Genomic DNA, 144,179 nt, shown 5'->3' with positions numbered 1-144,179 from the left:
CCTGCCTACCCTAGGCATCTCAAAGGAGGTTTCACCCAGGGATATTTTTATTTTTATTTTTTCACTCCTAGGTTGCCTCAATGAGGTTTTCAACCCAAGAGTTGGCCTCATATGCCTCATAGAGGTTTTCACCTAGGCCTCTCATTGTTTTTTTTTTTACACAAATAAGAAGAAATCTTCAAGTCTTCAAGAATTGTGTGACTTGGAATCTAAGACACTTCCAATCACATTTACCTCCTTACTAATGGTGTTGATGAACTCCTCTCTGGACAGAGGAATTTTATAAGCTTTCAATCTGTATCCATTGACAAGCAAGGGAATGCCTTCCTCATTAATGGTCCTCATTCGAACAACCCCATTTTCATGGAACTTCTCTATAAGCTATGGTCTTAACCACCTGGTCATCAATTTTCCTTTGAATTCCTTCACCCTGGAGCCATATAGTAGAGCCCAATCCCCTTCTTGAAAAATCGTGTCCTTGATGTTCTTGTCATGCCAAAACTTCCTCTGTACTTGGATAACTTCAATGTGTAGGAGGGTCTCCATCCTGAATTCATCCAAACCATTTAGGTGGAGCAAACTCTCCTGTTGTGCCTTTGTAACATCCAAATCTAACTGTGCTACCATTCTTAAGGTGTTGTACTCAAACTTAATGGAGAGAAGGGCCTTCTTCCCATAGACCAAGTCATAAGGGGTGAAACCAGTGGTTGTATTCTAGGTTGTATTATAGGCCCAAGTGGCCTCCACTAGTCTATCATCTAGATATTTTCTATTGCTACTCACAACCTCGGTGAGGATGCCTTCCAATGCTCTGTTAGTGACCTCTTCTTGTCCATTGGCTTGAGGATGATTAGTAGTTTACTTCATGTGCTTTATCCTATGCTGCCCCAAAAAATTATCGATCAGATGTGATGTGAATTGAGATCCTTGATCGTTGACTGGTTCTATAGGGTACCCAAAATTGTAGAATACATTCTCCCTTAATAACTCAACCACTTTATCCTTTGTTTCTACTTTGACAGCCTTGGTCTCAGCCCACTCTGTCAAATAATTAGTGCATACAATTATGTATTTTTTCTTCCCTGATGGTGGATCAAAGGGACCAATGAAATCCATGCCCCACTTGTTAAATGGCTCTAGAGTCACCTAAGGTTACAAATGGATTTCATCCTTGGGAGTAGGTTTCCCCATTCTCTGGCACTGATCACATCGACTCGTGTGTCTTCTTGCCTCTTGGTGGAGAGTGGGCCAGCAGTAGCCAATGTGCATTACCTTGAAAGTTGTCCTCTTAGCTGCAAAGTGACCTCCAGAAGGCTGATCATGACAGGTTAGAAGGATGTCAAACACTGGCTCCTCCCTGAAACATCTCCTCAAAATTGATCTGGGCCTAGCTTGAAGAGATTTCCCCCAATCCAAGTGAATGGGGCACTCTTCCTTACAATTCTACTCTACTCCCTGGATGACATATTTGGAGGGAAATTTGCAGCAACTAGGTAGTTGGATATGTAAACAAACCATGGAGAGAGGATTGAAATAGAAAATAAATGCTCATCTGGTAGCTGATCATCAACCATTCCTTCCTCACCTGTAGGCAAAGCAAGTCTAGGTAAAAAATCTGCAACTACATTTTCTCTACCTGCCTTATCAATGATAGTTAAACAAAACTGTTGTAAGAAAAGAAACCATCTAATAATTCTAGAATTCACATCAGGTTTGTTCATTAAGTATTTGATGGTATCATGTTTAGTATGTGCAAAGGTTTGATAACTAGTGATGTAGTGTCTGAATTTGTTCAGGGAATGGACAACAACTAGGAGTTCCTTTTCAGTCACAGTGTAGTTCAATTCATCCTTAGACATATTTTTGCTAATGAAGTAAATGGAATAAGGAAACTTGTCATATATCTAGCCTAAAGCTGCTCCTATAGATTTTTCATATGCATCAGCATGGATGTGGAAAGGAAGAGCCCAAATTTGGCATCTAAGTATGGGAGCAGTAGTCAACTTGTCCTTCAAGATTTCTAGGGTGTCTTGGCAACTTTTTGACCAACAAAATTCAGAGTCCTTGGTGATCAGTCCAAACAATGGTGAGGCTACTTTGTTGAAGTCCTTGATAAATATCCTATAGTATCTAGCTAAGCCCAATAAACTCCCGACATCCTTTTGCTTTTGAGGAGTAGGGACCCCTTTTATGATAGAAATTTTATTTGGGTCCACTTGTAGTCCTTCCTGGGATATTAAGTGACCTAAAACAATTCCCGCATTCATCAAGAATTCACACTTATTAGGATAAGTGATAGGTTCATTTCAATGCACATATTTAATTCTTTGCCAAAGATAGAGAGAGCCTCCAAGAAATCATACCCATAGGGAGTGAAATCATCCATATATATTTCTACAGAGTCATGGACTAGCTCAACAAAGATGCTTAGAACTGCCCTTTGAAAAGTGGAAGGGGCATTACATAATCCAAAAGGAAGGACCCTATAAGTAGAGGTACCCCAAGGAAAAGTGAAGGTGGTTTTATATTGGTCCTTTGGGCTAACCTGTATATGATTGTAACCATTGAATCCATCTAGGAAAGAGAATAACTTCTTCCTACAAGACCATCCAAGACTTGATCAATGAAAGGAAGAGGAAAATGGTCTTTCCTAGTGTCTTTGTTTAGATATCTGTAATCCATACAAATCCTCCACTTCCCATTATTCGTTGGGACCAAAAATAGAGGGGACACACACTTACTATCTCAGATGGGGTAAATGAACACTGCATCCAACAACTTATGCAATTCTTCTTTGACTATGTCTTTGAGGGTTGGGTTATTTCTCATCTAGGGTTGGCACACCGGTTTGCATCCTTCCTTAATGTAGATGTGGTGAGTACACACCGAAGGATACACTCCCTTCATTTCCTTATAGCTCTAGGAAAAAGCATCCAAGTGCTCTGTCAACATGTTGCACAACTTCTCTTCTTGATTGGCTGAGAGAGAGGAGTTGATTTTCAATGTTTTAGATGGACCAAATTCTACCATTTTGATATGAGAAGGAATTGAGTCAACTAGGCACAAATCAGTCCAAGCATTATCTTCATATTTCTTCACCATCTCGTCAAGAGGCATGGTGTTGGGGAGTTGGTTCTGGAGGACTTGATCAATTATGTCGTCTTCATCAGGTTTCCCTCCTCCTATAATAACATCTAGATTGGGTAGGATGTGGTATGGTATACCTCACTTCCTTCTCCTCCTCTTCCAACCATAAGGGTAAGTCATGCTCTAGGGATGGTTTAGTAGGAGGGTACAATACCAACTGTTTGGACAAATGCCCATTCTTAATGGTCATGTTCCTAGATCTGCAACTTATCTAAGCATTAGCAGTGGCTAGCCATGGCCTTCCAAGGATGAGAGTATAATCATTGAATTTGGTCTTGGGATGGAGAGCTAAGAAGTCAGTAGGGTACTCCTAGGAATCAATAGAGACCATCACATCCTCAACAACTCCCTCGAGAGCTATTGTGGATCCGTCTGCAAGTTGCAATATTGTTGTGTTCTTTCTTAAGGGCCCTTGTAGATCTTGTTTGAGCATGGTCTCCTTATTCATCACATTGATGGTAGTCCCAATATCAATCAAGGTGTGGGGGACAATGATGTCATCAATGTGCACATCTACCACATGAATTCCAGGGTCTAGATACTTTGGTCAAATCACTCTCCCCAACATTAAGTGAGACAACTGTCCAATGACATTAATGGTAGGGGTGTCTTTCTTTCTCCTTCCAGGATGTTTGAAGCATTTATCCTTAATTAGATTTTTGTATATGGGGACATCCTTGATGTCTTGGAGGAGTGGGATTTCAACACGCAAGTTTTTTAATTGTCCCAGAAGTTCAGTCTCTTCTGGGGTGTGCTGACTAGGATGGATTAATCTTTTAGGAAAAGGAGGCAGATTAGATTTAGAAACATTCTCATCCTTTTCCTCTTCAATCTCCTGAGGTGGAGATGGAGGTGGGTTATCTGGAAGCACTCTTCCAGACCTGAAGTTGATTCATCGAATATCCACAACATAGGTAGGGTAGGATGTCTCTCCGCTATAGACCTGCTATGCCTATTTGTTGTTCGGGTCCATATTTGGTTGAGCAGGAATCTGAGCTTGCTTAGGTTGAGTAGGATGAAGGAGTTGTGGTTGCAATTGAGGTGGAGGCAGTAAACCTAGAGGTTGGTTGAATGGAGGCCTTCAACCTTGTGATGGGGTATTCCACTGAGGATGTGGGGGAGCATATGTCTGAAATGACTGATCGGTAGGTTGGGAAGGGTATTGAGGTGCATAAGACCATGGAGAAGGTGTGGACCATGAAGGATGAACATGAGAACACCAAGGGGGAAGGGATGCATTCTCATTGGGATTGTAGTAGGATTAGGATGCCCCTTTCATGCCCTATTGGTATGGTTGAGGTCCTTGAGGCCTCCTTTGATTGATATAACATAGTTATTCAACCCGACTTTCAACCCCTTGGTATACAACCATCCATCTAGGCATAGAAAGGCACTTATATGTGCAATGGCTTTCCTCACAGACCGATAAGACCTCTATAACATTCAATGGACATTCATTTCTTGGGTGCCTCCTAGTGCATCGAGGGAAAAAGATAGCTAAGGCTCTCTCTGCTTCCTCTTGATCTACATGGTGTCCATCTCCAAAGAAAGTGTGTGCAACATTTCACTTTTAAAATCTTCCAATGCGTTTCCAATTTCACTCTTGACAGATGTGTTGGAGGAAGAGGAACTGGCCAAATCGTGACTAGCCCTACCCTTCTTTCCGATAGCCCTAGAATGGTTTTTGAAAACTATCTTGATATCATCATAAGATAGTTGATAAATGTCCCCTCATGACAACATGTTTAGGGTTTCCAAAATGTCCTCCCTCATTCCTCCAAGAAGTACTAACTTGAGTGATTTAGGATCAACGGTGCATATGGCTGTTTTGTAACTGAGTTGGAACCTTTCCTCATAATCTTCCAAGGATTCATCATGTCCCAAGGTCATTCTAAATATTTCCTCTTTGGTGTCTTTGGACCTACAATAGTCCATGTACTTGTTTTTGAAGCCTTGTTGCATTTGAGCCTAGGTAGTGATGATGTCCCCAGGTAAACCCATGAACCAATGCAAGGATCCATCCTTAAGGGTGGATGGGAACAAATTCAACTTCTGTTCGTCATAGGTATAATCATAAGTTCTGCAGATGACAACAAACTCAAACAAAAAGGTATCGGGGTCCTCTGAGGTTAAGCCATGGAAGTGAGGAAAAGGAGAGGGGCTCATCTTTTTCATCCTATTATCTCCATTAGTCTCTCTAATGGGAAAAGCACCCTCATTTCCATTTTAAGTCCCATGTTTGTTTTTAGCCATGGTGTAAGTGTGTGGAATGGTTTTTTCTTCTTCTTCCCCAATAGGATCTTCAAAGATATTTCTTTGTTCACCTAATGGGTCCTCTAGTTCCCCCTTTAGTAAGAAATGGAAGTTGACAATCATCGAAGAAGAGGGAAGGTTGATTGTTTGATGGTGTGGGGGTATTTAGCAAGAATTTCACTAAATTCTCTCTACTCCTACAAGGCATGAAATAATTTTTTTTCTTTTTATATTTTTGTCAGAATTAATTGCAAAATAGAAAGTAAAGTAGAATAACATCTACCTACTGAATGAAAATTATAAAGAAAAGTAGAAATTACATCTACCTAGACACCTCCCCAGCAACAACACCAAAAACTGATGAGCCTCAGTATTGCAGCAAGGATGTTGAAACTACTAAGGCTACCAACTTTACTTTATTAACCTAGAGTTTCATACAAACTTGGAGGTGATAGTGCTATATACATAACATAAGCATCATTCTACTCATGTCACTTCTCAACTCGGGCACTTGACTATTAAGGTTCCAGACCAGTGATCTATTGACTAAAAGGAGTCTGACTAGTGACAGTAAATGTATAGGTAGTTCTAATGCACGAAAGTAAATGATTTCTATTCAGGAAATGAAAGTTTCCAAATGGTAAATGCTACATAATGCCATAAATCATCTAGCTATGGAATGACACAAATCACTTTGCATAAATGAAATTATGCTAAGCATGCAATTGATCATATAACTATTAGGACTTCCTAGAAATGGAAAGTTACTCTATCATCTAAAAATTCACACATGCATGCATTCACTATGTCATTTACATCTGCCAAGAAGGAAAGTCTTTAAGTGCTAACTTTAGAAATATAAATTCCAATGTTATATGTTCTTGCAGGAGGTAAAGGAATGGGAGTCTGGTCTAGATGGCACTCATGGGCATGGAATCCAATATGAGGGATTAACCTACTCCTACACTAGGCTATCCTATCATTTCTGGGCAAAACAGGGTCAAAATAGGCTGCTACAGTAGATCCTGTAGCTGCTCCAGGAAACTACTACAAGATGTCCTAATTTGCTATTGGATGTCCTGAACTACTATATGAAGTTAGCTCAAGGTTTCAAAGGGAAATTCTAGTGAGATGAGATGTTGGAAGGGTGTATGACAGCTGTAAAATGTGCAGGGGAGGTGCACATTTCCCAAGGCTAAGCCCAACACTCCAAGGGGGCTGGATTTTCCTAAGGTGGCTGCTCATGGTGGCTGGAAAGAAGAGGTTCAGACTAAGGGCTAGTATGCCTCAGAAGAAGGTGGAGAAGACTTAGGTGAAGCTGGTTGGATGAGTCCCTTCCTAGAAATCAACAATCCCTGCAACAAAACCTGTTTCTATTTTCATTTATCCATCACTACATGTCCACATGGAAAAGATGAATTGAATTTGAGGAAGTTTACCTATCTATTGTTAAGGACTATATCTATGATATGGACTTCTTTTTAAGATACAACAAACTTAAGAGAACAAGATAACAACTATAGGTGCTTCCAAGAAATCATAAACAATGATGTAGCTAAGAATGAAACCTAACCTATGCAATGATCAAAAGACAACTTTGTTTTTGGGGTTATGAGAGTGGGGTCACCTAGTCATGATCCCATGAGGGAGATGATGTAGGGGCCACTGTCACCATATTTTCTGGTATAATTTCTCCACTAAACTGCAACACTAATCTACCTCTTCAAACTAATGGAAACAAAGTTGAACATCAATTTAAGTACTTGTTAATTTAATCAGGAAAAAAAAAAAACATAAATTAAATTTAATAGCTAACTATCATTCTAAGCTAAAAATACAACTACAAAGAGAGGAACTTCTACTGCTAGGGTTGGGCCCTAACCCAAGAGATTCATCCCTCTGAGTCAACTCAGTGCTAAATCGAAACAAAATTTATCATTGTCATAAAAATGTCAAGTACGTCATAGCAATAATAGTCAAAATGTTTTAGCTCAGAAAGCCTCTTGGCTACAACCAAAAATCGAATGCTAATGAATCCCTTGGCTCTCTTATTTATAAAAAACTGGAGCTACCAATAGCTCCCTAGAAAATAGGTATACTTGACTCCCTAACTCGAGAATAATGTTTCCTTGACTTTCACTGGCTCGGTTGCCAACAAACTCGATTTGCTTGGTTGCGAGTGACACCGAGTTGATGAGATATCGTGGAGGAATCTCTGAATGTTTTGAGGAGTTGAGGGAGACCAACTCCTTAAACCTCCCTTACTTGTTTACTCCGAATTCCTGCACTTAAGTCAACCCAAAACTGCTCCAATTCCTACATTTAACACACATTAGGCCACATGACATAGTAACTCACCTTTACTCTTCTCACTAAGCAAAATATAACAAAATATGTAAATAAATGTGAGAAAAGTCAATTTAATAAGATGGAGAGTGGAATCGTGACCCGTATAGTTTACCTATTGATGAGCCTCATCAGAGTACACAACTATGTTTCTAGAGTTTTTGAGGTATGTACCATACCTTAAAGATGAGAAGGCTAAAGTTTAATGAATTGTTAGTGGATTTCCATTAGTGTTTAGAGATCAGATTGAGTATGATGAGCCTTGGCCACTTAAGGAAGTTATTGGGAAATTAAAGCATTGTTATGAATAGTCAAAGCGTAAGAAAGAATCTCAGCAAGGATGGAATGGTAAAGACAAAGGTAAAGGTAAATGGCAGTAGAAAAGGACAAGGCCTCAGAATGTCGATGAGAAAGAAAATGTGGCACCACAAAATAGGTTCAATGCGGCTAGATAGGGACATGGGTCACAATAGCAGCAACATAGAGGTGAGGGTACTAGTCGGTTGGAGTGTCAGACATGTGGAAAGGAGCACCTTAAGAGAGATTGTCCATAGAATCAAGGTGGTAGGCCTCATATATATAGTTCACATGAGGAACAAACTATTGGGGATGTTGGTCAAAGAATTCCTCGTATTTATGTAACATTGGATAACAAACAAGCACCATCAGGCATCTATCATTGAGATGGATGGTAAGATTTGTGATCAAGTTATTTCTATTTTGATTGACCATGTATCTAATTATAGCTATGCTAGTCCTGACTTGGTGGATAATTGTGGGTTGAACAAGGAAATGCATGCAGAATCTTGGTTAGTGCAGTTGGCTATAGGTACAAAAAAGAGAGTTCATCATTAGGTAAGTGCTTGTGCATTTGATTTTAATGGTATGCCTACCACAACACATTTGAATATATTACCATTAGGATCATACAATATGTTGTTGGACATGGATTGGTTGTACCTTCATAGAACCAAGGTGGATTGTTATGACAAAGCCATTGAGTGTTTTGATGATAATGGAGAACCAAGAGCCTTGCAGGGAAAGAAAAAAGACACATCAGTTAGGATGGTGACAACTATGAAAGAAAAGTGTAGTTGCGGGAAAGGGTGTGTGTTATTTGCACTGCATATTTCTAGTAACAAGGGTATGAAAGTTGAGGATGCAGATGTGTTGAGAAAATCCCAGTATTACATTAGTTCAAGGATGTATGTTTTGAGGAAATTACAGAGTTTCCACCTCATAGGGAGGTATAATTTTCTATTGAGTCGGTGACAGGGGTAGCTCTGGAATCAAAATCACCTTACAGGATGAGCGAACCCGAGTTGGTTGAGTTGAATTTACAGTTAAAGCAAATGTTGGAAAAATGATACATTAGACCATGTGTATCACCTTTGGGTGCACTGGTATTGTTTGTGAAGAAGAAAGATGGAACTCTTAGATTATGCATTGACTACAAGTAGTTGAACAAAGTGACTATTAAGAATAGGTACCCATTACTGAGGATTGATGACCTATTCGATTAGTTCAAGGGAACAAAAATGTTCTCAAATATTGATATGAGATCCAGATATCAACAGGCATGCATCAAAGAGGAGGAAATTTACAGGACAACTTTCGGAACCAAGTATGGGCATTATGAGTTTGTTGTATTTCCATTAGCTTTGACTAATGATCTAGCTATATTTATGTGCTTAATGAATAGTGTGTTGCATCTGTATTTGGATAAGTTTATTATTGTGTTCATTGATGACATATTGGTATATTATAAAAACAAGGAATATCATGCCAAGCATTTAGCAAAAATGTTTAGGTTGTTGAGAGAGCATCAGTTGTATGATAATCTCATCAAATGTAGTTTCTTTCAGATTGAGGGACACTACTTGGGGCATGTGGTTTCCAAAGAGGGAATTGCAGTAGATCTACAAAAGATAAGGACCATCATGGAGTGGGTATCTCCTAGGAATGTAGATGAGGTGAGATATTTCATGGGGTTGGAAGGCTATTACAGAAGGTTTATCAGGAACTTCTCATAGATTTCTTATCTTATCACATCATTGCAAAGAAAGGGTAAGAAGTTCTAGTGAATAGAGGAGTGTGAGGCTAGGTTTGAGATGCTTAAGCAATTGTTGACACATGCACCAATGTTAAAGATTGCAGCTCCGGAAAAAGAGTTTGTAGTATGCATGAATGCTTGCAATAAATGACTTTGTGGAGTTCTTATGTAGGGGTAATAGGTGGTATTCTACGAGTCGTGAAAACTGAATGAGAACGAGGAGAACTACCCCACACATGATCTTGACTTGGCAGAGATCATACATGCATTGAAGAAGTGTAGACACTACCTTCTAGGAAGGAGATTTGAGTTGATGAGTGATCACAGTGGGTTATGGTGTCTATTTAACCAACTGAACCTAAATGGTAGGCAGGTTTGGTGGTTGGCCACAATCAATGAGTTTGATTTCAAGATCAGATATATCAAAGATAAAGAGAACAAGGTTGTAGATGCTCTTAGCAGGTGGGTACAGGTAAATCACTTAGAAGCTATGAGCTCCTATGGGAAAGACTTACAGGATAGGATCTTGCAGGCAGGTCCGCAATGTCAGGTATATGGAGATTGTGCACATGTTGCAGCAGAGTACCAGTACAGGTGTAGGTAGTGGTACAGGTTCAAGTGCACATGATGTGGACTATTCTCTTATGCCAGATGTATTGGTTAGATTCAGAGAAAAGATATATGTGCCAAACGAAAGTGAGCTCAATAAGGTGATCTTAAGAGAGTTTCATTCAAAAACTTATTCGGGTCACCTAGGTTATCAGAAGTCATTGAATGTAGTAAAGATATTTTATTACTGGCCGAACCTGAAGAAGGATGTAGCAGAGTTTCTAGCTAGGTGTTTTGATTTTTAGCATGTGAAGGGAGAGCACAAACATCCAGGTGGATTGCTACAACCAATTACGATTCCAAAGTTGAAATGGGAGGTTATTTCCATGGAATTTATCATAGGTTTGCCAAAGACAGTGAGGCAACATGATTCCATCATGGTTATTATGGACAGGTTGATAAAGGTTGCGCACTTCATTCTAGTGAAGTCTACATTCTCAGATAGTGATGTAGAACAAGTATTCATCATAGATATGGTTATATTGCATGGTGTTCTAAAGACTATTGTGTCACATAGGGATGCAAAGTTTACTTCCAAGTTCTGGAAGGAGTTATTAGAAATTTTGGGCACAGAGTTGGCCTTTAGTACAACTTCTCATCCAGAAATAGATGAACAGACATAGAGGGTCAACATGATATTAGAGGACATGTTGAGGATGTGTGTGATGCCTCAACAATGTAAGTGGGAGGAGTATCTTTCCTTAGTTGAGTTCTCATACAACAATGGTTATTAGGATTCATTGCGGATGAATCCTTTTGAGGCATTGTATGGAAGAAGTTGTAATACTCCCATCAACTAGAGTGATCCATGAACAAGGTACTTATTGGACCAGATAGGTTGGCAGACATGGAACGAGAAATGCAGGTAATAAAGAAGAATCTGAAGGTAGCACAGGATAGGAAGAATAGATATGCAGATTGCAATAGGTTGTTCAAGGAGTTCCAGGTTGGGGAACAGGTGTACCTGCGCATCAAAATGAAGAAGAGCTCCTTGCGGATTAGATCATGTGCCAAGCTAGCACCACGATTTTGTGGGTCCTTCAGTATTTTTGAGAGGATTGGGCCAGTAGCCTATCGACTTGCAATTCCTTTGACAATGAAATTCCATGATGTTTTTCATGTGTCAATACTTAAGAAGTATGTTAAATATGTTGATCATGTGATTTTCTGGTATGTATTACAGGTGGAACTAGATGGAGAATTCCAGTAGGAGCCTCAGTGTATATTGCAGAAAAAGGTGCTTATGCTGCGAAACTGAGAAATCAAGAAAGTTAAAGTGAAATTGAAGAAATTTTGGCCTGATGAAGCTACAAGGGAGATGACAGATCAGATGTGGGCTATGCATCCTTCCTTGTTTAACGATTGAGGCAAAGCAGTCTTAGTATGGTGTTTTGGTATATGTCTTTGCTATATATTTTGGTACGTGTTCGATGATGTTTTGGTATATGTACATATGTATATGGATGTAAATACTGCCATGAGCTATGTTATAAAGCTCCAATAAGCAGTATGGTGTCATCTCATTATGTTTTCATATTGTTATGCTTTCATGTTGGTTTGCTTCTCAGCAGGATGATCATTGTACATACTACAATGAGCTAAGTTATAAATCTCCATCGGCAGTATATTTTTCTTACAGCAGTCTTGTGTTTATAGGTTTTATTGAACACCGAGGATGGTGTACCCAAAGGGGGAGGGTTCTGTAACAACCCCGGTGAAAATTCCATGTAATAAAAGTTAATAAAGGAAAAAATAATAACCATGTTTGATGGGACACTTATTCTAAGATAAATGTTGGGCAAGACATCCTAGTGTGGGTGTTAATCGGCTTATTATGGCTAAGGAAATTGGAAAAGGCAATGGCTAAGGCTTTGGAAGGGAAAAATAGCGTTTTTGGCACATTTATTTATGAAAATAATGGAAATTAGGATAAAAACAAGGTGAAGAGTCACAGGTTGCATGTGAGGAGGAAAATGAAAGAAAATAGTGGAAAATGAAGAAAATAAAGGCCTAATTGATAAAAGGCTTCTGAGGATCAATTTGTAACCATTTTTAAGTTCAGTCTTGGATCTCTCTCATTATTCTCTCTTTCTCTCTCTCACTCTTGGACACTTGGACTTTTCTTGGATCATTTTGGCATTGGATCAAGAAAGGCAAAGAAGGCAAGAGGAAGTAGAGATTAAGTAAGGCATAGCAGGATCAGGAAGCTACAACATTATTCTTTGCAGGTATCGATTTGCATGTGTATTTTGTTTGCTCTATTTGGCATGCATGTGTGGTTCTTTTGTTGTTATGTCATGGGTTTTTCTAGATGTGATAATGTTTTTGGCCTAGCCTTGCCATTTTTATATAGGCATGGTGTGATGGGGTTCTCATGTTTTAGTTGAGATAGATTTACAGATGGATTCGAAGCTGAGTGAGGTGGATCTCTGAATGATAGAACACATGGCCTAGTAACCCCTAAACCAAACTGTGGGTTGCATTAAATACGGGTTTTGTGTTGCCTTGATGGGCCTAGGAATCCTTGTCGATTAATGGCATGATATATGGTAAATCCAAGAGGTGGTTTTCTCTCCATTGGGCCTAGTAATCCCGTGTGGGGTATGTAGTAAAGTCTATAGAGTGGGTATTGGTTTAGGGCCTAGTGATATGGTGTGGATTGTGGTAAAGCCTAAGAGATTAGGAGATAAGAAAATTCCTCATAATATACGTGGAGAAATCTAGTGGCATCCATGATTGTTTGTCCTAGTAAGCGGGTGGACATAATGGTAAATAATTTTATGACATGTTTATTATGTTGGCCTAGTGATCCAGGATGGATTATAATAAAGCTCAGTTTCTATTAATTAGGGTGAGGTGGTTTAGCCCCGGGATGCCCTGGTTTGTTCTTTTGGTTTGAGTCTCACATTTATGCGTTGTATATGGCATGGTAGTGAATGGCTGAAGGGAGATTTGGCCCAACCATTCTATGGTCGGGTGAAACATGGTAGTCCCATCCTGGGTTTGGATTTTAAATCATTAATTAGAGGTTATTTCTCCATGTATTTCTATGAGTATTATATTGACTTATATGTGTATCACATAGCTATGATTTCATTATTATTTCTACTTCTATTATGCTGGTTATATGTGTTTCGTGACAGTGGCTATGTATGGCTGTCATCATGTTTTCACTTGTAAATGAATGGACAATGTATATGTGACTTAATAGAGGATAATGTAGCAAATTCTATGAGGGAACAATGTTTCTTAGTGATTCTCAGATAAGTATGATATCCCTATGGTTAAATCTGTTGTTTACACCTATAGATTATGTATTTTTGATATGTTTGACGAAATGTATGTCATGGCTAGTAGGGGTTCGGTTAAGGGTTTTTTCAAATATTTTCTTTAGGATCATTGTTTCCCTATTATTTTATGGTTCTAAAGATGTCATTCAATCCTGGGCAGTGACCTGGTATTTGGTCCTCAAATAGTGGCTTAAATCTCAGGGACGCTGACACAAAACTGGACAAAATAGTCCCTAGACGTTGGCATGCCTATAGCATGAGAGCGCCTAGAGCCTCTTAGATGCTGGAAGGCATATACCATGAGAGAGTCAAGAGGTTAAGTGCTCAAAAACTTAAGTGGGACCCAGGGGCTAGTTCCCTGAAGTGTTGGGATTGTTCTCAGGGGTTCTGTAGCTGATATGGAAGGTCTTTATTTTGTGTTTTCATTGATTCCATTTCCATAAGGTCACATAGGAGGTTGAATCTGATCATAGTAGCCTCTCCTCGCATGTTTACCCCAGTTGGCCGATTACTTGTGTAGATGTGGGAGGAGGGTATTACAATGTTTACCTCGGTTTGTTAGTTACTTGGGTAGATGTGGGAAGAGGCTATTACAATTTATCAACTAGCAGAAAGTGACAAACTAGGAAGTAGATGAAATGAAAAGAAACATAAGAAAACAACCACTATATTGAAACCCACAAGGAGAAAAGAAATTCAGAGATGGACTCATTCATCTAGGATGATCGCTTGATAGCTTGGAGAGGAGTTTATTTTGGCCATGTTGATGGGTGGAACATTAATAATTGCTTCCTCATTCTGAGGAGTATTTGAATCAATATCCAAATAATAGACACTCCACTTTATTCAATATAACCAAAATATCATCCATATCATAACAGGTGTCCCTATGTATCCTCTTCATTTCCTCTTGACCTGCAAAATTTTTATAGTTATCTACTTGTTTATCATGAAGCACCATATAAAGAAGAATCTACATATGTCTATGTGTTGATATAGAGTGAAAAAAATACAATCTTCTCTTCCTCAATTTACTTGGTTCTAGCACCCATTTGGTATTACCACTGCAAAATTCAATGTCTGAGTGATACATCCAATCTCCGAACTCCATAGATTCTAGAGTGTGTATTTCCTTTCTCTCTTCCACAAGAACAACATCAAAGAAGTTTGCTACCGACTATCACCCAAATAATCGACGATGTCTGGAAGAAGATGCCCCTATAGCACCTCCCCTACAACTAAGCAGTCTTTGGTGAGGGGCCATAAGGATCCAATACCTGTAAATGATCCAAACAAGAAATGTTTAGAGAAACCAATTAAACTGACTATTACAATGTTCTAGAGAGTGGAACTTCTCTAGGGCACTAGATACCAGGTACAAGGTGACAGACAACTTAAATTTACCCACTATGATTTGTATACATAACTCATCAATGAACATTTGAAAGGATGGCTCATGAATAGAAGAGACACTAAAACCATTATGAACTAGAGCCAAAAATAGACTGAATCCCCCGTAATTCGATAAAACGTAAGAGGGAAGTATGTCAACTTTTAGCTTCATAAATACCCCATCGAAAACTTGATGGTGAAAGAAATTAAAACTAAATGGGGAGAGACCCACTATACCAAAATCCACAGACCAATACAGTGCAAGTAAACAAAATTCCAAAGGGCTCGAGGGATTGAAGTCCTATCGTTGGAAGGAAAAAAACCAGTTCCAAGGAAGGACCAGACGTTGTGTTATGCAAGAAGGACACAAGAAACATTGGATTTCTTTATGTAACCACCTAAGAATCACAGGTAGACCTATTTTCGTAGGATGGTAATAAAAGAGATAGATGGTAACTAGCAATGGAGCTTGAATTGACCTGATCCTTAGAAATTTTTGCATGAAAGCACCAGTGCAAGAAATATCCTCTTGAGAGTGAAAATAACAAGTGAGAAATTGATATATAAAAGAATACGTAACTCTAGGAAATAGTAATGCAGTTGTTATATAAAGTGATGAAGAAGAAATAAAGTTTACCAGAGGAGAACCAAAGTCGAAGCAGTAGGAAAGACAATTGCCATGTGCATTTATTCCCCTAGGGCTCCGCCATCCCAAGAACATGACTGATAGTGAGGTCATAAATGAGCTTTTATCGACTATTAGAAAATTCGTGACCAAATCCCATCCACCATATGGTATCAACTCAATACCTGAAGCAATTGAGAAAATGGAATGTCCAAGATCCTTGAAAAGCTCAAAAATCTATGCAGTTAATATGAAGAGACCTCAACCATACAAAGACTTAACGTGAAACATCAATAGGCCATGTGTGTCGTATATTAGGCCAAGTGGAGGCCATGGATTTCTCTCCAAAGTTCATCTCCATCTTGGCCACACAAACTTCCTGCTACAAGAGCCTCACTGCCGGAGAGTTGTATCATGGGTTTTTCCAGTGGTCTAAGGCTTAGAAAACACCATTTGGGATCCTCACCTCATGCTTATCCTATTCAACACACTGTTTCAATTCCTGAATAGAATCATTCTTTAACCACTCCAACCATTCCTCATCCACTGTTACGTGTCTCTCACAGCTTCCCCAATTGGCTAAATGGTTCACTGCCTTGTTACCTTCCCTCTTTGAAGTTGAAGGTTAAAAATAATTCCCTTATGTTATTTTCAATTTCTTGGAGGTGCAAACTTCCTTATACATGTAATATCAAAAGTATTATATGTTCAATGCTTCCAAAAGTCAATATAGTTTCTTGACCAATTGTTAACCATTAACTAATGTTTTTTCCAAACTTTCCTTATGAGGTAGGTGTTAGGACTAGCACCTTTCCTGGTCATCCCACTTGTTGAATATTTCTTAAGTCCCATTGGTTAAACAATGGGGGCATCCTGTGCAACCAAAACCATGGTCTAATGTCGCATTGTGACAAATATTATATCAATAGGAAAATCAACTATAGTCAACCATGGTCAATCATGGCCAACCATGGTCTATCATGGTTGATAATCATGGTCACATTGTGACAAATATTGTCTCTTGGTCCAATGTCATATTATGACAACCATGGTCTTCCATGGTCAACCATGGTAGACCATTATCCAACATTGCATTGTGAAAAAGATTGTCTCAATATGAAAATGAACCATGGTCAACCATGTTTATTTTACCATTCAACATATTTATGATAGGGTTAATATACCTTGGTTTATAATATTTATCTTAGGGTTTATCATAGGATTTTCTCAATATCAAAATCAACCATGGTCAACCATGGCCAGTCATGCTGAAAATTGGTCAAACATGGTTGACCATGGTCAATTATGGTCAATCATGGTTAACCATGGTAAATCGTGGTCCAACGTTGCATTGTGTAAACTATTGTCTCAATATGAAAATAAACCATAGTCAACCATGTTTGTTTTAGAATTTATAATACGTATATTAAGGTTTATATACCTTGGGTTTACAATATTAATTATTTGGGTTTAATATTTTTTTTTGTAAGCTTGGTAGGACTCTCCTATTTTCAAGTTTTACATGTCCATTATTCACCCCGCTACGTGGGAAGGTAGCACAAGATTCGAACCCAAGATCTTCGGTTTGGTGAGACTTCATTCCACGACCATCACCACTTGAGCTACCCCAGCGGACCCTTTGGGTTTAATATTATTCTCTTGTTTTCTTAGAATTAATCCCTTGGGTTTATAATATCAATCCCTTAGGTTTATTAATTGAAGGGTTCATATTTTTAGGATATAATATTATTGATAAGGTTTATAATGTTAATCCGAGTGTTTAATATAATTCCCTTGGTTTATAATCGATTGGGTTTACAATATAAATTCTTTGGGTTTATTAATTCCTTGGATTTATTAATCACATTGTGAGAAAAATTGTCTCGATATGGAAATCAATCACGGTCAACCATGGTCCAACATAACATTATGACCAAGATTGTCTAAATATGAAAATCAACCATGCTCAACCATGTTTATTTTAGGGTTTTTAATAATTATTTTATGGTTTATATACCTTTGGTTTATAATATTAATTCTTGGGGTTTAATATTATTCTCTTGGGTTTATAATTCCTTCTGTTTTAGGATTAATCCCTTGAGTTTATTATTCATGTGAGTTTAGAATGTCAATCCCTTGGATTTATTAATCTAAGGGTTCATATTCCTAGGATATAATATTATTCATAGGGTTTATAATATTAATCCTAGGGTTTAATATAAATCCCTTGGGTTTTTAATCATGGTCAACCATGATCCAATGTCACATTGTGACAAAGATTGTCTTAATATGAAAATCAACCATGGTCAATCATGATCAACCATTGTCAAGGATGGTCAAATGTTGTGTTGTGACAGAGATTGTCTCACTATGAAAATGAACCATGGTAAATAACCATGGTCACATTGTGACAAGGATTGTCTAATAGTCCAACATACATTGTGACAACCATGGTCATCTAAGGTGATCATGGTCAACCACGGTCCAATGTCGCATTATGAAAAAGATTATCCCAATATGAAAATAAACCATTGTCAAGCATGGTCAATCATGGTCAACCATGATTAAGCATGGTCCAACATCACATTATAAAAATGATTCTCTCAATATGAAAATAAAACATGGTTAACCATGGTCAACCATACTCAACCGTGGTTCAACGTTGCATTATGACAAATATTCTCTCAATATGAAAATAAATCATGGTCAACCATGGTCCAACGTTGCATTGTGTAAACGGTTGTCTAAATACGAAAATCAACCATGTTTGTTTTAGGGTTTATAATATTTATCTTAGGGTTTATAAACCTTGGGTTTATAATATTAATCATTTGGGTTCAATATTATTCCCTTGGGGTTTTAGTATTAATCCATCGGGTTTATAATATCAATCCCTTGGTTTTATTAATATAAGGGTTCATATTTCTAGGATATAATATTATTGATAGGGATTATAAAATTGTTCCTAGGGTTTAATATAAATAACTTGCATTTATAATCCATTGGGTTTATAATATAAATTCTTTGGGTTTATTAATCACATTTTCGATTGCCGTCAATCATGGTCAAATGTGGTCAACATTGGTCAAACATGGTTGGACATGCACAACTGTGGTCAACGTTGCTCCAGTATCAGACTGTGTTGACATGAAATTTAATCATGCTCAACCATCGTGAACCTTGATGCAACGCCTATATATGAAAGTCAAATGTGGTAAACCATGAACGCCCATGTTTATTTTAGGGTTTAAAATATTTGTCTAGAGGTTTAAATACCTTGGATTTTTAATATTATTCCCTTAGCTTCAATATTGTACTCTTGTATTTGTAATACCTTAAGATTTTAGTATCAATCCCGTGGATCCTAGGGTTTTTAAAATCAATCCCTCTCATTTAATAATCTAATAAAAAACAATTTGAAAATAATTATAAGAATTATAATTTATATCTTAAATATTTTAATAAAACCTTTTTATAATTATTATTATTATAAAAGTTATAATTATAATTATTATTAAATTTATAATTATAATTATAGTTTTAAGTACATTAACCGTTATCATTAATTTTGTCTTTATTTAAATCAAAATAGAAATTTTAAATTTTCTAATAATTGTTAAATTATATTTATAATATTTTTTATTATTGTTAATATTTATTAATTTTTATTTATTAATATTTATGTTATTATTTATAATTACCTTTATTGTTTAATTTATAATTTATATGTAAATTATTTTTATATAATTATTTGTATTTATATTAATTATTATTGGTTTTATTTTTTATAAATATTTATTAATTAATTTATTATTAATTAGAATTAATTTATAATTTATAATTTTATTTTTTTAATCATTTTTTTATTTTATTAATTATTTATTTGTATTTAATACAAATACTAATATATGTGGTCCATGGGGCTTTGGATTGAGAGTGAATGGGTGTACTGTTAAGGCACTCCTTGTGATAAGTCACTGGTTTGAATCCCCCGTGAGTGTTTAGCTAGTATTATATAGAAAAAAAAATATATACTAATATATGTGGTTGATATAAATATTAATAGATGTGGTTGATGTAGACCTACCAACATTTATCAACCACATTTATTAATATAATTGTGTTAATTGAATATTGTTTAAATCTATTTAGTTAAACTATAAGGTGTCGTGTACATAGTGTATTCGAACAAATAGGTTCAGCTAAAAACAACTTGTGATCCATAGGGATGATTTTTCGAATATGGGTCATGGGCCCGCGTTCGAAATGTTAGACTTCAGAGAAAAATATCATTGAGTCTTTTGGAATGTTTTCTCATTCAATTGGAGGGTACGATTATTGAGTTCCTTTTGACCATCAGTCTTTTGAATGTAAAAGTAGACCTAATCATTGGGGTTTTGAATATAGACAAGCCACATATGAAAAACAATCCTCTCATTAATGTTTTTAGGATATCTTAAAAATTCGAATATGCAATTTCCAATAGAGTTGCAAAATCACTGTAATGTTAAACATTTTTTAGATTTATGAGGGGAATTAGTAAACTTGTCATTTATCAATAACAAAAGATAATTGAAAAAATTGTTATTATATTTTTAAATTTAATACAATCATAATTGAAAAAAATTGTTTTTATATTTTTAAATTTAATACAATCATAATTGAAAAAAAATTGTTTTTATATTTAAAATATCACTATTCGACTTAGTTTAATGGACTTAATCATCATTTCATAGTTAAAAAAAATAAAAAATCAATTATCACATTAAAGTATTTTCAAACTTCAAAATATTTAAATATAAACAAAATCTTGATAGAGTCGTGAGAGTGTTTTCAAACTTTGAAAGACCATAGCAATAGAGGGGCTTCATATGCCCATATAGTGGCTTAGAATTTTTTTAGGAATAAAGTGTTAAATAGAGCATATAAGGATGCTTTCAAATTTCAAAACATTCAATGTTGTAAAAGGGTTTGATACGGTGTTGGTACAATTTGAACTTTGAAACGGTGACTTATTGTTGTTGGGAAACTTTAAAAAATAAGGAAAACAAAGAGTCAAGTAGACTTATATTTGAGGCTTGCATTGAAGGTGTGAATTTTTCAAAATTCTAAAAGGAACTAATGACTATGGCATCAAGCACCTTTTGAACATTGAAACTTTTGAATTATTAATTATTTTAATCTTTGGGAATGGCTTTATATTGAAGCTTCGCACTCTATCAAATTAAGGCTAATTAATTTTAGTGACTTAAATTATAGGAAATATTAGTATAATCTTTTTTAAATTATATATATATATATATATTTTTATTTATTAATTATACATATTTTTATATATATTATATGTAAATTTATTTTGATCATGGAATGAATCACATATATTTTCTATATTGAATTGTTTTAATTAAAAATCATTTTAATTTTAAATTTGTTATCATGATTTTAGTTATTAATTTTTAAAAGTATTGAAAGTTTTAGTGTCATTGGTGATTTGTAATAAACAGGAGAATGTCGATAATGAGGTTATCAACGTTTATTAGTTAGAGAAAAACGATTAACATAAATACGCTCACAAAGGGAGTGTGAGTGTTATCAGATATTTCCTAATAGCAAGAATATTAGTGCCAAAAATAATGTTTCACTTTTAATTTTTGAAATGCGCTCACACATTCCGCGCTAGCAAAAAAAAAATCATTATTAAAATTTAAAAAGGAAAATGTGCTCACAACAAGAGTAGTAGTTGATGAGTCTCATAAATGGGTAATTATATGGCCTCATTTTACCTCCTAATCTCATCAAATAAACCATTCTCTTAGCTTATTGTATGATCTTTGGATTATATTTATGCTTATAGGGTGAGTTGAGTTAGTTATTATGCCATGCAATCTAACATGTATTTAATGCAGATTATTGATGGATTTCGAGGTCAAAGTCAAGGATCTAGTGGCCAAACTGCATAAATAACTCAAAGTAGACAAAGAAGAGGACTTATAGGAGGGAATCCCCCTCATTTATTGCTCATCACTTCAAATTCCCCTTCATTCATCTCGGAGTACAAGCAGCCGAATCATGCACTAGAAGGCAGTTGAGCAAGTGGAAGATGATTGATAGTTATCTCGAGTTTTGGGAGCCAAGCCTCCCTGATTTTAAGGACGCTGTTGGTAACTTTAGATGTATAAATAGAGAAGCCTAAGGCCTCACTGGGGTTGACTTTTTGCTTGTGTAAACTCTAGTCAAATTTCGAGCTTACTATTTTATGATAGTTTTATGTAATCCTGCTATTTTTTTATAATGAAGATGGAATCCTTTTTGAGCTAGCACTGAGTTGCCTCAGAGGGCAGAAGCTTTTGAGTTAGGGCCCAATCCAAGCAGCCAAGATTCTCTTTACTTGTATTTGTATGCTTTACTTTAGTTTGTAGATTAGTTTGTTGTTACATGCATTTCTCTTATGGTTAAGAATAGGTTGCTTTTGATGATTTAGTAGTTTGCTTCCATTTGTGCTTTTTGTAGCCAGTTAAGCAGTGATTAGAGAAGATTCAAAAGGCTAGCAACCATGCCTTAGTCTCTCTTCCTCCCTCTGGGACCATGATTTGAGGCAAAGACTCTCTTATTTCCCAAAAAACATAGATTTTCCTCATTCCTAGGACTTATAGTGTTTGCAGCTCTCTAGTAGGTTGATAGTCTAGTTTTGCTTTGCTTTAGATCTTATTTATCATGTTCACTTCCTCATTTGGAATAGTCCTTTTGCATGCTTTCCTTTCTTACAACATTTCCTAGCATTTTCTTCTATACATCATAGTTTAGGCCATTTTAATGCAAAACTCTATTTTTCTAGTATGCACTCATTCCATTGGTTGCTTGATTTTCTTGGTTGATTATCAATTTCTATGCATAAGATCTCTTCCAACAGTAGTCCAGCTTACCAGCAATCACACCCTCCATCTGATCCATGCCCTATAGGTCTCCCAAACTTCACCTCAATTCTACCCTAGTTTCCTTCATTTTTCATAGAACTTCTTCCTCTCTCCATGAGCAAACCCAATCATCTTTCTCTCTCCTGGTGATTCATGGTAGACCTTACGTGACTTAACACCTCATTCCAACTTTCATCCACCTTTTCCACCCACTCTCACACCCTCAAAACAATGAAAACTGCTCTCGACCTCCTCCTGTAGCCCTCCTGTATTTTCCTTGTTTTCATCTTGTAGTTTTTCAGTGTCATCATGTATTTTTTCCTGTAGGATTTCTTTTGATGGCCGAGTGTGGGGAAAGCCTCGAGAAGACCACCTAAGACCTCCTAGGACCCATCCACACCATGCTACATCCTCCCAAGCTCCAAAACCGCCCTCTAACACCACTTGTTCGCTGCCACATTCATACACAATAAATTAAATGCATGTTAAATTCACATAAAAATCCAAAAATATGTTTTTTGCTTATTTACTTCGAAAAATAGCATGGTTAGATGTTTTTTACTTCCTTGAATAGGTAATGGCATTCCTTTCATGGTTTTCATAATGTTTTTGGAAAAAGTAGAATTAGCTTGTTAATTAGGGTTTACTAGGTTTTGCTTTACGTTCCACTCTTTCTCCTTTCTGCAATTAGAATAGCATCTGTAGAGAAATCTTTCTCTCCTTTCATCACACATAGAGCTTCTTCTAAATTCTATACAAGTTGGTTTGAGCTCCTACTGATCTCGCGTCGGCTGACCAAGTGACAACCTGCAATGAGAACTAGTACTTGTGCATATAGCACCGACACTTCCAAGTTTGTTACGAACTACCGGGTTGATAAAAGTAAAGTTGGAAGCCCAGGAGTTGCAGCATCCTTGCTGCAATACTGATGCTCACCAATTTTTGGCGTCGTTGCTGGGGAAGCGTAGGAGTATTATGTTATTATTGCTTTCTTCTATTTCCTATTGCAACATTTTGCTAATAGTTTATTTCGGCAAAAGTAGACTAGTCATTTCTTTTCTTTCAGTTCTGTATTTCCTTGCTTTCATTTTCAATTCTGCAAACTTCCATTCAGCTAGTTGCAATTTTTTTGGTTCAATTCACACTTTCAGTTTCTGCAGGTACTTTCAGTGGGGAAAAAGAAAAAATCCAACCAAAAATATTTCCTTTCATGCCTCGTAGGAGTGTAGATAACTTAGGAAATTTTTTTCCCAACACCCCCACTGCTTCACACAGCCAACCTTCTCTCTTCTTCGGTGGCTACAATAAAAAAGAACCCTTAGGTGAACAATTAGACATATTTGAAGAACCTATAGGAGAAGAAGAAGAAGAAGAAAACATTCCTTCGGAGCCAATGGCTGATAACATAAATGCTAGGGGAAATGGAGAGAGAATAGAGGGTACCTTCCCCATTCGGGAAACCAATGGGGACACCAAAATGAAGAATATAAGTCCTTCAGCCCTACCTCACTTTCATGGTCTACCTACAAAAGATCCTAACACCTTCTTGTTCAAGTTTGTTGTCATCTGTTGAACTTATGACTATGCAGAAGGCGAGAAAAAGTTGAGACTATTCCCTTCCACTCTCAAGGATGCAGCATTGCGGTGGTTCATGGGATTACCTGAAAATAGCATCACAACTTGGGCTCAGATGTAGTAGGCCTTTAACGACAAGTATCGAGACTATTGTAGGTCAAAAGAGACTAAAGAAGAAATCTTCCGAATGACCATAGGAAGTGATGAGTCCCTGGATGACTATGAAGAGAGGTTCCAACTCAGTTACAAAATGGCCAGGTGTACACTTGACCCTGAGTATCTAAAGTTGGTCCTGCTCAGGGGAATTAGGGAAGAACTTTTAGACACCCTCCATCTACTGGCCAGGGGAGACATCTACCAACTATCCTATGAGGACATAAAGACTATTTTTAGAAACCATTCTAGGGTAGCGAGAAAGAAAGGTAGGGGGAATCAACCCATAGCCAGTACCTCTTCTTCCAATTCATCCAATAAAGGTGAGATTGGAAACATGCTGGAAGACTTCAAGAGTGAGATGTTGCAAACTCTTGCCATGCAAATGGATACCTTATATATGAGAAGAAAACAAGAGGAAGCAGAGAGGGCTTTGGCTATCTTTTTCCCTAGATGCACCAGGAGGCATCCTAGGAATGAATGCCCATTGAATTCTATAGAGGTTTGTTCATTCTGTGAAGAAGATCATTCTATAGATAAGTGCCCTTCCTTGCGTAGACTTAAAGCTGTATACCAAGGGGCCAAAGGAGTCACCAAACAAATCTATTACATAAACCAAAGGAGGCCGCATGGACCTATATGATACTAGCAGGGGATGCAAGGGACATCTCAGGCATACTACAACCCCAACCAAGTCACCTCCATACCTTCTTGAGGTCTCCCTCCTCATCCTTCCTAGTCCACACCTCCTCCTTGGTCCTTCACATCTCAATATCATGCCCAACAAACCACACATTCATTTCAATCCTATGCTCAGCCGCAACTTCAGTGAAAAGCATCTCATCAGGGGTGGATGCCCCAATACAACTCTCTTCTAGCTCTTCTAGCTCCACCACCTGCCTAACCACAACCATTAGCTTCTGCTCCACCAAGGAAACCCTAAATGCCTACCTAGCCAAATCCGAACCCGAACAATAGACAGGCTCAACAAGTGTATAGTGGGGAACCATCATGCCCAACTTATGTTGTGGAGATTCAAGAAATTAACTTACGATCAGGGAAAGTTCTCCCACATAGCAAGCCTCCACCCAAGGAGGTTGAGGAAGATAAAGAGGAAAGCAAACCTAAAGCAAATCCACCCTTTCCTAAGAGACTATCCATGACAATCCGACCTACCCCAGAAGAGACTGAAATCCTGGGAGAATTGAGACATTTATGTGTGAAGATACCACTTCTCCAAGCCATAAAATATGTGCCTATCTACAATAGGTTCATCAAAGAGAAGTGTTTTAGGCATCCATGAAGGCGCAAGAGAGATGCCCCAACCATCAATGTCATAGGAAAACTATTCGACCTGATGTTGGGGCAGATAATCTGTCCAAAATATCTGGACCGTGGAAGCCCAGTAGTTGATGTCCACATCAATGGCACAATGGTCCCACATACCTTGATTGACCTAGGAGCTGACATTAATGTGATGACAAAGGACAAAATGCTCAAACGTAACCTCCAGGGCTCCTTGAGGAAGACCATGACAGTGCTGCAGCTAGCAGACCACTCCACAGTGACCCCTGAGGGGATTATGGAAGATGTGCTAGTCTCCATTGATTCTTGGGAGTACCTTGCTGATTTATTAGTTCTCCAACCAAAGGTAAAGCTCACTGGGTATCCTTTCATTCTGGGAAGACCCTGGTTGGCTACAACTGATGCCTACATTAGCTGTCGAACTGGGAACATGACCATAAAGAACGGGCACATGTCCAAGCAGTTAATCCTATATCCTCCTACCCAACCTTTGCTAGAACATGATCTACCTCTCTGGTTGGAGGAGGAGGATGAGGATGAAGTTTATTCTGCGTCACTTTGTACATTAAAAATCACCATGGAGGGAAACTGCAAGATGAGGATGGTATGATTGAAAATTTGATTCAGAATCCACCTCCGAGTGTATCACCATTAGAAGACATAGTAAGAGAAACCCAAAACAACCCCTCAACGGATCTCTGTGTGGCCGACCCCACTTCTCTTTGTGTTAAAAATATAGAGTTTGGCCCAGAAAGAACATTGAAAATCAATCCATCCCTATCTACTTCCCAAGAGAAAGAGTTATGCAGCATACTGAAAAAACATCTAGATGCCTTCGCCTGGAGTTATAAGGAGATGAAGGGAGTGCACCCTTCAGTATGTACTCATCATATATATATCAAGGAAGATTGCAAGCCAATCAGGCAACCTCAAAGGAGGATGAACCCAACACTTAAAGATATTGTTAAGGAAGAACTGCAGAAATTGCTTGATGCAGGATTCATCTATCCCATCTCTGAGAGTGAATGGGTCTCTCCTTTGGTGCTAGTGCCAAAGAAAAATGGTAAGTGGAGAATCTGTGTCGATTATTAGGAATTGAACAAAGACACTAAAAATGACCATTTTCCTTTACCTTTCATAAATCAAATGTTAGACGGTTTGGCAGGGAAAAAGTTTTTCTCCTTCCTAGATGGGTTTAGCGAGTACAATCAGATTCAAATCAGTCCAAAAGACAAAGATAAGACCACTTTCATTTGTCCTTGGGGTACCTTTTCCCAACGAGTCCTTCCTTTTGGTTTGTGCAATGCTCCAACCACTTTCCAAAGAGCGGTATTGAGTATATTTTCTGAATTGCTTCATAATGCAGTAGAAATATACGTGGATGATTTTACTCCTTATGGCTCTGACTTTCAGGAAGCTTTATCTAACCTAGGAAAAGTCCTCGATAAGTGTAATGAGATGAACCTGTCCCTTAGTCCAGAAAAATGTGAATTTTTGATGATTGAATGGATCATGCTAGGTCATGCAATATCGCATCAAGGACTGTAGGTGGACCCCAACAAAATTGCCATCATCCAAAGGGTCTCACCTCCTCAAAAGGTGAGAGATGTTAGAAGCTTCTTAGGCTTAGCTAGATATTACAAGAGATCCATTAAATACTTCCACAAGTTAACCTCTCTTTTGTTTGGCCTCGTAGGCAAAGATGTTGAGTTCATATGGTCGGAAAATTGTCAAGAAGCCCTAGATACCTTGAAGGGCAAGTTAGTGACTACCCCAATTCTCAAAGGCCCAAATTGGGCCCTACCCTTTCACATTCAAACAGATGCCTCGAACAAAGCAATAGGAGCAGCCTTAGGACAAATTGATGAAAAGTTACCTTATGCGATACACTTTATAAGCAAAAACTTGTCAAAGGCAGAGTTAAACTATACAGGGACCGAGAAGGAACTCCTATCTATCGTGCATTCCTTAAACAAATTCAGACATTATATCACAAGCTATCAAACCTTTGTGCACACTGATCATGCTGCAATTAGATATTTAATGAACAAACCAGATGTAAATGCTCGCATTATTAGATGGTTGCTTTTACTGCAGCAGTTTGATCTGACCATTATTGATAAGCTTTGTAAAGAGAATGTTGTTGCTGACTTTCTGTCTAGAGTAAATTTGCCTGCAGGTAAATAAGGAATGATGGATGAACAAATGCCAGATGAACACCTATTTTCTATATTAGTACTCTCTCCATGGTTTGCTGATATAGCAAACTATTTGGTTTCAGCATAGTTCCCACCACACCTATCCTCAAAAGAGAAGAGAAATATAGTAAGGAAAAGTGCCCCTTTCACTTAGATTGGAGGCAATCTCTTCAAACTTGGCCCAGATTAGATCTTGAGAAGATGTGTCAGGGAGGAGGAAGTCTTTGACATCCTCCTCACCTGTCATGACGGGCCTTATGGAGGTGATTTTGCAGCAAAAAGAACCAACTTCAAGATATTGCAAGCAGGATACTACTGGCCCACTCTTCATCAGGATGTTAGGAGATACACGAGCCAGTGTGATCGGTTTCAGAGGATGGGGAAACCCACTCCAAAGGATGAAATGCCCATGCAACCACAAGTGACCTTTGAGCCATTTGAGAAGTGGGGCATGGAATTTTTGGCACCTATCAACCCCCATTCAAAGCAGAAGCAGCACATCATTATGTGCACCGACTACCTGACAAAGTGGGTGGAGACAAAAGAAATCAAAGCAGTGATAGAGGAAAAAGTAGCTGAGTTTTTGAGGGAAAACATATTCTACAAGTTCGGGTATCTGAGAGAGTTGGTCATAGACCAAGGCAGTCAGTTCACTTCCAACCTGATTGAAGACCTGCTCACACATCATAAGATCAAGCACAAGACTTCCACCCCTTACCATCCACAAGCAAATGGGAAAGTGAAGGTCACTAACAGAGCATTGGAACCAAGGTACTCAACAGTAGCAGAAAAGATTGGGCAGATAGATTAGTTGAGGCCACCTAGGCCTACAACACAACATGGAAGACCACCACCGAGTTCACACCCTATGAACTGGTCTATGGGAAGAAGGCTTTGCTGCCAATAGAGTTTGAATTCAATACCCCAAGGATGGCAGCTCAGCTAGACCTAGACCCCAGCCATGCACAGAAGGAGAGATTACTTAAGCTCAATGGATTGGATGAATACAGATTGCAAGCCCTTCTACATACAGAGGTAGTTCAACTTCATAGAAAGATATGGCATGACAGAAATATCAGGGAGAAGCGATTCCAAGAGGGAGATTGGACACTACTCTATGATTCAAGATACAAGTATTTCAAAGGAAAGCTACGGACACGATGGTTGGGACGCTACACTGTGGAGAAATGTAATGAAAATGGTTCAGTTCTGATCAGAACCATTGATGATGAAGCCATCCCCATGCTTGTTAATGGACATCGGTTGAAAGTCTACAAGAAACCCCTCTCCAAGCGTGATTTTATTGAAAATTTGAATGAAACAATGATGCTGGTGGAGCATGTCTTAGCTTCCACCTCACCCACTCACTGAAGAAAAAAGAGAAAAAAAATAAGGATTCAAGTGAAAACCTCCATGAGGCGCTTAATTCCCATCATTGGGTTGAAAACCTCTTCTGAGGTGGCTCAGTGATGTCAAAAAAAAAGGAAGAGAATAAGATCCATGTGTGAAAACCTCCCTTGGAGGTGCCCAGGGCAGGCAATTAAGGTGAAAACCTCTCTGAGGCGCCCTAGTTGTTTTCCAAAAAAAGGTAAAAAGAGAAAGATAAAATGAATTTTTATTGCATTGCAGGTTTGCAGGAGGAATACAGGGAGTAGGAGAAGGTGTCAAGGGGACCCTGACATTCATACCAACATCCATATCATCTTCTCCACACCTTCCTCCATCATTTTTGGAATCTCTTTCACCCCACTGTACCTCTTCTTCCAAAACTATGTTTTCTACAGGAGGCTCCTATAGGAATTACAGAGAGCCAAAAGTGTATATAGGAGGTAGTTTGAGGGACAAGAAAAGATTCATGAGGAACCTATAATCCCTCTTACCATCTTCAATCTTCCTTGCCATCATTTCCAAGCCTGCATCACACTCCATGCATCATTATTTTTTTTTTCTTTCCAAGAAAAAAACACAGAAAAATAGTTTTTCAGTTAAAAAAAAAGGGAGAAGAAAGGCCACCATTAACTTTACCTGAAGCTTACCTACTATCCCTCCATCATTCATCTCCATCTTTGGCATCATTCTTAAGCTGCAAGCACTGGGAAATAGCTGAAGTTTCATGGGGAGAAGCAGCTACATCAGCTCCTATACGAATTCCTATAGCAGCTAATCCCATAGAATTCCAGCACTAGTAGCAAGGGATAACACATCTAAAGGTAGAAAAGACACATGCAGCTTAGCTCCAACAAAAGAAAAACCTACAAAAACACACAACAACACATCAGCAAGCAGAGACAACATGCATGAAGGAAAATGAAGGCATACAATAGAGAAAGCCAAAGCACCTCACAGTTGATGGCAAAAAATACACTTGGATTACAAGTAAGTAGCTAAGTCACTCCTCTATCTACATTTGTGTAATTAGGAATCATACGAAGGCAACAAGATGGTTGAAATCAAAAGAGGGAAAGGTGGCCATTTAACTTGGCCACCTTCATTTAGTTGACTCCACTTAACCAAGATACCACCCACATGTGCACACAATCAACTCAAGCAAAAGATGTGAAGGACAGGTAGTGGGAGGAAGAGTAACTCCGATGCAGTAATGAGGTGATGATTATGAGGGGGGTCATGATGAACAAGCAGGTGGGGACCAACAGTCCTAATCTAGGCAACGTACACCTTGCCAACTTAACACTCATAACCATAAATAGCCATAAAAGGTAATGAGCACTCCTCCCCGCGCATTCTCACCACCTTTTCTTCAGTTTTTCCTCATAACTCAGCCATACCACAGCCTTCTTATGCCCCCACAGCCTTGTATCCACCATCCTCCATTGATTTCCTCCATATTTTTGCTCTCAATGTTTTATACAGGAGCACTTACATGAAATCTATAGGAGGGACAACGGGCTTCCACTGGAGGGGCAGTGAGTCATTTTGAAGGGAGGAAATGTAATTTTTGGCATGATTTTCTATTTGAAGAGGTAGTGTTCATGAATTCCCTCTGTTGAATATCAAAATATGAGAGAGTTGGTTTCAAATTGAAGATTAAATGAGTCTTTAAGAGGGTAAAAAAAAAAAACACAGTCCCCTCTGTTTTTCTATTTCACTCAAAATTCTTTCTCTCCACTTCTATATCTGGTCTTTCAAAAGAATTACAGGTAGTATGACAGGGGGGTTTATGAGAAAAGATCCCACTAACTCCACTAGACTCCATGCACATCCTCAAGTGGTGGAAATAGTTACAAGGGTAAATTGGATGAATTTATTTGAGAAGTTTAGAGGGTTTGATGATGAAATTGTTCATGAATTTTCTCTCTCTCATCCCTCACACAAGAACTCATGCTATTGTAACCATTAGAGGTCTTTCCATTAAAATAAACCTTGAATTCAATAGTAGGGTCACTATCCTTCCTCTTGGTTTGCTTTGGAGTAAATATGAGAAACCAATTGGCCAGGCTGCCAAGAGGAAATTTTTCCAAAATAATAAAACCCCTGTTGAAGACAAAAATAGAATTAGGAGGGCTAGTGTACCATGTCCCTAGGATGAGGTTAGCTACCAAGTGATCAAATACATTTCTTGTGAGGGGAGGCACAACATTGTTTATGGATATCATTTCAGGATCCTCCAAGAATTGAGATATGGAATGGATACCCCAGCACATCAAAAGCTCAGTATCCCTTACTTTCTCCTTCAGTCCCTCATTGACTCCAGCACCAAGGTACAAGAAGGAAATTCATAGCAGCTAGCTCCCCATGGCCTAATCAAGATCCTAGTAGAGGAAGCCCTCCATACCCTTACAATCCCTATAGCATGGGAAGTTTTCAAAAATACGACAGTTGAGGATGACATCAAGGCATTAACCCATGACGTTAGTCCTACTGTCAGTGAGGAGGGAGAACAACAAGGAGGAGAAGATGAAGCCAATGGTGACATAGCAGAGCAAGAGAGGAAGGAGGAAAGAAAAAAATAGAGGAGGGGAGAGTTGAAGAGACAGAACAGGAGGAGGAAGAAGAGACAAAAGAGGGAGAAAAGGAGGTAGAGAGGGTAGAGCAAAGAGAAGAGTCCCCTGAAACTTTGGAAAGAGAAGCAGCAAATACCCTCACTGCCCTCGGTACACTAGTCAAGTAGAAGCAGAAGAGGAAAAGAAAAACCTCCATGTATTTCAGGGCAAGGAAGAGTACTAGAATTAAAATAGTCAAACCTCATCCCTCATCAAAAACTCCCTTTAACATTGAAGATTCACCATCTACACAGGTGAAAAAATCTCCTTCCAAGACATCCATAACCTATGAGGCGAGGACTACAAGATCTTCTACATGAAAGGGGAAGGCAATTCTACAAGACCATAAAATAGTCCTATAGGATACACTCTCCAAGCTATAGGAGACACAAAAACTTGAGGAAAATATAGGAGGACAGCCAGAAGTGAAAGAGGAAGCATAAGAGCTACAAGAACCTGACCCCTGTCCTAATCTTGACTCCTATTATAGACTACTTGAGGGAGGCAAGGTAATCCCACAGAAATTTGAAATTCCACTGTTTTTCGAATTGGAAAAGAGAGAGTAAGAACACATAGGTTGATGTAGACAGCCAAGTCCAAAGGAGTTGAGGATATTGGCCACATGGAAGACAAACGCAGGGAAATGGGCAAGGAATTGAGTGCTCCTAGAGACAAAGAAGCCATTACAAGAAGCCAACTTGAGAGTGAAAATGAATTTCTAAGGAGGAAACTACAGGAGAAAGAGACTCATTTGGCATACATGGCCAACTTATCCATAGAAGCATTATAATGCAGAACACCAGCCAAATCTTATGGCCTCTATTTGAAAGATCAATGGTTTCAATTCCAAATAAAAACTTTGGCATAAAGAGGCACAATGTCTTTCCAAGACTATAGGAAGTTCATGGATTTGTGTGACCAAAGCACCTCCAAGGAAAAAGCAAAGATGGCAGAGTTCTATCTACACAACATGGCCCTCACAGACCTGAATGTGTGGGACACCAATGACAAGCTAGGGGATCTGCAATTAATGGACATGACATCATCGATGAACCATGAAGAATTGAGGGCAACAGAAATGAAAATATTGTTAATAAAAGAGCAGAATGAACCATTGATGTTAAGAGTTGAGCCATCAGATCCTATGGCACTCACCAACACACAAAACCTACTTGCCAATGACCCTCAGATCGGCCCTAAATATCTAGCCAATCAGGAACAAGCCATTGCACACTTTGAATATATGCTTAGGATACCTGGGGATGACTGTGTGCATGCATGCATGAGAAGATGGAACACCCTACCCCAAAGCTTGCAGATCAGAGAATACCATTCCCCCATGAGGCTGAGGGAGTCATTGAAAAGAGTGCCAATGTACAAGTACTCCATGCACAGGCTGAAGGTCAACTAGATTGGCCTCAAATTGAGTCCTCCACTCATATTAGGCATGCTGGAAGGTAGAAGAGAAGAAGAGGAGAAGGAGCAATGGAAGGACACAGACAGAAAGGCAAGATTTTATGGAGAACATGAGCATACCACATCAGAAGCCTGGAATGCTAGGGAGGCCACCAAGGCCATCAAAGACTAAGAGATTGACTAGGTTGCTCAGAGGATGAGCAACACTTTCGGTAGGGGGGTGATGATGAGCCTCATAAATGGGTAATTATATGGGCTCATTTTACCTCCTAACCTAGTCAATTCAGCCATTCTCTTAGCTTATTGTATGATTTTTTGATTATATTTATGCTTATAGGGTGAGTTGAGTTAGTTATTATGCCATGTGGTATAACATGTATTTAATGCAGATTATTGATGGATTTCGAGGTCAAAGTCAAGGATCTAGTGGCAGAACTATAGAAATAACTCAAAGTAGACAGAGGAGAGGACTTATAGGATGGAATCCCCCTCATTTATTGCTCCCCACTTCAAATTCCCCTTCATTTAGCTCGAGTACAAGAAGCCAAATCATGCAATATAAGGCAGCTGAGCAAGTGGAAGATGATCGATAGTTATCTCAAGTTTTGGGAGCCAAGCCTCCCTGATTTTAAGGAAGATGTTGGTAGCTTCAGATGTCTAAGTAGACAGGCCTAGGGCCTCACTAGGGTCGACTTTTTTCTTGTGTAAACTCTACTCAAATTTCGAGCTTACTATTTTATGACAGTTTTATGTAATCTTTCTATCTTTTGATAATGAAGATGGAATCCTTTTTGAGCTAGTACTGAGTTACCTCAGAGGGCTGAAGCTCTTGGGTTAGGGCCCAGTCCAAGAAACCAAGCTTCTCTTTACTTGTATTTGTATGCTTTACTTCAGTTTGTAGATTAGTTTGTTGTTAGATGTATTTCTCTTATGGTTAAGAATAGGTTTCTTTTGATGATTAAGTAGTTTGCTTCCATTTGTGCTTTTTGTAGTAGGTTAAGTAGTGATTAGAGAAGATTCAAAATGCTAGCAACAATGCCATAGCCTCTCTTCCTCCCTATAGGACCATGATTTGAGGCAAAGACTCTCTTTCTACCCCAAAAACAAATATTTTCCTCATTCCTATGACTTCTAGTGATTTCAGCTCTCTAGTAGGTTGATAGTCTAGTTTTGCTTTGCTTTAGATCTTATTTATCATGTTCACTTCCTAATTTGCAATATTCCTTTTGCATTCTTTCCTTTCTTACAACATTTTCCAACATTTCCTTCTATACATCATAGTTTAGTCCATTTTAATGCAAAACTCTGTTTTTTCTAGCATGCACTCATTCCATTGGTCGCTTGATTTTCTTGGTTGACTGTCAGTTTCTATGCAGCATATCTCTTCCAACAGTAGGCTAGATTACTAGCAATCACACCCTCCATCTGATCCATGCCCTATAGGTCTCCCAAACCTCACCTCAATTTTCCCTAGTTTCCTTCATTTTTCATAGAACTTCTTCCTCTCTCCGTGAGAAAACCCAATCATATTTCTCTCTCCCGGTGATTCATGGTAGACCTTAGGCACCCTAACAACTCATTCCAATCTTCATCCACCTTTTCCACCCACTCGCACACCCTCAAAACAACGAAAATTTCTCTCGGCCTCCTCTTGTAGGCCTCTTATAGTTTCCCTATTTTCCTCCTGTAGTTTTTCCTGTAGGCTTTCATTTGAAGTCCGAGTGTGGGAAAAACCTCTAGAAGGCCACCTAAGACCTCCTAGGACCCACCCACACCATCCTACATCCTTCAAAGCTCCAAAACCACCCTATAATGCCACTTGTTCGCTATTGCATTCACACACAATAAATTAAATGCATGTTAAATTCACATAAAAACACATAAAAATCCAAAAATATGTTTTTTGCTTATTTACTTATAGAAGTATCATGGTTAGATGTTGTTTACTTCCTTGAGTAGGTAATGGAATTCCTTTCATGGTTTTCATAATGTTTTTGGCAAAAGTATAATTAGCTTGTTCATTAGGGTTTACTAGGTTTTTCCTTACATTCTAGTCTTTCTCCTTTCTGCAGTTAGAATAGCATCTGTAGAGTAATATTTCTTTCCTTTCATCACACATAGAGCTTCTTCTGAATTCTATAGAAGTTGTCTTGAGCTCCTAGTGATCTCGTGTCGACTGAACAAGTGACAACCTACAGTGAGAACTAGTACTTGTGCATATAGCACCGATGCTTCCAAGTTTGTTACGAACTACTGGGTTGATAAAAGTAAAGTTGGAAGCCCAGGAGTTGCAACATCCTTGCTGCAATACTGGCGCTCACCAATAGTGAATTTCTATAAAAAAAGGCAGTTAAAAGTCCGCTTTCCTTGTACAACACAGTAATTTAGGTCACACTTTCCGGAAAAGAATGAGAGAAAAATTTTCAAAACCAAAAGAGGCTTTTGTCCAAAAAGAGCCCATTTAGAAAACCGTCTCTCGAGTTTATAATATCTATCATGGTTTTGCATTTTCAAAGGGATCATTGGACCCTATTTTTCATGATTTTGTGAGGAAAAATCTCATGGACATTTGTTGACTTGGATGCCACCTCACCAAATTTGACTTGTTAATCCTTATCTCTAGTCATGAATCCACCAACAACATGATCTTTAGATGCAGATAGGATTGGAAATTTTTATATGCATGTATTTGAGATGTACGTTGTGATTATTTAGACTTTGTAATTAAAGATTTTCTAGACAATGGTTTTTAGTTAGTTTATTTTTCCTATAAAGATAGGGATTATGTAATGAAGAAGGGGGGAATACTTTGAAGATTAGACATGGTGTATATTATTTTGATATTAATAGACTTGTTGCAAATAGCATTACAACATTTCAGATATTCATGTGTTGAAGGTTTTCAATCAGTTTCTTATGGCATTTTCCCTCTTTCTTAGTCAAATATTGAATCCATTGATCTTTAGTAATTTGAATAAAAGTTATGAAATATAATTATCTATAAATGCTTTGTTTCAGGTTATTTAGATTTCCTATATGTTTTTCAACTTAAATGTCAAATGCAAAATTCACATGGTTGCTTTATCTTTTGATGTTTATTTCCAATTTCTCTTACCATATCTCATTAATGATTTATTCAAGAAACCTGCAACTATCTTGCCTCTATTAGACTGATTTGTATGGCCTGTAACTAGTGTAATTGTATTAGAGACTCCATGCCCAATGGTAGTATTTTTCACATCTCCCAATTAAACTTCATATTTTGATAAATTTTGCCACATTACTCAATTGCAAAACATGCTACTATAGTGACCTAGAGTAGTTGAGTTTCAGGGAGAGATCCATGTCTAGGTTGAAGGTCTAGCTTTCAACCTCAAAGAGGTTAGAGGTTACCTTAGAGGTTTTCCAGAAGCTGGATTTACTCTAAGAGATAACAAAATCTATCATGCATATAGAGGGATTAAATTCCTCAAGATCACAAAACTTCCTTGAAATATTTTTAATGTAAAAGATATCTTGTCTTGAGGTACTTGATTTCTCTCAATCCGGGATAGATCTGGTGTGAAATGAACCTATAATAGGTATCTGTGTGTGTGTCAACTCCATATTAAGTATAAAAATAATTACACATTTGCCTCATGCTATCTAATACATCTATTCTAGCTCCTATAGACAACCTATGGGTTGAGGAGAGGTCATTACCTAGGACATCTTATAAGTGTTTGTAAGATTGTTGAAATTGTTCACTAAAATTCTACATTAAACACATTTTAAAATAGCATTGGTTTGAAATCTCTTTCAAGACGGTAGACGCAATTGATATTAATGCAAAATCATAGAATACTTAATATCCAACTTTGGTGGTTAACTTACAAAAGCACATAGTTCGTTGGTCATTATAGTAAATACAAAAGAAGAATATGAAGAAATGAAATCAAGTACAAAAGGCGTAGCGTAGAATCTAGTGCATCAGAATTCGGTAGAAAAATGGATAAATGAAACACTGAATGACATATCAGATTACATGGATTGCATATTAAGGATGTTAAATCATACTAGTCACAGGAATCTAAGATCAACATTAGACATAAATGAATCCATGATTTCATAAAAATACACCCAACAACTACTATTACATGTCATCTGAGAAGAAAACAAATATAAATGAAATGAACACAAAAGAGAATACATACTACAACCTCATGTGAGCTAGAATCACCAAAATTGTTTATTAATTTACAAATAGAGCATACATTTTCACTTTCTCCATTAACAGTTCAAGAGCCTCTTTGAAAACCAAAATTTAGAGCTTCCCAAAATGTATCATAAACAATTTTTTATACGGTATTAGGATGAGTACCCTTTACAAAATATTATTTCTTGATTTACTCACGATTCATCACAAAATAATGATATGAGCATATTACTTGCACAACTATATTGACTAAGCCCTAACTAAATTGACTTCATTTCTTGAAATATAATATTTACAGAAAACATAAAACAGTGAAGTGTCTTGATTGACATGATCAAAAAATACCTTCATATCCCCTGGCGAGGTTCTGGAGGAAGTGTTGTTGGGTCGATGATATGGAATTGTGGAAGATTTACGAACTTATCACATTTCTTCCATAATGCTAGTCTCGGTAGAGGAGAGCGAAATAAACATTGATAGGAGATCTTAATAACGACGCCCCTTCATAATTTGGCCTGATGTGAAATGCGGCCCTTACCAGACATAACAACTGGAAATCTCTCCTTAGATAGTTCACAATTGTATTTCTCTTTAAGGAGGAGGTCTTTTAGTGGGAGGAATCGACTCTTCTCTTAGCCTCTACAAGCATCTGATTTTACTTCTCCCATGGGATCAATCCTCCTACGAGTTATCAACCAATTGGTAATCTAGCTCTAATCCTTTGCTCAAAATTTGAGTCAAAAGTAGCTACATCCTTCAACACCTTTTCCAAACATTCTTCATCCTTAGCTCTAAAAGCTTCCTTCTGGATCATTTTGGATACCTGCATGATTGTAACCACCTGATCTACCACGTTTATGGCCCTCAACTCACTGAGTTGTTTTTCATTGACATACTAAATGAATATTTTGGTTGGCTCAACATTCTTTTCATCCTCCTCCTTGGCAGATAGGATAAAGAAATCATAGTCCTTGATTGCAACTTTTTTCTTTTCCATAAGGGTCAGATACTTCCAGCTATTCTTCATCTCTATTATTATTTCATGCCATATCAGTTGTTTGGCTTGGAGGTGGGACATAGCACCTTTCATCATATCTTTCAATTCAGTAATTTCTTGGTTTGTTTCATGTTTACTACTTAGTTATGTATTTGTCTTGGTAGTATCCAACTGTTTTCCTTCTATGCAAGGGAATGCTTGGCATTGTCTAAAGCCATCTATACTTTCACAATTTCTCCTTCTGAGAGTTGCAGCTCGGTGAGGGTCATAGTGAGCTGCTTCGTGGGATTCTGAGGATTCTCTGGAATAAGAACTACAAAAATATGAGAGTCATCTTTTTATTAGAGCTCTGATACATGTTTCTTAAGGGCCACCACTTCTCTATTCGTGTCTATTAGCTTCTTCGATATAATATCTTTTTCTCCCTCCACCTGTGCTAGTTGTATGGACTGCACATGTTCACTGGAAGACATCTTTAGCTTATGCCTCAGTTATTAGATCTCAACCTATGAACTCTGGATAAGAGTTTCTACAACAACTTTGTCTTATGGGTTCACTAATATATTTACAATAAGATCTTTAAAGCTCTCATTTTGTAAGTGCAAAGCTCTAGAGTTAACTTTCTCCTACTTCAACTTTGTTGCATCTTTCTCCAGCGGATTTTCAACTTTGATGATGGTCATAACATTTCGTCTTAGTAAATTATACAACATTTCTTCCACCTTCTTATGAAAGTTTATTTTGTCTAGAAAAGGGACACTTTTAAGGTCCAAAGATAGATCCACAATCCTAAACTATGAGCATAATGGGAGGGACTGTGTTGAGGGGTGATGTAACAAAAACTTCATTTTGTTTCTCTCCAAGTCTATAGAAGCCAAGAGTCTTGTTTGATAGGATACCAAATGTGATGCAAGTTATTGTTGCATCTCTTCTCTGACCTTGTTGTTTCTTTCCTATATCACCTTCCCTATTGTCCAACAAGATTCTGGCCTTGTTGAGCTCCCAACGAAACTCAATAGGGCTACCTCTATAGGTGAAGAGGTTGAAGCTTGAAGTGCGTTAAGCTCACCTAGAAGCTTGGTTTATCTAGCTTTGGCTTAGTCAACCTAGTTTCAATATCTACATCCACAACTTCTTGGATTTTCACCCTTTTTACTAAGCAAACATCTTCCATTAACACATCTACAATCTCATCCACATTTTTATTTTGTGCCTTGTCCTTTGTCGCTTGAGTCTCAATCTCCATTTTTGTATTAATAGGTTAGAAATAAAAATTAGCTTTCCACACAAATTCTGGCCTAGGCCCATGATCATAAGCTGAGTGCTAGTGTGAAATTTCTTGGAAGGTGTACCAAAAACACTTCACTTAACTCACTATGTGACAAGTGACCCTAACAAAAAGTTGATGGATGCTATCAATTCAAATCCGCAACAGAAATGGAAAACCTGCAATAAAACATTAGCGGCACCAGGCTGAGGTAGATCGGGGATGATAGTGTAAACATAACCTGACTAGGTGTAGGTTAGATCAAATTTTAAGGCTATTTGGAGTGCCTCTTCCTCAAATTAGGGGAAGTGTTATGTGACATATTTAGCAATAGGGGCCAACATCAATCTAAGGAACCAATCCATATAGAATTGATATTCAAAATCAGGAGCTCTAGAGATACTCCTCCTTCTACGTGATTCCCTGAACATGGTTGGAAGGCGGGTGGCAGAAGTTTGACGAAAATAAGTGAAAAGTTCGGTACTAGTGTCATGATGGAGAGGTAGTTGGAAATAGGAAAGAAAAGCTGTGGTAAGATTCACTAAAGTGGAATGAGTGGCCATGGGTTGATCGAAATACCACTTAGCAACAACTCGAGTGAGTGTACATTGGAACAAACGAAGACAGATGGAGTCTTTGGTAATGAAATTTGATGAAAACTAGTTGTGAAAGGAGCGAACATGATTATTTGGATATTCTCCATGATTACCTTCAAACTTTGGGATGTCTGAAGGGAGTTTGGTAGGGATAGCTAGCCATGTGGGATCTTGGAGAGGATCATTGATAAGCTCGCTAAAATCGAAGAGACTTAGACCAGCCATAAAAGGAAGCAAGGGAGTAGGAGTGAACACACCAGTGGGGGAACCCTAGTTTGTACCTATGTTAACACCTTGGGTTCCTGGACCCATGTTGGTGCCTAACATGGTACTGATACAGAAATGTTAAGATGTAGAATCAAAGAATGAACTAGATGAATAAGAAGAATCAGAATCAGAATGATGAATGATCGAAGACTGGGAGGATGTACTCTAACTTGATGGGGAGGAGTAATATATGCTAATGAGAAATTAGGGTGAAGACCTCGAATTTTATGCAACAAAAACCTAGGGGGTGCAACAATGTCCACACAAGAAAAATCTAAGAACTAAAGGGTGATGATAGGAATAAAAGAGCAACGTACAGAAAGAAAACACCTAGTGCAGTGGTGCCAAGTGTAATCTAACTATTTTAATGATGTTACTATAATACACGAAAACACGCCCTATCAAAGAAAAAGGCATCTATCCTATAGGTGATCTAAATCCTCAAACAATCCTATATCTATTTTCAGATGGCCTTACAAATAACTTCTTACTTAACAAAATCTCATCTTTCAAGTAGAGCTATCTAGAGAATGGTAAGGTAGAGAACCAACTGCTTCCCATAGTCTGTCATATAGGGTGCTTTCCTAAGATTGGTCACTATAGTTACCTTTGTCCCACATGGGTGGTCGAGCCTTGAACTTCTTGGTAGTCAGCCACTACACGTGATTCCCTACCATGGGTTGGGGAGCCCCAAGGAGAACTGCTCGCACAAGGACCTAGCCTAACCCCCTCCAAATCAGGTTTGTGACACACTCTGACTTTAATTGTGGGATGGTGAAGGATTTTAAGCTCCCTAATATGTCAACTTCTATGTCTCAATGAAAGCAATCGATGGGTGTGATTGGAAGCTTATCCCACTGATCATACACCTACACTACAACAATTGTTTGGCCCTAGTGCCCAAGTGGGCTTAATCTATGTGTGGTGATTTATTAAGGTGTAGTTTTTCAAGTCTTGTCTTAGCAGTGTTAACCAAGCTCACGTTCACTTAGGGTGTGAGAGTGTGAAAATAATGTGTGAAGTGGATGAGTTAATCAAACATGTTTCATGATGCCATGTGCTGCTGAAAGTGAAATTCTAAAATATTGTAAATAAATATGAAAATGACAGAAAATAAACAGCCAATCAAGCACACAAAACCCCACCCACAAGGGCTGCTAAGAAGCTAAGAAAGAAAGGGCAAGCAAACTACTCAAATACACATAAAAGGGCCTAAATTATCTAATGTTATGGGAATAATATCTAAAGGCACTAATCTGTTGTAAATGGTGCAGATAAGCAACAAAAATTAGAGTTGAAAATTGCTACAAAGGATAGGTGTAAAGCTCTAAGACCTAGGATGCTCAAGGGGATCCCGAGGGTGAAAAGAAAAACCCAAATTCTAAAGGGAGAAAAGGTAAGACAAACTTATCTAAAAGGGATAAAAAGTAATGAATCAGACTCTGAAAATCAGTGGTTGAAAATGTTGAAAACCCCAGACTACTCACTCATCAAATCTCTTCCTAACAATGTGGAGGTGTATTTTCAACCCTAGGGGGATTTTTCCTTCCTCAAAGAGACAAATCAAGTGGATCTAGGCCTAAGTGAGATTGAAAATAAAGGTGAAGTACCCAAACCAGTCTATAGACAACACTCATGGCAATTCTATTTTTTTTTTAAATTATAGAAAAATTCAAAAATGCGGGTATTGACCTGAAATGGAGGAAAACACAAATTTTGGGCCAAAAAGTGCGCTCTGCAACCCACTTAAGGGGCTGAAAAGTGTGATTTTCTTCTGGGACTCTCAGTTGGTAGATCTCGCACATATTTTTGCATCTTCTACTCGGCTAGTACCTCTGACCTATAGAAATAACCAGAAAACCACCATAATCCAAAAATTTGATAAAATATGGTGTAATACTAGAAATAGAAATTGTGAGGATAAAAATAGGTGTGGAAAACCCTGGAATTTTTTGAAATTTCAGTCACCAAAGAATGTTTTTATTACACCAGTGGAGTCGCCATTTGTTGATGATAAATGTAACTAAAGACCCAGTGGAGTCGTCATTTGTTAGTGTGAAATTTCTTGGAAGATGTACCAAAAACACTTCACTTAAGTCACTAGGTGGAAGGTGACCTTAACAACAAGTTGATGGCTACTAGCGATTCATATTTGAAACAAAAATTGAAAATACACAATAAAGGTATAGACGATCCAAAATATAAAGCAATAATAAAAAATATATGACGCAATAACCTAAATGGAAAGACTTTAAATAAGTAAATTCTTTATTAAAAATAAGTCATGAAGGAGATCTATAGATGGGTCTACAAGTCCCCCTCCGTGGGATGGGTCCTTTGATGTCCTTGAAGCTTCAGAAAATGTTCTTCTCTCTCAATATGTGAAAAACAAAAATAAAATGTGGAGAACTAAAAAATGGGAGCTCAAAGAAAAAAGACGATAATGGTGACAATGATTATGATCATGGTCAGGAATGAATGAAAAATTCTCCTATTTATAACAAAGTATTGAGTTAATATTGGAAATAGAGAATAATAAAATAATAATAACCAAATCAAGATCTAACCGCTTGGAATACTTTATTATATTTGTTGGAGAGGGACAAGATATTTAAAATGGTTAAACATCTTTATTTAAAAACAATTAACAAATAAAATGATTTATTTATGATTTCACGAGAATTAAGAACGTTGTGAAATCAAAATAATTATTAAATAGTGATCTAATAATTATTCTAATAATAGAAATAAGGAAAATTAAATGAACGGTGATTTATTTAAATATTCATAAGGGATTTAGTCAAATGTGACAAGGAATACATATTTAATAATGATTTGATAATTATTCCTAGAGAAAATTAAGTAAATAATGATTTAGCTAATTATTCTCATGGTTTTTTTTATTTAAATCACAAAATAATCTACTAAAAGTTGTTTACTAAATTAGTTTCCACACTAAAAGTGATTTTACTATGGTAAAATTAAATCTACATGGTGTATTTCGATCCACCTAGTTAGAAATGGAAAGATGATCATTTTTTGGTGATAACACTAAGGAATTAACACCTTTCCTTCTCTATGATATGATACCATGGGGGTCATAATTTCAAATATCCCCCATTTCAAAATTTAGTTCTTTCAACATATTTCAACTGACTTAAGGGATTTCCTACTGTTTACAAAGAAGGGACCTATTGGCTTGCCCAAATTGAACAAATATCCTTTCTTAGTAGGAACAAAGTGGATATGATCCACATGTAGGCTTTGTTTGATGAATTCTAAGGATATTATCCTTTCTTAGCGGGAACAAAGTGGATATGATCCACATGTAGGCTTTGTCTGCTGAATTCTAAGGAAAATATTCTCATTGGCATAAAGATAGGTAAACGGTAGGGAGGGAGATCACACCCATAAACCCTAATTTTAGTGTATTCTTCGAGAAAGTACCAATCACCCACCCTAGTTTCCTTACTAAGCTAGAGGATTTCTTTCTAATGAGGTAAAATCCTTGGGGAGGAGACATTGTGGATGATTTTGTATGCAATAGCCATATAAGTGGATATAGATTGAGAATAGCCCTCATTATTAGGTTTTTCCCTGACAACAACATCCCTATCAAAAACAGACTTTCGCTATTTGTGTGAATCCACGAGACCCAGAACTAGGTATTCAAACTCGTCTACATGGGTATACAGGAAAAAATAAAACATTATGGAGTAATATCTGAAAAATAAAGTGACACAATAATGGTGTAGTTGGAATTTGATGGTTTCAACTAGGAAATAAGGTATATCAATAATATCATATGGTTGCATCATCATTCTCATAAATCCTATGGTGGCTTTGGTGACAATATTGGCATCATCCTCCCCAAACAACAGGGAAATTACACTAAGGATGGGTTGGAATGCCTCTGTAAATATTGATATTGGAAAATTATTAGCAACAAGTAAGGATTGGTGGCTTGGGACCAAAATCATCTGTAAGAAGGCTTGTTGTTCCCCAGCTGGGAGGGTGCTATAAATTTAAAAGAGGGTTGTTTCCATAAATTTTGTTGGCTCAAGAGAAACTGGGTATACCAGAGCTTTTTGAATCGGCTATGGAGTTATCTTCGGGAATTTTCCTCTAGTGGATGATATAAAACAATTTTTCTCCCCTACATAAGATGAGACATGCCACAAAATGAACTCTAGAAAGTAATAGACAGACGACACGCCTTGGTAGTATAAATTGGATTCCATAACTATGAAAGGGTCCTCTCCCTTGACATAGTGGTGATACATGTCCAACCAGAGGTTCGACAGGTGGTAGGGGCATAATGGGTCAAATATTTGTGACTCTTTGTCAATGAGAATCTCAATATTTCATGAGGGTTTGGCTTCCCATGCTTTTGGATTTTCGGGGTCGATTTCTTCATTTTAAGCACGAGGACAAAATTTATAGGTATAAGACTTATGGGTCACCTGGTTGACCAGGTGAGAATCGAAGAATGATGCTGGTGGGAGCTTTGTACCAGTCGGATAGGTGAACAACTTTGTAGACCAGTTGAATGATAGGAGAACTCGACTACAAGAAGTATGAATTTGAATTCGAACGGCTAATGGTTTGGGCATTTATAGGTTAAAGGAAAGAGATATAACGTTAGGATAGGTCATGAGAGGGAGGACATGGTAGAACGTGATTGGAAGGGTGACAATTGGATACTAGGGGGGTACTTTACCATTACCTCAACACTTGCTTGTTGGAATTGGTAGTGACTCAATGTGTGGTGGGTGTGATCTCTGTGATGGGTAGACGAGTTGGAGGCAGGATCAAGTTGAGAACCCCTAGAGCTAATCTAGGTCGTCGGTTGGCTAATCCTTCCTTGTTGACTTTTCAACTCTAGGGGGTGGTGCTGACGTATTAGTTGTGCCAGTTTCCCCACTGCAATGCCTCCATGGGTTAGTCGGGCCATGACGAACGTACATGGGTTAGGTGGCTCAACCTTTAATGGTGAGCCAACTTCCTTTAGTTTTCATAGTTCCTATTTATTGCACGCGCTAAGGGAAATACATTTTCTGATGTGGTCTCTTTCCTAAGGCCATTTTAATGTATTTCCAGAACCAAATCTTGTTCCCTTTGGCCAACCTAGACTGTATATGTCCAATATTTGTACCAGGGTGAATAATGGGAACATTCAACACAAATACAAAAGGGTATGATAGATAACACCATCAGTTCCAATTGGGGACAATGTATTGCAAGCAATGCACTGAGAACCTGCAGATTAGTGCCTTATCCATTGGGCATGGAGTCAGATTATTCAGGTACATAAAGAAAAATAGATGTAGTAAGAGCACACAAAATTACTGGTATGTAAAATAATTCATCAGTATATAGAATGCATGAAAATGAACTTCTTTAACGTTGAAAATAAAGCTTGAGAAACTACCCTTTCACAGGTAGTTCAAGCATCTCACCATCCAAGTTTTCCACCAAAAAGGTATTGTTTCCTTTTGCTCTAGATATCTTGAAAGGTCCAAACCACAGGGGGTCAAATTTCCCATGTTTTCCCTTGTCCTCTCTCCTAACATCCCATATGAGTACTAATATCTTGGCTGTAAGGATCTGTCCCTTGCCTTTTTGTCAAAGAGAGCCCTCATCTTTTCCTAATATCTGATTAGTCTTCGAGTTACTTTTCCTCTATTTTCTTGTAAATCTACCAACTGATTTATTCTCCTGGTCAAATAATTAAGCTCCTCCTCAGCATTTTGTAGAATTTTGGCCACAAACATAGCTAGTTGGACATGGAAAATTGCAGCCTTTCCATATACCAACTCAATGGGAGACTTCCCAGTTGACGTCTTGGTAATAACTCTATTGGCCCATAATGCAAATTTCAGTTGTGAGTCCCAGTTTTTCTAATTTTCTGATATGGTATTTTTAAGAATCCTCACTAGAGTTTTGTTTGAGGATTCATCTAGCCCATTTCCTTCTGGATAGTAGGTGGTGGAGTGTCCCATCATGATACTTTAATTTTTAGAGAACCTAATAAACTTGGTGGACTTAAATACTTGAGTGTTGTCAGTGATAATCTTCCTTGGACAACCAAATCTAGTAAGGATATTCTCCTCCATCAACTTGATGACCATTGCATCAGTTTCATTCTTGGTTGGGATGAGCTCGACCCATTTTGTGAAATAATAAGTGGTTGTAATTATCCATTTTTTTTTACCACTGGATGGTGGGTGTATTTCTCCAATGTATTCGAACCCCCATTATACGAAGGGATCCTCTAAAAATACAGGGATCAAAGGGAGGGGTGCCAACCTCTGTTTTTCTACAAAAATGTGACATTATCCACATGCTGTAACATATGTAAGAACATCACCAAATAGCCTAGGCCAATCGAAACCAAAATTGAGAATATTATGGTTTGTGGCCCTCTAGCTATAATGTGCCCCAAAAAAATATCTATGGAATTCATCAATCACCTTGGGAATCTCCTCTTCCACCAGACATAATATAAAAATCCCCACGAAGTACTTCTAGTATAGATGGTAATTTGAGATAACAAACTTATGGGCTTGCAACCTTAAGTCCCTATATTTAACTTTGTCAAAATTTAATGGGAACTTTGAAAAAGTAAATAATGGATAATATATTTATACCAATGTGAGACGAGGTACTTCATATGGGTTTTATGTGTTGAGGTTTCAATTTTTCTCTACTCCTCTTCTCCTTTACTTTCTCCTTCCATATTTTGCAATAGATTTATGCCCAAGGCTTGACAGTTAGCCTCAGACAATATTTTAACTAATCCCTTCCCCTTGATCAACCTTTTGGGTTTGATATCCATATCATATTCTTGAATCTTGGTATTCCTCTTGCCTCTCTTGCCTTCACTGTCACCCTACAAGAGAATATCTTTCACAACAGTTGTAGGAACATAAGATATTATATTTGACTATAAGACATAAATTCAAAAGGAATTTAGATCTTTGACAAAGGGATAGGCTCGTTTTTCTAAAATATTATATTTCAACTCTTCATATCACAACACTTGAATGAAATTGGTTGCTCCTATCCTTTACTATTTTTTTTGTAGTAAAATAATTTCCACCATGTTAGGAGTGGTAAAAGAGAAAATAAGGAATGGCCTACGATAATCTAGGCTAGTTAAACCTAGGGCTTCTACAAAAGCCTTTTTGATTTTGGAGAACCACTCTTGAGCTTCGATAGTCCACTTGACCTCAGTATCCTTCTTTAGCATTTTGTTTATTTCTTTGGCAATTTGAGCATAGTTTGGTATAAATCTTCTTATAACATTTATTCTACCCAAGAAAACCTAAATTTCTTTCCTATTCCTTGGTAATGGAATATTGCTAAAAGCTTCCACCCTTTTGGGATCAACCTTCATTCATTCCCTTTCCACAATGTGGCCCAATAGTTTCCCTTCACTTAAATCAAACTGTGATTTCTTGGGGTTTAAGGTCAGACCGTACCTCCTGTATTTTACAAAAGTTAGCTGCAAGTGTTTAAGGTTATCTTCTTCTGATTTCGAGAAAACTATTATGTCGTTGAGGTAAATCACCCCAAATTTATCTCATTCTCCAATGAATGATATATTCATTTCCCTTTGGAAGGTATGCCCAACATTGATTAGGCCAAAAGGCATCCTAACATACATAAACATTCCCCGAGGTGTAGTAAAAGTTGTTGTATTCTGATCCTCAGGGTGTACAACGACCTGACTGTATCCAGAAAAACCATCCTTCATGTACATCTGGGAAGACCCTACTACTTTCTATAGTATATAATACATTTTAGGAAAGGGGTGGTTATCGTTTCGTAAGGCCTTATTTAAATTTCTAAAATCTACACATAGCTTTATTTCACCATTTTTCTTCCTCACAGGGACTAAATTTTCAACCCAATATGAATATCTCAAGGGTACAATAATATTATCTTGTAATAGATTATTCACATCTTTTTCAATTGATGGGAGTAACAATGGATTAACTTGCCTAAGCTTCTGCTTATATGGCTTCACTCCCGTTTTTAAAGGAATCTTACGTTGTATGACACTGGGGTCAAAAGTCTTGAAATCATCACATGCCTAAGAAAACAAATCCATAAAATCCTTTAAAAGGTCAAGATATCTTTGTTTGTATTCTTTTGGGACTCCTGTGGCTAACTTAATGAATTTAGGATCTTCTTAAGTGCCAACATTACAATATTCCACATCTTCCTCAATCTCTTATTCAATTCGCTTAATAGCCACATCATTTGAGCTAAAAAACCTTTCTAATGGAACCCACCCTCTTGGGATGATATTTCCTTTTAGTTGCAAAATTTTGCGACCAACATTAGATTCCTCCCAGCTAGCCCATTGTTTATCTATTATCTTCTCATCCTCTTGATCAATCATCGACTTTGAGAATTCCCCAATAACCTCCATAAAGGGCTTGATATGTTCTTCATCTTCAAACACTTGCCAATGATTCACATTTTCTGGTACTAAAGGCCTGTACCTAACCTCAACTTCATATCTAATAAAGGGGTTTTGAGGAGGTTTGAATTTACTAGCAGTGATTGCTAGAGAGTCAACCATCCTATTTTTCTCTCTGGGCAAGAACTGAATATTGAAAGCTAGGAAAGAGTTCTCCACCAAATCCCATACTTCATTTCTGTAAGACTTCAATCTTGGGTGTTTGGTTTGACATTGATTTTTTACTTGCTTCACCACCAATTTTGAGTCCCCATACATAGACAAGCAACCAATGTTAAGGTTTTTGGCACCTTGCAGCCCCAACAACAATGCTTAATATTTAGCTACATTTTTTGTGGCCTCGAATTCCTGTTTGAAAGAAAAAAAGGAATAAAATTACCTTCTAGGGATACCCGCAATGTGCCTGCTCCATTTCCTTCCCTAGAATAAGCACCATCAAACTATAATTTCCATACCGGGCCATGTTGTTGTAGTGTTTTCTTCTCAAAGATGTACGAAAAGAACCCACTTAATATTGTGGATTACAAACAATATCAACAATATAAATGGCTTCTAAACATTATCGATCTGTAACAACTGATAGAAACAAAACCTGCCAAAGTCCGGATCTATGCCACAATCATAGTTAAACAACAAAAAGAAAGAGTAATAATTCCAATCATCCAATGGAAAATAGATATGTAAAGAATAATGTTATTATAACACCTGTGAAGAGAACATATAAATGTTACCAATCCCCCTCTATGGGATGGGTTCTTGACTATCCTCAAACGTCTTCAACTTGTGTAGAGTCCCTCTCCTCTATAATGTATAAACCCAACAAAAATATGGTGTGCGACAATGAAAATAATCAAAGTTACAACAATGAGTGCAACAACGAAAATAATTAAATGTGAATATTGATTGGAAAACCCTTGTATTTATAAAAAATATTAAGTTATCCTCGAATAATGAGCAATAATAAAATATTATTGATCCCATTCTTGGAATAACCACTTGGAATATTTTATTATATTTAGCTAGGAGGGAAAAAGTATGTAAATTTTATTTAGAAATAATAAATAAATAAATGATTTATTTATCACCTCAAGGAATTAGTTAAGGAATAATAAACAAATAAGGATTTATTTAATTATTCCTAAGGGATTTAGTCAAATTTAACAAAGAATAATAACAAATTAATTATTCTTAGAGAAAAATAAGAAAAATAATGATTTATCTATTTATTTTTCATGATTGGGTCAAATTTGACAAGGAATAATAATAAAACAATGGTTAATTAATTACTCATAGGAGAAAATCAAATAAATAGTGATTTATTTAATTATTCTTCATGGGTTTAACTATAAATTACTTAACAAAGGTGGTTTATTAAGTAAATTCTCATAGTGAAAGCAATTTTACTATGGTAAAATTGGCTTTACATGATGTACTTCGATCCATCTAGTAAATTAGGCTAGATGATCAATTTTTTGGTGATAACAAATTGCCCCCCAATGTACGAGCATTAGGAGCAAAACGTATGATCGAAGTACGTTATAAAAACACAATCACTGGACAACACAAGGGAGTCAGAGAGAGAGAGAGAGAGAGAGAGAGAGAGAGAGAGAGAGAGACCAATGAAGCTGAATTGAAAGAGGATAGGGACAGAGGGGGTGAGACCAATGAAAGTCTCTTTTTATGTTGTGGTACCAGACCTCAATGAGGCAGGGGAGGCATACCCATACCTACTGAGATAACATAATACAAAAATAACGGTTTTCCCAGAAAAATAACACTGAGCAATGAAGTACATGTTGAATGGTACATGACATGTAGGCATAACAGAGCAAAAAAATAATACAATGTGTCCCATATACATAATTCACCTGGAAAAAAATGAGCCAGGACAGAATATAATAATATATGAGTACATGAGATATAAAGTCCCTTCCCTCAAAAATGGGTGGGACAGAGGGTAGAAGAACTGGAGAAGCCCTGCTGAACAAGGAAGGGCTCTGCAAAACACAGTGGATTACTAGAGGTTACGTGCATGCTATAAACACTATGATCAATAGGAACTGAAACCATCAACTCTGTGGAACTACATCTGAGGTTGTAGCATAGTAGGTATGCATACAAGCATGTGGGGCGCTACCTGAAGGGCCACCCCCTCATGAGGTCTAGAACATCTCACACACACCCAGGAATCACCGGTACAATCTGCTACATCATTGGACCATCAAGTCTATGGATCACGAACATGAAATTACCAAGTCAAAGGGAGATAATGAGACCCTCTTCCCGATCCAAGGCACCAAACAACAATGGAATATAGAACCGAGATACACCGCCCTGTAGGCCGTTCTTCTGGAATAAATGAGCTAATGTTGACAGAATAGGGCCCGCGATAGATGAGGCAGTGAGGATCCTCAACTAAAGCACGAGGGAAAATAGCAATGTGACTAATGGATTGACACCAGGGATAATGGGGAAATGGGACTGAGAGAAAAACGTATGACCACCCTTGTCAGATCATAAAGTACATGGTTGTCTTGGCAGCAACTAACTCAACTCCGGAGGGGATGGGGACAGTATGACTAGAGACGAAAATGGGCCACACAGGATGGATGATATGAAAATATGGATGGAATACTATGACATGATATGATGGGACATGCAATAGACTCTAAAAATGCAAGGGTGACTCATCATGGATGCTCTGAACAAGGGTGACTCGATGATGCGGCAACACAGACTAGGCCCAGCGGGGACTATGAAAACATGAGTAAATGATGGTTACACATAAGGAAAGTTGTCATATGGTATGACACATATTAAGAGGAGGTGGAACTCAAAGTATAAGTGTTTCTTTATGATGAAATTCGATTTATAGAGGCGACGAAGTTATCTTTGTTGGAAAAATGGTTTCCTGGTGAAGTGTCAAATCATCAAAAAATGAGGAAGACCCATTATAGATCTTGTTAGCCTCCTGCTGCAGCAAGTTAATCATTTTTCATGATCGACATTTTTACATGCCAAATATGTCGTACTATGCATGCTACAATGCTCCATATTTGCTACAGATGACCAGAGAAGTATCCATGAAGGTGTGCCAGTTTTAATGCTACTGCTTTGTTCCAGTTTTGATAAGTAATCCATTTTGATCAGTTTTCAGTTAAGGGTAGGCCAAACAGCTTAATCTTGGCATCCCTAGGTTTCAATTTCTTGTTGTAGAATATAGAGAATAAATATATATCCAAACAGCTTAATCTTGGCAGATTTGTAGATAGGTAGAGAAACAAGGGTGCTCAACAGTTTAATCTGAGCCCCTGGATGCAATAAGTGTAGTTGTAGATAGGAGGACAGCAAGAAGAAAAGAATGAAAAGCTGGGTATGCTAGTTCAAGTGCACCCAAACCAAAGGAAGAGAAAATGCTAGGTGAGTAGGTCGGGTAGGTAGCTTTGTGGTTGCAGAATCATGGCTTGTGATCCATTTCATATTGTCAAGTGTTATATCTATCATATCACAAGTTTAAGAAAAGAATCTATTTGGTCCCCCTCCGATGCGATATCGCTATCGGGAGGGTGCAGTGGCATATTATAAACGAAAATGGCTAAGTCTCAAGGCATGGGTTATAATGGGCCGTCGATCGCCGATACAGCGACCAAATCTCAGCCTTCCATCGCCCCCGCCGATCCAATGGCCCGGATCATTTCGGCGATCACATATATGTCAACCCTCTGCCCCGCCGATTGCCGAAGTCCCGATATAATCGCAGCCATCCATTTTTTGGCCCCAGATCAATGGCCCATATTTAATCGCATCACTCCCATATGGCTCCGACTAGTGGAGTCGAAAAGTAATAAAGCGCGGCATAAATATATTTCGGGTCCGATGGGTTTCGGCATTTTTATGTGGCACCCCCATGACCCCGCCGATAGCGAAATGCCGACGTAATCTCTGTCGTCCATCGCCATCACCAAATCAACGGCCCATGTTTGTTCGGCGAACACCCCTTATGTTTGGCTCCGATATTCTGGAGCCGAAATATTATAAAGGCGGGTCTTATAAAAGCCATCGGGTCCGTAAGGTCCCCGGGCACAGCGAAAGGAGAGTGCTCCCGACGAGCCGGAGCCAAATTAGTTTATAAGGGCAGTTTTAAGGGATTTCAGGTCCGCATGTTGATTTTGTTAAAATCCACCGATATGAAATCGCCGACGGACCGGACCCGATCTCCATAAAGAAAGGGCATATAAGCATTTCGGGTCCGCGACATTTCGGAGGTTTTATGTGTTGGGACCAATGGTCCGCCCCGATGCGATTTAGCGCCAGCCATTGGATCGGCCCCCGCTGGATCCAACGGCTAGCATTCAATCTTATGAACAGTAATCACTCCCGCCCCAATTTTGATGGATTTTCACGTTTAAAGCATTTTTTGCCTTATAAAAGGGAAAAGGGTCATTTTCTTTTAAACAGTTCGGCGCCCGTGCCCGCCCTGCCTCCAAAAGTAACATGGCATTCTTTAGTCCATATTTGATCGCTCCAGGCCTGTAATAGCTCCAAATTGCAGGATTTTGGCCTCGGTGTGCCTCCAGCATCCAGTCTTCCGCCAGTTAGCAGTTGTTCATCATTTTTAGTACCATTTTTGATCGGCCAGTGCCGATAGCGTTCCAAAGGCCACGGAGGACATTAGCAGTAGTTATTTTTGCATTAAAAGGCAGAAAGGGGGCGATGGGACAATTTAAAGAGTATCAGTGGTGACATTAGGCCCAGATTCAGTGCCAAAGTGTATCAGGATGCGGCAAAGTGTATCAGTGAAGGTGTTCAACACAAACTTTGAACCCAAAGCAGGAAATAATTAAAGAACCTCCCAACAAAGTCAATAAAGCAGCTCTGAGCCATAAAGGCTCACCAACTCACAGTTTTGGCCACTTAAGGCAGCAGAACCACTTGCAGGCGCAGATGAATGAATTTAAAGCACACTTATGGCTAAAAGAGCCAGCACAGAGCCATAAGGACAGATTTTGATCCATTTTTGAGCCAGTTGCCCTAGCGCAGCTGTTAGATAGATATTTCTGCCATTTACTTCTGTACAAATTAGGTTAAAGGCATTTATTTGATGAGATCTGTCTCAGATCTGTTGTTTGTAGATATTTTTTCTATTTAAACCACCCTCTGTTATGAAAAAAGGGTTGGTTGGTCGATAACTTCCTCTAGACTTGCATTGTATTTTCTGAGAGTCTCTATAATCAAAGATCGCTGGAATGTTTGGGAGATGAACTGACTGTTGTGTTTTAATGATTGAAGAGTGACTATGGAATCCTAACGCTTCTACATAGCCTAATAAGTGTTTCTTATCTCTGTTTACAGTTTATATGTTTTATGCCATCATTGTTTCACTATCTAAATAGCAGAAAGAAAGAATAGTTCAGAGCTCACTTATTTGTATTCTGTTCTCAATTTCTGTGATTTATCTATGTTTTACTCTGAATTAGTCCTGAATATGAATACTGATTTGCTCATATTTACGCTAGTTCCTTCATATATGAATGTTGTTTAGGAATCCTTGACTGCTCCTATATAAATGTTCATTCACCTTCCCTCTGTTAGCATAATGAGAGCTACTTAGTTTCCTTTCATTCACTGACCTTCGTTCCATCTTTATTCCAGCTCGATATTGTTCTATGTGTAGCTATCCTGCTCTGTATTCCTCTTGTGACCAAGAAAACGCAACAGCAAACCTAATCCACGACTCCATGCCCAATGGTTTGAACTTCTCACACTATGCATCCCAACTCTGTTTGAAAGAATCCTCCATCCCGCCAAAATCAAAACAAATCCCAAGAAAATCATAACTAGCCTAAAATCAACCCAAAACAAAGCTAAATTATATAGAGAGAGCCCTCTCTGATTGCAGGTTGGCTAGGACCTGCAGTCCAAAGATTGGTTTGTGGTTACCTCGGCCGTATCCCTTTGGGAGTCAAAAGGGACAACCTGAGTGATAACATATTGGCGACTCGACTGGGGACAATCCTCAGTTAATTTCAAAAATCAAGTTGGAAAGCTCCACTGGGAAGGAACCAGACCTTCAAAAGTTTCTTGCTAACCCTTATATTCTTAGAAAAATCCCCCAAAAAAAAGCTAGAAGCTGGCTCCCAAAAAGAATTCACGTTATACAAGGTCAAATCCAGACCCAAATCCCCCAGCAGCTTTTGAAAATCCCAATATAATCCCATGGAACCTCAGGAAGCTAGAGTGAAGAGAGGATTTTGCTGATAATAGTCTTGAAGCAGTTCAACCAAGTTGTGTTCCAACCCCTGTCAAAGTTTTATTTCGTTCAACCCCTAGTTCCCCTTGTTCTTCATCCACCTCTCAAAGCACTCCTTCCACACCTCCATTCACTACACATACTCCCATTACCACTATTATTGCCGTTGTTCCAGTCGTTCCATTTATCCCTGTTGTTCCACTTATACCTGTTAATATGGCTAATAGATATGCACCCTTACAACTGCCTGCAAATCCCGGGGCTATGCCTCAGGATTACCAAACTAAAATCTCATATTTTGATGGCACAAGTGCCTGCACAACCCTTCAGCATACAAAGAAAATGCAGGATTACTTTGAAAGCTATGATATTGACGATGATGGTGTGAGAATGAATATTTTTGTCCAAAGCTTGTCAGGTGATGTCAGGACTTGGTTTAGAGCACTTCCAGCCAATTCCATAGCAGACCCAGAAGCCTTATACCAGTCATTTATCAACAGATGGGAGAAAAAGAAAGACCCCTTGCACATACTAGCTGAATACGATACAATCAAAAGAGGTCCACAAGAAACAGTCTTGGACTATTGTGCAAGGTTCAATAGCATTTATAATGCTATCCCACAGAACTTAAGGCCCCCACCTGACCTTGCCTTATATAAATTCCCTGATGGATTCGACCCAGATATGGCCTACCAATTAAAAGAAAGAGCCCCTAACAGCCTTGCGGACATGCAAAATGTGGCTGTCACTGTGGAGGCAAATTTAATTGCCAAAAGAAACAAAGCTAGAACTGAGAGAAGAACCACCTTCAAGGAAGAGCCCTCAGCCTTAGATCAAAAGCTAGATGATATTATCAATGGCATGCATAGGCTGGGAGACAGAGTAGAGAGTGTTGAGAGGAAATCATCATGGGAAGGGAAACAGCCCAATACCATAAGGAACCCAAATTTCAGGAAAACGCATAACTCAAACGCTGGTAGATCTAGCCCAGACCGTGATATAAGGCCTCCTTTCCAAGAAAATTATACAGAAGCATCCACATCTAGTGATGCCATAGAGGACACTCACATGAACTTGGTGGATTTGAAGGGTGAGCAACAAATTTTCCTAACTCAACAAGACCAAGATGAGCATGACTTTAATCAATTTCAGACCCAGTCAGGTGAGTCTTTTGACTTCAAACAAGGTTATGATTCAGCGGTTTATGAAGTGCACAAACAATATAAACTGAGAACTAGAATAATTGATGTAACCGAGCCCACCAAACAGAAGGAAACAAAGCAGCCCAAGAAGATTAAGGACAGAGCTGCTTCCACAGAACCGACCAAACAAACAATCCCAGATTTGAAAGAAGTCACAATAGAGGATATAACAGACACACCAGACATGAAGCCCTCTAATGATCAGCCTCTGCTACCTTCGTCCTCAAAGGAAAATGTAAATAGCACTCCTAAAAGCCTTCCCAAAACAGAAATACCGCAAGGTATCACTCACCATAACACTGATAATCAAGAGGAAAACGTAGAAAATACACTTGAAAAGGGGAAATTTGCTATTGCCAACACAAAGACTCCATTGGAGAAACCATTCAACTTAGAAGCAGAAATAAGCAAACTTAAGATTTCCATCCCCTTATCTGAACTTGCAAAGCATGGTGTGTATAGGCAACAAATCCAAAGATCACTGCAAATGCCAGAGAATAGGGATGACGTGAATGTTTTAGATGATACACCTGAGTTGCTTTTTGGTCCAGAAGTTGATGGAAAATCAGCATATGGAGCTGTTCTACCCTTTTATGTTAGTCTGCACATACATGATAAAGTTTTACATAATGCAATGTTTGACTCAGGTGCCTCACACAACCTTATGCCCAAAGCTGTAATGGAGAAGCTAAACCTTGATGTAACAAGACCCTACAAAGATCTATTCTCCTTTGACTCAAGTCAGGTCAAATGTTTAGGCCTCATCAAAGACTTGTGTGTCTCCTTAGTCCAATACCCAAACAAGACAATCCTCATGGATGTGGTGGTTGCTGACATACCACCAAAGTATGGCATGTTGTTGTCAAGATCTTGGGGGGAAAAAATCCAAGGATCTATCCAATTAGACCTCTCCTATGCCACTATTTCAGTCTTTGGGCAACCAAAGAGACTGTATAGAGAAACACTGATGAAGTATGTGGTAAGTAGTGAGGAAAAGCCCCAGAATTTCCCTATCTATTCAATCCATTCTGATATGGATTCTTTTATTTTGTTTAATGATGAAACAAGTCCTCCAACTAATCAGAGGCCTTTGCCTTTAGAACAAGAAACATGCATCAATCTAGAATCGGTTGCTCATACCCAGGAAACTGTCAAAACAGTCAGCGCAACTAGCATACAAGAAGAACCACATGAATCACAAAACCTAGGTCTACCTAGTCCTAAAATGACTGAAACTCTTAATATTAACCACAAGCAAGAAATCACATGGCATTTAGAGTTTGATGGTTCTGTTAATAAGCTAGGAGCAGGGGTAGGAATATGGATTCACAATACACATAATAGCCATGGAGAGGGTCATGCTTACAGACTTAACTTCAGATGTACCAACAACATGGCAGAGTATGAAGCTCTCCTTTTAGACCTTAAACTGCTCAAAGCTCTAGGAGCTGCAAAGGTGTCCATTCTAGGTGACTCCGATTTAATCATACAACAAATGAAGGGCAACTTCGTTACCAATGATAGAAGGCTAAGAGCTTATATGACTGCTGCCACTGCAATACTTGATACCTTCACTGAATCCAAACTTGCTAAGATTTCTAGAAACAATAACATGCATGCTCACAGCCTAGCTACTTTTGCTAGCACTTGCAAGCTTCCTTTTGAGTCCAATCACCACTTTACTGCTGAGATAAAGCACAAGCTTGCTGTCCCTAACAATGTTAAGGATTGGCAAGTGTTTGAGGATGATGCTCAAATGAATAATTTTCTTACCTTACAGCATGAGTTTTCAGGCCTAAACATTGATATGGATGCCATGGATGATCCACTGCAAGCAATAAACCAAATCCAGCAAACTGTAACAACTCAAACAACTAGAAAATTGCTACAGCCAACCATCTTTGATGGAGAAAACATAGAAGAGCTGAAACAGATGCATTTAGAGGAAATAGCCAAAACAGAGGCCGAAATCATTGATTTAAAGGATAACTTTCTGCCTGCTGGCCTCACTCCGTTAGAAGATATGTTTGATGCAAATGATGTGCCCAAAAAGCCAAAAATGCAGGCTATAAACACTGCCATAGAAGAACACAACATTGGGACAGTAGAGAAGCCCAAAATGATCAAACTATCTCAATCTTTGCCACCTGATCAAAAGCCCAAATATGTTGATTTGTTCAAAGAATTCCAAGATGTATTTGCTTGGAGTTATGAGGACTTGAAGTCCTATGACACCTCAATTATTCAACATACCATTCCCTTAAAGCCAAATCAAAAGCCCTTCAAACAGAAACTGAGGAGAATCAATCCTGTGCTTCTCCCTTTAATTGAGAAAGAAGTGAAAAGAATGTTTGAAGCAGGTATCATAGCACCCATTAGATTTTCTGAATGGGTATCCAATCTTGTTCCCACAAGAAAGAAAACAGGTGAGATTAGGCTTTGTGTAGATTTGAGAAACCTAAACCAAGTCTCCCTTAAAGACCACTACCCATTGCCCAAAATGGACCACATCCTACAAAGAGTAGTGGGGTCATCTAGAATCTCTTTGCTAGATGGCTTTTCAGGTTTTAATCAAATACTGGTTCACCCAGATGATCAAGATAAGACAACCTTTACAACGTGGTGGGGAACATTTAAATATGTGAAAATGCCTTTCAGCCTAAAGAACACAGGTGCCACCTTTCAAAGGGCCATGGACATTGCATTTGCCAAGGAAATCCATGATTTCTTGGTTGTCTATCTTGATGATCTTACCCCTTTCTCCAAATCTGATCAAGAGCACCTAAGACATTTGAGACAAGTGTTCCTAACATGTAGGAAATATGGCATTTCCTTGAACCCCAAGAAGTCTTTATTTGGCCTTGAAGAAGGCAAATTACTTGGACATATCATTTCAAAAGACGGGATTAGAATTGATCCGCAAAGGATCCAAGCCATTCTCCAAATCCCATATCCAAGAAACATAAAAGAGCTGCAAGCATTCCTATGAAAGATCAATTTCCTAAGGAGATTTATCCCAAATCTAGATAAGCTGATAAGACCGTTGAGCAACATGTTAAAGAAGGATGCCAAGGTAAAATGGTCTCTTGAAACCAAGCAAGCATTTGAAAGTATCAAAGTTGCCTTAACTCAAGCCCCAGTCCTCACAAGTCCTCAATTTGATAGGGACTTTATCATATTTTCATTTGCATCTGATAATACCATAGCTGCTGTCCTATTGCAAAAGGATGACCAAGGAAATGAAAATCCAATTGCTTTTTTCAGCCGAGCCTTAAGAGATGCACCCCTGAAGTACCAAATCATGGAGAAGCAGGCCTATGCCCTTGTTAAAGCAATCAAAGACTTCAGAATTTACATTTTATATTCACACGTGATTGCCTATGTCCCAAATGCTGTTGTAAAAGACATATTAACCCAAGAAGGATTAGAAGGCAAAAGAGGCAAGTGGATTGCTAACATTCTTGAGTATGACATAGAAATAAAACCAACCAAGCTAATAAAGGGACAAGGTTTAGCCAAATTGATGTCCGAAACAAACTTTCAAGCCTTAGACATCAACCAACTGGACAATGAACACGAGCTGGCGACTCCACAGATCAGTGACACCTTTCTGCAATCCCCATGGTATGCTGATATATGCTTTGTATTGTTAAACCTGTTTTCTCCCCCAGGATTGTCCAGGACCAAGAAGAGATTTTTAAGAATGAAGGCTTTGAAATTTTGTGTCTTAGATGGTGCTTTATTTTGGAAGAATCATGAAGGCATATTGCTTAATTGCTTGACCATGAATGAAACTAATAATGTCATGAAAGAATTCCATGCAGGGGACTGTGGAGGACATCTATATTGGAAGTCCACTGTTGATAAAATTTTAAGGGCTGGTTTCTATTGGCCCTCTTTGTTTGCAGATGTAAAGAAGTTTGCTATCTCATGTCACAAATGCCAAATATTTGAGGGCAAAAGAAAGTTGTTGCCCTTGCCTCTTAAGCCCATCTCGTTCGAAAAGCCTTTTCAACAATGGGGTCTTGACTTCATTGGAGAAATCCATCCCTCTTCCTCAGGCCAGCATAAGTGGATTCTAACTGCCACCGACTATTTCACCAAGTGGATTGAAGCCATCCCATGTAGGCAGGCCAATGACACCACCATTATCCAATTCCTTGAGTGCAATATCCTGTCTAGATTTGGCTGCCCTGAGAAGATCATCACTGACAATGTCACTGCTTTCAAATCCAAAAAGATGATCAATTTTTGCCATAAATTCCATATCACTTTAGGCCATTCCACAGCCTATTACCCTCAAGGCAATGGCTTAGCTGAGTCATCTAATAAGAGCCTGATCAGTATCATTAAGAAGACCTTGGAAGAAAGCAAGAAGAACTGGCATAAAAAGCTCACCAATGCCCTTTGGGCAAATAGGATTTCGACAAAAAAATCAATTGGGATGAGCCCTTATGAGCTTGTTTACGTTATGGAAGCCAGATTCCCATCTTCTTTGGGCATTTCCATTATGAGGCTGTTGCAGGAGGTTCAAGCTGAACCAAATGATATTCAACGCAGGATCAATCAGACCATTCACCTTCAGCAAACCAGAGAACAGGTGTATGACAGAGCTCAAATGTTACAAGAAAAGCTCAAAAGGATGTTTGATAAGAGGACTAAGGCTGAGAATTTCTGTGTTGGCAACAAAGTTCTAAGGTGGGACTCACGAAGAGAAGACAAGGGAAAACATGCAAAATTCGATTTCCTTTGGAGAGGGCCATTTGTTATTTCTGTTGTTTAGGGAAATAACACATATTTCCTCAAATCTGTAGAGGGCAGCACTGCTGAAGAAGGCCCTGTAAATGGCCATATGCTGAAGCATTATCATGATCCCTTTTTTTGAACATAACGCAACTTTGTAAATATCTCTTTGTACATTGATATCTGTATATATCAGCACTTTTGTTTTTATTTTGTATAAACAGTCTGATTGTTAGAGGAGCAGCAACAAAGTTTGTGAAGACACAGCCAATGCAAGTCCTCTATTTTTAATCTCTGTCTCTGCAGTAATCTCAGCAAAACAACAAGAGCAGCACTGTCATATCACAGTGATTTATGTTAAAGAGAAGTTGTTTGCAGCTTGTAGTCTTCAAGTCAACAATATCAAAAAGAAAGGAGGATTTTCAGTTTACTTCAGCACCCTTTCAAAGACAAGAAAGGAAGAGCTCCAGTTTTATTCCCTTTTTGTGTTTATTTCACAAGGCAGTGCTCAAGCAAAAGTGTATGAAATATCAAGCACGCAGAATAAAGCAGGCGATGCTTTATTTTTCATAGTGTTTCAGATAAGGAGGAGTGCTGCATTCAGAAGTTAAAGTTCTAGTCATTCAGCAGTTAGCACGGAAGAGATTTTTAATTAACAACAACTACAGAGGATCAAGGCAATCTAACCTGCTGTTCTTGGCTTGTCACAAGGAAAATCCATCCCCAAGTGGAGCCACCGTTAGCCTCCTGCTGCAGCAAGTTAATCATATTTCATGATCGACATTTTTACATGCCAAATATGTCGTACTATGCATGCTGCAATGCTCCATATTTGCTACAGATGACCAGAGAAGTATCCATGAAGGTGTGCCAGTTTTAATGCTACTGCTTTGTTCCAGTTTTGATAAGTAATCCATTTTGATCAGTTTTTAGTTAAGGGTAGGCCAAACAGCTTAATCTTGGCCTCCCTAGGTTTCAATTTCTTGTTGTAGAATATAGAGAATAAATATCTGTCCAAACAGTTTAATCTTGGCAGATTTGTAGATAGGTAGAGAAACAAGGGTGCTCAACAGTTTAATCTGAGCCCCTGGATGCAATAAGTGTAGTTGTAGATAGGAGGACAGCAAGAAGAAAAGAATGAAAAGCTGGGTATGCTAGTTCAAGTGCACCCAAACCAAAGGAAGAGAAAATGCTAGGTGAGTAGGTCGGGTAGGTAGCTTTGTGGTTGCAGAATCATGGCTTGTGATCCATTTCATATTGTCAAGTGTTATATCTATCATATCACAAGTTGAAGGCAGTTTTTCAGTTGGAGGACTTCAAGCGAGGCATGTCTAACTTCCCCTTCTTCCTCTTTCCCCAAATCACTCATTAACTTCCCCTAAAAGAGGTCAAGATCTGCTTGATACCTCTTAAATTCATCATTCTCCACATCATTTGCCTTGGTGGAGATCTGCCTCACTCAAGGAATGTTCACACTTCTTCTATCAGTAATTTTCCCCCATTGATAGCCTAAGACATCATTCTTAGCACTTTTTCTCATCACTATCATATTAACTACTAACTTTATTATGTAACTCCCTATCTATTTCCCCTTCCCCTACTAAAACTATGTATATAACTCCCCTGTATACTTATCCCTTACCCTTGGTTGAAAAATAACCATATATATCCTCGGGAATTGCTAAGTTTATCTCAAACTCAGCAAGAACCCTCATTGACCCCTCTAACCATCTTCCAAATGCAAAAGGACTCATTCCTTTGCATAGTTTACCTTCATATGTATAAAAATGATCCCTTTGGCCTTGGTTTGCCTTTATAAGGCATGAAACCCTATTTGGCCACTAAACCCTCTCAAAACACATCACATTCCTCCTAAATGCCTTTGGACTCCTTCCAAGGCATGAAAGTTGCCAAAAACCATGCAAAAATCGTTAAAAACCTTCTACAAATGAAAAAATCATCCCTTTTTTGGCTATCAGACCCCTTCCGATGCCTTAGAATCCATCCGAAACACCAAAGGCTACCCCTTCGAATTCATTTTTCCTTTGCATTTTAACAAAATGCATTCTCCGATGAGAAAAGAATCTATTTGGTCCCCCTCCGATGCGATATCACTATCAGGAGGGGGCAGTGGCATATTATAAGCGAAAATGGCTAAGTCTCAAGGCATGGGTTATAATGGGCCACCGATCGCCGATACAGTAACCAAATCGCAGCCGTCCATCGCCCCGCCGATCCAATGGCCCGGATCATTTCGGTGATCACCCATTTCGGCGATTACATATATGTCAACCCTCTGCCCCGCCGATTGCCGAAGTCCCGATATAATCGCAGCCATCAATTTTTGGGCCCCAGATCAATGGCCCATATTTAATCGCATCACTCCCATATGGCTCCGACCAGCGGAGCCGAAAAGTAATAAAGCGTGGCATAAATATATTTCGGGTCCGATGGGTTTCGGTGTTTTTATGTGGCAGCCCCATGACCACGCCGATAGTGAAATGCCAACGTAATCTCTGCCGTCCATCACCATCACCAAATCAACAGCCCATGTTTGTTCGGCGAACACCCCTTATATTTGGCTCCGATATTCCGGAGCCGAAATATTATAAAGGCGGGTCTTATAAAAGCCATCGGGTCTGTAAGGTCCCCGGGCACAGCGAAAGGAGAGGGCTCCCGACGGGCCGGAGCCGAATTAGTTTATAAGGGCAGTTTTAAGGGATTTCGGGTCTGCATATTGATTTTGTTAAAATCCGCCGACGGACCGGACCCGATCTCCATAAAGAAAGGGCATATAAGCATTTCGGGTCCGCGACATTTCGGAGGTTTTATGTGTTGGGACCAATGGTCCGCCCCGATGCGATTTAGCGCCAGCCATTGGATCGGCCCGCGCTGGATCCAACGGCCAGCATTCAATCTTATGAACAGTAATCGCTCCCGCCCCAATTTTGATGGATTTTCACGTTTAAAGCATTTTTTGCCTTATAAGAGGGAAAAGGGCCATTTTCTTTTAAACAGTTCGGCGCCCGTGCCCGCCCCGCCTCCAAAAGAAACATGGCATTATTTAGTCCATATTTGATCGCTGTAGGCCCGAAATAGCTCCAAATTGCAGGATTTTGGCCTCGGCGTGCCTACAGCATCCAGTCTTCCGCCAGTTAGCAGTTGTTCATCATTTTTAGTACCATTTTTGATCGGCCAGCTCCGATAGCGTTCCAAAGGCCATGGAGGACATTAGCAGCAGTTATTTTTGAATTAAAAAGCAGAAAGGGGGCGATGGGACAATTTAAAGAGTATCAGCGGTGAGAAAAGGCCCAGATTCAGTGCCAAAGTGTATCAGGATGCGGCAAAGTGTATCAGTGAAGGTGTTCAATGCAAACTTTGAATCCAAAGCAGGAAATCATTAAAGAGCCTCCCAGCAAAGTCACTAAAGTAGCTTTGAGCCATAAAGGCTCACCAACTCACAGTTTTGGCCACTTAAGGTAGTAGAACCACTTGCAGGCGCAGATGAATGAATTTAAAGCACACTTATGGCTAAAAGAGCCAGCACAGAGCCATAAGGACATATTTTGATCCATTTTTGAGCCAGTTGCCCTAGCGCAGCTGTTAGATAGATATTTCTACCATTTACTTCTGTACAAATTAGGTTAAAGGCATTTATTTGATGAGATCTGTCTCAGATCTGTTGTTTGTAGATATTTTTTCTATTTAAACCACCCTCTGTTATGAAAAAAGGGTTTGTTGGTCGATAACTTCCTCTAGACTTGCATTGTACTTTCTGAGAGTCTCTATAATCAAAGATGGCAGGAATTTTTGGGAGATGAACTGACTGTTGTGTTTTAATGACTGAAGAGTGACTATGGAATCGTAACGCTTCTACATAGCCCAATAAGTGTTTCTTATCTCTGTTTACAGTTTATATGTTTTATGCCATAATTGTTTCACTATCTAAATAACAGAAAGAAAGAATAGTTCAGAGCTCACTTAGTTGTATTCTGTTCTCAATTTCTGTGATTTATCTATGTTTTCCTCTGAATTAGTCCTGAATATGAATACTGATTTGCTCATATTTACGCTAGTTCCTTCATATATGAATGTTGTTTAGGAATCCTTGACTGCTCCTATATAAATGTTCATTCACCTTCCCTCTGTTAGCATAATGAGAGCTACTTAGTTGCCTTTCATTCACTGACCTTCGTTCCATCTTTATTCCAGCTCGATATTGTTTTATGTGTAGATTTCCTGCTCTGTATTCCTCTTTTGACCAAGAAAACGCAATAGCAAGCCTAATCCACGACTCCATGCCCAATGGTTTGAACTTCTCACACTATGCATCCCAACTCTGTTTGAAAGAATCCTCCATCCCACCAAAATCAAAACAAAACCCAAGAAAATCATAACTAGCCTAAAATCAACCCAAAACAAAGCTAAATTATATAGAGAGAGCCCTCTCTGATTGCAGGTAGGCTAGGACCTGCAGTCCAAAGATTGGTTTGTGGTTACCTCAGCCGTATCCCTTTGGGAGTCAAAAGGGACAACCTGAGTGATAACAGATCTTAGTGACATATTTCCAACGGTACTGATGGTTTGTCAAATTGAGCTATGGTTTAGTTGCAATGAGCAATAGAAAAATTGGGGATTTCCATGAAAGGACATTTTCCCTCCAATTTCAATTCGTTGGCTAAGTGAGATGTGGTGAATTTGGAGAGGAGAAAAATGCCCTAAATCTTGTGGAGATTGTAGCAGAAAAACCGACCATTAGAATCAGGATCGACAACTTTCAGGCAAGTGGCCTTACTTGTCTAAATATGGCCTTAATGCTTCTTGGAACGATGGTTCCTGGTGAAGATTTAAGGAAAGAGGAAAATGAGAATGAACTACTAGAGGGGGTCTAGAATCATCCTCACCCACAAAGAAAAACATGGGGATTATGTGGACATAGAGTAGAATATTTGAAGATATGGTATCAAATGTCTACGATATGCGATGTGCATAGAGCTCGTTGGAGAGGCCAATAGGACAAACTATCGAAGGAATGGGAGGACAATCGACCATACCTAGATTTGGTGGGATCTAGGCCGACGCTTAATTGAGAAGATGGCCAGGGGAAAACCATCATTCCTCCAAGCATTGGACACTGCTCACAAGCATGTGTGATGGAGGTGACTAATCTGGTATGCAAAGGTGGGAATGATGCCCACTAGCAAGAGGAGTTTCTGGAGTGTCATTCTAATCCGAGTGCTTGAAAAAATGATTTAAGCTTCTCTACCCAACTTGACACGATATCCTCCAAAGGATGATAATGAGATGTAGGGGTATATGTGCCCCCCTGAGTATGCTATGGGCGTACTCAATGTATTTAGAGCTACGGGCTCCAAAAACTTATATGTTTTATGTGATACATAATATCATTATGCATTTTATTTGACGATGATGGTTCACCATTTGTTTTGTTTATAGTTATCGTTTGTGGTATACATGTGATAAATGTCAATCTAGAATGTTGTTTGCAATGACATCTACATAGTTATTTTGGGCTCTAGGAACATGACTAAACATAATGCTTTCAAATTCATGTACCAACGGCTTAACTCATAGATATTTTATAAATAGGACTTGATTATGCAAATGATACACACCATTCAATTGCATGAAAAGTAGCAAGGAATCTAAAAGAACATGAAGATGAAGCATGCGATGAGTGAGGGCATCGACTAATAAACCTATCAATGCATCATATTTGGCTTGATTATGGGTGGCAGATCCAATGCACATGCCATTCAAAAGGACTAATGTATGCAAGGGGGTAAAAATGGCCCAGGCTGCCAATGCTAGATTCCAAGAAAATCAACTTGCACCGACGGCATGACCAATATACGGTGTGGATGATGGATCCATCTGAAGGTGCAAAAGAAAACTTATGAGGTGATGCAATCTACCTAACTTCATGGCAGAAATAAAGACACGCAAATCAAAGGGATGTGCTATGAGTGAAATTTCTTGAGGTAGAGCGCATTGGGAGAATTAGGAAGGAAATGATCTTCAAAAACCTATAAAGAAATGTTGCCTTACTTAAGGGTAGGGGTAATCAGGGTAGACATAGTTTCCATGGTGTCCTCATCAGGATGATAGATGGGCGGACGGGAGGAAGACTCACTACATGATGCAGTGGCATTACCTCGTGCATCAACCTCAGAAATAAGTTTCACATATGCATCATCTTGAATGGTAGACGATAGGCTAGTAAATGGAGGATCTACAGATGTTGAGACCTAAAGTTTTATTGAAATAGGTTTGATAGAAGCGCATGCAGAGACCTTAGAAAGGTTTTCCTACGAGGAACTCAAGGATGATGACAGGTAAAGAATGGGGGTTATGGTGTTCATCATCTTGACATCAGGGGGAGGAATCACAATAGTGGGGTCAGAGTCTCCTTGTTCTGGTTGAGTTGTTGTACCAGAATCCACAGGTAGAGGAGAAGAGGCTCCACTATGAGGGGCCTCACATTTGCAAATCACCCCAAGGCAATCATGAAATTCATCAAGACAAGGGAAACAATGGGAATAATGACCATGATTGTCACACAACGCACAAGGCTAGTTTGTGTGTAGCGTTTTGAGTTTCTTAGGTGGGGCCGTCAAGTTAACATGGACTTCTGGAATAATCGAATTAGGGAAAGCTTCATGAACGAAAGGTTTAAGTTGAGGAAGTTCAGGAAAATTGTTGGTGGCATTCCCAACAACTTGACATAAAGCGCACGGGGGTGTCAAATTTGGGGCCCTAGGGGTAGGAGGTGGTTAGGGAGCCTTGTCCTTGGGTTCTTTCATTTTAGATTTCCCCAATTGTCTGGATGCTTTCGCACTAGGAGCTGGTTCGTGTTGAGGTTGTGTTGAAGCCTCAAATTTCTACTACTCCAACATGGGGGATAACCACCCGGTCCGGACCTTAAGACAACTCCTTTTCCGTTTGAAGTGGTGGCTCCAACTGGGGATTATGGGACCAGTTTCCCAGTGTGGGTTTTCAAATGAGAGTGGGTGATTTTCAAGTGATTGTAGTAAGGACAGTGATAACTAAATTATCTATTCTATCATGCAAATATCTAGCTAACTTAATCTAATATAAACCCGGGTATTTCTTTGTGATATGCGATCTAAAAATATATCTATTTGACATGTGATAATAAAGATGATTCACGCATTAAAGAGAGGTAATAACATGTAAATATATTTTCTTTGACTAAATAGTTATTCAAGGAAATGCATAAAATATATTACATATATCTGATGATTATATATGAAAATAAACATTTTCATCTAGGCATCATACAGTAGTGCGATTAACACTTAACAAAAAGAACATACCTCATATACAATTCATTAAAATGAAGTGTTATCACTAATTAAACAAAAACAAAACTAATAATATAAGATACAAGTACCATATGTGTGAAGTTTTGCTCATTTGACTAATGACATAGATCAAATCCTTTCTTCAAATCAAATTATCTTCCAAGTATACAATAGTGCATCAACGAAGGAAAGTAGTATGATATTTAAAAGAAACGACCATGTTCCAAAATCTCATCAAAGCATTCACAAACTTACAGAAGTGCATTCTTTGCAAATGCTTTTGATAAAATTATGGACCCTTCTCTAAATGCATGAGAAGGGTATAAATACTATTCTAACTAATGCTAAAAAATATATTATACAAAAATTTAAGGAGGTTTCAAACAAACTTCCTCCTAAATAGTTAACTAACTCTAAAAATAAAAGTGACTTGATGAGTAAAGGATATGATGATGACTTGTTGTCTGCCATCTTCTCTTTTAAATCGCATATATCGGCCATCATTTTGACTTGAGGAGGTGCCCCAAACTGTGTTCTAACCTGTCCTGTGAAAATAGCATCTGTGAGAGGTGGCAGCATCCACTGAGTTGAATGGAGCAAGTAGTTAAGGGTCATGATTTGGTTGTGTGGCTTGACAAGGTATTGCAAATATGCCTCCTAGTCAGTCTTTGCTAACTTTGCGATCACTTCCCTTTGAATTTCCACTGTTTCCTTCTAGCTTTTATGAAAGTCATTTAAATAGGGCAGTATTTTCAGGTTCCCTTATTTCACCACATTGGTGGCATACAAAGTGTGGTTCACCACTTTTACTATGTTCTTTGATACCCCAACTACTCTTGCCACTACTAATTCCACTTGTTTGATCCTTGCATCCCAATCCGTGAATAGAATGTCCTTATGAGTCTCCTCGATCTCAGACAGATTAACCTTCCTTCCCTCTTCTGTTTCTTTCCACTCGATGAATTATGAGATTCTTTTGTTTAGATCTATAAATTCATTTCTTTGGTCAATCACCTTATCCGTTAGCTGGTCACCGGTGATCAGATAAGGAGCGATATGTGACATATTTTTGCAAAATTGTTCTTTGTGTTTTAATAGGAGGGAATTTGGCTCTAGTGCCTCTTTGATGAATTCCTTGACAACAGGGACATCTTCATATTTTTCCATGGCTTATTGAAATTCTTGAACTTGCACATTCTTTGCATAAATATCTACTTCATGTCTTATCTTTAACATTTCCATATTCTGTTATAATTGAGCAATTTGTTTAGTAGCTTGCTGGTTCACATTTTCTTTTTCAAATTGCATATGTTGCTCGAGTTGGGCTATCTTCTCGTCCTTTTCCCTTATCAAAATAGATATCTCAGTAGCATTATCCATGGTGGTAGTTGCATATGCCCCTATAAACTGCGAGAGTATGGTTAAGTTTTCAACTCGATTGGAAGGAATACCCTTCCAAACTATGTCCACTGGCTCATTCCCAGGTGGGATCTCAGGTGTGTCTACCCTCCTTCTTTTCCTCTATCTCCTCACTACAACCTTGTGAAGTGGGCCGTAGAACAAATCTATAGGAGGAATTCCAGTCACCTTTAGGACAATTTCTGATGTGGGAAAAGTAGCAATAATGTTTTTCTGCTATGAACTTGTCCCTTGCTCATCCATTGGCTCATATTCTATAATTTTCTGGCTATCCAAAGGATTGTCTTGTATTTTTTTATTTAATTGGTCTCAATCCTACTCCAAACTATTGCTTTTGATCTTAGAACTAGTATGTTTAGGTGGGTCGCTCATACCCTGCTTTTCGGCTGACCTCATGCTAGATTCGTTGTATTCTCAGTGTCTTGGGTCTTCCCTCTATCCAGTGCTTTCCCTGTATCCTCTTGAGACTCTATGTGAGAATTTGGTCCCTCACTGTTGACATTCACACTCGGTGTAGGCTTGTCCTTGGTTTTTACGAAATGCAGCGGAATTATCTTGAGCCTTTTATTTCCGAATTCCTAAAATCTTTCAAAATCTTCAGGAATCAGATTTTCCCTTGCCCATTACAATGCCTGTTCGAAGGACTTAGCTGACTGTAGAATGTCTTCATAATTATTAGCCTCATGGTTAAAGGGTTTGATCTTCACTGCAGTAGTAATGTTATGTGCTATTTTTTCTGGATCAAATTGCCTTTTTGGAAAATTATGGAGCTTGAGGCTTTCTAGGCTTACCGATTCCTTGGTTGCATGGTTAAAATTTGCTAATGAAAAGGAACCATGCTGAATAGGAAAAGATGGCCACAATGAATTTTTGTTCTCTTTTAGGGTCTTGTTAAAGCCTTTTCCCACAGTCTAGTGGGCTAATTATCTTGCTAATAATTTATCAGAGACATACAAAGGGAGGACATGTGGGTCTGCTGTACTGCAAAAACCCCTGATGTATGTAAACCATTCTTCAACAAAATACTTTCCCACTACGAGAAGGCATGTAGAGGCTTCTTTGGAAAACCTAGGGGCTTTCTTATTAGAAATTAATTGATGCAATCGAAAAATAACAATATGGCATATTTTATAAATGGGGCATATAATGGGATTCCCAAATCTGTTTATGACTGAGATGGATAGGGTAGGGGTCCTGCAAGGTCCATTTCCAACCCATGATTGGAAATTTAGTGCAGAAACAGATGGCATCCATGATGTAGGCACTAAAACAGAATTGAGGAAGGTTATCTGTGGAGGAGGATCTCTTCTAATGCTACTCTGTGATGGCAGTGGCTAGGTTATTAGATAGTATAGTGGCCCAATTCATAATGTGGGAATTGATACAGGCATCAATTAAAGGAATCCATTCTATGGAAAACTTAGTATTTTTAGGTAATCCATATAGCCTACATAACATAGTAGCTGCATAGTTGTAGGGGTTTCCTAAGGAGGGTACATGATACATATCCGTTATTTCAAATTTGAAATTGTTCTCCAGTACACTCCAGCCCTAGATCATCTTGAAAGGTTCTTTGTTTTTATTTGCAAAGTTGACCACATATGACTTGTCATATATGTCTTGAGGGTCAGGTATATGGTACATTTGCTTCAGGTATTTAACTTTGAATGACCCCATGAGCTCCATCCTCGAGTTCCTGAATTTCCTGTCTTCAATAGTGAGATTTTCGACCACCCACCTAATCATATCGATATAGGGTAGGATCTTTGCTCTCACTCCTATTCTATGAAGGAAAGAACAAGCAACATATTTGAATTGGACTCTCAAAGGTTTTATTGAATCATTTGTTGCCTTTACGATAGTAATTTTGGGATGCTCATCCTCAAGCTATTTTATATGACTTCCCATGCTGTCACTTCCCCATCTGCATTGCAAAATATACTAGAGAATACAGGAGACATTTCTGATAGCTCAGACTCTGTAATGCTCTAGTTTTTCTGCTTTTGCATCACCTTCCACAATGAAATGTCTTTTGAAGCTTCCCTGAAATGGAATAAATACATCAGCGCAGACGATATAGGACAATTAAGGTTGAAAGCTCTCTAAAATTACATTGAATTGTGGCAGGATTTCAAATGAGATATTCACGTTAACTATCCATAAGTTGAAACATCATTACTTCTCCTCAGGCTGCTAAACATTAATTACCCTGTCAAACTATTCATTATTATATTAAAACACAATAGCTTCCCACGTTTGGTGCTTTGTTCACGCATCACAACTTTTAATCAGAAGCCTGAACTCTATTGTTGTAATATAGTGTTGTCTGCATATAATGTGAAATGCGATTGCAAAAATCACAATATTGCATTTCGCAAATGATGACACAATGGCATGCCTTATTTATTTGCGACTCTAAGAAGTTTGATCGCGTGTTCTCACGGTGTTATTATTGGAATATCATAGCGGGGAGGTTCATCGCATATCACAATTCAGGATTTACTTAAAGATGTTTATAATTATCACATGGGAAAAATGTGAAATGCGATAAAGATCCTAAACTTGGGTTGTTTTCTAAGAGTGTTCAAGGAAATTTCTTAGAGTTAGGATTTATTTTTCAAAGAATAAAAAGATTAAAAGGGTCACCATTTATATGTCAAATATCAACTATTATTCGTATAAATGAGGGGATTGTTACATAGTACAACAGGTTGTAATGGAACTGAAGTAGCGGTAGGGGTCATGGGGACTCGTTGAATCAAGGTCAAAGCATGATATGGTCTTGGATGACTAGGTGGAATGTTTGAAAGGGGATCAATGTACCATACTAGGATCCGAAGAGTCATGTTGGGAAGGACCAGCAAAGCCATGATAGGTATAGGAAAAATTCTCGGAGGGGGGAATAAGAAAGGTATTTGGCCAACAGGATAATGTCCTGATGGAATAGCTCCTGCATGGTTGAGACCTGGAGGAACAGTTCCTGGTGGGAACATAGGAGAGGCACCCACAAATAGAGGAGGTCCTAGGGAAGTGGGTCCAGAGGGTTCAGCTGGAAGAGATACAATAGGGTGCTGAGGAGCTGGGTGTTGATTAGGTGTATTGGTTTGCTTAAGGGAAGCCCGTGACTCTTATTACATGCAAACAAGCATAGAGGTAGGTGTTTAGTCAATTTAGTGTTTCTAAATTGATGTCATTAATTTTCAACCCGGGGCTCGTAAGCTGATGAAGTGAAGGTGTACTATATGTACTTAAGCAACCTCTTAGATCTTTTTGTCGTTTGGGGGTGTTGTTTGTGGTCAATTTATCTTCCTAAGATGGAATGGAGTTTTTATAAACAGATGAGTGAGTGTGTGTGTAAGGTGATTTCTAGATGAGTGAGTGTGTGTTACAGGTGATTTCTAACTACCTTCTAAACTGCAAAGAAAAAGCTTGAAAGAAATAAATAACTTGAAATGAACTGAAAGCAAAGAACCACTTTCTAATGGCACTAGACACCATTCATGCTGCTGCAAATAAAAGGTAAGAAAATCACTTTAAAAACCAATGATAATGTTTATCTCTTCCTAACTCTCTGCTTCTAACACATAGTACTGTGTAAAACACGATTAGGAAGTAGCTAGAGATGAGTTTAAAAAGTGATCAAAAATGAGAAAAATCTACTTTAAAGACTAGTTATAATGTTCAGCTCTTCCTAACTCTCTGCTTCCAACATATGGTACTATGTAAAGCACGATTAGAAAGTAGTTAAAGATTAGTCTAAAAAGTACTCAAAGCCAGCTGTAATTTATTAGTATTCTGATCTCTAAAAGATGAACAATTTATGATAAAGAGACCATCAATATGTTAGCAGACAACTTTGAGAAACTAAACTAGAAATCAGCTATGAAAATAAAGTAAAGGCAACAACTTTGAATCTGTCAACTAAAAATACCATCAGATATAAAGCAAATACACAAAGACAAAAACAATCCCAGGTTAAAAACCTGCAAAAGAACAATACTGATCAGTTTAAAATAAAGGCTGGAAATGAAATGACATGAAATCGAATGGTATGCTATTATACATGATAAAGGAAATAAAGATTGCTGAAAGCATGAAAATGAAACCAAACACTATGTACACGGGCTGTCACAGATGGGGGCCCTCCATCCACGCAGCCAACTTGAAAGATCAACTACTAAAAGGTGAACAGAACAATCTTCTTTTATAAAAACAGCATGTCAAAAATACAGTGAAAAGTGCTGTAGGAACAGCCTTCTTAAAACAGAGTTTTTATACAAAATCAGCGCAGCAATTACAATAATCCAAAAGCTAATCTACAAGCATTGGCACACGCTTATTTATAAGCACAGAGGCAACTACTCTCTGCGTGAACTAAGCAACTACAGCTTAACCTATTAACTACGCAGCAACACGCAGTCATATCTAATTAACTTGTGCAACAAACACGTAGGTAACCCCGTGCACTTTTAAGGGAAACGGTCATCATGGGAGACAAATCTATGCTTGGATTCTGTCTTTAGCTGTCCTCGTGGCATGGAAGAGGTGCCAGCTACAGTTCCGTGTCCCAACTGCTCACGGCTCTCATGCCACCGTTTAGAACTTGACCGTTTGACCGAGGGAATACCTGCGTTGACCAAGGGCATACGTGACTGGTTTGGCTCAACCAATAGCATACAATCCATGTGTACATCCAACCCAACATGCCCATGTGGCTCGTTCCTTGAGAGGACACGTGGAGCATATCAAACAACAAAAAGGCTGCGGAATCACCAGATGGCTGCGGAATCGCTGAATGGCTGCGGAATTGCCAGACAGCTGCGGAATCTCTGTAAATATGTAAAAATCTAAACAAAACAGTCACACATTAGCAAAGTTCACTTGATCATGCTTAAAGACATCTAATGTAATGATCTGGGTAGGTTTATAAGGAAAATGAGGCAAAAGAGAGAGATAAGTGAGGAAAAACTGTAGGTAATAATGGATGATGAGGTGCAAGTTAGAGGCTCTACATACCCCCACTACGAGGGCATTGCATGTCCTCATGCAATCAAAAACACTGTTTAATCCACCTGCTGAGATGCCTCTGCTAAGACATCTAGTCTTCTCTTCTTCCTCTGTGTGGCCACATTGACTCTTGGTCTTTTCATCAAACACCTGAATTTTAGATTGATCAAAGCTCTGTTTAACTTCCTGCATCTCTTCTTGAGCTTTTTGTTTTCCTTTTGCCAAAGGCCCATATGAAGCATGGTATTATCTTGGACCATCTTGTCCACATTGCTCTGTTCCTTCAGTCTTTCATTTTCTTGTTTGATGTGGCGATTTAGTACCTCTAGCTAAAAAATTTCCTGTTTGAGTGAGTGGACTTGCTGCTCCAAAGGTTGAACAGTGCTTGGACCAGCAGCTGCTTGTTCCAACGTCTCCAGGTAATTATAAACTTTCTGCTGATCTGGGTCAACCTCTAGTGACTTCTTTGGACTAGGTTCATACTCAAATTCGGATCCATGTTCATATTCAGGTTCATGCTCAAAAGGACTTTCCTCACGTGGAGGACTAGTCTCAACATACTCAGCTTGTGGAGGGCTTTTCTCAAAGTTAGGTCTTGTAGCAACCTTTTCAGGTGTGCTCAAATTAATGATGAGTGACTTTTTACCCTTTGTGGCCCCCACTTTGTCTTGTATCCTTCTGCTCCTTCTCACGGTGGTAATGTTCTGCTTTTCTTTTTGTGATTTTTGCTTTTGTTTTTCCACCTTCTTGGAAAGGGCAGTTTCATGGAGTTGGGCCAACCTTTGTGCTAAGGGCTGAGTATCTTCTTCACTGGAATTTTCTGGAGTAAGGTAAGTTTCTTGGGCTGCAGCTTTGCCTTTATCTTTCTTTTGTTTCTTCCTACTCTCTTTTCTCTTTTGAGCAACTTCTTGGGCAAATTCTGAAAGGGTTTCTGTGATGATTCTTTGGGCTGTTTGATCAATGTCTACAGCAGGTTCAGGGTCAACTTCATGTTCGGAATGATGGACATCAGTTTCTTCTTCAACAAGGTCCTGGACAGTTTCTTCTTGGACAGCAGTTTCTGGGGTAACCTCTTCTCTTTTTCTTCTACTCTTTCTAGGCACAGAGGTTTCTCCTGCCTCCTCGAAGTGGTTTCTCACAAGAAATCTTTCCCAGGTGTCTCTTTTTTATTTCAACTGTTCTTCAACTAGCATCTTAACAAGACCATGATGATACAGATGTGGCTCAATGTTTCTTGGGTTCCTTTGGACAATTGAACACATTTTTCTAAGACTTGAGAGTAGAAAATATGGAAGATTAATATCATCTCCTAAGAAATGTATCATGACTTTGGCATGGTAAACATATAAAACTCCAAACCTTCCCTCACAAGTAAAGAATTTTTGCACTAATAAAAGTAAAGTTGTCCATTCTTCCTTGACATAAGTAACAGGAATCGCTTTTGTAAAAATGCTGGTATCCATACCTGGATTCTTTAAAATTTGCTTCCACTGTTGATCTTGTACTGACCGGTTTTTAAACCATCTTTCTCCAGTTTGTGGGAGTGAAGTGGCTTGTGCTATGCTGCTCTCAGTGACTGTAAACTTTAGATCCCCTACCTCCACTTGATTGTCTTTGTCTCTAAAAGACCGTGCAAAGGCCTTTGTAACCTCTTTGTGGTAACCTCTGAATTTCTGGATGCATTGGAGCCAGTTTGCTTTCTGTAATGCTTCTTTAACTTGAGGATATCCCTCCAGAAATTTTGAACCCTCTGGTTCTGCCCTTAAGAGTTTACCCACTGGCTCTACGGCTCTGTTCTAAAACTTTTGGAAAAAAAGGTTACACGGCTTCAACAGTGGCCTTAACACAGTAGATTTACGGCTCTAATGTAACAGCCGTAACCTACTTTCACTGGTAATCAAAATTAGTAGAGAGGAAGGAGTAAAACAGAGTATGGCTAAGGTAGCAGCGTAGTGAGCACAGCGGAATAAGGGAACTGTGGAAATGAAACAGCGTGAATGGAATAATACGAGCGTAGGAGGGTTATGAAATGATGGGTAGAAACAGTTAGGTCCTTAGGTATCGGTCATGAATTTACACTTGGCTGCGGGATTATGACGTAGAGAGACGTAGTACAGTAGTCTACGTCACTTAGGTACAAAAACCTTAATGGAGGAGCAGCCGTAATGGAGTTTCAAAATCGTGATGAACAGGACCGATAAGTTTGGGGAATACGTGGATTTTTGGTCGCATGATGGGAAAGACTGGTAATCATTACATTAAATGGCAAAAAACATATCCCGGAAACTTTGCAAAATGAGATAACCGTAGGTTTAAGATTTAGATCATACCTCATATCCGCGCTTGGATTGCTTTTGATCATTTTCCACTAACCCTTCATTGGTTTATTGCTGTTGCATGACTCTTTTCCACTTATTGTTGATGACTTTTGAACTGTAATTTTTTTTTTTTTCAAACAGACTGTGTTTCTTTTGTGCAGGTGCAGAGAGCTGCGGAATTGCTGAATGGCTGCAGAATTGCCAGACAGCTGCGGAAACTGCAGTGGTACCCTCCGGCTGCACAAAACAACTTTAGTTATCTAAAAAAAAAACTTTATTGATGGAATGAAATGTAATGAATGGATGGATGGATGGAAAGAAATGAGATGGAGTGAGAGTGGTTGAATGAATAAGATGGTGAATGAAGTGAATGGAATGGCGAAATGAGATGGAAGAGAGAGAGATTTTTTTTTTTTTGGAAAACATGAGGTGTCAGGTGACCCTGATTTTCACCTCAGGTTTTCTGCATAAGACTGCCAATCAGAGATTGGTTTTCAGGCTTATACATTTATTTATTTTTTCTTTTATTTTTTCTTCTTTTTTTTTTTTTTCAAAAACCAAAGATTAGGCTGATGGAGGAGAAGAATCCTTCTCCACCAACCTGATTGCAGAATCTTCTTTAAACAACTTTACAAACTCTTCTTTTGAGAATGGCTTTTGGTAGATTTTCAAGTGATGGCCATTCACAATAAGAGGAGTATGAAATTCATCAATAGTTTTCACTCGAACTGCTCCATTGCTAAAGACTTCATCAATCTCATATGGCCCAAGCCAATGAGTTTGAAACTTCCCTTTGAAGTCTTTGAACTTTGAATCAAACAATAGAGCCCAATCTCCTTTCTGAAACTTTCTTTCTTTGATATGACGATCATGCCATTTAGATCTTTGGTGCTGAACTAGATCGGTCCTTAAAATTGCATCTTGCCTTATTTCATCTAGCTCATTTAGCTGGTCCATTCTGTGTCTTTGGGCTTCTGAGAGGCTCATTCCCAATTGGACTGCCATCTTGAAGGTCTTGATTTGGAACTCAATGGGGAGTAGGACTTCCTTCCCATAAACAAGTTCATAGGGAGAATGTCCTGTTGTGTTCTTCCATGTAGTTCTATAGGCCCATAAGGCTTCAGGAAGCCTTTCCGCCCAATCTCTTCTATGAAGATGAACAATCTTGGTGATAATGCCTTCAAGAACTTTATTGGTAGATTCCACTTGGCCATTGGATTGTGGATGGTATGGAGTAGATGTTCTGTGCTTGATCTTATATTCCTCCATCAGCTTCTCCATCAATTTAGATGTAAATTGGCTGCCCTGATCTGTTACAATTTCCCTTGGGACACCAAAACGAGTGAAAATATCCTCAAAAAGAAATTGAACAACTGAATTTTCAGTAGCAGAAGGCAATGCTTTCGCTTCTACCCACTTAGTAACATAATCAGTACAAACCAGTATATACTTCTTTTGCTTTGATGGAGGATTAATTGGTCCAACGAAATCTAGAGCCCATTTCTCAAAGGGTTCGATGCATACCTGAGGCTGTAGAGGCATTTCATTTGAAGGAGTTGGTTTCCCAACTCTTTGACAGCTGTCACACCTTCTAACATACTGCTTTGCATCTTTAAAGAGAGAAGGCCAATAATATCCTAGAGAAAGGATTTTATAAGCTGTCCTCTTGTCAGCAAAGTGCCCGCCGCATGGTTCATCATGACATGCCTTAAGGATGTCAGGCATTTCATCTTCCCGAACACACCTTCTGATTATACAATCTGGCCTTGTTTTGAACAATTCATTAGAAATCCAAGAATAATGTGAACTCTCCTGAATGATTTTCCTTTTCTCATTAGGAAATAAGTGTAGAGGAAGCTTCCCTGTAACTAGATAATTAGCCATATCTGCATACCAAGGAGTCTTGGTAGTCACTGCAAACAAGTATTCATTTGGAAACTTATCTTCTACTGGAGAATCTTCATTAGTGTTTTGGATTCTAGACAAGAAATCAGCTACTGTGTTTTGTTTTCCAGGTCGATCTAACACAGTAATGTTGAATTCTTGTAAGAGTAAAAGCCATCTTGTAACTCTACCATTGGTAAGAGGTTTGTTCATTAAATATCTTATGGCAGAGTGATCAGTATGGACAAAGGTTTCATAGCCGGTTATGTAGTGTCTAAACTTATTAATCGCATGTACCACATCTAAGAACTCTTTTTCTGTAACAGTATAATTTAATTCAGTGGGAGTCAAATTCTTACTTGTGTAATAAATGGCATAAGGGATCAAATCCTTTTGTCCCAAAACAGCTCCTAGAGCTGTATCTGAAGCATCAGTGGAAATATGGAAAGGGAGTTTCCAATTTGGCCCCCTTAAGATGGGTGCTTCAGATATTCTAGTCTTTAAAGCTTCAAAGGCAGATTGACACTCAGGATCCCATTTGAACTCACAGTCTTTGGTAAGTAATTTGAAAAGAGGAGATGCTATCTTAGTGAAGTTTTCAATAAATCTTTTGTAATATCCGGTAAACCCAAGAAAACTTCTAACATCCTTCTGGCAATTTGGAATAGGTAACTTAGAGATGACTTCAACTTTGGATCTATCAACCTTAATCCCATCTCCTGAAATATGATGTCCTAAAACAATCCCTTCAGTAAACATCATAAAACACTTTTCATGACTTAAAGAAAGATTTTTTTCCTTACATCTTACCAGTACTTTTTCCAAATTTTCCAAAGTTTCTTCAAATGTATTACCATAAACTGTGAAATCGTCCATGTATACCTCTACACAATCATGAATCAGATCTGAAAAGATTCCTAGTACAGCCCTTTGAAATGTAGCGGGTGCATTGCACAATCCAAAAGGGAGTACTCGGTAGGCAAAAGTTCCCCAAGGACAAGTAAATGTGGTTTTGTCTTGATCTTCAGGTGCTACCTAAATTTGATTATACCCACTAAAACCATCCAAGAATGAGAAATACTTTTTACCTGCTAAAGTGTCTAGTACCTGATCAATAAAAGGTAGAGGGAAATGATCCTTTAAGGTTGCCTTGTTCAATTCTCGATAATCAATGCAAACTCTCCATTTACCATTCTTTTTGGGCACTATAACTAAGGGAGAAACCCATTGGCTATCTGAAATGGGGTAAATGAAGTTTACCTTGAGCAATTTCTGGAGTTCTTCTTTCACGATTTCCCTAAGGTTTGGATTCATCCTTCTTTGTGGTTGCCTAATAGGTCTGCTGTTTTCTTCAATATAGATGTGATGAATACAAGTCTTAGGATCGATTCCTTTCATGTCAGTGTATTCCCATGCAAAGGCAGTGGAATGTTTTTGCAACAGTTTAGTTAATTCTTCTTGTTGTGGTCTTTCCAAGTTTTTGTTAATGTTCAATGTTTTTCTTGGAAGGATTTCAACTGTAGAACTACCAAACTCTTCCATTGAGAAGAGAGACATCTGTCTAGAGGAGAGATATTCAATGTCTGCATCTAACTGAAATTGTGTAGAGTCATATTCTAAAGGTATTTCAAAATTTTCTAATGTATTTAGAATTTGACTATCCTCATTGATTTCAGAGATGGTTAAAACAGGTTGAATAGTATCCTCATCATCAACCCACTCATCTTCTCCTATTTCTGTTATTGCCTTTGCTGGAGGATACAAGTTGAATTTCTTGGTGGAATTACCATCTGATATATACATGTCCCCAGACCTACAACTTATGAAAGCATCAGCTGTGGCCAGCCAAGGTCTTCCTAAAATAAGAGGATGTCCTCCTAGATTATTCTTGGGAGTTAAAATCATAAAATCAACTGGATATTCCCAAGAGTCTAGGGAGACTGGAATGTCTTCCAATACACCATCAGGTTTAATGATTGATCTATCTGCAAGCTGCAGTAAAGTAGGTGTAAAGAGAAGGTTAGGAAGCTTTAACTGATCCATGGTCTGTCTACTCATGATGTTGATCGCGGCTCCTAAGTCAATCAAAGTATTTGGGATTTCAACCCCATTAATATGAGTTTTGACAATAGGGCTACCGGGGTCCACATATTTTTGCATGGTAATCTTACCCATCATAATATCTGCAATTTTTCCAACTAGATGTATCTTTTTAGTATCTCTGGTTCTCTTTCCTGTTTTCTTCAAACTCAACTCCTTTATTGTCTTCGCTAGAATGGGAATTTCCTTAATGGCTTGTAACAAGGGAATCTTGATACAGACATTCTTCAATTCATCTAGGAAACTATAGTCAGGCACCCATATCTGCTTTTCCACTCCTTTGTCAATTTGTAATCTTTCAGGAAAAGGAGGTGTAGCTAAAGGTGTAGGTTGCTCAACTATAGGAGTTGTAGAGGTTGATTCTTTTTCTTTTTCTTTTTGGATATTTTGGTTTTGAAGTGATACTTCAGAACCTTTATTGACTTTGAGAGATTCTTCCTCAGAAATGCTTGGTTGTTGAACACTTGTAGAAGGTTGATCTAAGATTCTACCTGATCTGAGTTGTACTTCATTGAGAGGAACAACCATATAGGTAGGAAATGGTTGACCTTCCATCATGTAAGCATTTTGAGGGTTCCTATTATTTGGATTTGGTAATGGCTGAGAGGGAAGTTGATTTGATTTCTGCTGGGATTGAAGCGATAGTTGAGAATTTTGATTTTGTGGAGGAGGTTGTTGTTGTTGAGGGTATGGCAATGATAGTTGTTGACCTTGATTTGGAAGTTGTGGAGCCTACTGATTCTGAAATGATGGAGGATATTGATAGAATTGAGCAAATCTCCCATAAGGATTTTGCATGCTTTGCATCCATGCTTGAAAAGCATTTTGAGGTTGAGGCCAAGGTTGTTGCCAAGGATTCCAATTTGGTTGGGATTGAGAATTCATAGAGTTGTTAAACCCTTGATTCTGTTGTCCTTGCCAAGGTCTCCTTGCAATAAAACAGAGAGATTCAAGTGTATCTGGATCCTCTTGAAAGACTGCTTTGAGGCCAGGTATTGAAGGGCAATCCTTAGTCTCATGAGTTTCTGAGCAAATTACACATGTTTCCACAACGTGTGCGTCCAAGGGACATTCCCTTAAAGCATGTTTCTTTCTACATTTCGGGCAAAAAATGGCCAAAGCCTCAGCTTCTGCTTTTTGTTTATTGTGAATCTTAAGGGTATCTAGTTGTTCACTACGACTCCCTAAGATGTCAGTTTTGAATTCATCAAGCATATTGCCGATTTCAGCCCTACTCACTGATCCTGTTGCAGATTTATTTGCTCTAAGGAGAGAAGGATCTCTAGGCCCTTTTTGAGTTTTTGATTTGCCTCTTGAGAGATGGATACAAAGTTCTGCTATATCATTGAGTGAAAGTTGAGAAATATCCCCTTTCCCCATCATGTTTAAGATATCTATCCATTCATCCCTAATGGCTTTTAATAAGAGGGCTTTTAAGGTCTCTTCATCCGAGCTACTCATTTTTGCTCTTTTCAAGTTATATTGAAATCTTTCAAGTAAATCTTCTAAGCTCTCATCTTCTCTTTGCATCATTTTAAATACCTCGTCCTTGTGATTAGTAGGCATACAGTAGTCCAAATACCTATCCAAAAAGGTTTGTTTCATTTCATCACAAGACCTAATGGATTGAGTGAGTAACCCCATGAACCATTTCAAGGCTTGATCCTTCAGTGTTGAAGGGAACAATTTGAGTTTCTGAGAGTCATCCAGGTAGTCATAAGTTCGACACACCACTTCAAACTCAAATAAAAATGTTTCAGGGTCCTCAGTCCTTAACCCATGGAAATTTGGGAGGACAGATGGTGATATGTTTTTCATAGTGGCTAGGGAATCCTCATTAACAATGGGAAACCCAAATGAATTATCCCCATCTCTATTTCCTCCTCCAAGGGGACCTCTACCTCCATTATTGTTATTGTTGTTTCCTCCTCCTCCTCTACCTCTACCTCTACCTCTACCACCTCCTTCTTCCTCTGCCATGATGGTTCTTCTAGGGATTTCAAAATCTTCTGGTTCCTCTACAAAAGGTGAATGAGAAGAGATTTCTCCTTCTTCTTCAGATGATTCCACTTCCTCAATTACAATTGGTCTTTCTGTAGGAGAAAGAGAAGAGTCTCTTCCTGGTTCAAATTCAATAGAAGGTGTAGGAGAGTCAACTCTTGGCTCTTGAATTCCAGGAATTCTAGGACTAGGAGTGTCGGTTGGAGATAAGGGAGGTGTCTCTTGTCTATCCCTTGAAGCAGATGGACTTGTAAAAATTGAACTTCGAGCTCTAGCTAAAAACCTTCCCCTAGAATCTCTAGCTCTATGCATGTCATTTTTTTATTTTTCTTCAAGTCAAGTTAATAGTTATTTTTCTGATCTTCCAGTTCACTCTAGGTGCAAGAAGAGAGCATACTCAAGAAACTACCAAATCAATAACTTTCTCTTTTCTGATCCTCCAGATCACCTTGAAGTGCAAGAGGAGAGCATACTTTGATAGGTTATCAACTTCTTTCCTTGAAATTTTTATGTTTTTTTTTTCTAAGAATAGGGCTACTTAATTTCACTTCCCCGGCAACGGCGCCAAAATGTTTAGTCAATTTAGTGTTTCTAAATTGATGTCATTAATTGTCAACCCGGGGCTCGTAAGCTGATGAAGTGAAGGTGTACTATATGTACTTAAGCAACCTCTTAGATCTTTTTGTCGTTTGGGGGTGTTGTTTGTGGTCAATTTATCTTCCTAAGATGGAATGGAGTTTTTATAAACAGATGAGTGAGTGTGTGTTACAGGTGATTTCTAACTACCTTCTAAACTGCAAAGAAAAAGCTTGAAAGAAATAAATAACTTGAAATGAACTGAAAGCAAAGAACCACTTTCTAATGGCACTAGACACCATTCATGCTGCTGCAAATAAAAGGTAAGAAAATCACTTTAAAAAACAATGATAATGTTTATCTCTTCCTAACTCTCTGCTTCCAACACATAGTACTGTGTAAAACACGATTAGGAAGTAGCTAGAGATGAGTTTAAAAAGTGATCAAAAATGAGAAAAATCTACTTTAAAGACTAGTTATAATGTTCAGCTCTTCCTAACTCTCTGCTTCCAACATATGGTACTATGTAAAGAACGATTAGAAAGTAGTTAAAGATTAGTCTAAAAAGTACTCAAAGCCAGCTGTAATTTATTAGTATTTTGATCTCTAAAAGATGAACAATTTATGATAAAGAGACCATCAATATGTTAGCAGACAACTTTGAGAAACTAAACTAGAAATCAGCTATGAAAATAAAGTAAAGGCAGCAACTTTGAATCTGTCAACTGAAAATACCATCAGATATAAAGCAAATACACAGACAAAAACAATCCCGGGTCAAAAACCTGCAAAAGAACAATACTGATCAGTTTAAAATAAAGGCTGGAAATGAAATGACATGAAATCGAATGGTATGCTATTATACATGATAAAGGAAATAAAGATTGTTGAAAGCATGAAAATGAAACCAAACACTATGTACACGGGCTGTCACAGATGGGGGCCCTCCATCCACGCAGCCAACTTGAAAGATCAGCTACTAAAAGGTGAACAGAACAGTCTTCTTTTATAAAAACAACATGTCAAAAATACAGTGAAAAGTGCTGTAGGAACAGCCTTCTTAAAACAAAGTTTTTATACAAAATCAGCGCAGCAATTACAATAATCCAAAAGCTAATCTACAAGCGTTGGCACATGCTTATTTATAAGCACAGAGGCAACTACTCTCTGCGTGAACTAAGCAACTACAGCTTAACCTATTAACTACGCAGCAACACGTAGTCATATCTAATTAACTTGTGCAGCAAACACGTAGGTAACCCCGTGCACTTTTGAGGGAAACGGTCATCATGGGAGACAAATCTATGCTTGGATTCTGTCTTTAGCTGTCCTCGTGGCATGGAAGAGGTGCCAGCTACAGTTCCGTGTCCCAACTGCTCACGGCTCTCATGCCACCGTTTAGAACTTGACCGTTTGACCGAGGGAATACTTGCGTTGACCAAGGGCATACGTGACTGGTTTGGCTCAACCAATAGCATACAATCCGTGTGTACATCCAACCCAACATGCCCATGTGGCTCGTTCCTTGAGAGGACACGTGGAGCATATCAAACAACAAAAAGGCTGCGGAATCACCAGATGGCTGCGGAATCGCTGAATGGCTGCGGAATTGCCAGACAGCTGCGGAATCTCTGTAAATATGTCAAAATCTAAACAAAACAGTCACACATTAGCAAATTTCACTTGGTCATGCTTAAAGACATCTAATGTAATGATCTGGGTAGGTTTACAAGGAAAATGAGGCAAAAGAGAGAGATAAGTGAGGAAAAACTGTAGGTAATAATGGATGATGAGGTGCAAGTTAGAGGGTCTACAGTAGGCTTTGAGATGGGAGGGGGAGGACCATGGAAAGGACCCAACAATGATGAATCTTTATAGACTCTGGGTGAAACACTACTGGAAGGAGTTGAAGACTGCCTGTCGGACATTGACGAGATAATGGGCTCGGGGGAGGTCATGAATGTCGGCTCATAGTAAGTCAATTGATCAATGGTGACGATCTTCCATTTATGGGGGGGAACATCTTGTGGAACACAACAGACGTGATAGATAACATGACATATGTGTAAATACGACCTAAGTGAATGTTGTAATCCAACGGGGCATCAATGAATTCAATGTTGACATGGACAGTCTTACCCGCAAGGGTCAAAGTGATAGTTGCAGTACATGCTAAGGGGTTGGGAGGAGTGTCCATCCGAAGCACAGAAGGTGATGGTGGAGGGGGACAACTTAGGTGACTTGAGATATTTCCAAAAAGCAGTGGACATCACACAGGTGGATGTGCCTTTGTCAATAATGCTTCTAGAGACGATGGCATTACGGACTTTAACTACTATCTGGAAAGCAACAAACGAAGGCAATGGGGGATGCTCTGAAGTATCAACTGGGAAGACAATCAAATGATCAGCGGAAGGATCCACTACACCCAAGGAAGTTAATAGAGCTTTCTTTCAGGATGGGCACGACTGGAGGACTTCTAGTGTTGACATGGTAGCAGGTGATTGCACCAAGCCATCTACTATATCGTATGTATGGGCAACTCTATTAGAAGCCGCATTACGGCGTAATTGTCCCTTTGGGATCTTAGGAATGGCCTCAACCTTAGGTTGAGGGATCTGTAAAGGACCTTTTAGTGTCATAAGAGGCTCATCAGATACTTTGGTTTTGGACATGGTAGTAGACAAAGTGGAGGGCTTGTTATATTAACGTGACTGAGTTTGTAAGTTGATATGGGATGGGTTAACCTCATCAAAGTTCATCATAAGAATATGGTAGTCATCAGGACCAGATGGTTGGGGGAGGTGGGCTGCTTGACTTGGTTGAGGTTGAGTAGCAACAAATCCTTGTTGCGGGAAGATTTGTGAGCACTGCCATTGAGGTGGCACAGGATTCTAAGGAGATTGTTGACCTCTAGAAGCTTCTTGAGCTTCCCACATTTGGCGCATCTAAGGTAAGAGACGACAGCCATGTGTACAGTGGCCATGTATACCACAACATGCAGAAGGCTTGTTCATATGAATAGCCTTTTTCTGCTTGGGCTAGCCACCTTGTTTCCAGTTGTTGGTGTTATGCTGGTTCCCCTAGGGTTCACTAGGTTGGTTACCTTGATTACCTTGGTTACCCTTGTTACCCTTCCTCTTATTCTTTTTCTTTGAATTTGGGGGATTGGTAGCATTCTGCTGTGAAAACACCTGACCTTGAGGGGGTAGTGGCTACTGGGGCTAAGGATTTATGGGAGGTTGTAGCGCTAATGCTTGAGGGGATGGAGTGCTAAGCTGAGCATAAAACACATATTTCTTTAAATTTGGATTTAAATAGTGGATCTATAATTTCAAAACAACCAAAATACTCAATTTTAGTGATGTCCCTGTAATAAAAAAATTTCAAATTTAATGAAATATGTGTTATAAGGAGGAGAAACAGTTTGGTAGACGGTTTGGGGCACTGGAAACATATTTCTAGCAAGAGGGGCATAAGTGTTGGAGGAATTGGTGCCCTCGTGTGGGTAGTCATAACTTTTTTGAGTATATGGTGAAGAGTGTGAAAGAGATCCCACGATACCGTCGGTGCAATGAGATGCCACCGGTGCATTGGCACTTCCAGGATGAGGGAGGTCTAGATTGACGGTATAGACATAACTAGATTGTGAATAAATCAAATCATATCTCAAAGCGGTTTGGAGAGCTTCTTCCTTGGTCTGAGGAAAATGGGACGCGACATATTTTCCAATGGGAGATAAAAGAATCCTAAGAAATCAATATAGATAAGCAAGGTCTTCAAAAGGTGGGGCACAACATGTGCTCCTCCTTCGACACCACTCTTGAACATGGTCAGAAAGACGAGTGGCAGAGGACTGACGGAATGTGGTCAATAGCTCCGTACTAGTGTCGTACCGTAGAGGTAACTGGAAATATGAAAGGAATGATTTAGCAAGAGTCATGGAAATGGAATGAGATGTAGAGGGCTAGTCTAAATACCATTTTCTAGCATCTCTAGTGAGTGTGCATTGGAATAGCTAAAGACGAATTGAGTCATTAGTTATGGAGTTGGACGAACACCACAAGTGGAAGGATCAAACATGATTGGTAGGATCCTCTCAAGTATTACCCTCAAACTTCAAGATGTCTGAGGGAAGCTTAGTTGGCATAGAGGGCCAACAAGCGTTATGGTGTATAGGGTCATTTATCAAATGGTTAAAATCTGGTAGACATAACCCAGCCATAAGGGGAGCATGGGGGTTGCTGGAATGGTTCCTGAGACTGTTCCACTTGGTGTGACCACCGAGATAAAACTGGAGCCAACGCCAGGTTGGGTTCCTACACCAACTGTTGGTCCAAACATGGTGATGATATGTGGTGAAGGAGGCTCGAAATTAGATGAGGAATCAAAAGGACCACAAGAAGAGTCAGTATGGGGACTCAGAGGGCTATGAACTCAAACTCGACGGGAAGGGGTAATATGCCCAAGCAGAAACTGGGGGTGAAGACCTAATAGTCTCTGCGACAAATGCCTTGGTGGCGTAATGGTGATAAGACACACATGGCACGAAAATGGTTGAGAAAGATCAACAATATATCTTTGTCTCGATGCGGGGAGATAAATTTATTATGTTAATTCTTGGCTTGGCACTGTAAACCAAGCGCCCTTCACTTAAGGTGTGCTTGTGTGTGCAAGTATATTAATTGATTATGCCAAGATCATGTATGTAAAAAAGAAAAAAGTTTGTTGAAGATAAACTGAAATTAATAACAAAAAATGAATGGCAAAACAATTAACTAAACCCCACCCAAACTAGGTTTGCAAACGCTGTACTGCTTGATGGCTAAATCTATGGAAAGTACATTGAAATGGTCAAGAGATCTGAATGTCGGTGTGACTGGGGTCAAGTGACACTAAGCTACTGAAAAGTGGTGCAACAGCAACAAAAAACTAGAGAGGAAGATCGCTGTAAAAAGATAGGAAGATGGGTGTAACACCAAGGGCAACCAATGGGACCCTAAGGCAAATTACTAAACAAGTTCAAATTTGAAACTATGGATGGTAGCAACCTATCTTAATATATTTGAAACTAAAGGGTACAGATTAGGAAAATGTGGTTGAAAGCGTTGCAAAAACTAAGACTACTCACTTAGCTAAACTCCTCCTAGAAAGGTGGAAGTGTACAAGAAGCCCTAGGGAAAGCTAAATTCGACTTCGAAGAGTAAATCAAAGTGGATCAAGGCCTAAGCAAGATGAGACAAAGGTTAGACAACCCAACAGACAGCTCTTTGCAAAACCTAGAAACCAATTTGATAAAACCCTAAACCCCATAAATCAGAGGTACTGACCTATTTCTCTATAGGGATCGTACTTTTTGGGCCAAAAAGTGTGATTTCTACTTCGTGGATCCCAGTCAGCAAATCTTGGAAAAAAGTGTCGCCTTTGTTGCAGTTGGTTCTTGTGACCTACCGAAATGACTAGAAAGCTTGTGGAAGTCAAAAATTCAACAGATTTAGGGTTTAAAAACTAGGAAACATTAATAGAATTGAAAAAAGAAGAAACCCTAAGCTGAAAACCAAAGGTCACCCAATTTTCTGGATCTGAAGTATAAAATTGAGTGGAGTCGCCCTTTTTGTTGTAGTCTTTTCTTCTCAAAGATGTTCGAAAAGAACCCACCTAAGATTGTGGATGAAAAACAATCTCAACAATATAAATGGCTGCTATACATTATAGATTTGCAACAACTGATAGAAACAAAACCTACCAAAGTCTGGATCCATGCCATAATCATAGTTAAACAACAAAAAGAAAGAGTAATAACTCCAATCATCTAATGGAAACCAAATATGTAAAGAATAATTTTATTATAACACCTCTGAAGAGAATAGATAAATTTTACCAATCCCCCTCTATGGGATGGGTTCTTGGCTATCCTCAAACTTCTTCAGCTTGTGTAGAGGCTCTCTCCTCTATAATGTATAAACCCAACAAAAATATGGTGTGCGACAATGAAAATAATCAGAGTTACAACAGTGAGTGCAACAATGAAAATAATAAAAATGAACAATGAATGGAAAACCCTTCTATTTATAACAAAATATTGAGTTATTCTTGAATAATGAGCAATAATAAAATATTATTGATCCCATTCTTGGAATAGCCATTTGGAATATTTTATTATATTTGGTTAGGAGGGAAAAAGTACTTAAACTTTTATTTAGAAATATTAAATAAATAAATGATTTATTTATCATCTCAAGGAATTAGTTAAGGAATAATAAACAAATAAGGATTTATTTAATTATTCCTAAGGGATTTTTTTTTTTTGCTAAAGCAAGAGTAGTTCCTTCTATTTCAATAAAATGAGAAAAAATTACAAAATTTACATAAACCCTAAACTCCAAGAGGAGATCGGGAAACAAAGGGCATGATGCCAAAGAAAAGCATCATCCCACTGCCAACAGTAAAACATTCAAAACAAACTTTATGAAAAACCAATCCCCCAAAAGCTAGAGCTACAACAAGCAACCAACCACGAAGCCCAAGCGAAAAGCCCGTCAATACATGGGGCCCCACATAAAAGGAACCAACAGATATGATGGTTCACAACACCCCACGAAAACGGATGACTCTCCAAAAAATCGCATCACAAAACCTGAGCGAAACTTACCTCGCGATGGAGGGTGGTTTCCACTTCCCGTGCTGGCCATGTGTCAGAAGTCTGAAGGTGTCGCTCCCATTATGACAAAAACCACTTTTAATTCAAAAGTGGTGCGATCGAAACCAAAACCGCCAACCACCAACCCAACCAAGACCACGGCCCCACGAACCTACGCGATGGATCTTGAGCATTGATTAGCTAGGCCCCATCGGACGGCTGAACAGAGAATCGCACGTCCAAGATCATTGACCTTTAGGGCGTGGGGAAAGTGGATTTGGGACCGGGCCCTCCTCCACGTGGCATGCTTTCTGTGGCATCGCTGCAAGAATTCAAAAACCACCATTGATAAGGAAAGCGGTGTGAATGCTTCGAAACCGCCCTGAGGTGGTTTTGACTTTTTTCATTGAAAAATTAAGATGACGCAAAAAAATCCGAGGCTGCTTTCTACTGTTCGAGAAGATCTGACTCCCGGCGCTAAGGAAAGACCTTGTCATGATCCACTTTACCTCTTACCCTATCTTGCCTTTCTTTGTGCACATTTTAATCGCACTTGGTGTAGCCCTTTGACCCGCCCTTCCACCTGCTTAACCCAACATTGAAACTAGCTGCCGAAACCTTTTGGAACTACAAATGAAACCTTGTGTCGCCTCTCAAGGCACGAAGGAGAAAAGGTTCCATTCCCCAAAGGAAGAAGTCACCAATGCAGAGAAAGCGCAAAATCATGGATATGACCGCCGAACTGAGAAGAATAAACAGGGAAAAGAGCATTAATCTTGGTTTGCTCCTCGTGCCCAACAATCGAAAATTTCTTTGTCCTATGTGGCTTGAGCCTCGCAGAGAGCTTTTAGCTTGCTTGTAGGCATCTCCTGCCATTTCATTTCAACTCTGCATTCTGGATTAGTCACTCCTAGGTTGGTGAGAAGATCTACAAGTTTTTTGGCCTTCCGCCGAACATGGTTGAAGCTAACCGTTCATAGACTTTGGAGGTGTTTTTGAATTCTCTGGTACACTTGTATTAGTCTCCATTATTTTGAGACTCTTTCAGGAGCTGTACCGTAGCTGATTTTCTTGATTGCATTTATAGAAATTTTGGAGTCTGCTTCGATGAGAACATTTGAGCTGTTATTGAGTTTAAGAAGCTCTAGAAATTGTTCCAATGCCATCAATTCGGCCATGTTGTTGGAAGCATGGCCTAAATGATAGTGGAAGGCAAAAATTATTTTTCCATCTTCATCTCTCATGACAACTCCATAACCTGTAGTCCTGGGTTGCTTTTAGAAGCCCCATCAATGTTGCATTTTAGGTAACCATTAGGTGGAGGATGCCAGAACTCCTTTTCCCTTTCCGTTGTTCTTTCTTTTTTCCTCATACGATTGAGGATGATCTCATGCATTCCCAGTTGCTTCAGAGATCTCAATTCAAGTGCTGTTGGAGGATTTGAGGGATAACTGTGGAGAGTGGTGGACACAGTCTCCTTTATCTGCTTTAAGATCAAATCCATCAGGCAGAGCGGAGTAGTCTTTTCATCCTTGAAGATTCTCTTGTTCCTTTCTTTCCAAGCATTCCAGATAATGAAGCTTGGTGTAAAGGTCCAGGCTAAATTAAAGATCTCATTGTTTGCAAAGTCTTTTCTCGACTCGTTCAGGGTGTTAATAATGCTACCTTTGTCTCTGTCTATCTGCTAAAAAATGCTTTTGAAGGAATCCCATAACTAGGAGGTATAGGTACAACTATTGAGAATATGTTCCATAGTCTCCTCTTGGGCCTCACATAGGTGGCATCTAGACGGCCCCATCATTCCCCTCTTCTGAATGTTACCCTAGGTTAGTATTTTCTTGTGATGAACTAACCACATAAACAATTTGATCTTCATCCGTCCTTGGTAATTCCAAAGCTTTTGCCAGGACCTAACCAAAATGTAGGACCCTAGCTTAAGAGAAATCCTTTTAGCCTCCTTGATATTAAAGATTCCCTCTTTGTTTTGGCCCCATCTTAACTGGTCCTGCCCATCTGTTACCAGAATATTCCTTTGTTCCAATATTTTCATGAGTTCATCTGTTTTTTCTTTTTTGGGGATGTCCACTCTGCAATCTATTTTTCTCCAATTTCTCCATTTCTTAGTGTCCTAAGGAGGATTCCAAAAATCCCTGACTCTTGTTAGCCCTTGGAGATCAGTTTCTTGCTTGATGCCCAGAAAGTCCTCCCTTAATAACATCGGTTCTTGCTGCCATTTATCCTCCTAGAAGAGAACCCGATCTCCTACTCTGATTTCCCAGAAGCTGTTATTTTGTACCAAACCTCTTTTTTCCCAGGCTTTGTTCCAGATGTGAGAGCCTTTTATGTTCCCTGACATTTTGATGAGCTCACTCGTTTGCCAGGAGCTGGCATATTTCTCTTTCTAGGTATCAGCCCATTGTGCCCCTCGTTCTTTAACCCATCTCCACCAAATTTTAGCCCCTAAAACATTACTCGTAATCTCCTGATCATCCAAGCCTAGGCCTCCATGACTTTTGGGCTTGTAGATTTTATCCCATGCCACAAGGGCCCATTTCTTTCTGGTTTCCTCCTTTCCCCAGAGAAAGTCTCTCTGAATGTTCCTGAATTGCTCTAAGACCTCTTTGGGAGCTGGCAGGGCTGATAAGAAGAAAACAGGGATAGCTTGAAGAACTTTCTTCGTTAGAATCAATCTGCCAGCCAGGTTCAACACCCTATGAGACCAACGTTTGATCTTGTCTTGCATCTTGTTGAGCATTGGTTCCCAGAGACTTTTGTGCATTGATTTATCTTTCAGGGGGATACCCAAATATTTTGAAGGGAGGACCTCCCTTTGGAAGCCTATAATTCTATATATGTTCCTTTGGATAGCAATTTTAGTGTTGAAGAAAAAAAAAATTGATTTGGAGAGATTGACTCCCATACCTGAAGCCAAGGCAAAGTCATTTAAGATTTTCTTGTATGCAGTAGCTTCCTTGACTGTGGGGATGCCCTGCAGCATGGTGTCATCCATAAATTACTGATGAGTCAAGGCCTGGCCATTCTCCGTTAAATGGAGACCTTTGATATTCCCTAAACCTTTGGCCTTTTTGATGGTTGAACCCAATCCTTCCATCATGAGAATGAAGAGGAAGGGAGAGAGTGGGTCACCCTGCCTGAGACCCCTGGTGGGAGTGAAGATCTCTGAGGGCGAGCCATTTACTAGAATTGAAAAGCTAGGTGAAGTAACCAAAGCCATAACCCATATGATCCAGTCATGATCAAATCCAAAAGCAGAAAGGACCTTTTTAATGTAAGTCCAATTCACCTTGTCATACGCTTTTGCAATGTCTAGTTGTATGATCATACAAGCTTTATTTTTACTAGTAAGAGAGTGAACAACCTCGTGGGCCTGAATAATATTATCCATGATTTGTCTTCCTTCAACATATCCAGACTGTTCCCCAGAAATCAAAGAAGGAAGAAAAGGTTTGAGTCTATTGGCTAAGATTTTGGAAATAATTTTGTAAACAACATTACATAAATCAATGGGTCTGAACTTATCAGGAGTTAGGGCAGAGTCCTATTTGGGGATCAGGGATATGAAGGAGTTGTTGAATGCCTTCAGAATGGATTTAGTTCTTCTGGAGTCCTCAACCACCTCCAAGATGTCTTGTTTGACCACCTTCCAACAAGCTTTGAAAAAATCAAAATTGAAACCATCTGGACCTGGAGCTTTGCCATTCTGCATTTCTTTGATTACCATACTGACCTCTGCTTTGGTAACTAGATTGTTCAGGTTGAAGTTATCTTCTTTTGACATCATCCTCGGAATATTTTTTATAATTTCCTTGATGTGTTGTTCTTTGTTTGGATTATTTTCATTTTTGATGCCTCTGAAATATTGAACCAACACACCTTCAATATTCTTGTGCGAGGTCTGAAGCTCCCCATCAACATTCAATATTGAGGAGATTCTATTGTGCTTTCTATTGGCAATGGTGGAACGGTGGAAAAAATGAGTGTTTCGCTCACCTTCTTTGAGCCATTGCACTCTTGACTTTTGTCTCCAAAAGATTTCCTCCTGTTTGCATAAATTCTCCCAATCTAGGTTGAGTTTTTCAACCTGCTCACTTTTGGTTTTATCAAAACCATCTGTGATAATTGCTTGGTGTAGCTCCTGCAGTTTGGCTTCCACAGAATTTTTTTCTGCAAACATGTTACCAAAATCCTTCTTGTTCCATTCTTTGAGTCTGACTTTTATGAGCTTTAGTCTTTTATGGAGGAGGAACATTTTGGAGCCCTGAACTTGAAGATCTTCGGACCACCATTTTTCAATGTTACTGATGAAGTCTAGATGAGAGAGCCAAATATTCTCAAATCTGAAGGGTCTGTTTCTGGGAGAATCAATTCCCTTCATTTCTAGTTGAATCGGCCAGTGATACGAGCCTCCAAATGGGAGAATACTTGCAGAAATTTCTGAATTTGTGAGCATCAGTTTCTCGGAGATCAAAAATCTATCTAATTTGGAGGAAAACTGGGCATTGCCTCCTCTTTTTTTGTTCCAGGTAAAAACACCGTTATGCAGTTCAGAGTCAACCATTTTCATGTCTTCTGTGAAATAATGGAATTCTACAGAATCTCTACTGAGGATTCTGGTGGCTCCTTTTTTTTTGAAAGAGATTTAATCATATTAAAGTCTCCTCCAATGACCCAAGGGATTTCTTCATGTCTGCTTCTGAGCTCTGCCAGGGAGTTCAGAAATCTAAGTTTGTCATCAATTTTCTGAGGGCCGTATACATTCGTCATCAGGAAGGTTTTCGTCATTCCCATAGGCTAAATGATGGTTGATAAGTAGTTTCTTGTCGCCTCCACGTCTACAATGCTGACTTTTTGGGGGTTCCAAAGGGTGAGAATACCACCCGCTGTGTTCTCTGCTTTGACTTCTAGAAACTCAAATTTGCTGAGCCATTTGCTCTGGATTAGCCTTATTTTCTGAATAGAGCATTTTGTCTCTTGAATAAAATTATGTCCGGCGTTACTAGTTTCATTCTATTACTTAGCAATCTCTTTTTTCTTTTACTACCTAGACCTCTGATGTTCCATGATGTGAACTTCATAATTGAAGATTAGTAAAGGAGTAACTGGTTAGATCTTTCATCTTACCCAAATCTACCATTAAATTTCCGCACTCCATCAGGAGCTCGTGTTGCTTTTTTCTGCCTCTCTTTTTGCCTGGATTTCTAGTGGCTAGTCCTGGAGTAACTTTCATTGTTTTTACACCTCTATGCTCTTGTTTGTGGATGTTTGTACTTTTCTCCATTCCTTGTTCCTGAGTCTTCCACAAAAACAACTGATGTATCATGTGGCATTCTTCTTGAGGCAAAGATTATATTCCTCCTTTGGTTCCTTGCCTCAGGAATCCTTCCAGGTCCAAGTTTTCCTTATCAAGGATCTCCTGTAGTTCATGATCTTCCATGTCTGTTTCACTTTGGGTCATTTCCTGGTCTGTTTCCATCTCTGTATCACTTCTCATGGTTTCTTTTTGAGAATCAGTTCCTAGGGAAAGATTTGTATCCTCTTTTCTTCCTTTACCCTTAGTTTCATCCTCCTGAAATTGAATCTCTCTTATACTTTCTTTAGGCTCTTCTAGCACTTGAAACTTATTCTGACTACCCTTTCACCCTTTAGTGTGTCGCTGTTTTGGCCCCTTTTTTCCTCCTCTTCCTCTGTTGGCCACTTTCTGGAAGCTTTCAGTATCCTTCATTGTGTTAGGTTTTTCTTTATTATCTTCTTTGCTGAGAGGGAATTATCTTAGAAGATGCCCATGTTCATGGCATCTCTAGCATCTGAAGGGGATATGTTCATATTCTACCGTCTGCACCCATTCCTCATCCTGAACTTCCAGGATGACTTCATCCAGAAGTGCTCCTGATAGATCCATTTCCACACATACCCTGGCAAAGGAGGTGTATTTCCCCTTCTAATGGCTTCTGAAGCTTTGATAAAGCGTCCTAGTTTATTGCCAATGGTAGCCAACGATTCAGTTTGCCAGTAGTCAAGAGGTAGAGAGTAGAGACTTACCCACACAGGAACCAAAGAGAAAGTCTCCCTCTCTGGGACAAAGTTCATCCTCCAAGGTCTCATATAGAGACCTGCCAATGTAAAAAAATAGGGACCTCCTTCGAATATTCTGTCTTTATCTTCGATGTTTGAGAACACGGCTGTGAAGAATCCTTTTGACCCTAGATGTAAGTCAATGCTACCTTTGGGCTTCCAATGATACTCGATCCACGTCTGCAAAGCCTTTTCTATGGGCCATAATCCCATAAATTTACAGATAATGGCGTAGGTTCCCATGTGTTCCCTGTGCTCCTGCAGAGCAAGGTCATTTAATATTACTTGAGGAGTGATTTTTGCTTTCAATTTGCAAGGTCCTTTCTGAGTTTTGTCTATTGAGTCCAGATTTTTATCTTCTTCCTCTTTGTCCTTTGTGTTACTGTTTTCTTTTGCTCTGGTCCCATCTGTGTCTTTTTCAATGCCCCTGTTACTATTGTTCATATCTCCTTTACTAGTTTCAGCTGATGATTTATTCCTGTTGACCACTGCATCTTTATTCCCCTTCCGCCCGCCTTTCGAATCTAACCCTGTTCGCTTTGGTCACCCTGGTCGCTGCTAAACTCCAACAGGTCTCGTTCTCCCCTACCTTCTTCAATATATCAGCAAATTCATTCATTATTCCTAAGGGATTTAGTCAAGTTTAACAAAGAATATTAATTAATTAGTGATTAATTAATTATTCTTAGAGAAAAATAAGATAAATAATGATTTTTGTTTTTCATGATTGGGTCAAATTTGATAAGGAATAATAATAAAACAATGGTTAAATTAATTATTTCTAGAAGGAAATCAGATAAATAGTGATTTATTTAAATATTCTTCATGGGTTGAACTATAAATTACTTAACAAAGGTGGTTTATTAAGCAATTTCTCTCAGTGAAAGCAATTTTACTATGGTAAAATTGGCTTTACATGGTGTACTTCAATCCTTCTAGTAAATTAGGCTAGATGATCAATTTTTTGGTGCTAACGCATGTTCAAGTAGTTTCCTATCTATCTTGTTGGGAAATTCCACTTGGTATCTCCCATGATTTGTTCATATTCTTCTGATAACAAACAAGATAATTATTTCTCCTTACCATGCATAGGGGCATTTCTTGAACAATTTTCCTTTGTAACTGTCTTCACAAATCTCGATTCCCTATATAATCGACACTCTTCTCCAACAAAAATGGAATTGGTAGCATATGTTAGATCCAATTTAATGGACCCCCAAACTTTCATCCCCCATGACCTGGACAAAAGCATACCAAATCTTGTAGGGATGTGAGCAACTACAATATCCATTACAACACTTTTTGCTGGGATTTGAGTCGAATTAACCACCAGATCCTTAATCATTATCAACCACTCTACTCTTTTGGAACCAAAGGAATATCAATCTTTGTATGGTTTCATTATCTGCAGTCCCAACTGCTCCATAATAGATAGCAACATTAAGTTATGAGATGCTCGCGTGTCAAGCATACAATTATATAGTAGTAGATCATGGATCACCGAGGTGACATATAATGGAGTGGAAGGTTCCTACTGCACCTGTGGTCCAAATACAACCATGGTAATTTTTTCTTGTAGTTTAATCATGAAGGAGGTTAGTGATGGGAGAGTTCATAAACTGAGACACTTGAGGCTTACAACTTGGTTGTTTCAATAATTCGGTTAAACGGGCAACTATCTTGAAGTTCTCTAGCTCTTTTTGAAGATTGAAGGCAAATGGATTCCTATAAATTTTAAAAAACTTAGCAAGTTCTTTATCCTCATTATAGGTTGGATTTATTTGTGATGGAAAATGATCTATTTTGGATGCTCTAAACTCATTTGGAATAGGATTGGAGGATTCTTTTTTGGTTGGTGGGATAGGGTTGAGTGGTTTCTTCCCTTTATCTATTGGCTTAGGGGGACTTGGGTGAAGAGTTTCCTCATTTTGATCCTACATTCTAGACCTTTTCCTAGATGACCTAAGATCATATTTCCTATGTAACTGGGCCTGCATGAAATCGGCAAACTGTTTACAATAATTATCTATCTCATCATCATCCAGTGGGGCATCCAAATCATCCCCTTCTCCTTCATGTGCTTCTATTTCATTTTCTTCCTCAAAAAGAGAAGAGAACTAGTTTTCTTGAACATCTATAGTTTCTTCAACATTCTCCTCAGGATCATCTTGTAAATATAAAGGAGGCTGAATATGATCTTGTTGATCCTTTCTCTCCCTTTGCAAGCGTTGCAAGGGCAACCTCCTGTATTAGGGGTTAAAATTTTTGTTTTGAGTTGGTTGACTTTGTTGAGGTTGGTTTTTATTTTCCAACTCTAGTTTTACATGTTTTCTAGACAAATTATTTATGGTCTTGTTCATATCATCTAATTTATTTTCTTTGGTTTCCATTACATGGTTCGAAGAGCTAGATTCTTCCTTTCCCATCACCATATTCAACCTTCCCTTTCCATTTTCCAGTGGAGGTGAAATTTGCTTCAACTTCTCGAGCGTCTGTTTGGATTTGGTCCATAATATGAGACTTCATTTCTATGAGGGTAAATCCAAACTCTGGTTCAGAGGTTCCAACAAAAACCACTTTGGCAGTAGCCTTTGAAGGTTTAATTTTAGTTGGAAGACTATTATATAATTTATTAAACCTATTTATAAATTCTAAGACATCTTCGTTATGTTTTTTTTAATGGCATTGAATTCTATAAAAATATACCGATGGTCCCTTTTCTCCCCCCACTTCTGCATGAATGAATTTTATGATCTCCTCCCAAGTATTAATTGAAGAATTTGGTAGAATGTTGAATCATTTCCTAGCCTCTCCATCCAAAGACTGAAAATGGAGTCTTAGTACTAAATCTAGATGTTCTACATTAAGATTCTCAACAAATGCACAAAAGGTTTCTATATTCTTTTGGGTTGATACATCATCCTCTCCAGTAAACCTTGGCATGAGTTTAAGGTAATCTTCTGGTATCCCATTTAGGGGCTTTTTCAAGTTGAATGGAGCATATTTATTAAGTAGAAAACTAGGGACAACCATGTTTTGCAATCGAGGTGGTAGAATATGTATTGCAAGGCCTCGTTGAGGAGTTGTATGGATTATGGCTATCTAGAGCTGAGACGAAGTATTACTAGTGCTTAGAGTTATACTAGTAATAAGGATATCTTTGACCTCTTCACCTTCTCAGCAGTTATGCAATGTTAAAGGAGGTGAAATGATAGAAGTTTCTTCAAATTCGAATCTTGTGGTTAATGAGGTAAAAAATGGTCAACGTTCTTCTGAATATTCAAAAGCTTTGGAAGAGGACTTAGAGTAGTTTATCTCAGCCTTCTAAGAGTTGTAAGTTGATACCTCATGGAACAAAATCATAGGATCTGGAGTAATAAGAGTCCTCTCTTTCCAAACTCTCCTGGATATAATATTTTCAAGGTCAAATACAAGGGGATTTGTCTGTTGAGAAGTGTCAGAATGAGTATGAGGCATTTTGAAAGTCAGGGTGATCAAACGAAAATATAAAAAGTGGAGTCACCAAGGTGAGAGATCTTCAACTGACACCCCCTTTTTCTCACCTAACCAAGTGGTGTAAAAGTGTCATACCTAGGGAAAATATTCTGATTGATCCTCGACAATAGCACCAGAAGATGTTTTAGCTCCTAGAGACAACCCCCAGGTTGAGGAGAGGTCAATTCCTAGGACATATTAGAAGTGTTTGTAAGATTTGCTAAAATTTTTCTCTTACATTCAACATTAAACACATTTTAAAATAGAATTGGTTTAGAATCTCTTTCAGGAAGGTAGATGCAATTGATATTAAGGCAAAATCATAGAAGACTTAATATCAAGATCTTGTGGATAACTTACAGAAGCACATAGTTTGTTGGTCATTGTAGTAAGCGCGAAAGAAGAATATAAAGAAATGAAATCAAATACACACGACTTAGCATAGAATCCAATGCATCGGACTTCGGTAGGAAACTAGATAAATGAAATGTTGAATGAAATATCAGATTACATGGAGTGCATATTAAGGACGTTAGATCTTACTAGTCATAGGCATCTAAGATCAACATTAGACATAGATGAATCCATGATTTCATAAAAATACATCTAGCAACTACTATTACATGTCATCTGAGAATAAAACATAGATAAATGAAATGAACACAAAAGAGAATACATACTATAGCCTCATGTGATCGAGAATCACCAAAATTTTTCATTAATCTATAGATAGAGCATACATTTTCACTTTCTCCATTAATAGTTCCAGAGCCTCTTTGAAAACAAAAATTTGGAACCTCCCAAAATGTATCATAAATAATTTTTTATAGGGTCTTAGGATGAGTACCTCTTACAAAATATTCCTTCTTGATTTAATCATGATTCATCACAACAAAATGATATGAGCGTGCTACTTACACACCTGTACTAACTAAACCATCACTAAATTGAATTCATTTCTTGAAATAGAATATTTACAGAAAACATAAAATAGTAAAGTGTCATGATTGACACAATAAAAAAATATCTCCATCTCTGTTGGTTAGGTTCTGGAGGAAGAGTTGTTGGGTTGATGATCTGGAGTTGTGGAAGATTTACGAATTGATCATGTTTTTGCCATAGCGCTGAGCTCGGTAGAGGAGAGTTAAAGAAACTTTGATAGGAAATATTAAGACTTGTGACCCCTGCATAATTTGGCCTGGTGCGAAATAAGGTCCTCACTAGCCATAACATCTAGAAATCTCTCCTTAGATACAACTATATTTCCCTTTAATTAGGAGGTCTTCTCGTGGGAGGAATCGAATCTTCTCTTAATATATCCTCTACAAGAATCTTATTGTACTTCTCCCATGGGATCAATCCTTTTACAAGGTCCTAATAGATGGGAAGTCTAGCTCTAACCCTTTGCTCAAACTTTGAGTCAAAAGCAGTTACATCCTTCAACACCATTTCCAAACATTCTTCATCCATAGATCTACCAACTTCCTTCTAGATCATTTTGGAGACCTCCATGATTTCATTCACTCATCTATGCCCCTCAACTCACTGAGTGGTTTTTCATTAATATACTGAATGAATCTTTTAGCTCTCTCGACATTCTTTTCGTCCTCCTCCTTGGAAGATAGTATAAATAACTCATAGTCATTGATTGCAACTTTTTTCTCTACCATCAAGGTTAGATACTCCCATTTATTCTTTATATGTTATTATCTCATCCCATATCAGTTGTTTGGCTTGGAGGAGGGACATATTACCTTTCAGCCTATCTTTTAGTTCAATAATTTCTTGGTTTGTTCCCTATAGATTTTTATTTATTAGTTATGCATTTGTCTTGGAAGTATCCATCTATTTCTCCTTTTATGCAATGGAATGCTTGGCATTGTCTAAACCCATTTGTACTTTCTTGAGTTATCCTTATGAGAGTTAGATCTCGGTGAGGGTCTTAGTGAGTTGCTCCGTGGGATTCTGAGGATTCCCTAGCACAAGAACTATAGAAATATGAGAGTTGATTTTTTGTTGGAGATTTTATACCTGTTGCTTGAGGGCCATCACTTTGCTATTATGATCTATTAGATCCTTGGCTAAAATCTATTTTTCTCCCTCCACTTGTGCTAGTTCTCTGTACTACACATGTTCACAAGAAGGCATCTTCAACTTATGCCTCAATTCTTGAATCTTATCCTATGAACTCTCGATAAGAGTTTCTACAACAACTTTGTCTTCTAGGTTCAATATTAGCTTTACATTAAGCTATTTGAATCTCTCATTTTGTAAATGCAAATCTCTAGAGTTTTCTCCTACTTTAGCTTTTTCGCAGCCTTCTCCAACATATTTTAAGATTTGTTAATGTTCATAGCATTCCAAATTAATTCACTATACATCATCTCTCCCACCTTCCTATGAAAGTTGTTTTTTTATGGAAAAGGGACATTTGTCAGGTCCAAAGATCAATCCATAGTCCTAAACTGTGAGCCTAATGGGAGGGACTATGCCGAGGGGTGATGTAGTGAAAACTTCATTTGGTTCCTCTGTAGGTCCATAACAGCCAAGAGTCTCATCTAATTGGGGACCAAATGTGATGTCAGTTGTTGTTCCATCTCTTCTCTAACCTTCTTATTTCTTTCCTCTATCACCTTCCTTATTGTCCAACTAGATTATGTCCTTATTGAGCTCCTAGCAAAACTCGATAGGGCTACCTTTGTAGATGAAGAGGTAGAATTTTGAAAACTTATTCTAAGCTCACCTGGAAGTCTAGTTGATTTAGATTTGTCCTCGTCAAACTTGTTTCAATCTCTTCATCCACAACTTCTTTGATTTTTGCCCTTTTGCTGGAGTGAACATATTCCATTTCCATATCTGTGGTCTCATCCAAAATTCTCTTTTGTACATTCTCCTTTTCCACTCAAGTTTTGTCCTGTGTTCATGATCATAGGCTGAGGCATTAATACCTTTCCTTCTCTCTAATATGATACCATGGGGGTCATAATGCCAAATATCCCCCATTTCAAAATTTAGTTCTTTAAAAATATTTTCAGCTGACTGAAGGGAAGGCTTGGTGTTTACAACAAAGTGACCTATTGGCTTCCCTAAATTGAACATATAACCTTTCTTAGTAGGAACAAAGTGGATGTGATCCACATGTAGGATTTTTCTGATAAATTCTAAGGAAAATATTGTCATTGGCATAAATACAGGTAAACGGTAAAGAGGGAGTTCACACCCATAAACCCTAATTTCAGTATATTCTTTGAACAAGTACCAATCACCCACCCTGGTGTCCTTACTAAGCTCGAGGATTTATTTCTGCTATGGCAAAATCCTTTTGGGGGGGGGGGGGGGGGGGGAATTGTGGATGATTTTCTATGCAGTAGCCATATAAGTCGATATAAATTGAGAATAGCCCTCATTATTGGGTTTCTACCTCACAGCATCACCCTAGTAAAAAACAAACTTTCATTGTTTGTGTGAATCTGTGAGACTGAGACTGAGGTATTAAAACTCGTCTACATGGGTATATGGGAACAAATAAAACATTATGGAGTAATATCTGAAAAATGAAGTGACAAAAAAATGGTGTAGTTGGAAGTCGATGGATTCAACCAGGAAAGAAGGTATATCAAAAAAATGATTTGACTGCATCATTGTTCTCAAAAACACTATGGTGGCTTTGGTTAGAATATTGGGATCATCCTCCCCAAACAAATGGGTAATTCCAATAAGGATGGGTTCCACTACCTCTATAAATGTGGATAATGGAAAAGTATCAACAACAGGTAAGGACTGGTAGCCTGGGGCCAAAATAATCTATAAGAAGGTCTATTGTTCCCTAGCTAGGAGGGCACTATAACTGTAAAAGAGGGTTGTTTCAGTAGATTTTTTTGGCTCAGAACAAACTGGGTATATGAGAGCCTTTTGAATCAACTCTAGAGTTATCTCCAGCATTTTTACTCCAGTGGATTATATAAAACAATTTTTCTCCTCTACATATGATGAGGGAAGCCATGAAATGAACTCTGAAAAGTGATAGATAGATGGTGGGACTTGGTAGTATAACCCAGATTCCGCTACTTTGAAATGGTCCTCTTCGTTGACATAATGATCATACATGTCGAACCAAAGGTCCGAAAAGTGGTAGGGAAAAAATGGGTCGAAGATTTGTGACTCTCTATTCATGAGCAGCTCAATGTAGAACGAGGGTTTGGATTCTAGCACTTTGGGAGTTTTTGGGGCTGGTTTGTTCATTTTGAGCACGAGGATAAAATTTACTGGTAGAAGGATTTTGAGTTACCTAGTTGACTGGGTGAGAATTGACGAACGACATTGGTGGGAGCTTTGTAGCAGTCCGAAAGTTGAACGATGTTGTAGACTAGTGGAACAATGGGAGAACTAGGCTGCAATAAGTATGAATCTGAATTCGAATGACTAAAGGGTCAGGATTTTATAGGAAAAAGGAAATAGCCATATGACATCAAGCAAGGTCATGAGAGGGAGGACATGTTGCGGAAAGTGATTGGAAAGGTGACAGATGGACACTAGGGGGATAATTTATTATTACCTCGATGCTCACTTGTTGGTGTTGTCGATGACTCAATGTGTGGCGGGTGTGGTCCCCACTTCCCTCGGGTGGGTGGACAAGCAGGAGATGGGATCAAACCAAGACCCCCCAGAGTTAATCTTGGTCATCCATCGACATATCCTTTCTTGTTTACTTTTCAATTCTAGGGGTGGCACCCAATGTACCAGTCTCTCCAGTTTTCTCCCAACAATGACTCTGTGGGTTGATCGGGCCACAATAAATGCCAATCTGCTCCGACATCTGCTCGACCTTTAACCTTAGGCCAAAGGAAATACATTTTCGGATGTGCTCTTTTGCCCAAGGGCGTTTTAATGTACTGCCAACAATAAATCTTTATCCCTTTGGGAAACCTAAACTGTATTTTTCCATCTCTACACCAGGGTGAAAAATAGGACCATTCGATACAAATACAAAAGGGTATGACAAATAACAACAACATCATTGAAATGTTTTTTAAATCTTAATATATATATATATATATATATATATATATATATATATATATATATATATATATATATATGCGATCTCTTTATATAAAATCAATATAATTTTTTTTGCTTAAGGTGGACATCTAAATATTTTATTTATGGTTGATATTAAAATAAAATATATACTTCTTTTAATGTAACGAACAGGAAAATAAATACAAATCTCATTTATTTCTTACTTTGAATTGTTTTATATAAATAAAACACTGCAATGCCCTTGTTAATTAAAATATTTCAATATCTTATGTATAAAAATATGTTAAACAAAATGAATGACAAAAGGTTTTCTAAAATTGGTTTTAACTCTAGTGAAAACCACCTTCGACTAAAGTATGGATGACACAAGGATGCCTAGTCTTGGATAAACCTTTCAGGAATAAAGGAAGAAATGATGGTGCAAAATATAAATAATATTAAAAAAATATATTTTCAAAACTTAAGGACTGATGTTGCTGGTTGATAAAGAGTTAGATAGAAAAAGGAAATATATTATAAGCAAGAGATGAAATTAACTCCAACCAATCAAAAGTATATCTTTTTTGAACCATTGCTAAAATAAGAACAACTTCTCATGACCTCCATAGTGAAACTAGGTGTTTTTCAATTTCCAAAACACCATGGGAGGAAAGAATTTGTCACCTTTTGTGACACCATGTGGGTTAAATATGAAAAACATTTTCATCTGACACTAAGAGGGTTAAATATAAAAACATTTTTTCATAAATTGTCTATCTTATACACATATTAGATCTAAACTTCAAAATGTTTACCATACCAACCGTCTTAACCTTTGAAGTTAGAAAAACTATGATGATTGTGAAAAAATTCGCTTAATGCTTTTGAAAAAATTAAGAGTAATGTATTTTTTTCTTAAGATACAAGTGCATATTTTTCTTCATCATTATCATACAAAGTTTGTATTGAAATATTTTACTTAATTAGAACATTGAAATATTTATTTATGACTCCCATTATTTATTTTATTTTATTTTAATTTGTTGGTTAATGCACTTTTTAAAATATCAAGACTAATTAGATTTCTCTCTCATATTAATTGTTGTTAAATAATAAAAATTCTATTTTTATTTTATGTTATAAGAAGAATTTAATTTTTAATTACTTTTAGAATACATAAAGTTGATATTTTAATTAAATTGAATATTGAAATATTTATTTATTGTAAATATTAAAAAAATGTTATTAATAATAAAAAAAAAGTTATAAATTTTCTTTATATTTATATTGAATTATAAAACATTCCTTACGGATTATATTTTACAATAAGAAATAAACAAATACCTAGCTCTAGGTGGTAGCTCAATTAGTGATTGTCATGATAGGCATGGTTCACTTAGAGTTATAGTGTTATTGTAACGCAGTTCACTCACCTAGATTTATCCGGGTTCACGAAGAGTACCCTTGGTAGCGTGGCTCACCTAGAGTTATAGTAGTGGTGTAATTCATCTAGATTTCTCTTGGCAACATGGCTCACCTAGAGTTATAATGGAGGTAGTTGGAATCTACCCTCTGAATTATAGTGGTGATGGTTGGATTCAGAATCACCTTATGTCGTTAGACCCCCTTAGAATCACTTAGTGTCATGCAAGTAAAAGATCAACCCTATTATGGATCCCTCTAATAATAAATAAGGATAAAGAGATAAAAAATACCTATTTATAAAATATTTCCTTCTTCCTTTAAATATTTTTCTTTAATATATTTTAATCTAAAATTAACATTTAAATATTTCATCTATAACTCTTATTAAAATATTTTTCATAATTTATTGATAATCTTTCTAAATACTTCATGCAAATTCTATAGTACAATTTTATATTTACTATAAAAATATAGTACACCAAAAACATATTGATAACTCCATAGTGCAACTATATCTCGTGGATACAAAAGAAACTAAAACTATATATTGAATATAAAAAATTACATATGAAAAGTGAAACTATATAAATAATTGCACGTGAAAAGACACTTTGTCAATTTAGACTGGAGAAAATATTTTAATACAAAATCCTATGCCAATGAAAAAAATATAACAAATACAGTGTTGATTCGTGTTGTATAGATTAATACCATAGTGATGTGCAACATAACATGTCAATCGAATCTAGTCATGCATCAAGAACTCATCAATGTTTTCATCATTCTGAACTAATTATATGGTTTCTTCGACAAATCAAAGCTATTTTCTTCAGAGAAATTTGAAACCACTGTACCAATATATATAACATTGATATTTGAACCATCTTCGGATCTCATTCAAGTGCGAAGTATCCCAACCAAAACTATTCCTGAGGAAATAAGTTAGAAACCCTAAGAAAATAACGAATAAATATTGCATCTTACCACATTCATTCCTATAAACGTTCAATTGATCACACTTGACCCTCATGTTGCAATGCCCGGACTTCTAGCTCCCAACCTTGAACAGAATTCAAGCATACAATTTCAGCTTCAATTTGAAGGTCCTCATTGAATTCTCTAACATGAGATCCCTGGAAACGTGCTCCCTCAACATCATAGAGTGTGACATTAAAGTGGGCTACAAAACCCTAACTCCCTTAAGGCCTTGATAGAAGGACCAATATTCGAACATGCATTTCTTTGATCCCCATAGGAACTGTGTCCCTCCATTTTATAATATATGTCGATTCGACCATTTGGGTTCTTGGTCATGAGTTTTAACTCCATCCTCGAATTCATAATTCTACGTGTAAGGTTCATCTCTAGGTTGGAGGCATATTCTACATACTACCTTGGCTCGTGGGGGTGCAACACCATCCATGTTATAAATACAAGAATCATTAGGGGAATTTTGAGGTCTAAAATGGGCCTACTAAGAAAAACGTACAACCAAAATAAAATTTATAAGAACTAATAGGATTCAGAATGATTATGTCAACCATGGGGGATGATTCACCATTTTTTGAGTAAAAAAGTAAAAGTATTAAAAAATAATAAAATAAAAAAACTACTTTTTCAACTCATATTTTCAACTTATCTCCTCAAGGTTTTAATCAAATTCTGAGAAGGAGTACTTGTTGGATGCAAAATATAATTCCTCATCCAAGGAGTACCCATGTTGCATACTTTCGATGGACCCTTCTACACGAAATATGAGAAATACATGAAACAATGTGATAGAAATTACATTTTTCATGTGTTTTTGATTTTTCATGTAGCATGGTCCATCAAAAGTATGCAACATGGGTACTCCTTGTATGAGGAATCAAATTATGCATCCAACGAGTGTTTCTACTCGAAATGTGAGAAAACCCATAGGGAGATAAGTTGAAAATACGAATTGAAAAAATTGTTTTTTCTTTTTTCCCTCTAAAATTTGATGATGTAATCTAATCTTATTTTTTATTTCCACTATTATTTTGTAATTTCCTTAGGAGGCCCATTTTAGACCTCAACATTCCCCTAATTCCCACCCACGATCAATAGGTCAAGAATGGTGAAACACAAGCATGTTATCATGCACTTGCGACGAGTGCCTCTAGTCAATTTGAAGACAAGATATTCATATAAGTGTAACTCTCAGCTCATGTTTATCCTGGAGAGCTTGTCAAAGAGGGTAAATGTGCAGTGGGGTGTTACACTTCATTTTATTTCTTTCTTGTGTTATTGTAAAGGTAACTAAGCATAAAATAATGATATGGACTGTTGCACTTACGTGTTAAATCTTACCCCCAAAAATGTCATTTGATCCCTCAATCTACTTTTGGAAAGTTTCAAATCCTAATTTCCCAAACTAGGATGCATCAATAAAAATGTTCTTCTGAGTTGATTTCCCCATTATTTCCATTCTAAAATCATCAAAATGGATGTAAAATAAGATAATGATCTAATCTCAATCATAGCTCTTGATTTTGGGAGGCTTTTGGTGCCAAAAAACGTTTATTGAATGAGATCAAGAAGATTTTCCTCTACCTTCTCTTGAGTGTACCATTTATCCTTTCCTAGAAGCTACCACTTAAACCCAATTTTCCAAAGGTCATGATACCCCTATCTTGTATTAAATGTATCCTCTATCAACTCTACCTGAGCATTTGGTGCTAGGTTCTCTACAAAAGGGAGGACCTAATCCTCTTCCTAATCCAACATCGAAGGCTCATAGAGATTTTAAAAATTTATATTCACCATTGGTTGAATGTGCATGTATGGGGGTATTTCGGGTCTATATGCATTATCTCTTACCCTTTCTAGTATCTCAAAGGGAGTATATCACAGAGCCTTGATTTTCTTACTAGGATCATGTAACCTCTCCTTGTTCAATTGTAACCATACTTTGCCTCCCACTTTGATTGACTTGTTTGTTTTGTGCTAATTGTGTAGCCTTGTACTTTTCTTGTGATCTCTTAAGTGTCTCATGTACTTGTAGATGGAGTTCCTTATCTTCTCAACAAATTTATTTTCCCTTAAGGCATCCCTAGTGAGATCCTTACACACTCCTCCTTTCCCATATGTAATATCCAAAGGTGAAGATGGAAAATATCCAAAACAAGTTTCAAATGGGGACTTAATAGTAGAAGTCTTGACTGCTCTATGATAAGAGTGTTGCATATATGTTATATTCCCATCCCAAGTATTCAGATGCTTATAATTGTAACCTCTAAAAATTTGCCCCAGAGTCATATTGACTACTTTTGTTTTCCTCTATCTATATTTGTGGAATGTTGTAGGACTCTTTTACTTCATTTCCATATTCTCCCACAATGTAGTTGAAAATGCACAAAGAAATCTTGTGGCTCTGTCTAAAACAATGCTCCTTTGTATCCCAAAGTGAACCTAGACCTATCTAATGAAAAAATTCACTAGTTCTTGCTTATTGATGTTCTTTTTATAGGGCATTAGAACACACATCTTGTTGAACCTATAAACTACCAAAAATAGGTAGTCATTTCCCTTCTTGTTTGTTAGAAACCTCCCACAAATTCCTCGAAAATTCCTTCCCAAGGATGAGTGGGTACAAGTAAGGGATGGTATAGACCCTATTTCATGCTACTACGTTGCTAGTATGACAAAACATGCATCCTCTTATGAATGTAGCTACCTCTTCTTACATCTTGAGATATTACACATACCTATGCAAGTTGGTCATTATCTTCCCTACACCAAAATTCCCTACAACATTGGAAGTGTGAGCCTTTTTTATAGACTATAGTCCCTCACTTTTAGGAACACAAAAAGTATTTAACCTATAGGGTAACCCATTCTAGAGATGGTAGTCAATTGTGTTGTCACCATCATGCACATGACTATGGCTTCACAACTATTAAAATGCCTCCTTTAACTCCTCATCCTCTATATGTGCCTTTGTGTATTCATCATGGTTGAAATTATCCATGTGCATAAAGTTCATAAAGTTGTGATCTTTGATGTGTGCTTCCTTGAAAGCATGTAAAAATACTTGCTTTTGTTTCTCTTCTCATACATGATCACTAAATGAAACTACTATAAAAACTTCATCCACCTATAATGCCTTATCTACCATAACTTGATTTGGGCCTATAGTTACTGTAATGGCTAGTGATGAGCAGGGATTACTATCTCATTTCCCTTCAAATAGTATTTCCACTTCATAACAACTTGTACCAGGGCATATAACTCATTTCCATAGGTATGGTAGTTAAGAATTGTTGGCATTATGATTCTGGTTTGGCTCTATGGTACAGGTGTTGTACTTGATGGCAACTCACTCAAGTGGCAAAACTCTATTCAGGCTCTTAAAATAATGGAAAATAAGAGGTTCGCAGGTGCATCGTTGAAAAGGTGTGGACCCGCAGGTTCGCCATCCAGGGAGTGCAGACATACCCGCAGGTTCACCGTTCATAAGGTGTGGTCCCCCAGTTCACTCACTCCAATGCAGAGAAGCGAGCTCACGTGGGGTATCCTATGTTTGGCCCTTGGTTTTTAGCCCATGTTTTACGATCCTATGGTTTTGGCCCGTGGTATAGGATCTAATTTATTGAACCCCGGTTTGGATCCCTTGTATTGGTTTTTGATGGTTTTGTCCCATGGTGTGGATAAGGGTTTGACTATAAAAAGGGGAAGGAGATCACTTGGCTAGACACTTGCGAAATTTGAATATCTTAAGATCTGAATGTTTGGGTGATTACTTTTAAAAGCTAGATCTAAATCAAGGAGAAAATTTAAGGCAAATCTATTGATAAGTCATGATCTCTCGGGTGCATGATCAGATCTGTGGATCTGACTGACCGTGGCACATTGGAGGACTGTTAATTTGGCCCTAATCAGAGGTTCGCAGGCAATCCACGGTGTAATTGCGGGGGTACGTAGTGCAAGAGAAGACGCATTGCAGGAGAAGACGCAGTGCGGGGGTACACAGCGCAACAGAAGGCGCAGTGTGAGGTACGCAGCGCAGAAGAAAACAAGGTGCGGAGATACACAGAGGCACAGAAGGAACAGTGCGGAGGTACGCGGTTAGACAGAGAGTACAGTGCGTATTTGAGTTGAGGTACGCAGTTCAGCAGAAGGAGAAAGTGTGGTGGTATGCAGAGCAGCAGAAGGATACAGTGCGGATCTGCACAGTTCAGGCACAAAAAGGGTGCGGATATCTGCACATTTATATCGGTGAAGTTGCGGACCTGTCTTAAAACATTTGTTGACTGTCTTTTATCTATTGCTGCAGAGTTCTGGGTTTAGATTTCTGGTATTACTTTTTTGTTTACAACATTCTGAGAAGTTGGGTGATTCATTGGTTGATTGTATAAGGAGATTGGGTGATTTGCATGTACTTGATTATTATTTGATCTTCTTGGATCCAGTCTGAAAATTAATGAAACGTGGTCCTTAAAGAAGTAGAAGAACAAAGGGGGTTGTAGCTCCCTTCCAGGAGAGACTAGAAAACGAGAGAGAGTTGTAGCTCTCTGCAGGTTGTAGCCTGCGTACTGGTAAAGGACTGCACCAGTACAGAATCCTTGTAAAAGAAGTTTCTAATTGAAATAAGATAGAGACATATTGCAGCAGGTGTTTTTCACCCACATTGGGTTTCCACCTTATATCTGGTGTTCTTTGGTGTGCTTATCTATTTTTCTTGCTCTTGTTCATTATTATATGACATTGACATACAAATTAATGATCAATATCTGAAGAATAAATTAGAGTATAAATCTGGAAGGCATATTGAAAAGAATTTGATAATACTGATTCACCCCCCCTCTCAGTATTATTTTCAACAATTGGTATCAGAGCAGGTTCTTCAGAAGAAGCTTGATTGCTTGAAGAAAGATCTTGCATCATGAGCAACTACGAGAGGGAAGCATCAATCAGGCCACCAATTTTTGATGGAACAAACTTCATTTATTGGAAGGTAAGAGTTACTGCCTATCTTCAATCTCTTGGTACAAAAGTCTAGGATATCATACATACAGGGTATACTTTTCCATCAGCAACTCCTACAGATCCGGTTGAGAAGAAGAAATATGAAACAAATGCAAAGGTAGCCAATACTCTATTAGGATGTCTATCTCAATCAAAATTTGTCAAGGTAATGCAGTTTAAATTTGCAAAAGAGATATGGGACAAGATTGTTCTGAGCTATGAAGGGGATGATAAGGTAAAATGAGCAAAACTTCAAACCCTCAGGATTCAGTATGAAAATCTCAGGATGTATAATGATGAAAGTGTGGCTAACTATTTTCTTTGTGTAGATGAGATTGTTAATTGTATGAAAAATTTGGGTGAAGAAATAAAAGAGGCTGTTGTGGTTGAAAAAGTTATAAGATCTTTGTCCCCTAGGTTTGAATCTAAAGTTTTTGCTATAGAAGAAAAGGAGAATCTACAAAGCCTTAAAATGTCATAGCTGCACGGAATTCTAACTGCTTATGAAATGAGGAAAGGAGGTCCATTGGACAGGAGAGAAGCTGCTTTCAAGGCTTCAGGAAAAGGCGAGTACTACGAGTTAGGGCACTTGTCAGAAGAAGAAGAAGAATCAAATTTTGTCAGAAATATTCAGCGGGGTACTGGATGGTTCCGAGGTAAGTTACCTTTCAAATGCTTTGCTTGTGGAAGAGCCGGTCACTATGCTACCAAATGTCCTCACAAGGATAAGATTGATAAAGGGAAGGAACCTGTTAGATGGAACAAGAAACATAATGAAACTAAGAAAAGTTACTACACTCATGAAGACAGTGATGGCCTATCAAATAGTGACGAAGATGAACGAGGTAATGATTATAAACTTTTAATGGCTTTTGAAGATGATGATTACATGGATGCTATAGATGTGGATGACTTTTATGAAGAGATTTCTAGACTCAAGACATGTTTAGAAGAAAAGAATGTGATCATTGATACTCTGCAATTTCAACTTGATGAAAAAGAAAAATCTCTTGAGAAGTTAGAATGTGAAATTGTTGGCCTTAGAAAAGAAATTGAGAAAACAAAGGCTCTTAATCTTAAGTTTGTTAAAGGATCTGAAACTCTGGATGAGATTATCAATGTACAGTGTTCTCCACTAATTAAGACATGTCTGGGTTATAATGGAGAAACATCTCAAGCATCCACCTCAAAGAGTTATCTTGATGCAGCAAGGAGGAATGAGAAAAAGCCCAATGGAGATCATCAGGTAAAGCAGGGATGAATTACATCAAGAACAAACAGAGACTACCAGGTAAACTAGGGGCAATCCATCTTAAGGGTGAACAAAAGATACAACCAGCCACAGGTAAAAACTTCTCAATTTTCTTCAAGAATGGATGACAATAGAAATTACAACCATTTGGCTTGTAGATTTTATAATCACAGAAGTTTCTTCAATGGTCAATGTTTATCTTGCCATAACTTTGGTCACAAAGCAGCTCAATGTGTTGCCTATAAGACAGTCATGACTAGAGAAGCTCAAAAACAAAGAAGTATGACCGGGATTACGAAAACGACCTATAACAACTTTTCGGCCCTTGAAAATGAAATTGAATGTTATATTTGTAATAACTTCGGTCATGAAGATTCTGAATGCAGGAGCAGGTTTCGGCAGACAAAGGAACAAGCCTCAAGCACCCGAACATGGAGAATAAAGGAACCGCAACCAGAAAGATGTGGGATAGTCTTTTATGCAGAAGGATAGGAAAATCTATGGTACATCGACAGTGGATGTTTGAAGCATATGACAGGTGATAAAGAAAAACTTGAATCATATACTGCTTTAGAAAAGGGTAGGAAAGTTTCTTTTGGAAATGATACCCCTGCAGCCATAAAAGGAAAAGGCACTACTCATTTGAAAGAAAAGGTCAAAGATGGAAATGTTTTGTATGTTGATGGCTTGAAGCATAATCTACTGAGTGTCTGTCAGATGTGTGATCAAGGAACCGAGGTAATATTTAGATCAAATGGATGTAGCGTTCGTGATCTTGATACAGGAAAAACAATGATCAAAGGCAGAAGAACTCTAAATAATCTATACATATTTGAAGAAGGACAACAACAATGCTATTTGAGTAAGGATGATGAACATTTGTTATGGCACCGGAGGTTGGGGCATCTAAGCTTTTCACAAATAAGGAAAGCATGCAAATACCAGGCTGTTCGTGGTCTTCCAGATATCAAAATTCGAGACAACACCATATGTAAATCATGTCAGTTTGGTAAGAAAACCAGAACTAACTTCCCTGAGAAGGAAGGATCAACCAGCAGGCCTCTTGAACTAGTCCATACAGATGTATGTGGTCCATATAGGACAAGGTCACCTCGAGGAGAAGAATACTTTATATTATTCATTGACGACTTCTCCAGGATGGTATGGTTGGGACTTATGAAACTCAAGGATGAAGCATTCGAAAAATTAAAATCTTTCAAAGCATTGGTTGAAAATGAATCAGATCACAAAATTAAGTGCCTCAGGTCCGACAGAGGTGGGGAGTTTACCTCAAATGAATTGTTCGATTTCTGTGAAGAACATGGAATAAGAAGGGAATTCTCTATAGCTAGGACTCCTCAGCAAAATGGAGTGGTAGAAAGGATGAACAGAACGGTCCAATAAATGGCTCGTGCTATGCTTGATGAGTCTGGGACTCCCGCAACCTTCTGGGGTGAAGCGGCATTTGCTGTGGTTGTTATCCTCAAGAAAACAAATGTCTGAGTGAACAACACTCAAACTGCTCATGAGCTCTAGTATGGTGAGACTCCTTCGGTAAAACATTTCAAAATTTTTGGGAGCAAATGCTATATCAAGAACAGTGATGAACAGCTTGGCAAACTTGAACCTAGAGCAGATGAAGGAATTCTACTTGGTTATTCTCCCCACAGAAAATCATATAAGCGTTACAATAAATGACTTGGAAGAATTGTTGATAGCTTTGATGTAGTGGTTGATGAAAAAGGATACATCCCTAGGCAAGTAAATCATGAAAATATCGAAGAGGATGAAGACTACTCTCCAAATCAGACAAATGATGAAGAAGAACCTCAAGAGGCACCTGAGGAGCAAATAAGGATAGAAGAGAAGACTCCATCTAGGTACGTTCAAAAGAATCATCCAGAATCTCAGATTTTGGGGCAAAAAGAAGCATGTTTACAAACAAGAAGAAAAATTGCAGAAGCCTCAAGCTATTTGACATTGCTCTCCTCCATTGAACCACAAAATGTAAGAGAGGCATGCAAAGATGAATGTTGGGTCAAGGCGATGGATGAAGAACTTGAGCAGATCGAAAAGAAAAACACTTGGGAATTGGTTCCTAGACCAAAAGATAAGAATGTCATAGGGACAAAATGGATCTTCAAAAATAAGTTGAATGAAAATGGAGAAGTAATTAGAAACAAGGCCAGACTTGTGTGTAAAGGGTATGCTCAACAAGAAGGAATAGACTTCGAAGAAACTTTTGCGCCCATTGCTAGACTTGAGGCCATCCGAATGTTCCTTGCTCTCTCAAGCTTTCAGAAGTTCAAAGTTTTTCAAATGGACGTGAAATCAGCCTTTCTGAATGGGGACTTAGAGGAAGAAGTGTACATTGAGCAACCAGATGGGTTCATCCTTGGGAATGATCCAAATCTCGTATGCAAACTAAAGAAGGCTATATATGGTCTTAAACAGGCTCCAAGGGCTCGGTACTATTGTTTGGACAAATATCTTCATCAACAAGGTTTTTCAAAGGGATCATCAGATAGCAATCTTTACATAAAAATTGAAAAAACAAATTACTAATACTTGTTGTGTATGTATATGATATTATCTTTGGTAGCAATGAAGAACCTATGAGTCAAAGCTTTGCCTTGGTGATACAGAAAGAATTCGAAATGTATTTGCTTGGAGAACTGACATATTTTCTTGGATTGCAAATCCAACAAAATGAAGGTAGGATTTTCTTGTCTGAAACCAAGTATCTCAAGCATATTTTGAAGAAATATGGCATGGAAGATGCAAAACCAGTATGTACCCCCATGGTCACAGGATGTAGCCTCAGTGCAAATGATGAATCAGTAGTAGTGCACCAACCAACCTACAGATCTATGATTGGAAGTCTACATTATTTAACAGGTACCCGACCAGACATCATGCATGCAGTGGGAATAGTTGGAAGATTTCAGGCAAATCCAAAGGAAACTCATCTTCAGGCAGTGAAAAGAATTTTTAAGTACCTTCAAGGAACTCGAAACTATGGCTTATGGTATCCTAGAGATACAGATCTCACACTTCATTCTTATATAGATGCAGATTGGGCCGTAAGTGTGGATGACAGGAAGAGCACAAGTGGTGGTGCATTCTTTATGGGTTCCAGATTAGTATCTTGGTTCAGCAAGAAACAGAGTTCGATTGCTTTATCTACAGCTGAAGCAGAATATGTGGCTGCTGCATCTTGTTGCACTCAACTCCTTTGGGTGATGCAGACCTTGCGGGATTTTCAAATCACTTGTACTCCACCTATCTCCATCTTATGTGATAATACAAGTGCAATCAACATTTTAAAGAACCCAGTCATGCATTCAAAGACCAAGCACATACTGATCAAGTATCACTTTCTCAGGGAACAAGTGCTTGAAAAAAAGGTCAAGTTGGAGTATGTTCCTTCTAAGGCACAAGTTGCTGATATACTCAAAAAACCATTTCCCAGGGAGACCTTTGAATACCTCAGGCAAAAGCTAGGGGTTGTTGATGTATTATCTTGTTGTTAATCATTTGTTTCAGAGATTGTTGGTTGTACACAAGGTTCATATGGGTATATGCGTACATTTGCTGGCTTATGGATTGGTCGAAGATCGAATGGCACAGGTTCAGGGGGAGCTCATATAATGCATTGTTGGCATTATGGTAGCACAGAAGGAGATCATGGATGCTGATCTAAATATTTCTGCAATATGTCTCTATCTCTTTCTCTTATGGTGTATGGTGGATTATGGTTTGTAGATCTGGTTTACCGTCAGGGGGAGCATGATTAAAGATTTAAGCATGGTCTCAGGGGGAGCATAACCCTTTGCCCTTGATGTCAAAGGGGGAGAATGACGATGAGGATCTTGAGGTTGCCATCAAGTCTAAAGGGGGAGATTGTTGGCATTATGATTCTGGTTTGGCTCTATGGTACAGGTGTTGTACTTGATGGTAACTCACTCAAGTGGAAAAACTCTATTCAGGTTCTTAAAATAATGGAAAATAAGAGGTTCGCAGGTGCATCGTTCAAAAGGTGCGGACCCGCAGGTTCGCCGTCTAGGGAGTGCGGACATACCCGCAGGTTCACCATTCATAAGGTGCGGTCCCCCAGTTCACTCACTCCAATGCAGAGAAGCATGCTCACGTGGGGTATCCTATGCTTTGCCCTTGGTTTTTAGCCCGTCTTTTACGATCCTATGGTTTTGGCCCGTGGTATAGGATCTAATTTATTGAACCCCGGTTTGGATCCCTTGCATTAGTTTTTGATGGTTTTGTCCCATGGTGTGGATAAGGGTTTAACCATAAAAAGGGGAAGGAGATCACTTGGCTAGACACTTGTGAAATTTGAATATCTTAAGATTTGAATGTTTGGGTGATTGGTTTTAAAAGCTAGATCTAAATCAAGGAGAAAATTTAAGGCGAATCTATTGATAAGTCGTGATCTCTCGGGTGCATGATCAGATTTGTGGATCTGACTGACCGTGGCACATTGGAGGACTATTAATTTGGCCCTAATTAGAGGTTCGCAGGCGATCCACGGTGTAATTGCGGGGGTACGCAGTGCAGGAGAGGACGCAGTGCGGGGGTACGTAGCACAACATAAGGCGCAGTGCAAGGTACGCAACACAGAAGAAAACAAGGTGTGGAGATACACAAAGGCACAGAAGGAACAATGCAAAGGTACGTGGTCAGACAGAGAGTATAGTGCGTATCTGAGTTGAGGGACGCAGTTCAACAGAAGGAGAAAGTGCGGTGGTACGCAGAGCAGCAGAAGGATACGGTGCGGATCTGTGCAGTTCAGGCACAGAAAGGCTGCAGATATCCGCAGGTTTATATCGGTAAAGTTGTGGACCTGTCTTGAAACATTTGTTGACTGCCTTTTATCTAATGCTGCAGAGTTCTGGGTTTAGATTTCTGGTATTACTTTTCTGTTTACAGCATTCTGAGAAGTTGGGTGATTCATTGGTTGATTGTATAAGGAGATTGGGTGATTTGCATGTACTTGATGATTATTTGATCTTCTTGGATCCAGTCTGAAAATTAATGAAACGTGGTCCTTAAAGAAGTAGAAGAACAAAGGGGGTTGTAGCTCCCTTCCAGGAGAGACTGGAAAACGAGAGAGAGTTGTAGCTCTTTGCCGGTTGTAGCCTACGTACTAGTAAAGGACTGCACCAGTACAAAATCCTTGTAAAAGAAGTTTCTAATTGAAAGAAGATAGAGACATATTGCAGCAGGTGGTTTTCACCCACAATGGGTTTCCACCTTATATCTCGTGTTCTTTGGTGTGTTTATCTATTTTTCTTTCTCTTGTTCATTATTATATGGCACTGACATACAAATTAATGATCAATATCTGAAGAATAAATTAAAGTATAAATCTGGAAGGCATATTGAAAAGAATTTGGTAATACTAATTCACCCCCCCTCTTAGTATTATTTTCAACAAGAATCACTCAATTAAATAATTAAGAGTGGTAGCATATAGGTATTATCCCTACGTCAATATTTCTCCCATAAATGTCTCCACTTCAAGGGGTTACTACATGTTCAATAATGTCAAAACCAATGCTTGATTGGTCTTCTTCTTTAACTCCTCAAAATCCCTCTGTTGACCCTTTCCCCATAGGAAACTTTGGCCACACAATATTATGGCGTGGAGTGGTTATATTATTGTTGAAAATGAGGCTATGAACTTCCTGAAGTATTATGCTACCTCGAAAAACTACTAACCTCAAAAAAATTAGTAGGCACCAACCACTTCATGATGGCCTCCATCTTCACAAGCTCTATCTTCAAATTTCCTCTACCTATCACATATCCTATATACACCAAATACTATTATGTAAACTCACACTTCTTTGGAATTTCCAATAGATGGTGCTTCTTTAATGTGTCTAGAACCTACATCAAATATCAAGTTTTGTCCTTCCATGTAGCACTACATATCAATACATCATCAAAATAAAAAATAACAAATGGATCTATAAATGGGCATAACATATTATTGATGAACCTCATGAACATAACTGGTGCATTACATGGACTAAACAACATAAGTAACTACTCATATAAACCATGTATGATTTGAAGGAAGAATTATAGGTATCATTTTCTCTTACTCAAACTTGGTGATACACTGAATTTAAGTCTAGCTTGGGGACATATTTGGATTTCTACAATTGATCTAGAAGATCATCTATTGAGGGCAGGGGTACCTATTCTTGAAATAAACTTTGTTTAACACCCTATAATAAATTCACATGTGCCTTATCCCATCCTTCTTAGGCACACTTATAAGATGACCCACATGGTAAGGTACTTGGTTGAATAACACCCTTTTATAGTAGCTTTCGCAACTACTTATACACCTCATTTACCTCCATAAGCAACTATATATAAAACCCAATGTTTGGTAACAGTGCTTGGAAACAGATGGATCTCGTGCTCTACCTCCGTCTTGGGTGGTAGCCCTTTAGGCTCATGGTACGCACCCATATATGCATATAAAAACTCTTCCAATTGTTGTTTTTATTCCTTAGTGCACCTTTATAGGGATGACTCATCTCTAATGGACTCTTATATAGAATGATTTTCACTTATAAAATAACAAAACATAATTACTGTTAGAATTGTTCAACTTTTTAACCTTGTTGGAACTTACCAACAATATCTTTGACTTCCCCTTGTGTGGATTGATGATGAAAGATGTTTTATCCTTGATGAGGTGGTAATATTTGGCTCTTTGCATGAAGATCACATCCCACATGTACATATAGGGACTCCCAAATACAACTCCACATACATCAAGTGGAACTACATCCAAATCTACATCATCAATAAAATTAACAAATAAGAGATTTGATTTTTCATTATTCATTCACCTATATCTCTACCTCCTTGTTGACGCATCTCAATGGATATGGAATAGGATGATCATGAGTCTCCAATCCCATTTTTTTGACTAGATTCATTTATATGATATTATTCTATGATCCTAAGTTGAATAGAACAACGATTTTCATCTTCTTGACTCCTGTCTTTATATGGAATAGTTTGGTCATTTCCTTATCTTTGTGTCACTAAAGGCTACTTAGATTCACCTCCTTTTGATTTGATGTACAAATATCTCATCCATGTCTCATATGATTTCCACCTACATACTCAAATATGTGGCCATGATATTTTTCTTCTTATTATATTTATTTCAGTTATTTGAGTTGAGCTTTTGTTGCAACTTCTAACACTTTTACTCTCTATGACCATCAATGTTATAATGTTTATAGTGGTTTATCATATCTTTTCATTAGTGTGTTGTGGCTGCTATAGTTTTTTTCTTTTCCTTGTTTCCACTTCTTCTTACCCTCCTTGGAAGCTTCCTTATGCTCCTTTTGCTTTGAACCAGTTAATTTCCCTTTCTTCTAGTTGATGTTCTTGAGGTACTGTACTTGCACACGAGCCTCATCCACCATTCTGGGTTTAAATAACATCAGTTGCTTCCACAGATGGTTATGTAGATCCCTGAGATACTGGAGGATTATGTCTATTTCGTTGGGGAGATACCCAACATTATTTCCATCTTCTTAAATTTTGTGGTGGACTAGTGTACACTCTTCCTTTGTCTGTACTTGAAGAAATGCCACCAAATCCACTCGTCCTATACATACTTGATAGGGAAGAACTGTGAGATGTTGAGATTTTTGAAATCCACTTGAGGGTCTCCCTCCAATCTCATGGTTTCCATGTGCTTTCACATTAGGTCAGGGCATGGCCCTCTAAATTTTTATGAGTGAATGGAATTTTCTATTCTTCCTCTACATGGTGAACATTAAAATAAGCCATTTACTTTTGCAACCAATGATTTAACTTCAAGGCATCAGTCTTACCTTGATATGGCTTGATGTCTACCTTCACTTCCACCTTGAACATGATTATGAATGGTTCATGAAACTTGAACTAGGTTGTTCCTTTCTTAAAATCCCTCTGTAATTCTTCTTGATCCCATGATTTCCCATATCATCTAACCTCTATGTTGTAACCTCCATCTTCTTCAATTTCTAACTTGTTCGCCAAATCCACCATAAGGAGATTGATGTTATGGGTGATATTTGTGACCTATTCTTCCAACTTTGAGAACATCTCCTCTACCACATCTTGAGGTTTACTAATATATTTTTTGGCCATGGCTACAGTTTTATGACTTTCTACTTAAACCGATTTGGATCCCTTACAAATTCCCACAAAATACCCTAAGTAACCTGCTCCATTACGAATATCATTTGTTATTTGCTGTGGATATTCCACTTGATAGTTTGCCACAATGTATCTACTAAAAATATATTTGAAAAATTGAAATCTACACCATGAGGGTTAATTTTTCCCTAGATTTACTGATTCGTTACCTATTGTGTTATGCTTATTCACGTAATAGATACAAATATGGAAAAGAGAGAACAATGAAATAAAACGCACAAACCACAATGAACATGAGTAATGATATGGGAAACCCTTATGGGAGAAAACACAATTGGAAGGTGAAGCTACTATGCTTCTTCTTTCTCTTAATGGAAATGGATCCAAGTATAAAGGAGTAAGACTTGTGGCATGTGGTTTGCTATAGTACAAAAATCCTTTCATCTTCTCCTCTCTATCCATTCTTTGCTAATATGCTCATCTCTAGAACAAAATGCACTCTAATAGAATGAAACCCCTTTTCCTCCAAGTGGTTTGGTTATAACATGACAAATAGTTAGGTAGTGGTTAAGTTTGACACTTTAAACATTTAAATAGAGTTGCAATATTAACTCTTCTACATTATTCTTAATCATGATCATTTGGCTAGCCTATTTTATATGAATAATGGGGCCTAACATGGCATCCTCTCAAATCATGTGGTCAAAACAAGAAGGTCAACTTCTGGGTGGGGTTACTTTTGTATACACTCTATTTGAAGCATTTCTTGTGTTGTTACGAAGATATCTAAGTATGGACTAACAATAGAGAGTGTCACACTTAAGAAACAAAGTTTTACCCCAAAAAACATCATTTATTTCCTCAAACTTCTTCCCAAAAGTATAAAACCCCAATTCGGTAAACTGTAACCTATCGATAAAAATGGTCTTATGAGCTAATTCCTCTAATTTTTCGAATATGAAAGCATCAAGATATGTGGAAAGTGATATAATGATCTAGTATAGATTAGTGTTGTAGGAAATAAATGAGGCTTATTAAGAGACATTGTTGCAATTAGGTGAGGTGAAACTATAGGTGAAAACTATTGACACCAAGCTTATAACATTAGCTAAAAAGGGCCATGCCCATGTATTTGAGTTTGTTGAGATTGAGCACTCTCCACGACAAACTACTAGTGCCCCAATCAATACCACTTTAGAATAATTTCTAGCAAACACAAGTTCTTTATTGTTTGATCTTATTATTACATGAATAATAATTCTATATTGTTCCATAAATTTAATATACAATTCTTTTTACCTAAAACAAAATTATGATAGATAATTTATTACAGACAAAATAGATACCATAGTTATTTTTCTTATGAGTGCTTTAATTTCCCTTAATTTATATACAATGATTTGATTTTTTTAGTTTAATATAATTTTTTGGGAGAAGAGCACAAACCCAAAAAAAACATACATTAAACATTTTACTTCCGAAAATTTATTAGGTTATCGTATTAGTCCATTAAAGTATTATATATTATTTAATTTACATTAAACACTAACAAAATAATTATTTTTTCCTCTTCTTAAAATTAATTTTTAATTTAGATGTATTTTTTTTTTTTTTAATATCTTTTAGTTTTTTGATTTGTCACATATAAACAATTTTTTAATGAATTTGTAAAATTATTTGTATATAGCTTTTATATTTCTTTATTTCCTTATATATTTAATATCAAAATTATTGATCTAAGAGGTTTATTTTACATCCCATTATAATGTGTAACTGCTTGGTCAACAAAATTGAATTGAAATTTTGCTTATATCTACTAAAATAAAAATAATAAAAAAAAAAATTAAATAACTATATAAAACATTTAAATAATGCTAATTTATAAAAGAATTACACATCAAAAAATCAGATCTCTAAATTCATATTAGATCGGTATTTAAAATAGATCTAACCGGTACAAATCCATACTAACCAACCAATGGTTTTTCCAAACTTTTCCTAGGAGGTAGGGAGTAGCACCTTTCCTGGTCATTCCACTGATTGAATATTGCTTATGGCCCATTGGTTAAACAATAGGGTGTCGTGTGCATTTTGAACAGTGTACTTGAATTGGCTCGGCTAAAACGACTTGTCATGCATTTGGGGTTTTCTTTATACATCACGCCCAGTGAATGATTTTTCGAATATGGGCGATGGGCCCACGTTCGAAATGTTGGACTTCAGAGAGATATCATTGAGTCCTTTGGAATGTTTTCTCATTCAATTGGTGGGTACGGTTATTAAGTGCCTTTTGACCGTTAAAGAAGACCTAATCATTGGGGTTAGAATATAAACTTCGAATCTTGCCATTAATGTTTTTTTTAAGGATATCTTCAAACTTCGAATATTAAAATTCCAATGGAGTTGCAAGGTAATCGTAGTGTTAAACATCTTAGAGTGTTTTTTTGGTTTACGAGGAGAATTGGTAAACCTGTGGTTGATCATCAATCAAAATAAAATAGAATTATATATATATATATATATTATTTTTCAAATATATATTATTTTTTCAAGTAAAATATATATATATATATATATATATATATATATATATATTATTTTTCAAATATATATTATTTTTTCAAGTAAAATAGAAAGTCTTAAAATTAATTAGTAATCACTTTTTAATATAAAATATTATTATTGGATTTAATTTAATGGATTTATAGTGGTTTAAAAAAAATTAATAAATATTTTCAAACTTCAAAACCTTTAAATAAGATGAAGTTGTGAAAGTGTTTTCAAACTTTGAAAGATCATAGCAATAGAGGGCCGTGATATGCCAATAGAGTGCCTTAGAAATTTTGATGAATAAAGTGTTTAATAGAGCATATAGACATGCTTTTAAATTTAAAAAAACCAATGTTGTAAAAGGGATACTTCAAACATTCAATGTTCTAAAAGGTTTGATATGGTGTTAGGATAATTTGGATTTTGAAAGGTTGAAAATAAGAAAGGGTTTAATGTGACTTATTGTTGTTGGGAATTTTGAAAAAAGAAAGAGACTAAAGAGCTAAATAGATTTAAGGATTTTTTGAATTATTAATTATTTCAATTATGAGGAATGACTATATTAAAGCTTTGTGTTTTGACATATTAAGGCCAATTATTTTTTGTGACTTCAATTATCAAATTATTAATTTTTTAAATTATATATATATATCTATATATATATATATATATATATATATATATATATATATATATATAGATAGATAGATAGATAGATAGTATTTCAATTTATTTTGATTATGGAATGAATTATGCATCTTTTTCATATTGAATTATTTTAATTAAAATTTATATTAATTTTAAATTTATCATATATAGAGAGGGATTAAATTTTTCAAGATTGCAATTTTTTTTGAAATATTTTTTTGGCAAAAGACATTTTATTTTGATGTACTTTATTTCTCTTAATCGGGGATAGAGCTAGTGTAAAATGGATCTATAATAAATATCTATGTGTGTTAATTCCATATATATATATATATATATTTGCTTTCAATCAATCAACCTATCTATGTATATATAAAACACATCTTCAACATACTCAATAACACATCTTTGAAATGTTTTTTAAATCTTAAAAATATTCTTCCTTTCCATTCATATATATTATATGCACTATTTTATTTAACCTCATATAATATGGGGAACATTATACTAGTAATAGAAAGATATATATATATATATATATATATATATATATATATATATATATATATATATATATATATATATATATATTATCGTAAAGTTAATATAAATTTATTTTATTATGATTGATATTAAATTAATGAAGATGTATAAAAATACACATCTCATTTATTTCTTACTTTGAATTATTTTATATAAATAAAATATTTCAATGCCTTTGTTAAGTAAAATATTTCAATATCTTATGTATAAGAAGTTGTTAAATCAATCAACCTATCTATGTATATAAAACACATCTCCAACAGACTCAATAACTCATCATTGAAATGTTTTTTAAATCTTAAAAATATTCTTCCTTTTAATTAATATAAATATTATATGCACTACTTTATTTAACATGCTCTTATATGGGAAGTATCATATGAGCAATAGAAAACATTATATATATAACACTATTTTATTTAACCTCCTTTAATATGCGGAATATTATACTAGTAATAGAAAGAATTATATATCTATATATATATATATATATATATATATATATAATCAAAAATTTAATATAAATTTATTTTATTTAAGATGGACATCTAAATATTTTATTTATGATTGATATTAAAATAAAATGTACACTTCTTTTAACTTAATGAACATGTAAAGAAATACACATCTCATTTATTTCTTACTTTAAATTGTTTTATATAAACAAAATATTTCAATGCCATTGTTAAGTAAAATATTTCAATATCTTATGTATAAGAAGATGTTAAACAAGATGGAAGATTTTTTTTTTTTTTTTGTAAAATTGCTTTTAACTCTAGTCAAAACCACCTTCTACAAAAGTAGGGATGGCACAAGGATGCCTAGTCTTGGATAAACCTTTTAGGGATAAAGGAAGAGATCATGGTGCACAATACATATAATATTAAAAAAAATATTTCTTCAAAACTTAGGGAGAAATTGTGGGGCTATCAAGAGTTAGATAGAAAAAGGAAATATATTATAAGTAGGTAATCCATATAACTCTACAAAATCTAAATATCTATGCCTTGAAAAAAAATAAAAAAAAATAATTATCATGGGCTCCATAATGATACTCGGAGTTGGTCAACTCCCAAAACACCATGGGAGAAAAGAGTTTGTCACATTTTGTGACACTATGAGGGTTAAAGATGAAAAAAACATGTGACACTAAGAGGGTTAAAGATAAAAACCAAATTTTCTTATATATATATTTTTTATTTTTATTTTTATTTTTTTCTATTTTTTATTTATTTTATTTATTTTTTATATTTTATTTTATTTTATTTTTTCCAGGGGTGGGGCCGCTCAAGAAGCTATATATTGTCAAATACATTCTGTACATAGTACATACATCACCGGCCATGGCCCAAATACGTTGCAGTGCAGCTCCGCACGAGCTTGTAAACCGACCCCCCGACCATTACATCATGCACTCATCTTATATTGTCTAGCTTATGCATATATTAGATCTAAACTTCAAAATGTTTATCATACCAACTTCCTTAACCTTTGAACTCAGCAAAACTATGATGATCTTGAAAGAGTTATCTTAATGCTTTTGAAAAAATTAAGAATAATGTTTTTCTTTCTTAAGGTACCAGTGCATATTTTTATTCATCATTATCTTACAAAGTTTGTATTGAAAATATTCCCATAAAATATTCTTTTTTGTAATTGGTGGTTGAAAGTACTTTTAAAAAGTCAAGATTTTTTAAACATCTCTCTCATATTAAGTCTTATTAAATCATAAAAAGTCTATTTTTATTTTATATTATGAGAATAATTTCATTTTTAATTACTCTTAGAATACATAAAGTTGATATTTTAAATAAATTGAATATTGAAATATTTGTTTACATTGAATATTAAAAAATGTTATTAATAATAAAAAAAACATTTTCTTTATATTTATATTGAATTGTAAAAAATTCCTTTAGGATTACCTTTTACAATAAGAAATAAAAAATATGTAGTGATTGTTATGATAGGTATGGTTTGCTTAAAGTTATAGTGGTAGTGTAACTTGGTTCACTCACTTTGATTTATCATGGTTTACCTAAAGATGACAGAGATGATACGCATGGTTTTCTTAGAGTTATAGTGCTAGTGTAACTTGGTTCTCTCAGCTAGATTTATCTTGGTTCACCTAGAGTACCCCTAGTAGTGTGGCTAACCTAGACTTATAGTTGTGGAGTGGTTTAGCTAGAGTATGTGGTACCCTCCATCACCTAGAGTTATAGTGGTGGTGTGGTTCACCTAGAGTTCCCTTGGCTACATGGCTCACCTAGAGTTATAGTAGAGGTAATTGGAATCTACCTTTAGAATTATAATGGAAATAGTTCCATTAAAATCATATATTACTATGCAAGTAAAAGATCAACCTTATTATGAACCCCTCTAATAAAAAATAAAGATATAAAATTAAAAAATATATATGTAAAGAATATTTCATTTTTCCTTTAATTATTTTTTTAATATATATTTCAATCTAAAATTAACATTAAAATATTTCATCAATAACTCTTATTAAAATATTCTGTCATTAATTTTAAATATTTCATCAATAACTCTTATTAAAATATTCTATCATTTCGTAATAACTATAGTACACCAAAAACAAAAACATATTGATAACTCCATAGTTGCACTATGGATAAAAAAACTAAGACTATACATTGAATATAAAACATTACATGTGAAAAGTACAACTATATAAAGAATTACACATGAAAAGACACTTTGGCCATATAGACTAGAGAAAATATTTTAATACAAAATCCTATACCAATGAAAAAAAACATACAAATACAGTGCTGATTTGTGCTGTATGGATTAATGTCATACTGATGTGAAATGGAGCCTGTCAACCGTGTCTAGTCATATATCAAGAAATCATCCATATCTTCATCATCCAGCACTTATATGGTTTCTCCAACAAATCAAAACTATTTTCTTCAGAGAACTTTGAAACCGCTATACCATTAATATATATAGCATTGAGATCTCAACCATCTTCGGATCTCATTCAAGTGTGAATAAGTCTCCCAATCAGAAATATTCCTGGGGCAACAAGCTAGAAACCCTAAGAAAATCACAAATAAACGCTGCATCTTCTGTGGTCGAAGAAATTACCACCTTTAATTCTATCAACATTCAATTGACCACACTTGACCCTCATGTTGTAATGACCGGACTTCCAGCTCCCGACCTTGAACCGAATTCGAGCATACAATTTCAGCTTCAATTCGAAGGTCCCGGCCGAATTCTCTAACCTTAGATCCCTGGCAACGTCCTCTTTCAACATCACAGAGTGCGCTGTTAAAGTGGGCTGCAGAACCCTAACTTCCTTGTGGCCCTGATAGAAGTGACCAATATCCGAACCTGCAATTCTTTGATCACCATAGTAAATGTAGCCCTCCATTTTATAGTAATATATGGCGATTCGGCCATTTGGGTTCCTTGTCGTGAGGTTCAGCTCCATCCTCGTATTCATAATTCTGCCCGTAAGATTCAGCTCTGGGTAGGAGGCATATTCTAGATAGTACCTTGGCTCGTGGGGGCGCAGCACCAGCCATGTTATAAATACAAGAAGCCCACCCACGATCAGCAGGCCCAGGATCGTGAAATACAAGCACGTTATCATGCGCTTGCGACGAGTGGCTCTTCTGTTCAATTGGAAGACGAGGTCTTCATCTAAAGGTTGCCGGTAGTCCATTGTAAGTGTGGCAGTAGTTGAAATATAACACTCTACCTGCAAAATCGGAAACAGGGAAGAGTATGCAATATGCAGAGACAATATGAGACTATATTGAGAAATGGATTGGAATCAATTATTTTTATACAACTATGGTTTCTACCTTTGCTTTGTAGATGGTAAGAGAATGTATTCCAAGAGTGCGAGACGGCAAACCTTTAAGTTCTTTCCAATAATTGAAGAATCAGCCAGTCAATTTCAGAATTTTTTGTTCGCAACAAACTTGTAAAATGGTTTCTGTTTCTCAGATAGGGTTTGTTCCATGAAAGGATAACTCCGGCTTTATTTCCGTTATCGCATTTTCCAGCATGGAAGAGATTTGTTACTTAGGTTTCAGGTTTCTGGCTGAATTTACAAAGTGGTTAATGAATGTCCTTTGGAATTATTTCTTTGGAATTATTTAGCAAAGAAGTTATTCTTTTGCTTTCACTGTATTTTTCTCGGGCACGACTTTATCAAAGAAAAAAAACACAAACCATAGCTGTGCAAACGATGTTCTGCCAGCATAAAAAAATGAAAATAAATGCAGCATATAGGAGGCAAATACGTTCAATGGTGAACTTAGATTAGAGGTGAGGATAAGTAATGCTCATTGCATTTGATTATTCACTTGTTAACGATTGAATGTGAAATTAATTATTCAAAAGGCCTTCCAGTTATGAAGTTATCGGCCTCAAATTAAAGTTCATTAATCTAGAAGCTAGAATAAAATTACATATTTCATATCAAAAAACATAATTAAAAAAAAAGAGAAAAGAAAAGAAGAGGAGCTTAAATGTCTCGTTTAAGAGCTCAACATCTCAAAATAATTATAAAGGCATAACTGGTTATAATTGTAAATTATTTTAGTAATTATATTTTACGAGTTTAATTTGTGATTGAAGTATATTTTAATGTGGGCGGTCTCAAAATAATTATAAAGGTATAATTGATTATAATGGTAAATTATATTAGTAATTATATTTTATTTTAATTTTAGTTTAAGGGGAGTTTAATTTGTGAGTCAAGTATATTTTAGTTTGGGGCAGTTTAATTGGCGATTGAACTACATTTTTATTTTAGGAGGCAACTTAATTGGTGATTGAAGTAATGCCACTCCTCATAAAAACATCCAAGACCAAAGGTTCAAATCCCTTGGTTGTGACATGGGTCTTTGAGAGGAGGATAGACCATAGAACCCCATGCCCTAGAACCCCATAAGTTTACTAATAATTAGTTGTCAAGGGAGATGTTGGATTAGTCTAGGATATATAACCAATCTTAATTTTACTTTTGTGCACTAAATTTGTCTAAATGATCTCATTAACTAAATATTATCTTAATTTCACTTATGTACATTAGATTTCCCTAAATTATTTTAGTGACTAAATATTACCTTAATTTTATCTTATGTACAAGATTTTAGAACAATAGGTCAAACAAAAATTAAGGATTAAGATATAGATTGTGTTAAATTTCCATGAGGAAATCTATATTCACAATTAATCAAATAACGTTACAAATAAATATGTGAAGTGTTCTTTCAAGATAGGGAAACTATCTTGGACACACAATCACTAGGTTGAGAGAATATCTCAACCCCATATCAATCTAGGAAACAACTCCTAACTAATAGGAACACACTACTTTACATAGCAAGACACAACTGAGACAAGTAGGAATTACATCTTCCAACACACCCCCTTAATGACTACTTGTGTTGATATGCAAAGTCTAGTTGTGGTCAAACATAACAAGAGAATGTAGATCTCCATATAAAGGAACAATCATCCACAAGAACGCATGGGTGTCCAACCGCTAGTTTAGTAGGATGTCCTTCATATACATGGTTATGTTGGCCATTATAACTACACACATGTACCCATACCCATAAATCCCCCTCCAACATCATTGTCATGAGTTTTATCAAATTACCCATAACCATGTTGTGGGTCTTATCGGATTACCCTGATCCATGCCAACAAGGGCTCTCGGCCACCAAGACCCAACTAAACCACCGAGTCTCAACACAACCAATAAGGCTCAATTCAACCATCAAGGCTCAACTCAGCCATCAAGGGCCTCAAATCTGCCACTAAAGCACTCCAGCCACTATGGGCCACAAATGCGCCATTAAGGCACTCGAGCCACTAAGGCTCACGAGAGAGCCGACTCAACGAGGCCAAGGGTTTTGTCGGCTGACCCTAAACCATGCCTATAGGAATCACTGTCCACTTCACTCTTACACTTAGTTTTTGCCTTACCACAAACCGCCACTGCAAAATGGTTTTTCGCTCACCACAAACCTTCAATTACAAAGTGGTTTTAATATTACCACGAACTTTATGGGGATACACATGCCTCATTAGGCTTACATTTCACACTCCAAATCTTGGAGTTACCAGGTACATCCATTATAAAGACCACTACAAAACATTCTAAACTTTCTTACAGTTAATATGTGTTACTCATAATACATCATGTTAGTGAATCTATTCCACAAACTCACACTAACTCACATAAACTTACACCTTGTTGTCCATCATCCTTTAATCGCTATTGCTACTCCTTTACCTCCTTTAAAATTGTTCACATCTCAGGCATCTTTGACTTTGTCAATTAAGTCTTGAAATTCCATGCTTAACCTATCATTTGTTAAAATAATCAATTCTAACAAAATAAATTTATATTGAGGTGGCTAATCTCAATATATATATTGATTTTAATTCCAAAATAATTTCATCATGAAAAAATTTCGCTTACCCAATCATACACAAACAACCATGCTTTACTTGACTCATCCTTAAAATTGGATAAACGAAGAATATGCCCCCTAAATGAGAAGTTCAATAACTCTTCCCTAAATGTAGGATCTTCCTCAACAACGCTTTCTCCCGAGCTCACATTCGATGTGGATTCCTTGATTTTGTGAATGATCCAGAATCAAACCCTGCCGAGGCATGAAGTGTTGAACAACACACTCTAGATCCGTGGCACCACTCTGCACCGGAGGCTACCTTCTCCTACGCACACTCCAGAAAGGCATTACCACTCGAGAGAAAGGGCTGACGAATTTCAGTACCCTGCTGTCGACACCAGGCTTGATCTCCTCCAAGATGACTATATCGCTGCTCATCTCATGCTCACTGATGCTTGTATGTCAGAACGCAACACCTATGGCTCTCCTCAATGAAGCCCAAGTGCACCTTCTCAGGTCGATCCATATAAAAATACGAGAACAATGTGTATATGTTGATCCAAGGCTTCCAATGTAACAATTCAAGGTAGGTCAATGCAATGCAATCTGATCCTGATCCTCACCTATGACTATTGAATAATGACAAAGATGATCTCCTCCAGATCCTCACCTGCGACTCTTAATTAATGACACAGTTGATTTCCTCGGCTTACAGCCAGTGAAAGCATACCACAGCTCCAATTCCTCCATTGACATGCAAAACCACTCCTCCACTATTCCTTGAATGCTTCTGGTTGCATCCATGAAACCAATACTACGATCACACCTCAGACAGTCGGATGCCAAAAAAACGTAGATCACCACTGGGAGAACGATGTTTCATAAAACAACGCTCCTCCTCCAATAGTATCACGCCTTTGTCGGCCGAATTTCATAGCACGAATAGGCACCAGCCTCTGCAACACTCCAAAGAGGCAACTTACCACAGGTTCTGCTACGCACCATAGGCCGCCCTAGATAGATCGGCTCACCACAGGCAAACAACCTAACTCCCCATATAAACACGTCACATATCCACCAAAGAGCCACAGATCGACCTGCAATACAATTAAAATGAGAAGATCAGCGTGCAAAGAAAAAATAGATCTACAATTCACAGTCACATTACTGCGCTTCACTTCTCCCTACACGTGATGACTCGATCCTATAGATTTACCACGCTCTTTCTAGCTCCATCTACATAGGAGCAACAAAAGGATGGGCAAACAAGCCAGGGCCTATAGATTTACCACCCTCTTTCTAGCTCCATCTACATAGGAGCAACAAAAGGATGGGCAAACAAGCGAGGGAAAAACAAACAAAAGACTCTTTAAACTCTTTATTTACTTCATCCTGGGAGAGGCGAAGGGGCATACTGGCTTTAATACCATATTAAATTTCTATAAGGAAATCTATATTCATGTTAATCAAATAATGTTACAAATAAATATGTGAAAAGTTTTCTTAAAAGAGGGAAACTATGTTGGACACACAATCACTTGGTTGAGAGAATATCTCAGCCACACACCAATCTAGAAAATAACTCCTAACTAATATGAACACAATCCTGTACATAACAAGATGCAACTAAGAGAGATAGGAATTACATTTTCCAATAAAACAAAGAGACTTTCTATATTTGTTTAAAATACTATACGAGATCCCTTTGTTTAGAATTCTATACGAGATCCCTTGTTTAGAATTCTCTCCATCACCTCCTTGGAAAAAAGCATTCACCATACTTATAAGGTTTAATGGGTCGATTCATAATGTAAGAAGGTTATAGTGTGTCAATTAATAATGTTATTAATTGAAAATGGTATACTTATCAAAATTATAGGTTAATCAAAAGATACTTTAATGATGTGGATTATTCATTCCACTCATCCGACTTCTACATCCAAATGATTTTAAGAAATACATATCAAAGTTTCATTTGAGTCTTAGTGCACTTTATTCCCTAAAAACTATGTTTCCCTCGTGGAAATCACTTCCATAAACTATGTTTTCACTTTGCAAAAATCATGCCCCAGAGTTATAATGGAAGAAAAACCTCTAATTTTGACTATTTGCACTTAGGATTTTCTAGAAAAGTAAAATAACGTTTTCTAAAATAAGGTCACGTGACAACTAATAAACCGTAAAGTGGTTGTTAAACTTGATAGGGTCAATAAATTATTTTTGGTTGCGACCATATTGAGATGTTTAAACCACTATTTTACTTATAAAAATAGAGGTCTCTCCATTTTTCATCAGCTATACATTAAAATATGTATATCTCATTGGAATGGCCCTAAACGTTAAAATATGTGTATCTCATTGGAAAATCAAAAACATTAAGAAAGCCTTTTTTCTTTTGATATCATCATCCTCATTGATTATAGCCATAGGAAAGTGGATCAACAAGAGATTTTTTCGAAATAAAAGAACCCATAAAAGAGGTTATTAGAGGCGAGCTTCTTCAACAATCTTCTTCCCATGTGTATTGTGTTTGTTTCCGTTGGATAATAAGTTTGTATGCATTAGTTCAAAATTTTTAATTTTTTAATTTTTGTTATTTAATTTTCTTTCTTTTATATGATATATTAGGGTTTATATGATGGGGAATTAATTTTAAAACAAATTTTTTATGTGTTTACCTTTTATTTATCTATATTTAGGACACAATTTCGAGATACAAGAATTTGTATACCTTTGTTGTAGATTCCCATGGACATATTGGCAACTCCATTAGGTAGTCGTAGCTATTTTTTGATCCATGGTTGTAGTTATGTATTCAATCCCCTTTGCCCCCTTTAAATTTTGGTGTTTTTGGGCCTATTTTGTGGGTATGTGTTCAATCCCCTTTACCCCCTTTACATTTTGAAGTTTTGGGGCCTATTTTGTGGGTATGTGTTCAATCACCTTCACCCCCTCTAATTTTTGGAGTTTTTAGGTCTATTTTTCTTGTTGTTTCTTTCTATTTTGTGTGTGGAGGAATCAATTGATTGAAGACATTTATATATATATTGGAGACTAGGTCTCATCCTTCTCTTGACCTCTAGGGGAATTTTTAGGGGTAGTGTCAACATTGAAAATGCAATTTTTAGGTGTAGTATCAACATTGCCAATGTAATTTTTTGGGGTATTTTTGCAAGAGCCAATGCACTTTTGGTGCAAAATTCTTATAGGGGCAAGCATAGTTTCTAGTGGTAGTTTCCATAGGGGCCAATGTAGGAAATAAGGTGTATTTTTTGCACTAGGACTAGAATTCAAATTTTCCAATTTCCAAGGTTCGTTTCCATCTTCTTAAGTTTTCTTAAGGTCCTATAGTAGTTTTTCTAATGTTTATGTTGTAGACAAAGTGTTTTATTTGAGAATATTATAGGATTGAAAAACAAACCCTACTAGGGTCTACAGTACCTTCTAATATTTGATGTCTTTAAGACTTCATGTTCATATTTTTGTCAAAGTAGGTTGTAGAGAATAACCTTAACTTACTCGTTAGCCTTTAGATATATTTTTTTGGTATGAATTCGGATAAATAAAAGCATTGTCCCATTCCTTAGTGCTTCTCCTCATTTTGGATTTGTGTGAGAATCCCTTGTCTATATTTTTCCAAGTTTGTTTTTTTCTTTCCTTTTTAGCTTATAGATCAAGCTTAGTGAAAATAAATCTCCTTAGTACTTTTCTTTCTTTTGTAGGATTTCTTCTTTGAATTGCTTTCTTTTGAAACCCTAGTTTAAAGTAGAGTATTTTCCTTTTGAAATTTAAATTTAGCAATTTGATTTCACTTTCGAAATTATTCTTAGAGGAAAAAGAACATTTTTTTGTTTGGTAGTGTCTCCATGACTTAGAAGACTATTCCATTGTCTAAGAAACCATGACCTAAGGGCATATAAGCCATTAAAATCACTCGGGGATCACTCTTGGATTAGGCCATACCAACCCTTAACATGGTTGGATTTTTTTGGTGTCTCCTCCCTACTATCACAAGTTTCAAATATTAACCTCCTTATAGAAAATAAACCTCAATATTTTCTTGCAGTATTGGGATTTGACAAAACATTGTTTTCATTAGCACTTAGATCTATTGTTAACTTGCTTACTAGTTTAGATCTCATTTAATCCAATTTACTTTACCTTCCAAGAAATTTTACTTTGAAGTAACACACATCTCATGTGTCCATACTTCACACCTAAAGCATATGCTTGGTTCATGCCACCAAGCTCAACTTAAAAATAAACCACATAATCTAACACACATAATCCCACTTGGGTTAAGAAGCAATCTTATTGTTAGAATAGGACTTTGGGAATAGGTATCCAAATAACTCCTCATTTTCATCTCACATTGAGACATATTGGTTGAAATTTAGGGAACTTTAATTTTTATGTTAGACACATTCATAACCCATTTGGTAATAGGCGAACTCTTTAGAGTGCATAATGGTGACATCGACACCAAAGCTGTGAATGAGAAGCATTGCTCTTCACTATTGAAAATCCCTTGATCACTAGATTTTGGATTGAAGGTAATGTGACCTATTACATGTTCATGTGAATATGTAGCTTAGTGGTATTTCTACTAGGTATCCTTAGGCTAGGTGGCTCTTAAAAGAGGGAGTCATCTGAGATATATTTCTATACTCTACCCACTAGTAATTACCACCTAGTTATAACTAATTGATGAGTGCCAGTATTGCAGCAAGGATGTTGCAACTCCTGGGCTACCAGCTTTACTTTACCAACTCGACCTTCATACAAACTTGGAGGTGATAGTGTTGTATACACAAGTAAAAGTGATGGTTTTGCCTATTGTCACTATTCAGCTGGCAAGAGACCACTGCGGTTTCAATCCAGACTTCTATGGATTCAAAAGAAGTTTGATTCTTTGATGGAATAAAGGTAAATCTACTCTAAGAGAGAGATACTCTACCGCAATAATGGAGAAGGTTGACATGCAATGCTAAATCACACCATTTCCTAATTAATCGCTAAGAAACTATGCTTTGCAGAAATGGTAAATCAACATGAACCAAATGCTACTATCTATGTTATAGAAGTAAGAAGAATCAAACATCACTAATGTGCAAGTAAAGAGACTGAACTAAATCTGTTTTTTCCTTTTTGTCTTTTTATGCAAAATCAAGTATGCAAACTAATTGCTTATGTTGATGTGGCAGGTGAATTAAGGATGTTTGAGGATGGCTGGAAGGGTTATAAGATGGTTGGATGGTGTGGAAGACCCTTGGGAGGCTTTTGGTGACTACCTAGACGTTTTCCATCAATTCAGCCTCAAAACAGGCCATTTCAGGAAAACCTACAAGATTCCATGTAAACCTACAGGATACAGTTGAGAGAAAAATGTGAGGTGTTGGAGTTGATGGAAGGCCTAGGAAAGGTGTATGATGGGTGGAATGGAGTGGGATAAGGTCTAGGGTAACTCATAAGTCAACATCAAAGATAGTAGATGGCTGGATTCGCTCAATGTGCTTGGAAGAATTTCTATGAAAAATGATGAAAACTAGTGAAGGTGATGGTGAAGACAAGGGATTGATAAGGTGGATGGAGTGGAAGGTGGCTGCTGGATATGAAGTCTTAGTCTCCTCTTGAATCACCTACTCTACATAAAACATGTATATCTTCCAAAAAGCTATGCAAACAAGAAACATTTTCATAAACTAGAAAAGCAGAATTAATGAATTAACTGCCTACATTATGCATGAGGAAAGTTGCTGAAAGGAATGAAAGCATGGATGAGATCTATTGCAGAAATGAAGATGAAAAATATGACAATGGAATCCTACCTTGCAAAACTAACCAAATACTAATTTAAAGATAACAAACTCCAAAGTTCATAAAAGAGCTAGAAATTTTTGTTTTTGGGGCTGCTTGAGGGTCCCTTCCTCAAGTCATGATCCCAGAGGAAGGAAGTGAGGCTGAGACACTTGCTGACAACCTTATGGTGATCCTTTTATCCTTGCTAACATGCTACTGAAGTAAGGCACAAATGGAAGCAAACTAATAAGCAACCAATCTAATCTACACTACTTGTAATGGAAATGCATTTAAAAAGAAAATTAACAATGAATCTATGAAACTACACCAAACATACATATACAAGAAAGAGGAGCCTTGGATTCTAGGGTTGGGCCCTAACCCAATAGCTTCCGCCCTCTGGGTTGACTCAGTGCTGGCTCAAAACAAAACTCATTCTTATTACCAAAATAACAAATTACATCAATAGAACTTTCACAAGTGTGGAGCTCGAAAATAGCTTAGAGTTTTACAATAAAAATAAGAATCCTAATGAGGCTCTAGGCCTCTCTACTTATAAAAATGAAGTCCCCAATGAATTCCTTAAAATCAAGGAGGCCCGGCTATAGAACTTGAGATAAACTATCTCTTTGTATCTCCTTTCTGAGCTGCCTTCTAATCTTCATGGCTTAGCTGCTTGCACTCTGAGCTGGTGTGATGGATGGAGGAATATTCGAATGGGGGATAAGTAAATGAGGAGTATTTACCTCCTACAATCCCTCTCCCTTGTCCCATTCAAGTTTTAACCTTAGTATTTGCAAAAATTCCTTGATTTTCTCCTTAAATCCTGCATTCAATGCATACTAGTCCACTAGGCATAATATCCTACTCTAACTCATCTCATAAAAAAATATAATAAAAACCATGTAATAAGTTGTGAGAAAAGTTGGTTTGACTAAGGTGGGAGGTCAATTAAGGCCTATATAATTACCCAATGATGATGCTCATCATCACACCCCTACTGAAAGTGTTGCTCATCCTCTGAGCAACTCAATCAATATCCATATCCTTCATAGCTCCAGTGGCCTCCTTGACATCCCATGCCTATTGGGTTGTGTTATATTCTTTCCACGACTAACCTACATAGTGAATCGGGGGGTTAGAGGGGGGCGGAGCCCCCCCTTCATTGTGCCGATTGCGTAGCGGGGGGGTCACAAGGGGGTTTGAGGGGGGTGGTTAGCCCCCCTCTACGGGTTCCGGGGTAGCGCCCTGGGAAATTTTTTTTGGACCCTATATTAGGTTGGGTGAACCTACCTATGGTTTTCGGTCCATGGTTTTGGATGTGATGGTTTTCGGTCCATGGTATTGGATGCTTCGGCATGTATAAATATGTATTGTAACATTGAAAGGAACATAATGAAAAATCAAGTTGGTAGTCCCAGTTTTGGGATCCAGTGGGAAAATCTCTGTGCATATGTGTTTTATATGTTATGCTCTCGGATTGTTTATTTTCTGTGTTTTAGAATTCGTATGCAGGTAATTTCTGTATGGGGTTAAAACCTACATTTGGTATCAGAGCTGTTTTGGCTTCAAGGGGACACCTTTGTTGCTGAAGGGTTTTTCTCGGGCCTATGGTAGACCCTATTTAGTGGGAGATCTACGAGATTGATTCTAGTGGCGAAAGAAGATGGCGAGCAGTGGAAAGATAGAGATCGAGAAATTTAATGGTCAAAGTTTTGAGCTATGGAAACTCAAGATGGAGGATCTGTTGGTGGATAAAGATTAGTGGATCGCGGTAGATCTGGGTACTAAACCAATGGGAGTGTCCGATGAAGAATGGAAGAAGTTGGATCGGAAGGCAAAGAACACAATACGATTATGTGTCTCAGATTCAGTATTGCTGAATGTATTAGAGGAAGCTACGATGAAGGCTTTGTGGGACAAGTTAGGGACTTTGTACCAATCTAAGTCTCTGGTGAATAAAATGTTCCTACAGAAAAGTTGTATAACCTGAGGATGAAAGATGGAGACTTGGTGACAAAGCATCTGAACGCATTTAATACTATGGTAAGTCAGTTAGCATCTATTGATATTAAAATTTCAGATGAAGATAAGTGCATCAGTTTGTTGTGTTCTCTACCAGATTCGTGGGATAGTCTGGTTATTGCAATAGGTAGCAATGCAACTGCCTTGAATTTTGATGAAATAGTCTCATCCTTGCTGACGGAGGAGATGAGATGGAAAAATATGGAGAGCCAGAATGGTGATGCCTTTTCTGTACGAGGTCAGTCCCATAACAGAAACAAAAATAAGTCATCGAGTGGGAGATCTATATCTAGAGGGAGATCTAAATCTCTAAGAAAGCCTGTAAAGGTGGTGTGCTGGAAATGTGGAAAGGAAGGGCACTACAAAAGGGACTGTAAATCTAAAGCTCCTGATAAAGGAAACAGATTTGATGATGCTCCTTCTGCAAAGGCGAAAACCACCTCAGATGAAGGTGGTGATGTGTACTTGTTTTCTTCAAGTACACATGTAGATCATGAGGCATGGTTGATTAACTCAGGTGCATCCTTTCACTTCACTCCCCATAGAGAGTGGCTTTGTGAGTATGAGAAATATGATGGTGGTGTTGTCTTCTTAGGGGATGATAGGAAGGCTATAATCATTGGTCGCGGAAAATTAAAGTTGAAGTTGCAAAGTGGAAGGGTTAGAACACTTCCGGGTGTTCTGCATATTCCTGCATTGGCCAGAAATATGATTTCTCTAAGCAAGTTGGATGATGCAAGTGTAAAAACAATGTTTGAGAATGATACCTGCAAGATGGTTTGGGGAGCATTGGTATTGATGTGGGGAGTTTGGATTGGAACTCTGTAAAAGCTACAAGGTAGCACGGTTGTTGATGGGTGCAACAATTTTGTGGTTCCTAAATGTGGAGTAGAAAATATAGTGGTCTCTAGAGAGAATACCATGTTGTGGCATCAAATGCTTGGACATATTGGAGAGAAGGGCCTTCAAATACTTCATGGTAAAGGTATGGTAGAAGGAATGACTAATAGCTCTATGGATTTTGATTTCTGTGAAAATTGTGTATATGGGAAGTAGAATCGGGTGAGTTTCCCCTCTGGTGGTAAGAGGGCGAAACAGATGTTACAGCTTGTGCATAGTGACGTGTTTGGACCAGTGAAGGTTCCATCACTGGGTAAGTCTATGTACTATGTATCATTTATAGATGAATTCTCAAGGAATACATGGATATATTTCCTTAAGAAGAAATTTGAAGTCTTTGACAGGTTTAAAGAATTCAAGGCTCTGGTGGAAAACCAGACAGAGAAGAAGATAAAGGTGCTGAGGATAGATAACGGTGGAGAGTATTGCAGTAAGGAACTTGAAGAATTCTGTAAGAAGTGTGGTATAGCATGGTAGAAGACTACTCCATGTACACCTCAGCAAAATGGAGTTGCAAAAATAATGAACAAGACGTTGATGGAAAGGAGAAAGAAGCATGCTCAGTGGTGCTGGGTTAGGAAACGAATTCTGGGCAGAGGCAGTGGAGTTACGTGGTCAAAAGATCACCTTCATGAGCGTTGGAGGATAAAACTCCACAAAAGGTATGGACTAGTAAGAATCCTCTCTTTCACATCTGAGGATATTTGGATGTGATGCATATGTACATGTTCGAAAGGAGAAATGAACCAAATTGGATAATAAATCTGAAAAGTGCATCTTTATTGGGTATAAGGATGGTTTAAAGGGTTAGAAGCTTCAGAACCCAGCAACAAGGAAGGTTTTGTACAATTGAGATGTGGTTTTCAGAGAGGTGAAAGATGTTATTAAACATGAAGTCCAAACAAAGGAACCTGGGAAGATAGAGTTTGAGCTAAAAGAGGAAGAATTAGACTCTACATCAGAGGAGGAATCAGAGGATGAAGAGCCACAAACTCCGAGTGTGAGAAGATCAATTCGAGAAAGAAGGCAGCTAGAAAGGTAAAGTCCATGTGCTTTCTGTTCAAATTTTTCTCTATCTATTACTGATGATGATCCCAGAATATGAACGAAGCAGTAGATTCAGAGGATGGAAAACTATTGAAAAAGGCCATGGTTGATGAAATGGCATATTTGCACAAAAATGGGGCTTGGGATCTGGTGGAGTTGTCAGCTGGAAGGAAACCCATTGACAGCAAATGGGTGTTCAAGAAGAAGACAAATGCAGAAGGAAAGGTGGAGAAATACAAATCTCAGTTGGTAGCAAAAGGTTATTCCCAGGTGCCAGGAATTGATTTTGGTGATATTTTTTCTCCTATTGCCAAGGTAACTTCTATTAGATTACTTTTATCTGTTGTTGCTGCTTTTGATTTTGAGGTAGAATAGATGGATGTGAAGATAGCATTTCTTCACGGGGATTTGGAAGAGGAAATCTACATGAAGCAACCTAAAGGCTTTGCAGTGAAGGGTAAGAAAGAACTAGTATGCAAGTTAAAGAAGTCTTTGTATGGGTTAAAATAATCACCAAGGATGTGGTGTCAGAAATTTGATACATTTATACGTGGACCTGGCTTCACCAGAAACAAAGCAGATCACTGTGTGTATTTTAAATTAATTGGTGACCGTGTTATTTATCTGGTCTTGTATGTGGATGACATGTGGCTGGTTGGAAATGACAAAGAAATTATCTAGGATTTGAAGACCCAATTGTCCTCCAAATTCGACATGAAAGATCTTGGTGTTGCAAACTATATTTTGGGCATGGAGGTTAAAAGAGATTGGGCAAAGAGGAAGCTCTAGTTAAACTAGAGGAAGTATGTTGAGACAATACTACAGAGGTTTAATATGCAGGATAGTAAACTAGTGAAGGTTCCTATTCCTGGAGGTGTAAAGCTATCTATTGAACAGTGTCCCAAGACACAAGAAGAGGAAGATGATATGTCCTTTGTTCCATATGCAAGTGCAGTCGGTAGCCTAATGTATGCAATGGTCTGTACTAGATAAGACATTGCACATGCAGTGGGAGTATTGAGCAAGTTTATGTCAAAACCAGGGAAGGAGCATTGGACAGCAGTTAAGCAGGTTTTCAGGTATTTGTGTGGCACTAGTGATTATGGTTTGTGCTACCAAGGAAGACCAGGATTGGATAGAGTTTTGGATATCCATGGCTTTGTTGATGCAGAATGGGCTAGAGATTTGGATCAAATAAGATCTACAAGTGGGTATGTGTTTAACCTATTTGGTGGAACAATCAGTTGGATGAGTAAGAAACAATCTGTAGTGGCACTATCAACTACAGAGGTAGAATACATGGCAGCCACTCATGCAAGCAAGGAATTAGTTTGGTTGCAGAGATTGTGTTCAAGTATGGGGTTAGTACAGGGAGCTATAAGGATACACTGTGACAACCAAAGTGCAATTTTCTTGGCAAAGAACCCTGCTTACCATTCAAAGACAAAGCACATTGATGTTCAGTATCACTTTGTGAGGGACATGATAGAAGATAAAAAAGGTGTTGCTGGTAAAGGTTGACACATACTGCAGATGCATTGACAAAATCTATGAGCTCTGAGAAGTTCTCCTGGTGTAGGGAAACAATGGGTGTTTCAGGGCTGAAAAAATGACTAAGCTCTCTCGTGGCCCCCTGTGGAAAGAAAAAAACAAGTGGGAGAATATTGGGTTGTGTTATATTCCTTCCACAACTAACCTATGTAGTGAACTAGGGGGTTAGAGGGGGGGCGTAGACCCCCCTTCGTTGTGCTGATTGCACAACGGGGGGGTCATAGGGGGGGCGGCAACCCCCCTTGTCCAAGGGGTTTGAGGGAGGGCAGCTAGCCCCAGGAAATTTTTTTTGGACCCTATATTAGGTTGGGTGAACCTACCTATGGTTTTCGGTCCATGGTTTTGGATGCGATGGTTTTCGGTCCATTGTATTGGATGCTTCGACATGTATAAATATGTATTGTAACATTGAAAGGAACATAATAAAAAATCAAGTTGGTAGTCCCAATTTTGGGATCCAGTGGGAAAATCTCTGTGCATATGTGTTTTATGTTTTATGCTCTCGCATTGTTTATTTTCTGTGTTTTAGAATTTTTATGCAGGTAATTTCTGTACGGGGTCAAAACCTACAATGCCTCTGCTGTGGTCTCCTATTCTTGTTCATAGAAGCTTGCTTTCATTTCTACCTCCTCCCACTACCTCCTTTCTTCTTCTTC

At 37.7% G+C, this 144,179-nt stretch overlaps 1 protein-coding gene and 1 pseudogene across 1 annotated transcript; both read right to left on the bottom strand.

Annotated features, from left to right (window-relative positions):
* Positions 1–29,910: 29,910 nt before the first annotated feature.
* Positions 29,911–108,957, bottom strand: LOC149246815 (NDR1/HIN1-like protein 10; annotated as a pseudogene).
* Positions 108,958–128,518: 19,561 nt separating this feature from the next.
* Positions 128,519–129,561, bottom strand: LOC149246814 (NDR1/HIN1-like protein 1). The gene has a single exon (XM_089455767.1). The coding sequence runs from the start codon at positions 129,483–129,485 to the stop codon at positions 128,862–128,864; it is 624 nt and encodes a 207-aa protein (XP_089311893.1). The 5' UTR covers positions 129,486–129,561; the 3' UTR covers positions 128,519–128,861.
* Between the last annotated feature and the right edge of the window lie 14,618 nt (positions 129,562–144,179).

Source organism: Pinus tabuliformis, chromosome 7, assembly GCF_031772625.1.
Source record: "Pinus tabuliformis cultivar Carrire ecotype Pingquan chromosome 7, CPIR1, whole genome shotgun sequence".
Taxonomy (NCBI): domain Eukaryota; kingdom Viridiplantae; phylum Streptophyta; class Pinopsida; order Pinales; family Pinaceae; genus Pinus; species Pinus tabuliformis.
The sequence above is the reverse complement of the archived record's forward strand: the minus strand, read 5'-3'. Positions and strand labels throughout refer to the sequence as shown.

Coding starts and splice junctions, on each gene's coding strand:
- LOC149246814 (XM_089455767.1), bottom strand. CDS start 129,485: ATGGACTACCGGCAACCTTTAGATGAAGACCTCGTCTTCCAATTGAAC.